The following is a 124421-nucleotide window of genomic DNA, read 5'->3' as shown; positions in this document are numbered from 1 at the left end:
GCTTGCCGTAAATGGCGACTATATGCTTGTCGTAAGAGGCGACTTACGGGATCGGGTGGTCAGGCTCGCTGACTTTGTTTATGCATGTCATCGTATGCCAATTGCGTAGATCGATGGCCATGATGTCAATCACTGGATTGTCTGGTCCAGACACGATTATTTAGAGACCGCCGTCATATAGCTGTAATAGTGCTGAGTTAAACAAACCAAAAACACAAAAGCAAACGAGTTTCGTCAGAATCTAATTCAACAAAATGGCTATTTTATATGGTGCTATGAGAGGCGGTGCTTATCACTGTTCAAGTAGATCTGTATAGAGGTCCTGCTCCTCCCCGTGAAGGTTTGGTCGTTTATTCAAAGTGACTGTCTATTTTAAACCTTACGGATCAGGTGTGTGTCAGTGCCTAGATCTTGTTGGCCGAGTTATAAATAGAGGCACAGATATGTAGCACGGCTAAAACATCGTCTGGTTAGTAACCTTGTGATTGTTTGAAGCCACTGTAGATTAGGTCTCGCCCGTACAAGAGCTTATAGCACCATATATTCCATCATGGACGGGCGCGGTGCTTTAATACACTGAATGTGTTCACGGTTTAGAAGGGAATAGTCTGTATGACCAACCTTAAGAGACAGACTCGGCACAACAGTTGACTGACTCGACACAACAGTGGAAGGCGCCATCTTGTAGGCACAGACCCGACACAATAGTGGAAGGCGCCATCTTGTAGGCACAGACTCGACACAACACTTAACAGTCCCAAAACAACACTGGAAAGCGCCTTCTTGTAGCGACAAACCCGACACAACAGTGGTAGGTGCCATCTTGAAGGCACAGACCCAACACAACAGTGGAAGGACAGACCCGGCACAACAGTGGAAGGCGCCATCTTGTAGGCATAGACCAGACACAACAGTGGAAGGCGCCATCTTGTAGGCACAGACTCGACACAACACTTGACAGAACAAACACAATAGTGGAAGGCGCCATCTTGTAGGCACAGACTCGACACAACACTTGACAGAACCAACACAACAGAGGAGGGCGCCATCTTGTAGGCACAGAATCGACACAACACTTGACAGAACCAACACAATAGTGGAAGGCGCCATCTTGTAGGCACAGACTCGACACAACACTTGACAGAACCAACACAACAGTGAAGGGCGCCATCTTGTAGGCACAGACTCGACACAACACTTGACAGAACCAACACAATAGTGGAAGGCGCCACCTTGTAGGCACAGACCCGGCACAACACTTGACAGAACCAACACAACAGTGGAGGGCGCCATCTTGTAGGCACAGAATCGACACAACACTTGACAGAACCAACACAATAGTGGAAGGCGCCATCTTGTAGGCACAGACTCGACACAACACTTGACAGAACCAACACAACAGTGAAGGGCGCCATCTTGTAGGCACAGACTCGACACAACACTTGACAGAACCAACACAACAGTGGAGGGCGCCATCTTGTAGGCACAGACTCGACACAACACTTGACAGAACCAACACAATAGTGGAAGGCGCCACCTTGTAGGCACAGACCCGGCACAACACTTGACAGACCCGACACAACAGTTGAAGGCGCCATCTTGTAGGCACAGACTCGACACAACACTTGACAGAACCAACACAACAGTGGAGGGCGCCATCTTGTAGGCACAGACTCGACACAACACTTGACAGAACCAACACAATAGTGGAAGGCGCCACCTTGTAGGCACAGACCCGGCACAACACTTGACAGACCCGACACAACAGTTGAAGGCGCCATCTTGTAGGCACAGACTCGACAAAACACTTGACAGAACCAACACAACTGTGGAAGGCGCCATCTTGTAGGCACAGACTCGACACAACACTTGACAGAACCAACACAATAGTGGAAGGCGCCATCTTGTAGGCACAGACTCGACACAACACTTGACAGAACAAACACAACAGAGGAGGGCGCCATCTTGTAGGCACAGAATCGACACAACACTTGACAGAACCAACACAATAGTGGAAGGCGCCATCTTGTAGGCACAGACTCGACACAACACTTGACAGAACCAACACAACAGTGAAGGGCGCCATCTTGTAGGCACAGACTCGACACAACACTTGACAGAACCAACACAATAGTGGAAGGCGCCACCTTGTAGGCACAGACCCGGCACAACACTTGACAGAACCAACACAACAGTGGAGGGCGCCATCTTGTAGGCACAGAATCGACACAACACTTGACAGAACCAACACAACTGTGGAAGGCGCCATCTTGTAGGCACAGACTCGACACAACACTTGACAGAACCAACACAACAGTGGAGGGCGCCATCTTGTAGGCACAGACTCGACACAACACTTGACAGAACCAACACAATAGTGGAAGGCGCCACCTTGTAGGCACAGACCCGGCACAACACTTGACAGACCCGACACAACAGTTGAAGGCGCCATCTTGTAGGCACAGACTCGACACAACACTTGACAGAACCAACACAACAGTGGAGGGCGCCATCTTGTAGGCACAGACTCGACACAACACTTGACAGAACCAACACAATAGTGGAAGGCGCCACCTTGTAGGCACAGACCCGGCACAACACTTGACAGACCCGACACAACAGTTGAAGGCGCCATCTTGTAGGCACAGACTCGACACAACACTTGACAGAACCAACACAACAGTGGAGGGCGCCATCTTGTGGGCACAGACTCGACACAATACTTGACAGAACCAACACAACAGTGGAAGGCGCCACCTTGTAGGCACAGACTCGACACAACACTTGACAGACCTGACACAACAGTGGAAGGCGCCATCTTGTAGGCACAGACTCGACACAACACTTGACAGAACCAACACAACAGTGGAGGGCGCCATCTTGTGGGCACAGACTCGACACAATACTTGACAGAACCAACACAACAGTGGAAGGCGCCACCTTGTAGGCACAGACCCGGCACAACACTTGACAGACCTGACACAACAGTGGAAGGCGCCATCGTGTAGGCACAGACCACACACAATAGGGGAGAGACCCGACACAACAGTGGAAGGCGCCAACTAGTAGGCAAAGACCCGGCACAACACTTGACAGACCCGACACAACAGTGGAAGGCGCCATCTTGTAGGCACAGACTCGACACAACACTTGACCGTCCCAACACAACACTGGAAGGGGCCTTCTTGTAGCGACAAACCCGACACAACAGTGGAAGGCGACATCCGTAGGCACAGACCCGACACAACAGTGGAAAGCGCCATCTTGTAGGCACAGACCCGACACAACAGTAGGAAGGCGACATCTTGTAGGCACAGACCCGACACAACAGTGGAAGGCGCCATCTTGTAGGCACAGACCCGACACAACACTTGACAGAACCAACACAATAGTGGAAGGCGCCACCTTGTAGGCACAGACCCGGCACAACACTTGACCGACCTGACACAACAGTGGAAGGCGACATCTTGTAGGCATAGACCCGACACAACAGTGGAAGGCGACATCCGTAGGCACAGACCCGACACAACAGTGGAAAGCGCCATCTTGTAGGCATAGACCAGACACAACAGTAGAAAGGCGACATCTTGTAGGCACAGACCCGCCACAACAGTGGACAGACCTGACACAACAGTGGAAGGCGACATCTTGTAGGCATAGACCCGACACAACAGTAGAAAGGCGACATCCTGTAGGCACAGACCCGACACAACAGTAGAAAGGTGACATATTGTAGGCACAGACCCGACACAACAGTGGACAGACCCGACACAACAGTGGAAGGCGCCATCTTGTAGGCATAGACCCGACACAACAGTAGAAAGGCGACATCCTGTAGGCACAGACCCGACACAACAGTAGCAAGGCGACATCCTGTAGGCACAGACCCGACACAACAGTAGAAACGCGACATCTTGTAGGCACAGACCCGACACAACAGTAGAAAGGCGACATCTTGTAGGCATAGACCCGACACAACAGTAGAAAGGCGACATCCTGTAGGCACAGACCCGACACAACAGTAGAAAGGCGACATCCTGTAGGCATAGACCCGACACAACAGTAGAAAGGCGACATCCTGTAGGCACAGACCCGACACAACAGTAGAAAGGCGACATCTTGTAGGCACAGACCCGACACAACAGTAGAAAGGCGACATCTTGTAGGCATAGACCCGACACAACAGTAGAAAGGCGACATCTTGTAGGCACAGACCCGACACAACAGTAGAAAGGCGACATCCTGTAGGCACAGACCCGACACAACAGTAGAAAGGCGACATCTTGTAGGCACAGACCCGACACAACAGTGGAAGGCGAAATCCTGTAGGCACAGACCCGACACAACAGTAGAAAGGCGACATCCTGTAGGCATAGACCCGACACAACAGTAGAAAGGCGACATCTTGTAGGCATAGACCCGACACAACAGTAGAAAGGCGACATCCTGTAGGCATAGACCCGACACAACAGTAGAAAGGCGACATCTTGTAGGCACAGACCCGACACAACAGTGGAAGGCGACATCTTGTAGGCATAGACCCGACACAACAGTAGAAAGGCGACATCCTGTAGGCACAGACCCGACACAACAGTAGAAAGGCGACATCCTGTAGGCACAGACCTGACACAACAGTAGAAAGGCGACATCTTGTAGGCACAGACCCGACACAACAGTAGAAAGGCGACATCCTGTAGGCACAGACCCAACACAACAGTAGAAAGGCGACATCCTGTAGGCACAGACCTGACACAACAGTAGAAAGGCGACATCTTGTAGGCACAGACCCGACACAACAGTGGAAGGCGCAATATTGTAGGCATAGACCCGACACAACAGTCTATCATAAGATATAGGCACAGACCCGACACAACAGTAGAAAGGTGACATATTGTAGGCACAGACCCGACACAACAGTGGACAGACCCGACACAACAGTGGAAGGCGCCATCTTGTAGGCATAGACCCGACACAACAGTAGAAAGGCGACATCCTGTAGGCACAGACCCGACACAACAGTAGCAAGGCGACATCCTGTAGGCACAGACCCGACACAACAGTAGAAACGCGACATCTTGTAGGCACAGACCCGACACAACAGTAGAAAGGCGACATCTTGTAGGCATAGACCCGACACAACAGTAGAAAGGCGACATCCTGTAGGCACAGACCCGACACAACAGTAGAAAGGCGACATCCTGTAGGCATAGACCCGACACAACAGTAGAAAGGCGACATCCTGTAGGCACAGACCCGACACAACAGTAGAAAGGCGACATCTTGTAGGCACAGACCCGACACAACAGTAGAAAGGCGACATCTTGTAGGCATAGACCCGACACAACAGTAGAAAGGCGACATCTTGTAGGCACAGACCCGACACAACAGTAGAAAGGCGACATCCTGTAGGCACAGACCCGACACAACAGTAGAAAGGCGACATCTTGTAGGCACAGACCCGACACAACAGTGGAAGGCGAAATCCTGTAGGCACAGACCCGACACAACAGTAGAAAGGCGACATCCTGTAGGCATAGACCCGACACAACAGTAGAAAGGCGACATCTTGTAGGCATAGACCCGACACAACAGTAGAAAGGCGACATCCTGTAGGCATAGACCCGACACAACAGTAGAAAGGCGACATCTTGTAGGCACAGACCCGACACAACAGTGGAAAGGCGACATCTTGTAGGCACAGACCCGACACAACAGTAGAAAGGCGACATCCTGTAGGCACAGACCCGACACAACAGTAGAAAGGCGACATCCTGTAGGCACAGACCTGACACAACAGTAGAAAGGCGACATCTTGTAGGCACAGACCCGACACAACAGTAGAAAGGCGACATCCTGTAGGCACAGACCCAACACAACAGTAGAAAGGCGACATCCTGTAGGCACAGACCTGACACAACAGTAGAAAGGCGACATCTTGTAGGCACAGACCCGACACAACAGTGGAAGGCGCAATATTGTAGGCATAGACCCGACACAACAGTCTATCATAAGATATAGGCAATGTCCAGGTGTGCAGTTATATATATCTTACATTGGGCTATACAGTCAGATACAGAAAAGATAAGATTTATGTATTATTTTAGAAAACTTACTGGTTGAGAAGTGTATGCATAAGTGACCAGTAAGAGTGGAAAGAGTCAGGCTTGCACATAGAGAAGTATATACATGTTGTCCTGTTATAGTACCTGACAATTGTTTTCTTGATTTGTACGAAAACAGGCAAGACGCCTTTTGTACTACATCTGTAAAGTATATGTTTAACTAAGTACTGTCAGAAATGATAGAAAAATGTTTTTTTCTGGCTTCATTTAATAAATACGAACAAAGGAGCTTTGTAAATAGCATATATCAAAATAACGCAAATCTACCTGATCTAGCCTATCCTAAGAGACACAATGCTTAGCCTCAAAAGGTACTTTAATAGGTAAAATGACGATAAACTTTGAAACAATTCGTGTTGTCATGCATGTACGAAACGGCCTATTGCCTGCGGTAATTCCTTAACACCAGTCCCGAGGTGATATATAGAGGTTATCACGCGAGTGTGTTTGGGGATGGTAAATATCCTGCATTAGGAATAAACATTGTATTAAGCGAGCCTTAGCGAGCTAAATACATAGTGTTTATTCCTAATACAGGATATTTACCATCCCCAAATACACAAGCGTGATAACCTCTTTATCATATAATGTCATTCTTTAATTCTGTGCTTCAAAATCGCTTTCCCTCTCTCATAAACATTACCGAAACATTGCGAGTTTTACTGGAATGCGCGCATTAATATTCATTACGTCACTGGGTAAGTGATGTGTCAATCTGACAGTGACAGTGGCCAATATAGTTCCAACTGAAATCTGTTTCTCATACAGTGGCGAAGCAACATATACGCAAAACAACAATTGTTTTTTTCTTGCCTGTCGCGGCAATCCATCGGTCTGTCCGCTAGAGTAACTGCCCTTTGTCAAAGGGAAGCTACTCTAAACCTAGTCTACGAGACGTCACGGCCACGGTCAGACGTTGTTGACAGTCGGTCTGTCCTGTCATAACGTTAAGAAGTGTAGTCAGATGTACACACAGCGACAAAACGAAACAAGGTAACATTTCAAACATATTTCGGCCAAATCCAACTATTTTAATTTGTAGAAAAGGTTTCAAGCCGCAGAAGTCTACAAGCACAGATATGGCTACTGATCCCGCTTGGCTAGGCCTCGTGCCCTCACAAAATTGTTTCTCCAATGTTGCCAAAACTTATAAAATGCCTTCGCTGCGTCACAGTTAGACACTGATTTTCAGTATATTAGACTGTTCTTTTGATAATGATAGCAATGATCTCTGTAGTTAATCCAGATTCCCGATGGTTAGTTCTGACTCGATCGCCGAATGACGAGGGCGACGCCATGTTTGTTTATAAACACCGAAAGTAGTCCCTACTTGACCTTTGATATTTGCATCTCTATCCGCATATGACCCCAACGGATATCGTTTTTATCCATTGGCTTTATCCTGCCGAGAAACCTTACCATTATATGAGAAATTAATATATTGCTGTCATTGTACTTTATTGAGATATGCGTTCACAGGGGCGGCAGTTATGACATTGAATAGGTATATGCTGTGAAACAGGAAGAGTATTGGAAGTTGGAGTTGGAGAAGTATTTGTTGTTCTACGGATGATGGCTTAGCCAGTATCTGACTCAGCTGATGACGTATAAAGATATGTAATATCGCCCAAAGGTATGACAACTGGTGCAACAAGGCTGATATATACGCCGTAATTTTGGTGGAACTGACGTTCTATCTCAAGTACGTGATCTTCAGTCTTTTGCCATGCATCTGGTGTGGCTGATCAACCCTTTGACATGGGTCAGTTTGAACGTTGTCATGTCGTGCCTTGAACTCTTTAACGATAGTCAAGATAAGCCCAATATGGTTGAACTCTCAGTGTCTGACTGGCGTACAGAAGACAACGTGACCGTGTTGCGCCGCCAGGAAATCTGTCTTGTACCTAACTGGTTTCTTAGTCAGGTGATTTGTCTCCAGGTGTTGAACTGCCGCTTAAGATGGTCTGATGGTCATTGCAAGATGTCAGATATCCTTCTGCTCGTGACGCTTGTGCAGTTGACGCGTAATCACCCCTGTATCAAAGCTATCGAATGTCCTTTCACTGTCCTGGTTTGTTTTTGAGACGACCCCTACCTTCTTTGTTTGATTAAGCACACGTGACAGCTTGGGCAGCTCGGTAATACACCCTATCTAAATAAATAAATGGATTCCCTCCATCTTTCACAAGTGTAAAGAACCCGTATACGTTTCCTACTGCGGACTACGGACTTTGCACGGGGGAAGGCAGCATGCATTATGGGTGCAGTGTTGACAAAACAAATGCAGCGTCGTTTTGTTATTTTCTAACATGCACATCTTGAAGTTTCTCCAATTGACTTTTTGTGTATTTATGGTTCAGATGTTTTATGAGGACATTATTCTCTTTATTATTATAACGGAGTGCATATTTCTATTGTCCGTTTCAGAGTTTGCAAATTGGACTTTTAATCTGAACTTCCTGTTTTCGTTCAAATGTTTCTCCTGTAAACTTGTCGATAGGACTCCTTGTGACTGAAATACTTCAGTAGATCGGTGGTTACTCGATATTTCATAGTAACTGTCTGTGAAACATTCTATCTTGTATTTAGGAGAAAACCTTTTTTCTAGTATTTCCAACAGTATTTTAGAAAACTCATACCATTAACAGCATGGTTACATTACCTTTACAGCACTAAGGACACTAGCAGCAAAATCATAACAGTCCCAAAACATGTTTTCTATAGTTTTAAGTGAATGCTTACTTGGGTGAGTCAATATATCTTATCATGTAAAGACAATTTCGTGCAATATATTGTGCCAAATGCTATATTGTATCCAAATCAAATCTGAACTCAGTGTATATTTATATGGTATAAAATTGAAAATTCCCCCCTCGTTATCTGTAACATGTTTAAGGGGCATATCTTCAATTCTTTCTGATAAGGTAGTCTAGTAAAACTTGAGTTATTTTTGAGAATTTTGTAGTATTTACCCGTACCTCTTTTTTTAAAAACAAATAGTATGTAAGGAAATATAGGATTGGCAAGCTTTCCTTTATAATGTCTAAAGGGGCGGTCGGGTAGCCTTGTGGTTAAAGCGTTCGCCCGTCACGCTGAAGACCCGGGCTCGATTCCCGACATGGGTACAATGAGTGAAGCCCATTTGTGGTGTCTCCCGCCATGATATTGCTGGAATATTGTTAAAAGCGGCGTATCACCAAACTCACTCACTCACTCACTATAATGTCTAAAGTTAAGCATTTTAATAGCTTTCTTAATGCATTCATGTATCAGAAAATGTGTATCTAAGAAAATATGTGCATTAATTCTTGTAAAGTATAGGGTAAAAAACTTTTTCATTTATCAAATCGTTAACAGAGATTAGTATTTGTTCATACCAATGGTTACATGTAACCGATTTCTCTCCTATTTTTATATCATTATATATGATAGCTACGCATTAAATCACAAATAATTAAATTTTCGTTGTGTTCATGGAAATTCCTGCATTCTGATTAACTGAATTGGTCACGTGTTATTGCATTCATTTCCCAATGAATGTAAAAAATTAAGCCACGCCCACCGCGGCGCACTACTTTTATTACTGCGGAATGTCGGGGAATCCCAATATTACAGTCGAGGGAATTCCCTTTCTGCTCACGTGTATCGTCATGCACAGGACATTTAGCGACTTTCATGCATATTCATTGTCCAAACTACCCTTTGAAACCGAAGGCCGAGAATGAATGAAACAGCAAACGACCATGTTATTTGAAACAGCCGCCTTCTCTCGGACATATTTCTTCCAGTTCGTTACAGTATGACTGTTGCAGTTCTTTTCGCCTCTTGCCTTAATTTACGGGTCCAATGAACATTGTTTTAATCCCACTCTCCGTTGATTGGCTACTGACTGTGTAGGCGTGTCAAATTATGTGCATAAATTAAACGATCACCTGATTCATGTCACGCCACTGTATGTATTCCTACACCTGGAATGTTTATCAATGTCGTCATTTTTGTCTGTTTTGATATATGTTTTGAACTGTTTGGGCTTAAACTATTATAGATAAAACATGTTTTACGTTGTCGAATTTAATTATAAGCATTGACTGTATATTTTTTTCGGTTCATGGAGGTATGATTCGAAAAACCGATGTGCAAACTTTTGTAAGAATCCGCTACGCGGAAACATTCATATATTAGAATATTGGAACAATGGGATGGCGCCACTGGGTGTTTAAAATAAAAAGAACAGCCTACTTTTGATTATCAAATATTAACCAACTAATCCATCTAACGTTTTGGGCAGCGATAGTTTTTAATTGTTGATACCGTAATTCCCCCATGTTTGGGGATACAGGTCAGTATGTCTCGTCTTACTTTGTCCGGTTTACCATTCCAAATAAAAAGGCATAATGTTTGTAGATATTCAGTGGATTCAGTTGATGGGTGCGGCAATACCGAGAGGATGTGGTTTAATTTAATTAACAATAGGGATTTCACTACCGTATTTCTCCCACAGGCGTGAGTGTTCCAACCTGCCAGGCATTCGCTTCTTTTTTGTATCATATTTATTTTGTTGTCGCAGTTTCCCTTTGCACCATATATTGTAGGTCGATATCGAAAAGTATCCCTAACAGTTTAAATTCTGTTTGTACTTTTCACTCTTTACATAGTTTGTGTTTTGATCTTTTTGAGCCAATCTTAATTATTTTGGTCTTCTCCATATGAATTCTTAACCCAGAAAAACGCGCGAAAAACTTCAGAATATTAAACACAGCACCACACCATAAACCACAGCAGAGAGACATTTTCTGTACCCTCTAGTGTTAATGTGTATCATCAGCGAATTGTGACCAAAATTGAATCTTATCAAGATTTATACCCTAATGTTTTCATTTTTCAGATCAGTATACCCCAAAGTTCAACGCAAAACGTAAAAAATACGGTGATAAGGGATCTCCTTGAGGAAGGCCGCGTGTTATCTTAAAAGCCTTCCGTCAGTCGTGGTATGTTTTTGCTGTTCACTTGCTGTAAGAGTGTAATGGCAGCAAGTGATCTTGCACGTTCATGTCATGTTGGTGTGTTTCGGCGCCAGGATCTCACGTGGTTGTGTTTTTGCGATTTTGCCATCTTTTCACCAAATGTCTGCAGCACGTCATTCTTTCCATACAAATCAATCACAGTTCATACTACTTTTGCGTCTCATTTACTGGAGAGTATATACATATGTAAATGTTCTTACTGTACATATTATGAACCTGACAATCGTCTAACCACTTATTTACGGACATATACAGACCTCTTTATCAATATTCTCACAATGAATGCATATGGATTCGAATGTATGTCCATCCTATGTAACAATCAGTAAACCAGCTGTAACTGACCTTCACAGTTATATCTACGATCATAGTCGCTTGCAAATAATGGATTGCGGTTATATTGTTTACACTTGTATAGAACATTTAACATAGAATATCACAAATACATTAAAAGATGCAAAACATTAACAGAAATTGAAGAGCAAGTAACTGGTACATTACAATAGAAATATTAGCACAATGTGTTTCTATACTTAACTTTACCATATTATGAATTAAATGACTGACATCTATTTCGGCTGAACCACGTGGTCTCACGAGCAGGTATTGACCTGGTCACCCACTGCCAGTACATACAACCTACAGTATGTTAAACACACCAAATAGTACAAACAGCAGCTGCACATACAGAACCGTCCAACGTTATTCGGTGTCATCAGTTGTTCTGTTCACTACTACACACATGAAATGGTCAAAGTTCTGTTATGAACGATTAAAGTATCATTACAACAATTTTATTCATATTTTTTATTTGTTATAAAACAACTTTTCTAAAACAAACTTAACTGACCAGAACTATTGTTGCCCACAACTTCCCCTGCAAAGCAAAGATGTTCCCCCTCCTGATGTCACAGAGTTAGGCTTAGGGTTAGGGTTAGAGTTAGGGTTAGGGTTAGGGTTAGAGTTAGAGTGAGGGTTAGTGTTAGGGTTAGAGTTAAAGTTAGAGTTAGGGTTAGAGTTAGAGTTAGGGTTAGAGTTAGGGTTAGTGTTAGGGTTAGGGTTAGAGTTAGGGTTAGAGTTAGAGTTAGGGTTAGAGCTAGAGTTAGGGTTAGTGTTAGGGTTAGAGTTAGGGTTAGAGCTAGAGTTAGGGTTAGTGTTAGGGTTAGGGTTAGAGTTAGGGTTAGAGTTAGGGTTAGGGTTAGAGTTAGGGTTAGGGTTAGAGTTAGGGTTAGAGTTAGAGTTAGGGTTAGGGTAAGAGTTAGGGTTAGGGTTAGTGTTATGTATGTAGCATGAAAAGCATGTTCACTACTCAACTAATCAAAAGTGGCCTTACTTAGTTTACAGAAACTATAAGACAACCACATATGTTGACACAGTTAATGTTTAGAAAAGAAACCGTACGTTCACAATGATATGATGTGCTGTATGGTTAGGGGAGGTGTGTGTGTGGGTGTGTTGGGAGTGGGAAGGGGTACTCAGTAATTTTGGGAGTACTAAATTAAACCACGACAAAATCCACCACCAGATATCATCAAATAACATAATATTTTCAACTGAACTACATAAGACACACGTACTTGAGGGCAGGCGTGAGATGTGAACTACATCCTGGTACAGTTAGGGCCGTGCACTCATCCACGACATCCGCCATCACTGGCCCAGTTTCCCCTACTTGTGCGAGGAAGCGAGTCGCCCCCAATACGCGTCAGTCGGCATGGGTCTCAGAGCGGTACTGGACGTGGTCTTCTGTGGCTACTTCGGTTTCCACATCCCCACCACGGTGTTGTTCAACTCACAGGCGCTGTTCCCGCCCTGGGTCTACCCGCAGTGGGTGAGTACTGAGAGAGAGAGGGGGCACTGTGGAGGGGGTTGCATGGTCCTAGAGGACTGCAAGTGGCTTGGGGGAAGAGAGAGAGAGTGGGGGCACTGTGGAGGGGGTTGCATGGTCCTAGAGGACTGAAAGTGGCTTGGGGGAAGAGAGAGAGAGAGCGTGTGTGTGTGGTTTGTGAGAGATATAAGTAGTCCCTCCTGTTGGTGTATTCATACTCAGCGTCCATTGTGCACGACCTCATCACGCCAGGGTCGTTGCTGCCTACGTAGAGCAGGAGCCCAGTGATCGCATGGAGTTGCCAGCCCTGTCACCAGACCAAAACCCTACCAAACACAGGTGGAAAATGTCCGCTTAAATGTTTTGGTTCTACTTTTCGAAATATGCAAACTATTTAATACCATTGAAATGAAAAAAGGGCGGCGGGGTAGCCTGGGGGCTCGTCACATCGAAGACCCGGGATCGATTGCCCACTTGGGTACAGCGTGTGAAGCCCATATCTGGTGTCCCCTGTAGTGGTATGCACAAAGGGAGACAACAACAGTTGTCATGATGTAGCCCACACGAATAAACGTGTCTCAAACACACTCCTGCGTCCGTCCTGATATTGAAGGAATAACTAACATAACATGGTGTCAGAAGTGGGATAGTGTCAAAACAGGAACTAACGGACATCATACCAAAAAGGTACTCGAAAGTTCTATGTCAAAAACTTTATTTTGAACTCAAAACGAACTGTTTCAATATTTCAAGTGGCTTGCCAATCATCGTCCTTCAGCACACGCAAGTATTTTACAGTACATAATACTACGTGAACAATCGTCCTGGAGTTTGCCTTATGTGGATCGCCTCTCTCGCATGCAGTCATCGTCCTGGCGCAAGGCTTCCCTGGCTCACGTTTTGCACGCTTTCCTCGCTAGACTTCCAACATTGTTTTATACTTGTCTCGCTCGTCGTCTGGCGGTCTCTTTGAAGTGCTCTCTCACCAGGCATATTTTATAGACTGTTAACTTATGCTGTTTTGAGTTATAATGAATAATTTGAAACCACCTTGTGAACTTGAATTGACAGGAAATATTGCTGAAAACTTCAGAACATTTAAACAAGAATTTGAAATTTATTCAATTGCCAGCGGATTGGATAAGAAACCTGAGAAAATTCAAGCTAATACATTTCTACATGTTATTGGAAAAGAAGCCAGACAAGTGTATAATACTTTTGAATTTGAAAACGAGACAGATCACGAATCAGTCGGAGTTCTTCTGCAGAAATTCACGGATTATTGTAATCCAAGAAAGAACTTTACATATGAAAGATTTGTGTTTGGAAGTCGAAACCAGGCACCAGGAGAGAAATTTGATACGTTCTACACTGATATTAGAAACAAAAGTGCAACTTGTGAATTTGGTCAGTTACGTGATTCACTTGTTAAAGACCGGATTGTGCTAGGGATTTTAAGTGATGAAGTTCGATCTAGACTTCTTAGAGAACATGATCTAACGCTGGAGAAAGCCCTTGATATTTGTCGAACTGCTGAAATGAGTGAGCTACATGCTAAATCCCTACAAGAAGAAACTCCTGCTGCTGTTGGCTTTCTCAAGAAGAAGACTACAGGCTATTCTCAAGGTCACAAGTCAAAGGCCACAGGTAGAGTTAAGCCCTCTCGTCAACCTCCTAGTCATGCTCGCCAGGCTCCTAACTGGAATGATAGGCGACGAAACGACAACTGTTCGTATTGTGGCAAAGACGCACATGATAGAAGAGCCTGTCCAGCTAGGAATGCTATCTGCAATTCGTGCAAGAAGCGTGGACACTACTCATCAGTGTGCAGGTCTCATAGTTACGTCAGAACTGTAGATGATGACGTCACCTACTCAAGTGATGCATCAAGTCAAGAATCACTGTTCTTGGGTTCGGTTGATGGTACCAGTTCAAACCGAAGAGAAAACCACTTTGTCGATATACTCATGGACAAAACAAAGGTCACAGTCAAAGTGGACACAGGTGCTGACGTGAACGTTGTATCTGAACAACTATATAACAAGTACTTCCCCGACAAACCTCTTATACAAACCAAGAGGATCCTTCATGGAATTCAGAGCGAACTCTACGTTCTTGGTTACTTCAGTGTCAAGCTCGAGTGGAGAGATAACACCTTAGAGGACAAGGTGTATGTTCTCTGTGGAAAGGCACACTCACTTCTCAGCTGCAATGCAAGTGAACAGCTGGGTCTTGTGAAGTTTTGTAGGAGTATCACAACTGAAGAGGTGAAGTCTCAGTTCCCAGAACTCTTCCGAGGTCTAGGTGAAATGAAGGGCGAGTACAACATCAAACTACGTGAAGGTGCCATACCTTACGCAGTCACCACACCAAGGCGTGTTCCAATTCCAGTTCTCCCTAAGGTCAAGGAAAGTCTGCAGAAATTGAAAGAATTGGGTGTCATCACCAAAGTCGATGTGCCTACAGACTGGTGTGCTCCTATGGTAGTAGTGCCTAAGCCTCGAGGGGATGTCAGGATATGTGTGGACTTACGTCGTTTGAATCAGTCTGTGCAGCGGGAACGTCACATGCTTCCCACAGTTGATCACACTCTAGGTCAGTTAGCTGGTGCAAAGATCTTTTCGAAGATAGATGCTAACTCAGGATTTCATCAAGTGAAGCTGACTGAGAGATCCGCACTGTTGACAACCTTCATGACTCCTTTCGGGAGATATTGCTATAAGAGACTCCCATTCGGAATAACTTCCGCTCCAGAATACTACCAGAAGCAAGTGACGAAAACTCTTGATGGTTTGGATGGAACAGCTGGCATCATGGATGATGTGATAATATATGGTGCTTCTGGAGAGGAGCATGATAAACGTTTAAAGAACACTCTGACAGCTTTTCGTGAAGCTGGCATCACACTCAACCAGGATAAGTGTGAATTTGGAAAGTCACAGATCCAGTTCCTAGGACAAACTGTGAGTGCCAAGGGAATCGAAGTCAGTGAGGACAAAGTCTCAGCAATCAAAGACATGCCAGAACCTAAGAATGTAGGCGACGTCAGGCGCTTTCTTGGAATGGTCAATCAACTTGGAAAGTTTGTCGTCAATCTAGCTGATATGACAAAGCCACTCAGAGATCTTCTCAACAAGAAATCTGTCTGGACATGGGATAAGCCTCAACAAGAATCATTCTCTCGGATCAAGCAGGCCCTCAGTAGCAGTCCAGTGCTAGCACTCTTCAATCCGAACTTACCAACCAAGGTTACAGCTGATGCATCTTCGTTTGGTCTTGGTGCAGTCCTCACTCAGAAGACCACAAGTGGCTGGAGACCAGTCATATATGCATCAAGGTCCCTCTCTGAAACCGAATCACGCTATGCCCAGATAGAAAAAGAAGCGTTGGCGCTGACTTGGGCGTGTGAACGATTTCAGGACTTTCTTGTTGGTATAGACTTTCTTCTCGAAACAGATCACAAACCTCTCGTCCCTCTGCTAGGTCTGAAGGATCTTGATCAACTCCCTCCAAGGATCCAAAGATTCAGGATGAGACTAATGAGGTTCTCCTATACCGTCGAACATGTGCCTGGTCGTGATCTCTATACAGCTGATGCTCTATCTCGAGCTCCAGTAGCATCTCAATCTAGTTCAGACAAGACTCTTGAAGCAGATGGACAAGTGTATGTTGAACACATTCTCCACTCTTTTCCAGCTTCAGATCGGAGACTGGAAGAAATCAGACTTCATCAGAAAGAGGATGACATCTGCAGGGAGATCACTCGATATTGTCTGGAAGGATGGCCTGAAAAACACATGATCAAAGGCATTGCTAAACACTATTGGCCTTATCAAGCTGAACTTACCATTCAAGATAATCTCTTGCTCTGTGGTGAAAGGCTTGTGATTCCTGAATCACTAAGGCCAACTATCCTGGAAAAGCTTCATGATGGACATCAAGGCATCACAAAGACTCGTGAACGTGCAAAGCAATGTGTTTGGTGGCCAAATTTAAGCAAACAGATCGCTGAATTTGTGTCAAAGTGTCATGTGTGCTGTAAGAAAATGGACAACCACCCTGAACCATTGATAACTTCTGAAACTCCTGAAAGACCTTGGCAAAAAGTTGCCTCTGATCTCTTTGAGTTTAAAAAGAACCAGTATGTTCTTGTGGTGGACTATTACTCCCGTTTCATAGAAATTGTCCGACTGTCAAGTACAACTTCAAAAGAAGTAATCAACTCGCTTAAAAGTATCTTTGCAAGACATGGTGTGCCAGAGACTCTAGTTTCTGACAACGGTCCTCAGTACAGTGCTTCAGAGTTTGACAACTTCAGTCGAGACTATGGTTTCTCTCATGTTACCAGCAGTCCTGGACATGCATCTGGGAATGGAGAAGCTGAACGCGCTGTGCGCACTATAAAGACTCTGTTACATTCAGCAAAAGATCCGTACTCAGCTCTTCTCAGCTACCGATCAACCCCACTCAGTTGTGGTTATAGTCCAGCTGAACTGCTGATGTCAAGGAAACTGCGCACAAAACTGCCAATCATGAAAAAGAAACTTGAAGTTCATCCACCTGTGAAAAAAAAGTTTGTAAACTTTGAGAAACATCAACAGCAAAAGCAGGAATATAACTTCAATCGTCGCCATGCTGTGCGCTCACTTCCTGTTTTGAAAAGGGGAGATAATGCATGGGTACCAGACAGGAAAGAAACAGGTATTGTGCTCAAACAGCTAAGTCCTCGGTCTTACCTCGTAAAGACTGACGATGGAACCTATAGGCGGAATAGACGTGACATTAACTTGTTACCAAATGTTCCTGAAAAGCAAGTTCCGAATGTGCCTGAAAAAGAACACTCACCTGAACCAAATCCTCATCCATGTCTGAAACAAACAAATGACTCCTCAGTTTACATAACACGATCTGGCAGAGTCTCAAGAAAGCCAGATAGATACTAAGACTTTCTCTCATTTAAAGTTTGACAAGTGAGTCAGTATTCATTGTGTATGGGCGAGAGATTTATTATTCTGTAACCCTGAGGTCTTGGGTATGCTAAAGCTGTGTTCACAATGTTGTGTGAGTGAATCTTGATTTGTTTTGTTTATATGCATTATAATGTTTCATTGTCAAGGCACAGTTGAAAGTATTGTTAAGTTGCTTTCTCCTGGAAGGGGAGATGTAGTGGTATGCACAAAGGGAGACAACAACAGTTGTCATGATATAGCCCACACGAATAAACGTGTCTCAAACACACTCCTGCGTCCGTCCTGATTTTGAAGGAATAACTAACATAACATCCCCCGTCATGATATTGCTAGAACATTGCTAAAAGCAGCCTAAAAGCATACTCACTCAATCACTCACTAAATTGAAATGAGGGTATTTTTGATCTCATATATGTTGTTTATCAATCTTTCCTGCTTTCCAGTTGAAAAGTATGTGGGTTTCCTACCTCGAAGATTTCCGTGATCCCTTCTTGGCGGACCCGAGTTCTTTCCCTTGGTTCATGGCCACGTGTGCGGTTGAGTTCTCCCTAGAATTACCCTTTTTCTTCATTGCAGCATATGCGTATTTCTATGGTAAGCCTCGATGTTAATCTCATGATGTAATTGTGTCGTAATTCCTCCCCATCACAAGTCAGTTATCGATTGTGCAACTATTGATTTATGATAAATTATGTATTGATTAGACCGCCTCCGTGGTCTAGTGGTAGAGCGTCCGCTCGATCCCCGGCCGCGTCATACCAGATATTAAAAGATGGTCCTTGTTTTTACCCTGTATAGCGTTCGGCATTAAGGGGCTAAAACAAGGACAGGTCGGGTTGGAGTCGGTATACTGTGTCTGAGTGGGGTATTCATGTTAAACTACAGCATGGTATCTCAGTGAGCTAGCACTATAAATCGGCATCAGTCTGGACTAGAAGAAGCAGCCACACACACGTACATGCACGTCGCTATATAAGTGCAATAACTTGGACGCGACGTTAATCCCCATTTCACCTCACTTCTCAATGTATTGAGTATTCTTCAGATGGCATCCCCAAAAATGTAACCTTTATCCAAACGAGCACGCGTCACGCTTGCAATTGGGTTACCAGAATGTGAAAAATAGATGTGATATGACTATATCCGTTCCATTTACGAAGAAATTTATAAATTAGACTTCCAAATCTTTTTACAAATTGGGTGAGACAATGTGGTTTATAGGTTGATGGTATCTTTTCGCATTAATAATTGAGTAATTATTTCATAATATATAATGAATAATATTTAACTCATAAGTATGATAATTATGACAGAGAAACAGACCGCCACATAAAGGTTTATATTATAGCTCATCCGCATTCATTAACTCACTTACACACTCACACAGGCGCGCGGCGTTGCCCCTGGATACGGCTACCGTCGTTGATGTACAGCGTCCACACTGCAACGTCTGTCCTCGCCATCATCTTCACCACGTGGCTGCACGACTTTACCTTGTACAAGGTGGCGGGGCCACGTGACGTCACGGAGAGGATGCGGCTGATCTGCGTGTACGGCTTCTTCTTCGTGGTGTGCGTCCTCAACATTCTCGACACGTGCTTCAGCTCAGCGTACAACAGAGACAAGGAGAAGACCAACTGAGGCAGTGGCTGTAAACACCTGCATCAGTTGGAGGTAGTCATCGAGTGGTCAGTTCAAGCGCTGTTTCCTGTGGTTCTGTTGGAGGTAGTCATCGAGTGGTCAGTTTCAAGTTTCAAGGGAAAGAAGATAATGGCTTCTCTGTGCTGTTGATGTAAGGAACTGTGAACCAGTCTGATGGAATGGGCGTGGTCATATCTCTACGACTATTACAAATGTCACGGAGTGTTTGCTTGATGTATAGTGAGATATATCACAGTGTCAGCTTGATGTCTAGTGAGGTATGTCACAGTGTCAGCTTGATGTACAGTGAGATATATCACAGTGTTAGCTTGATGTATAGTGAGATATGTCACAGTGTCAGCTTGATGTACAGTGAGATATATCACAGTGTTTGCTTGATGTATAGTGAGATATGTCACAGTGTCAGCTCGATGTATAGTGAGATATATCACAGTGTTAGTGAGGTATGTCACAGTGTCAGCTCGATGTATAGTGAGATATATCACAGTGTTATCTTGATGTATAGTGAGATATATCACAGTGTCAGCTTGATGTATAGTGAGATATGTCACAAAGTCAGCTTGATGTCAAGTGAGATATATTACAGTGTCATCTTGATGAATATTGAGACATATCACAGTGTCAGCTTGATGTCAAGTGAGATATGTCACAAAGTCAGTTTGATGTATAGTGAGATATATCACAGTGTTAGCTTGATGTATAGAGAGATATATCACAGTGCCAGTTTGTTGTATAGTGAGATATATCACAGTGTCAGCTTGTTGTATAGTGAGATATATCACAGTTTTAGCTTAATGTATAGCGAGCTATCTCACAGTGTCTGCTTGATGTAAAGTGAGATATATCACAGTGTCAGCTTGATGTATAGTGAGATATATCACGGAGAGTCAGCTCGACGTTTAGTGAAATATATCACGTCGTGTTTGCATCACATTTGCAACACACCAACCGCATTGAACTACATATCTGCATATTTTACCTGAATAAAACTCAGTTCCCTATTACTCATTGCTATGTATATGTCCACACTGCAGTCTAACGTCCTTGGACAAAGTGTGTCCTTGTAGTGACGTATTCCATCAGGATGACTGACCTTCCATCACAGGAACAAGGATGTTGTGTGTCAGTCATCTGAAGGGCGAGAATTGGGCACCGCCTTCAGGAGGAAACATCTGCAGGCCACACACAGAGAGAAACACAGACATACATACAGATAGACACTCCAATCAAGACAACATTACCTTCAGTCTAAGCTGTTATGACAACCTTCAGACTAAAGCTGTTATGACAACCTTCCGACTTAAGCTGTTATGACAACCTTCATACTAAAGCTGGCATTACAACCTTCAGACAAAAGCTGCGATTACAACCTTCAGATTACGTCGGTTATTGTAACCTTCAAACAAAAGCTGTCATTTTAATCTTCAGACAAAAGCTGTCGTTACAACCTTCAGATTAATGATGTTATGACCACCTTCAGACACAAGCTGTCATTATAAACTTCAGACTACATCTGTCATTACAACCTTCAGACAAAAGCTGTTACTGCAACCTTGAGACTAAAGTTGTCATTACAACCTTCAGACTAAAGCTGTCATTATGATCTTCAGACGTAAGGTGTCATTACAACCTTCAGACTAAAGCTGTCATGACAACCGTCGGACTACATCTGTCATAACAACCTTCAGACTAAAGCTGTCATAATAACCTGTAGACTAAAGCTGTCATAACAACCTTCAGACTACATCTGTCATTACAACCTTCAGCCTTAAGGTGTCATTACAACTTTCAGACTAAAGCTGTCATTCCTACGTTTGTTTGTTGACATGATCATGCTTGGTTGAAATTACTTCAATCACGTGCGCACGTTGATTAAAACCTTGACAGAAATTGAAAAATATCTGTTGACAAAGAGTTGGCGGTCCACATGTTTTGTAAATCCTGCCGTCGACCGAACTCTGCACGACAGTTGACGAACCGGATTTCGATTTCGTTACACGATTTTGATTAGACTATGCATAGACTCGTTAGTCCAGGTAAAATATAACTCCATAATACCAGCCTAGTTCGGCAAGGGTGGAAACTGGACTTTAAAAGTCAGTTAACTCCCTTGCCTCGAGAAGATGCGTCAGTGTCGCTGCAGAAAACGTGGATGTCCTTGACGTGTTCAGTTCATGACCCTACACGTCTCAAGGTCGGCTCCACTGCTTGCTCGTGTTGAAACAAACAATTAAATGAGGCCACGCCTTGATGTTATTGTGCGTGACTCTGTGAATGATTACTACAGCCATTTGTCATATAGATGGGATATTACTGCATGCGTCGTTAAACAACACAGACTTGTACTCTTGTTATGGTTGGCTTACACATATTTTATTCACAAAAAGTGAATGGGATTGGGTACAAGTTCTCCAACTTGGGACACCTTCTCCCAGACATGTACACAATTGATTTACAACTTGTACTAAACATGAACAGAGTGAGTGAGTGAGTATGGTTTTACGCCGCTTTTAACAATATCCCACCACTATCACGGAAACATGAACAGAAGGAAAGAAAAGAATAGGAAAGATAAGTAAACAGTGAGAACAATATAGTTGAAGTAATCTCTTTGTATTATGTATATAACTCAGTACATAATCGATATATTATGTTATCTTGTTCTGGTCAATCCCCATTTCCCTTGAATGTCAGTTGGTGTATTTTCGGCTATACTGATTATGTTTCTAAGTAAAGTGTCCCTTCTTCACTTAACAAGTCACGTTCAAAGAAAAATCGATATGCATTTTCACACTGACTTCGTGACCAACTCATGTTATTCCGGGACAAGCCGAATAGCGACTCGTGCCCCTCTCATGGCCATATTTATTATATAATTTCGGATGCAATTTAACGCACATCGGGACTTACAGTATTATTAATACTTAAGTATTATTGAACACATATAACTGTATCTTGGGTATATTTTTAGATGCAAGACACATGTAAAATCAAAAATTATTCCTGAGGGATTCCTTGATCGATCAGAACTACTTGAAGAACTACGCGCATTTTGATTGGTTAATATTTTCGCACATAACATTCATCGACAGGGGGACGAGCCTTCTGGCAGGTGACGGAAAGGGGCGAGGGGTGACGAATGTCGTGTCCCTCTCGAAGGTTTCCATATTGGCGTATGAACACGAGAACTAATTCAAACAAGAACGATAAGAGTAAAATAATCTTTAATTTTATACGCGTTTTATAGTAAAAATAATTTCAGCATTACAGCAGCGCTTGCTTAGAACTGTTGTTAAAGTATTGAACCTCTCTGATACAAATACAAGTATAATCTTTTGTACTGAAGTATATTTGCCAAGCCATTTAACCTATTCATTCTCAGCTGTTCATCTTTTGTTTCAATTTCTTAATTTTTTTTTAAAATATTAAGATTAATAATAATGTATTATGAAGAAAACTGACAAGATTAAGGTGGTGATCGGATTTAAGTAAATTCAACAATGAATTTCGCAGACACATTCAGTTAAGCGTTGTAATTTAACATTGTTTTTTCAATGCTTTAAACAACATTTTTATAACTCATTTTTTTTCTGACTGAATCTGTCCTTTCACGGACAGCATTAACAAAGAGTAAACATATTTTACATGAATTAATTACAATAAGATAATAAAGGAACGCCATACCCACCATGTCTAAGACATGTATAGAAGTACATGTATTTCTAGACACACACCAGCAACATAGTGAGACCATGTTTATTTTCCAACTCAGTGTGGAATTCCAAATTAAGTGATGCTTGTCGTAACTTGGTTGACATAGACCTGAGTTGACATAGACCTGAGTTGACATAGACCTGAGCTGACATAGACCTGAGTGGATATAGACCTGAGCTGACATAGACCTGAGCTGACATAGACCTGACATAGACCTGAGCTGATATAGACCTGAGCTGACATAGACCTGAGCTGACATAGACCTGAGTTGTGTACTTCTGACACGGGCCATGCTTACGAGGAATATGAATGACCTGAGTCATCTCTCTGGTTACATGTTCACTTAACTAATCTAATATTTCAGTAAAACGTATTTTTTTTAATCGAAAGTATGAAATGTCTTTATATTTGTGTTGTCTTTATTGAAATATGAGCTCTCTTGATCTGTCACAAACAAATTTGTAAATATTGACCGCAATATGTCCGCAACACAATATGGGTTTGGGTGGGTGAGTTATTGGGACATATTTTATATGTAACAGGTAATTAGATAATTTGTTTTGAAATAGGTGATCAGTTTATCACTTTGTTTTAATCGTTTATGTCTTGGAATGCCATCACATTGGATATTTACACTGAATATAGTTTTGGAAAGCCACGGCAAGTCATGGCTCACATGAACGCTTGGGGAACCGCCAATCTACATGTTTCCACATTTAAAAAAAAAAGCGTTTAAAAAAATTAAATTAAAAAGAAATTTAATTAATTTAAATACTGGGAATTATATTGATCGAAGTACCCATATCAGGACGCGCTTGTGTGCCGTTTCGACGAGGGGGGAGGGCCTTGTTGTAGGTTCCGGAAACATGCGAGTGGTGACAAATGAAATATAACGGGACACAGGAGTTACCTCCCTTACGCCGAGACGGTCAACCCGCTCACCGCTTTGTTTAGCTTGCGACACTGACGACAAGGCTCACACCACCATGGCGCGGGTGTTAGACTTCGTCTTCTTTCTATATTTCGCCTCACACATCCCAATCACAATACTCATAGATTCACAAGCTATTTTCCCGTCGTCGTTTTTCCCAGATCAGGTACTGTGCTGAATGTATATGCGTGACATGTTCTCCCAAAACCATAGTTAGCGTCTCGGGTCAAAGGTGAAAGGTTGGCCATGACTCGATACTGGGAACAGGCCATCAACCGTGAGTAAACCCTCACCTTGTATGTCCTTATTTGGAGGGGCCCGGTACATCCGGGTGAATGGCCATCTTGTTGGTTGTTGTAGTGTTCACCACACTCGATACATTAGTAAGTAGTTGGATTCAAAGGAGTCGGCCTACAACACGATACTGACAATGGCAGTTGGTGTGCTCTTCGCTTGAAAGTGTAAAGCGAAAACCCTCTAAGTCATGTAGGTTGAGTTGAATGGAGTCCATGAACTGTAATTGCGTATCTGGTGGGGTGGGGTGGGGAGTTTGTTGGGCTAAATTAGAGATAATATCGGTGGTGGTTAAAGGGAGATAATCCAGGGAGTTGATTTTACTGCGCTTCAATATATCCACGTGTTATGGGTTTTCAGACGCTTAAGAAATTTTCGTAGATTTCTCTCCAATCAGATGAACAACTGTAAAACACCCCTTTCACTTAAAAAGACAACTTTCTCTTCAAGAAATGCCATCATCTGATTAATTAGAATGTCTGTGTGCGGCTACACCCCGTTATAGCGCGAGTAGTCGCCATAAACATGACCGTCCGAAAACGTATGATGTCTGAAAAGCTATGATCCGAGGATATATTTGCTACACGTGTGTCGTGATGAGTACCCCACTCTGTCGGCTACCTCCTAATCTGAGTGCTGAATTGCATTTGAACCGGAATGTATCATATCATATGTCTCCATTATATGAATCTCCGAACCGTGTCTCCAGGTGGTGGCGCTGAAGGAATGGTATTGTCGGGAGTTCCGGGACCCCATGATGATGGAACCTCCACAATGGTTTCTCTCCTTCATCTACTGCGAGATCATCTTCCAGTTCCCGTTCTTCTTCGTCGCGGCCTACGCCTACTTCAAAGGTAGGAGGAACCGCTTCATGTTAATGGCCAACTGTCTGTGTCACGTCGTTTCTGCAAGCCAATGTGTTTGTTTGAGTGTTGTTTAACGCCGCACTCAACAATACTCCAGCTATGTGACGGCGGTCCGTAAATAAGCCAGTGATTGGCATCATGAGGATCGATCCACGTAGTTGGCATACGCCAGAAACCTATGATTGTTGGTTCGAATCCCGGTTCGCCCCGATTACGTTTCTAGGTTTGTCAGCACCATACCCGTGCTCATGGGTTTCACCGAAGTGATAAACGTTTGACGCCGCATATAACTGGAATACTGTTAAAAGCGGCGTTAAAACCCAACTCATTCACTCACTCTTACCCTTAGCATAGTCGCCTTTTACGGAAAGCTGAAGACCGGATCTTCACGGGTCGCAAGCCAATGTGTGTGTGAATCTTGTTAGTGGAGTATGTTTGGAATGGAGAAGTCCTACCTTTCAGCAAGCACCTGCTGTACATAGCGGAGTTCAAGAGTGAATGTTGTACAAGGCAGTTTACAGCTTTAGACCCGTGAAGATTCCGGGGTAGAATAGGTCTTCAGCAACCCATGCTTGCCGTAAAAGGTGACTATGCTTGTCGTAAAAGGCGACAAACTGGATCAGGTGGTTAGGCTCGCTGACTTGGTTGATGCATGTCATCGATCTCAATTGCGTGGATCGATGCTAATGATATCAATCACTGGATTGTCTGGTCCAGACTCGATTATTTACAGACCGCCATCATATAGCTGGAATATTGTTGAGTGCGGCGTTAAACAAGAAACCAACCAACCTAGCCTGTTTGCAGCTACACAATGGCGGCCGGTGATGTGATAAACTACAGTTTGTCTCATGAAGATACAAACCAGTGGTCGACAGCATGATCAGCGGCCCTGGTCCTGTTTTTTTGGTTTGTCAATTAGACTTTTTGCTTCCATTACAACGACCATGTACAATCGGTACAGTAAGAATGTAAGGGGGAAATTGGTTAATACATTTGTGACCCACACTAGTCAGCCTCGTTACCGAGAATGTTACGAAAGTGTCACGCGCTTGGAAGGAGCTTGGTCGACCAGGTGACAAGAGTTGTCTGCCTTGATTATCCTGGCGTCTTACTAACATGTAGCTTGATCAGCGTCAGTGGGGGTTTCGTCACGTATCTGATCTGTACAAGACTCACTCACTCACCAGACCCGTGACGATCCGGGTTAGAATTGGCCTTCAGCAATCCACGCTTGCCGTATGAGTGAGTGACACGTGAGTGAGTTAAAATTTACCATCGCATCGGCATTATTTCAGGCATATAGCAACAAGTTGTGTAAGAGGCGACTAACGAGATCGAATGGACTTGATACATGTCATCCCAATTGCGTAGATCGATGTTCATGATGTCAGTCACTGGACTGTCTGGTCCATAATCGATTATGTACAGACTGCCGTCATATAAATAAACAAACAACAAATAAACAACAAATAAACAAACAAAGAAAGACTCACCCACTCACCATCATGTTACCGCACCACAGACATATTGTGGCTACAGGATCTTCATTTTCAGGCCAGATGTCCACATTTGGTTACTCCCAAGTTTCGTCCTGGCACTAGTCTGGCACTAGTCTGGCTCTGGTCTGGCACTAGTCTGGCTCTGGTCTGGCTCTGGTCTGGCACTAGTCTGGCTCTGGTCTGGCACTAGTCTGGCTCTGGTCTGGCACTGGTCTGGCTCTGGTCTGGCACTAGTCTGGCTCTGGTCTGGCACAAGGCTTGCTCTAATCTGACACAGAGTCTGGCTCTGGTCTGGCACATAGTCAGGTTCTAATCTGGCTCTAATCTGGTCAGACATTGATTGAAAACTACTCTGGCTCTATAATAATTCTGGCAATAGGTCCTTAGTTTCGACTGCTCTGGGTGCAGTTGCACAAAACAATCTTAGCGCCAATCCTTACTCCCCTACCTTAACATAGAATTACGACAGTAGTAGCGGAAACGTTGTTTTGAACAACGGCGCCCTGGTTTTGATGTTAATTGTTTTGTTAATTTGTATTAAAATCAATATCTATGTTTATCTTTACAGGAGCTGCTAAATGCAAGTGGCTACGTCTTCCCGCCGCCGTCTACGGAGCCCACGTCGCCACCACCGTCATCGCTATTGTGTATCACGTGTTCACCTACGACTTCTCCACTTCAAAGCATCCGGGTCCTCGAGATCTAAGGGAGAGAAGCACGTTGTTCGCCATCTACTCGCCATACCTCTTTGTTCCCGTGTTGTTGGTGCTGGACGCCGCGTTCAGCGCCGCCTATCGGCCGGGTCCGTCTGGCCATAACGCCTCTAACAAGAAAAGAAGATGATCCTTTTAGATTCACACGTTTCTTATATCAGGGATTAAGAATTTGCGGCGTTATGCTTTAATAGTCTAGATAAATTAAATATTAATTTATATTTTTCTTATATCAAGGCAGAGACCATATGGTCTCTTATCAGGGATCTATTTAAAACCGACCTGACCACAAGGCCACTTTATGCCTTGATGATGTAGATAAGTTGAAATACTAAATGTTTTGTAGACCACCAAGACCAAAGTTATGATTTAACAAAATAATGATGATTTTGTTATATATTGTTCAACTTCCAACACAATTCTCAGAAAGAAGTATATGAATTGAAAATCCAATCCAAAGTGTGGCCGAACTTGCACCAGGGAGATAGTTTTGTAATTATTGTTTGTATGTGCGCAGTGTTATCATTATCAGCATCACCAGTGTCATCGTCATCGCTTTCTTCATCAACGTTTTCATTACTTCATCGTTACTAACAATACGCAAGCCCCCAGCTTGGCAGCTGCTTGCATGGCAACATGGCGGATATATAGACCGGCAACTACAACATGGCGGACATATAGACCGGCAACTACAACATGGCGGATATATAGACCGGCAACTACAACATGGCGGATATATAGACTGGCAACTACAACATGGCGGTTATATAGACTGGCAACTACAACATGGCGGATATATAGACCGGCAACTACAACATGGCGGACATATAGACTGGCAACTACAACATGCCTGTTGAGGCTGTTCAAGAATTGAGGGGGTCAGGTATTGGTGTTAAAGGTTCAAGATTATTATTGCACTTATATAGCGACGTGCAACCAAGTGTGTGTGTGTGGCGCGGGGGGGGGGGGGGGGGCACTAATGCTCTACCGCCAGTCCACGGACTCGGTCCGTTTGTAGGTGAGCACCCACCATCACTGCTGCTGTCATGTTCGGTTGCCAATGATTTGCGGGTATCGAATCTATATTCGAAACTTCAAAAACATAAACACACTCTGTATAACTGATTCCAAATGTATGTAGAAGGTGAACGTGTGTCGAACTCGGTTTCCTGAAATGTCATGAATGTTAAAAACAATCAATTACATAGATATCATCACAGCACATCATCCAACAAAATAAACAGCACACTCTGAACGTCTCGATAATAAATTCTTTGACAAACCGATTGATTTTTGTCCAATACTTGTAGCAGTGAAGTAGCTATTGTTTGCGCGTCAAGGCAAAGAACCAGTCCACGTTCCTCCCCATGGCAACCATGTGTGACGGGGTCCTCCCGCTGTCGTATGGCTTGAATGTGTGATCTGCCATCTGCGGGGAAATATCCATGGTCTCGCAGCGAAATAAATGATAAAATATTTCTACTTTGTGGCTTATATAAGAGCGATAAGTTATGTTTTCATATATATGACTCCCTCACAGTCTAATGTGAAGCGATGTGCCCCTGGTAAAACAAGACCCCCGTACGTGTTAAAGTGCAAACTCGTCAGTACAGTTGGAGAATTGCAAAGTGTACATAAGCCTTGATCTTTATGGAATTATTCCATCGGCTCGTCTCAACGGGTAGGTTGTGATTTGGTGTTCCAAATATTAAAAGCGGAATAGCTATAGATTTGGGTAATAGAGGATAGTTTTCAAACGATGGTATTTCCATCTCCATGTCTGGAGTGAGTGGGTGAGTTTGATTTTACGCCGCTTTTAGCAGTATTCCATCAATATCACGGCGGGTGACACCAGAAATGGGCTTCACACATTGTACCCATGAATCGAACCCGGGTTTTCGGCGTGACGAGCGAACGCTTTAACCACTAGGCTACCCGACCGCCCCTCTCCATGTCTGGAAGAATTGATGTCAGTTCTCTGTCAGTTGAGACAAGCCAGTTCGTATTTAAGTCACCAGGTGTTTTACTTCGCCGAGTCCACACGAGTTCAGTCAACTTTCTACAGGGTTAGACCAGTTACACTGATAAGTGCTAATAATGGCGTCGGTGTTGATATAGTCACTATCTAGTTTGGTTATTTTAACTTGTTCAGTATTTGGTACAGTTTTAATCCAGCAACCTAGAGCTCTCTTGACTACTTGGATACTTAGAAGTGCTCTTGCTCGTTCGCCATATACCACTGAAGTAGGTCTCTGTCATGGCTATCAAATCATAACATTAAATGCTTTCAAAATACAGTCAAGTGGAAGGTTAATATCTCGTGATTTTCTCAGAAGATCCTTTATGGGGCACTTTACGGCAAATATATTTTTTTTAAATTTTATGGAATGTTATGCCTAATATCTATAGTAGTGAACGATTTCCAGCTGAGTGTTACCGTGATGAGATTGTATTTTGTTTGTTTACGGCTTTCCTCTGCCAAAGATAATAATCTCAGATGTAGACATGTGGAAATATCGCTATGTCTGTTTAATGTATACCAAAACATTCGGCGTATCTCCTCTATAATCATTAGCCTCCCAATCCCCAGCGCTATCTACAAATGTCAATTCACACCTCATGTCGCCGGATCTTACGTATGTATATGTTGTTGGTTTGTTGTTTAACGCCGCACTCAGCAATAATCCAGCTGTATGACGGCGGTCTGTAAGTAATCTAGTCTGTCAATTGGACAGACCAGGACTGGGGTCCACTACTTTTCACATATGAATCGACGCTCAGTCATTATTTGGGATAGGATCAGTACAGGTGGGAGAACCGATCCCCACTGCGATCTGCTTGTGGCATGTCCCTGGTCTACCCGACCTGTACACAGTGATACGATTGGCTCTGCCTTACGGCATGTCGACATCCGATATCTCATTCTTTCTGTAGAATGTTAACGGAATGTTTTTGTTTGTTTCAGATGCGAGCATTGTTTCTTTATGAGTGTAATATTTTGGTTGCAAGACCTGTTTGATCTGTGGTGATTCCAGTTAAGAATAGGAGAATCAGTGCTTGTCGGAAAAGGCAACAAAATGGACCGGATTATTTGACTTCGATGTTGAATGTTACGTCTTTGATTGTTGCTCGTGTTATTAATCACTGGTCTGGCTGGTCCCTGTCGACAGTCCACTGCCACATAGCGGGACTATTGCCACGTTAAACAACAAACAAACATATTATTTCCTATGTCCTTTCCTCAAGTCTAGGCCCCGGGAATCTTTTACTTTTTTGTGAATACGGAAACATCTGTCACATGATCACCGCATTCAGGACACTTTCGTATCACGCCCTATCACGTGATATCTCCACACGCCCGGCTATGTACAGTTACTGGTTTCATCTGGTTCCTGGTAGTTCGCACAATACAAGCAGGTACTCCAGCAACAGGGGCGGTCGGGTAACCTCGTGGTTTAAGCGTTCGCTCGTCACACAGAAGACCCGGGTTCGATTCCCGGCATGGGTACAATGTGTGAAGCCAATTTCTGGTGTCCCCCGCCGTGATATTGCTGGAATATTGTTAAAAGCGGCGTAAAACCTCAGTCACTCACTTCAGCAACACAGTGAGTAAGACCGACCACTAATTCCCTGCGCTGTCCTTTCACATATTCCCTCTGTATCGGAATTAGCGTTTCCTAGAGTTCCCTGCTGTTAAATGTGAATCATACTACCGGGAGTTGACAATAACCTGTAGAGGAGTGTCTCTCTTCGTGTGGGTGGGCGATCTGATTACACGCTCGAGTGGTCGCTAGTGCGTGGCTGATTCTCTTCATGTGTCTGACCCGTGAAGATCTGGGGTAGAATAGGTCTTCATCAACCCACGCTTGCCGTGAAGATTCGGGGTAGAATAGATCTTCATCAACCCATGCTTGCCGTGAAGATCCGAGGTAGAATAGGTCTTCATCAACCCATGCTTGCCGTGAAGATGCGGGGTAGAATAGGTCTTCATCAACCCATGCTTGCCGTGAAGATCCGAGGTAGAATAGGTCTTCATCAACCCATGCTTGCCGTAAAGATCCGGGATAGAATAGGTCTTCATCAACCCACGCTTCCCGTTAAGATCCGGGGTAGAATAGGTCTTCATCAACCCATGCTTGCCGTGAAGATCCGGGATAGAATAGGTCTTCATCAACCCACGCTTGCCGTGAAGATTCGGGGTAGAATTGGTCTTCATCAACCCATGCTTGCCGTGAAGATCCGGAGTAGAATAGGTCTTCATCAACCCATGCTTGCCGTGAAGATGCGGGGTAGAATAGGTCTTCAGCAACCCATGCTTGCCGGAAAAGGCGACTATGCTTGTCGTAAGAGGCGACTAACGGGATCGGGTGGTCACGCTGACTTGGTTGATGCGTGTCATCGTATCCCAGTTGCGTGGATCGATGCTCATATCTATCACTGGAATTTCTGGACCAGACTCGATTATTTACAGACCGCCGTCATCTAGCTGGAATAATGCTGAGTGCGGCGTTAAACAACAAACAAACAAATCTTAATGTCACACTCAGATCATTCGTTTGACTAAGTATGTACGTAGGGGATAGTCGGAAATACCTTAAATTTCCTAAATTTTAAAAGATATCAGTTTCAAGTAATAGTTGTGTGATAATAATGAACGCATTGGGAATATATTACAAATAGTGAAGACGAGTGACAGAAGATGTTATGACCGCCAAGGATCTTGAAGGACAATCGGGGTAAGATGGGAAATGAGTCTCCCAATGGCGATTTGAGGGAGTCGGACCCACTCCCCTTGCAGCGCCTGGCCAAGGTCAGCCAACGTAGTATTCTCCACTCACTCCACCTATCCTTTCTACCTACTCACTCTACAAACTCTCTACCTATTCAGTCAGCCCACGCTCCCTACCCACCCGCTGTGCAGTTTCGGCCCCTGGGCACGGCAAAAATCCATGCACGTGGGTTTCACCAAAGTGGTAATCGTCTGAGACCTGCACCACTCCTGGCTTTCCTCCCGGAAACAAACTGTCTCCAACCCACTCACTCACTTCTCCATCGATGGCCATCTGTCTTCGTGCTATGTCTCCACCCAATCGTGGCTCGCCTTGGTGATTTGTTTGTCTACCGGAGACAGATATGACATGTGGTTTATATCCTGGTACAATCCGGGCTGTGCAGTCATCCAGGACGTGGGCAATCATGCTCCACTTGTGTCAGGAAGCGGCTCTCCCACAGTCAACGCCAGTCAACATGGGCCTCAGGACGGCACTAGACGTGGTCTTCTGTGGCTACTTCGTCTTCCAGATCCCCTCCACCGTGTTGTTCGACACACAGGCGCTGTTCCCGTCCTGGGTCTACCCGCAGTGGGTGAGTACTGAAAGAGGGGGCTGTGGAGGGGGCGGGGAATGGACTGTGCGTGTATGTAGGATTAGGTGGCTGTACTGTGTCTGCACGTGGGAGCGAGTGGCTGTACCTGTGTGTGCATGTCAGGGCGGGGAGCTGTAATGTGTGTGTGTGTGTGTGTGTGTGTGTGTGTGTGTGTGTGTGTGTGTGTACTGTGTGTGTGTGTGTGTGTGTGTGTGTGTGTGTGTGTGTGTGTGTGTGTGTGTGTGTGTGTGTGTGTACTGTGTGTGCATGTCAGGGCGGGGAGCTGTAATGTGTGTGTATGTGTGTGTGTGTACTGTGTGTGCATGTCAGGGCGGGGAGCTGTAATGTGTGTGTATGTGTGTGTGTGTACTGTGTATGCATGTCAGGGCGGGGAGCTTTAATGTGTGTGTATGTGTGTGTGTGTACTGTGTATGCATGTCAGGGCGGGGAGCTGTAATGTGTGTGTATGTGTGTGTGTATACTGTGTGTGCATGTCAGGGCGGGGAGCTGTAATGTGTGTGTATGTGTGTGTGTGTGTACTGTGTATGCATGTCAGGGCGGGGAGCTGTAATGTGTGTGTATGTGTGTGTGTGTGTACTGTGTATGCATGTCAGGGCGGGGAGCTGTAATGTGTGTGTATGTGTGTGTGTGTGTGTGTACTGTGTATGCATGTCAGGGCGGGGAGCTGTAATGTGTGTGTGTACTGTGTGTGCATGTCAGGGCGGGGAGCTGTAATGTGTGTGTATGTGTGTGTGTACTGTGTATGCATGTCAGGGCGGGGAGCTGTAATGTGTGTGTATGTGTGTGTGTGTACTGTGTGTGCATGTCAGGGCGGGGAGCTGTAATGTGTGTGTATGTGTGTGTGTGTACTGTGTATGCATGTCAGGGCGGGGAGCTGTAATGTGTGTGTATGTGTGTGTGTGTGTGTACTGTGTATGCATGTCAGGGCGGGGAGCTGTAATGTGTGTGTATGTGTGTGTGTACTGTGTATGCATGTCAGGGCGGGGAGCTGTAATGTGTGTGTATGTGTGTGTGTGTACTGTGTATGCATGTCAGGGCGGGGAGCTGTAATGTGTGTGTATGTGTGTGTGTGTACTGTGTATGCATGTCAGGGCGGGGAGCTGTAATGTGTGTGTATGTGTGTGTGTACTGTGTATGCATGTCAGGGCGGGGAGCTGTAATGTGTGTGTATGTGTGTGTGTACTGTGTATGCATGTCAGGGCGGGGAGCTGTAATGTGTGTGTATGTGTGTGTGTACTGTGTGTGCACGTCAGGGCGGGGAGCTGTAATGTGTGTGTATGTGTGTGTGTACTGTGTATGCATGTCAGGGCGGGGAGCTGTAATGTGTGTGTATGTGTGTGTGTACTGTGTATGCATGTCAGGGCGGGGAGCTGTAATGTGTGTGTATGTGTGTGTGTACTGTGTATGCATGTCAGGGCGGGGAGCTGTAATGTGTGTGTATGTGTGTGTGTGTGTGTGTACTGTGTATGCATGTCAGGGCGGGGAGCTGTAATGTGTGTGTATGTGTGTGTGTACTGTGTATGCATGTCAGGGCGGGGAGCTGTAATGTGTGTGTATGTGTGTGTGTACTGTGTATGCATGTCAGGGCGGGGAGCTGTAATGTGTGTGTATGTGTGTGTGTGTACTGTGTATGCATGTCAGGGCGGGGAGCTGTAATGTGTGTGTATGTGTGTGTGTACTGTGTGTGTGTACTGTGTGTGTGTGTGTGTGTGTGTACTGTGTATGCATGTCAGGGCGGGGAGCTGTAATGTGTGTGTATGTGTGTGTGTACTGTGTATGCATGTCAGGGCGGGGAGCTGTAATGTGTGTGTATGTGTGTGTGTGTACTGTGTGTGCATGTCAGGGCGGGGAGCTGTAATGTGTGTGTATGTGTGTGTGTACTGTGTATGCATGTCAGGGCGGGGAGCTGTAATGTGTGTGTATGTGTGTGTGTGTACTGTGTATGCATGTCAGGGCGGGGAGCTGTAATGTGTGTGTATGTGTGTGTGTACTGTGTGTGTGTACTGTGTGTGTGTATGTGTGTGTGTACTGTGTATGCATGTCAGGGCGGGGAGCTGTAATGTGTGTGTATGTGTGTGTGTGTACTGTGTGTGCATGTCAGGGCGGGGAGCTGTAATGTGTGTGTATGTGTGTGTGTACTGTGTATGCATGTCAGGGCGGGGAGCTGTAATGTGTGTGTATGTGTGTGTGTGTACTGTGTATGCATGTCAGGGCGGGGAGCTGTAATGTGTGTGTATGTGTGTGTGTACTGTGTGTGTGTGTGTGTGTGTGTGTGTGTGTGTGTGTGTGTGTACTGTGTGTGCATGTCAGGGCGGGGAGCTGTAATGTGTGTGTATGTGTGTGTGTGTACTGTGTGTGCATGTCAGGGCGGGGAGCTGTAATGTGTGTGTATGTGTGTGTGTACTGTGTATGCATGTCAGGGCGGGGAGCTGTAATGTGTGTGTATGTGTGTGTGTGTACTGTGTATGCATGTCAGGGCGGGGAGCTGTAATGTGTGTGTATGTGTGTGTGTACTGTGTATGCATGTCAGGGCGGGGAGCTGTAATGTGTGTGTATGTGTGTGTGTACTGTGTATGCATGTCAGGGCGGGGAGCTGTAATGTGTGTGTATGTGTGTGTGTGTGTGTACTGTGTATGCATGTCAGGGCGGGGAGCTGTAATGTGTGTGTATGTGTGTGTGTACTGTGTGTGTGTACTGTGTGTGTGTATGTGTGTGTGTGTACTGTGTATGCATGTCAGGGCGGGGAGCTGTAATGTGTGTGTATGTGTGTGTGTGTGTGTACTGTGTGTGCATGTCAGGGCGGGGAGCTGTAATGTGTGTGTATGTGTGTGTGTACTGTGTATGCATGTCAGGGCGGGGAGCTGTAATGTGTGTGTATGTGTGTGTGTGTGTGTACTGTGTATGCATGTCAGGGCGGGGAGCTGTAATGTGTGTGTATGTGTGTGTGTACTGTGTATGCATGTCAGGGCGGGGAGCTGTAATGTGTGTGTATGTGTGTGTGTACTGTGTATGCATGTCAGGGCGGGGAGCTGTAATGTGTGTGTATGTGTGTGTGTACTGTGTATGCATGTCAGGGCGGGGAGCTGTAATGTGTGTGTATGTGTGTGTGTGTACTGTGTATGCATGTCAGGGCGGGGAGCTGTAATGTGTGTGTATGTGTGTGTGTACTGTGTATGCATGTCAGGGCGGGGAGCTGTAATGTGTGTGTATGTGTGTGTGTGTACTGTGTATGCATGTCAGGGCGGGGAGCTGTAATGTGTGTGTATGTGTGTGTGTGTGTGTACTGTGTATGCATGTCAGGGCGGGGAGCTGTAATGTGTGTGTATGTGTGTGTGTGTACTGTGTGTGCACGTCAGGGCGGGGAGCTGTAATGTGTGTGTATGTGTGTGTGTACTGTGTATGCATGTCAGGGCGGGGAGCTGTAATGTGTGTGTATGTGTGTGTGTGTACTGTGTATGCATGTCAGGATTGGGGGGGTGTACTGTGTGTGTGTGTGTGGGGGGGGGGGGGGTCTGTACTGTGTGGGCATGTTGGGGTGCAGGGGGGCTGTACTCTGTGTGTGTGTGTGGGGGGGGGGGGGGGGGGTGGCTGTACTGTGTGTGTACAGGGGGGCTGTACTTTGTGTTTATGTGGGGACTGTGCTGTGTATGTGGGGGTGCATGGGGGGCTGTACTGTGTGTGTATGTGTGTGTGTGTGTCGGGGAGGGAGGGGGGGGCTGTACTGTGTGTGTATGGGGGGGCTTACGGGATGCAGCATAGGGGACTGTTAGTGTGTTGTGTGTGGGGGGCTGTATGTGTGTGTGTGTGTGTGTGTGTGTGTGTGTGTCAGTGTGTAGAGGGGGGATTGGGGGGCTGCACTGTATCCATTTTATAATTTCACTCACTGTCCCTATCACTGATACATGTAAGGGTCCTTCTGTCAGGTTATAACTACTCCAGCTTTAGAGTCGCTCTTAGGTCCAGAGACATGAACTTGTAGCAGGGATCCACTTTTACTGTTAGATGTTGAATTTATAAAGTGAAAGTAATTATACATGTCATTGTAAATAAAACGTGTTTGTACGTTTGCATGTGTAAGTGTGTGTCTGCGAGAGCGTGCGTGTGTGCGTGCGTGTGAGTGCGCGTGGGTGTATCTGTGTGTAAGGTGTGTGTCTCTGCTTGCATGGATGTGTGTGCGTGCGTGCGTTTGTGCTTACGTATTTGCTTGCGTTTGTGCATGTGTGATGTGTGTATGTGCATTTAGATTTAGTTCCAAAATGTTTTCTCTAATGCTGTCACGACTACGGTTGAGGACGTTATCAAACCGGAAGTAGATCCATCTGCCCGGAAGTTCATATTCCTTTGTCATTAAGTAAACAATCCTGACCATGTTCTCCCAAACCGGAAGTGACGTCACAGTACATAAGGTTTTCATAAAGTCGGCTGAGGTGGTTGTTGTTTGGTGACATTAAAGACATGGATGTGAGATATTTACTGCCGGGTCTGCTTGTGATAGTGGACGTACTTCCTGGTTTCTAAAACCTCTTTCCTGAGAAGTGTCCTGATACTGTAAATGAATGCCGGTCACTATTATGAAGTCTAGTTTTGGCATCAAAATTTAAAGTTTAATTGTTGGGAAACTACAGGAAAAAAGAAACTGTGCTTCATATTAGGTGAGGTGAGGTGAAATGGGGTTTAACGTCGCGTCCAGATGCTGTCTACGCCAAGCTAGGTGCCTGACGGTGACGTGGTTCTGCCTCTTATAGGTTTTAACCCATGAATTGTCTGAGCTGGTAATGTCGCAGTTTGATATAGATTCCGTAGATGCACCAACCGAATATGGTTGTCATGTTTACGTGACGTCACACGTGGACGGTCGTGAGTGTTGCCCTGCTGCAGATAGCGCCTGCAAAAAGATAATGTTGTGCTTCGATGACATTCAAATGTCTGGCAACTTCGATTTTGCGCCATTCCTGTTTGCAGTATATCTGCGGCGCGTAGACGTTGATGTTCAGCAAGCCCCGGCTTTGCGTCAACGTTACTACGGCACCTGATAGCTGAGCAATCATCGCGTGCAGTTCATATTAAAAACAGACGTGTATTAGTATCATGCTTCCAACAAACAAGCAAACATTCAACCTTAAAGTCGAGAATATCTTATGGAAGATGGATCATTTAATCTCAGAATACATTTACTTTCATTGAACTTTATATAAAGCACAGTTACATTTTTCGGTCAGTATATACATTGCAGCAGTGTTAAACAATAGCACCACAACTTGTTGCAGGTTAACGTATTTAAATACCGATATTGACTGCAACTAAAATTAAGTTCCTTCTCAATTAAGTTTCGTAGTCTCTCGAGGGTCCACGAGGCTATATTGTACTCTTTCGGGGATAAAGGAGGCTATGTTGTACTCTCTCGAGGATCCAGGAGGCTATGTTGTACTCTCTCGAGGGTCCAGGAGGCTATGTTGTACTCTCTCGAGGGTCCAGGAGGCTATGTTGTACTCTCTCGGGGATTCAGGAGGCTATGTTGTACTCTCTCGGGGATCCAGGAGGCTATGTTGTACTCTCTCGGGGATCCAAGGGGCTATGTTGTACTCTCTCAGGGATCCAAGAGGCTATGTTGTACTCTCTCGGGGATTCAGGAGGCTATGTTGTACTCTCTCGGGGATCCAGGAGGCTATGTTGTACTCTCTCAGGGATCCAAGAGGCTATGTTGTACTCCCTCAGGGATCCAGGAGGCTATGTTGTACTCTCTCGGGGATCCAGGAGACTATGTTGTACTCTCTCGGGGATCCAGGAGTCTATGTTGTACTCTCTCGGGGATCCAGGAGGCTATGTTGTACCCTTTAAGGGATCCAGGAGGCTATGTTGTACTCTCTCGGGGATCCAAGGGGCTATGTTGTACTCTCTCGGGGATCCAGGAGGCTATGTTGTACTCTCTCAGGGATCCAGGAGGCTATGTTGTACTCTCTCAGGGATCCAGGAGGCTATGTTGTACTCTCTCAGAGATCCAGGAGGCTATGTTGTACTCTCTCGGGGATCCAAGAGGCTATGTTGTACTCTCTCAGAGATCCAGGAGGCTATGTTGTACTCTCTCGGGGATCCAAGAGGCTATGTTGTACTCTCTCGGGGATCCAGGAGGCTATGTTGTACTTTCCCGGGAATTCAGGAGGCTAGGTTGTACTCTCTCGAGGGTCCAGAGGCTATTTTGTACTTCGCGAAGGTCCGTTTGTTTAAATGCAGCCTGTAAGCATGGGAAGTATTGTACGTAAACATGCAACTACGACGCATCGCCACGCTGCATCATCACGTCACCTCTCGACGACGCATCATCTCGTCACCTCTCGACGACGCATCATCTCGTCACCTCTCCACGCTGCATCAACTCGTCACCTCTCGACGACGCATCATCTCGTCACCTCTCCACGCTGCATCAACTCGTCACCTCTCCACGACGCATCCTCTCATCACCTCTCCACGACGCATCACCTCGTCACCTCTCTACACCGCATCATCTCGTCACCTCTCTACACCGCATCATCTCATCACCTCTCCACGACGCATCATAACGTCACCTCTCCACGACGCAACATCACGTCACCTCTCCACGACGCATCATCTCGTCACCTCTCCACGACGCATCACCATGTCACCTCTACACGACGCATCACCATGTCACCTCTCCACGACGCATCACCATGTCACCTCTACACGACGCATCACCATGTCACCTCTACACGACGCATCATCACGTCACCTCTCCACGGCGCATCATCACGTCACCTCTCGACGACGCAACATCACGTCACCTCTCCACGACGCATCCTCTCATCACCTCTCCACGACGCATCACCTCGTCACCTCTCTACAACCGCATAATCTCGTCACCTCTCTACGACGCATCATCTCATCACCTCTCCACGACGCATCACCTCGTCACCTCTCTACACCGCATCATCTCGTCACCTCTCTACACCGCATCATCTCATCACCTCTCCACGACGCATCATAACGTCACCTCTCCACGACGCAACATCACGTCACCTCTCCACGACGCATCATCTCGTCACCTCTCCACGACGCATCACCATGTCACCTCTACACGACGCATCACCATGTCACCTCTCCACGAAGCATCATCTCGTCACCTCTCCACGACGCATCATCTCGTCACCTCTCCACGACGCATCATCTCGTCACCTCTCCACGACGCATCATCACGTCACCTCTCGACGACGCAACATCACGTCACCTCTCCACGACGCATCCTCTCATCACCTCTCCACGACGCATCACCTCGTCACCTCTCTACACCGCATAATCTCGTCACCTCTCTACGACGCATCATCTCATCACCTCTCCACGACGCATCACCATGTCACCTCTCCACGACGCATCACCATGTCACCTCTACACGACGCATCATCACGTCACCTCTCCACGGCGCATCATCACGTCACCTCTCGACGACGCAACATCACGTCACCTCTCCACGACGCATCATCTCGTCACCTCTCCACGACGCATCATCTCGTCACCTCTCCACGACGCATCATCACGTCACCTCTCCACGACGCATCATCTCGTCACCTCTCCACGACGCATCATCACGTGACCTCTCCACGACGCATCATCTCGTCACCTCTCCACGACGCATCATCACGTCACCTCTCCACGACGCATCATCTCGTCACCTCTCCACGAAGCATCATCTCGTCACCTCTCCACGACGCATCATCTCGTCACCTCTCCACGACGCATCATCTCGTCACCTCTCCACGACGCATCATCACGTCACCTCTCGACGACGCCTCGTCATATGGCATCACTATGTCACCTGACAACATGGTGTCAGTCGCCCGGTCTCACAGCTTACATGACCTCTGTTCTCGGGGTCAGGCCTACTTCTGTCCACAAGGAGCTGCCGACTGTGGCCGGACGTGGTCTATCAGACTCTGTCCTTGCGGAAGCGTAATTCACTCCAATTAGCACACTATAGTACTAACATAGAGCTATGAGCATCGAACACGCCGTGCCTCATATTTGACAGTATGCAAACAAATGTGGCTCTTGTTTACCTCGGAAATGTCGCCCCAAACATGTTTGATGGAAAAACTTTGTTTTAGTCGAGTTGAAATGGGGTGATTGATTGCGTTCATGACCACTCGGGACGGGGGCGTCCGCTACAGGCGTCAGAATGCCTTTCAGTGGTTCGAATCCCATAACATGTTAACTGCTTGTCGGTTTGACCAAAGTATTTAAGGTCGGCTGACTGCCGTTATATCACATCCCCGACAGAAATAATATTTAACGTACTCATTATCATCAGAGTAAGCCCCCCCCCCCCCCCCCCCCCCCCCACACACACACACACACACATTCAAAATACTACAAACACACATACACACACAATGAAATGAGGGTATGTTTTTATCTCATGTGTTGTTTATCAATCTTTCCTTATTTTCAGTTGAAAAATATGCGGCTTTCCTACCTTAAAGATTTCCGTGATCCCTACATGGCGGACCCGAGTTCTTTCCCTTGGTTCATGGCCACGTGTGCGGTTGAGTTCTCCCTAGAAATACCTTTCTTCTTCGTTGCAGCATATGCGTATTTCTATGGTAAGTCTCGATATTAATGTCATGATGTAACACCCCTCGCCTTCCCTTCACTTGTCAGTTAACGGGCAGCACTTGATTAGTTGTGAAGTACGAACTGATTGTTAGTCATACAACGTAGCATCCACATTCCTGATTCCCAGGTTCGGTTTATCCTTAAACCACGTGATAGAGAACAGACAAGGACACAGGCTGTAATGTAAAGGTTTATATGATGTAGCTCACCCGCATTCGCTCACTCACTCACTCACTCACTCATTCACTCATTCACACAGGTGCGTGGCGTTGCCCCTGGATACGGCTACCGTCGTTGATGTACAGCGTCCACACTGCAACGTCTGTCCTCGCCATCATCTTCACCACGTGGCTGCACGACTTTACCTTGTACAAGGTGGCTGGGCCACGTGACGTCACGGAGAGGATGCGGCTGATCTGCGTGTACGGTTTCTTCTTCTTGGTGTGCGTCCTCAACATTCTCGACACGTGCTTCAGCTCAGCGTACAACAGAGACAAGGAGAAGACCAACTGAGGCAGTGGCTGTAAACACCAGCATCAGTTGGAGGTAGTCATCGAGTGGTCAGTTCAAGCGCTGTTTCCTGTGGCTCTGTTGGGTGTCGCTTGATGACTTCCTCTAAAGATGGGGAAGAAGATAATGGCTTCTCTCTGCTGCTGAGCCGCCTCCGTGGTCTGCTTGTAGAGCGTCTGCCCGGAGAGCGGAAGGTCGGCGGTTCGATCCCCGGCCGCGTCATACCAAAAGACGTTAAAAAAAGTGGTACTTATTGTAAACCTGCCTGGCACTCGGCATTAAGGGTCTAAAACAAGGACTATCACCTCGGAGTCAGTATCCTGTGTCCGAGTGGGGTATACATGTTATACTGCGGCATGATATCTCAGTGGGCTAGCACAATAAAATCGGCATTTGTCCATACAGACACGTGCATGCACGTCGCAATATAAGTGCAACAATCTTGAACGCGACGTTGAACCCCACCTCACCTCACCTCACCTCACCTCACCTCACCTCACCTCACCTCTGTGCTGTGATGAGATGGACGTGGTCTTACCTCTATCACGAAGTGTCAGCTTAATGTATAGCGTGAGATATCATGGAAAGCCTGATGTGATGCAGCTCTTGGACGTTTATCAAATTGGTGAAACCCACGAAACCGTGCGGGTGCGGATTTAGAAACATAGACCTGGCGAGTCGGGGACTCTGAAACCACGAGGAGGGCGCCAAGATCTGCGGCGTCCTGGACGCTTTGGCGTCCCCTCCACTACCGATACTCCAGAAGACGCGTTACAATAAGTAGAATATGCTGTCTGTTTATGTAAGTACATAAAAAAGGTTTTTCAAAAGCGTTTTTATCCTTAAATCCTCGTATGTTTATTGTTACGGTGTATGTTGAAAAAACCTACAAGGTATATGGCTTCACGTGAGTACATGCACGTGTGTTGTGATAGACATGTATACCTGTATACCTAGCTGTGAAATGAAGTCATAGACAAACTTAGTTTCACACTGAGACGGTCAGTTTCTGTGCGATCGATTGCTGAGGCCAGGGAACGTACAATCAGCTGTTGTGTACATGGCGACAACGAAGAGTTCCTGCAGGACATAGGTTCACTCACTCACTCCTTAAGACTCACTCACTCACTCCTTAAAGAGTATTAGATGTCGGGGCCTTGCTGTCTGGGTCCTGCATACTGTGAACTGGAGCCTTGTCTTTGATACTAAGGGACTCGGCTTTCTTCTCATCCGGACCAGACTGGTTGGTTGGTATGGTGTTTAACACACTCAGCAATGTTCCAGCCATATGACGGCGGTCTGTAAATAATCGAGTCTGGACCAGACAATCCAGTGATTGATATCATGAGCATCGATCCACGCAATTGGGATGACATGTATCAACCAAGTCAGCGAGTTTGATCACCCAATCTGTCATATTCGTCTTTTACAGCAAGAATACGTTGTTGTGACGGACAAACGTTTTAAGCACTCGCCTGCACCACCGTCCGTGTCGATAGGGGGTACCTGTGTCTGCCGCGCAAGTGTAGAGGGTCACTGTATCTACACGACGTGCTGGGGAACTGGGCGCTGCCTAGAAAGCTTCAATTCCGTGGTAGGTCAAGCTGGCTACCCCAGTATATATCTTTCCTGAATAAAGATCAGTTTCTCGTTGTCTCATTGCCCGAATCCCACTATATAGGTTAAGTTCCTTGAACAAATTATATCCCTTTTCTATCGAGATGATTCCTCTTCCTCCTCAGCAACAAGGATGCTGTGAATCAGCCAACTGTTCGGCGTCATCAGCACTCCAGTCACCCCCAACCCCCCACGATCTTCTCTCTATCCCTCCACGATCTAGTTCCTGTATCCTGAGCGTGTTGTCACGTGATAAAGACAATGGGGATCGAAACGTGTATTCAACCCACAACGCGGTTAGGGACCCGGATGCTGGATATATGTATTTGGTATTGGACTCGAAAAATAACGTACCGGTAGTTTGGGGTACTTTTGTTAAGTCTGTGCCCGGATAGTACTGGTAAAACGCAAAACTACACGACCGGAACTTATGTTTCCCAGTTCGACACTGTACCAACTTTAACGTGCTTGGCAGCTTTCACGTACACCTTGCGTGTTCATTTCTTTATGGTATGGTAGTCCTTGTTGTTCTTGGCCTTGGCTCGAAAGACGAGGTCACAGAGAAATGAGGAGAAATCCCTGACAAGCACAGCCAGCATGGAGAAGGATAAGTCGTCCACCTTTTCCCAATGGTTACTTTCTCCCCGACTCGCGACTGTTCTCCCTGGGTACCGGCTGACTGCTGGCTGTGTAAGAGGCACTTACCCATGTCTCATCTTGCAAAACAGGCTCATATTCTTCTTCACGTTTCTGCTTGATGGTTCTGAGACAATGATTTCGGAGACGAGGGATGTCAGATCGTCCACATAACACAGTCCTAATTTCCCCACTTATCATGTTGTATCTGTTTATAAACATATGCAACGTTGCCATAGCGTGTACTTTGTAACAATTAAATCATGTTCAGTTTTAAGGTATTTCTTCAAGTCGTAGTGACATGTACTAACTTTCTAAAGTTTAACAATTGCACGTCTGACTTGATTTTTCTGAAAACTGTCTAATTTATCCACTCTACATGGTTTTAAAATGTTGCCCACCTACTTCGCCTGATTGCCGGAATCCCGTCGGAGAACATTTTGCTGCTTGTTAGAAGACATACCCAGAGCTTTAGAAGCTCGTTTCAAGTGTTTATTAATGGTATAAAATGGTTTTCTTCTTTCTGCTTCACAATGATAGAAAGCATACACCTTAAAAATCAACTGTTTCACATCAGCTGACGTCAATCGACGTATATACTCGGACCCCGTTGTACCGCGGCATTTATCGTATCGCGGCATGTTATTTCCGTTAGCGGTTGTATATTTATGCAAATCAGTAACCAGGAAGTGCGCGCCTCGTAAAGAATTTCAATTTCCTCGGACTATTCCGTCTACTTTGATCATTTATTAATACGTTGATACTAGTTATGGCATCTTTTTAATATTGCTTTACCCCTATCTATCAATGGTCAATGATATAACCCGCAATTTTCCAAGTAAACTTTCTCCTACGACCTGAACTAAATCGTCTGCATATTCATGATGAAAAATTAGGTCACGGAAGTGACGTAGTTCGACATATTTCCCGCTAGGTGGCCAAATATTTTAGGAGACTTTTAGGGCCACCATACCAGACTTAGCAATACTTTCGTCACTAGTAGCCAAAATGATAAATACATACTGTTGTCATTAAAGGAGTGCTTTTTATATGTTTATTGTTAACCATCAACACTTTTTTCACTTTTTTGACAAATCATTGTCATCCAATTTCTTAAATAAAAATCTAAAAAATCATTTCGGATATTTTGTTGTTGATATTTGTTTTTAAATTCTTACTTTTCGGTAAATGCATTGAATACCTATTAATTATTACACATACAGAATTGTACTCGTGCTGTTTTTGCACTTGTCTGGATAATTCCCCGAAGTCAAATATTACCCATAATGCACTGGGGTTATGAGGCAGGAGTGTTTTCGGATGGCAAGTATCTTGTATTGTGAGTAAGCATTAGATTACTGGAATATTGCTGAGTGCGGCGTTAAACAACAAACATACAAACAAAACACAACCTACATTGACGGAAGCATCAAAATGACACGTTATGTCGGGGGAAAGAAGGATGTTATGAACACAAAGAGGCATTGAAAGAAATGTCGAGTTGTAGAGCGAGAGATGCTGCCTTGGTGCGGATTAACCCGGACATGCTACCATCACCAGATCTCATCTCACGCGCAGAGAGCTCAGTGATGGGCGGAAGCGATGTGCACGCTATCCTTCCACAAACACATGTTCATACTGATTGCTAATATTAAAGGACCCGTGGAATTCCGGCAGAGAATAGGTCTTCATCAACCCATGCTTGCCGTAAGAGGCGACTAACGGGATCGGGTGGTCAGACTTGCTGACTTTTGATTCATGTCATCGTATCTCAATTGTGTGGATCGATGCTCATGATGTCAATCACTCGATTGTCTGGTGCAGACTTGATTATTTATAGACCGCCGTCATATATGTAGATGCATGAGACGTGTATCAGGCCTCTACGAGACGTGTATCAGGCCTCCACGAGGCGTGTATCAGGCCTCCATGAGACGCGTATCAGACCTGCATAAGACGTGTATCAAGCCTCCATAAGACGTGTATCAGGCCTCCACGAGACGTGTATCAGGCCTCCATGAGACGTGTATCAGACCTGCATAAGACGTGTATCAGGCCTCCATAAGACGTGTATCAGGCCTCCATGAGGCTTGTATCAGACCTGCATCAGACGTGTATCAGGCCTCCATGAGACGTGTATCAGGCCTCCATAAGACGTGTATCAGGCCTCCATGAGACGTGTATCAGGCCTCCATGAGACATGTATCAGGCCTGCACGAGACGTGTATCAGACCTGCATGAGACGTGTATCAGACCTGCATGAGACGTGTATCAGACCTGCATGAGACGTGTATCAGACCTGCATGAGACGTGTATCAGGCCTTCATGAGGCGTGTATCAGGCCTCCATGAGACCTGTATCAGACGTGCATGAGACGTGTATCACACCTGTATGAGACGTGTATCAGACCTGCATGAGACATGTATCAGACCTCCATGAGACGTGTATCAGGCCTCCATGTGACCTGTTCAGACCTACATGAGACGTGTATCGGGATTCCACATGACGTGTATCAGACCTCCATGAGGCCTGTTTCAGACCTGAATTAGACCTGTATCACACGTGCATGAGACGTGTATCAGACCTGCATGAGACATGTATCAGGCCTCCATGAGACGTGCATCAGGCCTCCATGAGACGTGTATCACACCTGCATGAGACGTGTATCAGACCTGCACAAGACATGTATCAGACCTCCACGAGACGTGCATCAGACCTCCACGAGGCGTGTACCAGACCTGCATGAGACGTGTATCAGACCTGCACAAGATGTGTATCAGACCTGCAGGAGACGTGTATCAGACCTCCAAGAGACGTATATCAGGCCTCCACCAGACGAGTATCAGACCTCCCCGAGACGTGTATCAGGCCTCAATGAGACGTGTATCAGACCTCCACTTATTGTGTATCAGACCTATAAGAGACGTGTATCAGGCCTGCGTGATACGTGTATCACGCCTCCACGAGACGTGTATCAGATCTCCGCGAGAGGTGTATCAGACCTGCATGAGACGTATATCAGACCTCCACGAATTGTGTATCAGGCCTGTATGAGACATGTATGAGACCTGCACAAGACGTGTATCAGACCTGCACAAGACATGTATCAGACCTGCATGAGACGTGTATGCGGCCTGCACAAGACGTGTATCAGACCTGCACAAGACGTGTATCAGACCTGCACAAGAAGTGTATCAGACCTGCACAAGACGTGTATCAGACCTGCATGAGATGTGTATCAGACCTACATGAGACGTGTATCAGGCCTCCATGAGACGTGTATCAGACCTACATGAGACGTGTATCAGACATGCATGAGACGTGTATCAGGCCTCCATCAAACATGTATCAGACCTGTATGAGACAAGTATCAGACCTCCACGAATTGTGTATCAGGCCTCCATGAGAGTATCAGACCTGAACCAAACGTGAATCAGACCTGCATGAGACCTGTATCCCACCTGCGTGAGGCCTGAATGAGACGTGTATCAGGCCTGCATTAGACGTGTATCAAACTTGCATGAGACATGTATCAGACCTGCATGAGACGTGTATCAGGCCTCCATGAGACGTGTATCAGACCTCCATGAGACGTGTATCAGACCTGCATGAGACGTGTATCACACCTGCATGAGACGCGTATCAGACCTGCAAGAAACATGTATCAGGCCTTCATGAGGCGTGTATCAGGCCTCCATGAGACCTGTATCAGACGTGCATGAGACGTGTATCACACCTGTATGAGACGTTTATCAGACCTGCATAAGACGTGTATCAGACCTGCATGAGACCTGTATTAGACCTGCACAAGACGTGTATCAGACCTGCATGAGACGTGTATTAGACCTGCATGAGACGTATATCAGGCCTGCATGAGGCGTGTATCAGGCCTCCATGAGACATGTATCAGACCTGCATGAGATATGTATCGGGCCTCCACGAGACGTGTATCAGACCTGCATAAGACGAGTATCAGGCCTGCACGAGATGTGTATCAGACCTGCATGAGACATGTATCAGACCTGCATGAGACGTGTATCAGACCTGCATGAGACGTGTATCAGACCTGCAAGAAACATGTATCAGGCCTTCATGAGGCGTGTATCAGGCCTCCATGAGACGTGTATCACACCTGTATGAGACGTGTATCAGACCTGCATGAGACATGTATCAGACCTCCATGAGACGTGTATCAGGCCTCCATGAGACCTATTCAGACCTACATGAGACGTGTATCGGGATTCCACATGACGTGTATCAGACCTCCATGAGGCCTGTTTCAGACCTGAATTAGACCTGTATCACACGTGCATGAGACGTGTATCAGACCTGCATGAGACATGTATCAGATCTGCATGAGACGTGTATCGGGATTCCACATGACGTATATCAGACCTCCATGAGGCCTGTTTCAGACCTGAAGTAGACCTGTATCAGACCTCCATGAGACCTGTTTCAGACCTGCATGAGACCTGTATCAGACCCTCATGAGACATGTATCAGACCTGCATGAGACGTGTATCAGACCTGCATGGGACCTGTTTCAGACCTGCATTAGACCTGTATCAGACCTGCATGAGACATCTATCAGATCTGCATGAGACCTGTATCAGACCTGCATGAGACATGTATCAGACCTGCATGAGACCTGTTTCAGACCTGCATGAGACCTGCATGAGACCTGTATCAGACCTGCATGAGACATGTATCAGACCTGCATGGGACCTGTATCAGACCTGCATGAGACCTGTATCAGACCTGCATGAGACGTGTATCAGACCTGTTTCAGACCTGCATGAGACATGTATCAGACCTGCATGAGACCTGCATGAGACATGTATCAGACCTGCATCGGATCTGTATCAGACCTGCATGAGACATGTATCAGACCTGAATGAGACCTGTATCAGACCTGCATGAGACCTGCATGAGACATGTATCAGACCTGCATCGGACCTGCATGAGACCTGTATCAGACCTGCATGAGACCTGTGTCAGACCTGCATGAGACATGTATCAGACCTGCATGAGACCTGTTTCAGACCTGCATGAGACCTGTATCAGACCTGCATGGGACATGAATCAGACCTGCATGAGACCTGTATCAGACCTGCATGAGACCTGTATCAGACCTGCATGAGACCTGTATCAGACCTACATGAGACCTGTATCAGACCTGCATGGGACATGAATCAGACCTGCATGAGACCTGTATCAGACCTGCATGAGACCTGTTTCAGACCTGCATGAGACCTGTATCAGACCTGCATCAGACCTGTATCAGACCTGCATGAGACATGTATCAGACCTGTTTCAGACCTGCATGAGACCTGTATCAGACCTGAATGAGACCTGTATCAGACCTGCATGAGACATGTATCAGACCTGTTTAAGACCTGCATGAGACGTGTATCAGACCTGCATGGGACATGAATCAGACCGGCATGAGACCTGTTTCAGAACTTCATGCAACATAATATCAGGTTGCACTGTTCAGCTTTGTGTATTTTAGAGCTATGTTTGATACCTACTTGACTGCAGCAGCAGAATTTCAAACTTGTTCCAACTAAGCTGCACATAAGATAAGAGAAGTTAGACAGACAGAGAAGGTCCCTGTGAACTCCTTTTGTCAATAACTAATCGAATAAAAGAAACCCAAATCACAAATCTGTGAGACAGTTTTATTTACAAAATACACTATTTTACAGGGAAAATAACATTATCTTAATGATAAAATAATTTTAAATTTACACTGACTGTACAGAGTCCCGATTTTAGGGCAGCCCGGAGGGAGGCTGCAGGATACTTTACGTTAGCTGAACACTGGCCACACAAATCACTGCCACAACCACAGGCCACAATTCTCGTTAGTAATGTACGATTTACTGTCACAAACCTACACGGATCCCCCGAATAATTAACTGAGCATGGCAGGAACTCTAAACATCGAGATATATTTCTAGTATTTGATTATAAAAAAATGTTATGACACTATTCACATTCATAAGTTTTCATGTATGCCAACTTTAGCATGACCTTGACCATCCCAAAATGTATGCCAACTTAAGCGTGACCTTGACCCTCCCAAAATATATGCCATCTTTAGCTGATCTTGACCCTCCCAAATTGTATGTCATCTGTAGGGTGACCTTGACCCTCCCTGATTGTATTCATCATTATGGGGACGTCCAGGTAGCCTAGTGATTAACGTGCTTGCTTGTCATGTCAAAGACCCAGGTTCGATTCCCCACATGGGTACAATGTGTAAAGCCCATTTCTGGTGTCCCCCGTCGTGCTATTGCTGGAATAGTGCTAAAAGCAGCGTATCAATCTTAGGATGATCTAAATCCTCTGGAGTTGTGTGTGGACCAGCCGGCAACTCTTTAGCTATCCTGTTACCCTGAGGCAAGTAATTATCATCAACAGAAGTCAAATTAAGTTGGAAACCGTTCCATCTATTTTCAGTCAATGGAAGGCCATTGATCCTCAAGCATATTCAAGATTCCCACACTCTGCCCAAAACTCAATTCAAAGCACATTTTCACGACATAGCAAATGTTTCTCAATGTCATCAGAGCCCTCATCCCCTATACAGACCCAGGAGAGTGTCGTGTATTAATCCCCCCTCCCCCACAAGAACCTATATTAACCCTCCCTCCCCCATGAGAGCCCCTATTAACACTCCTTCACCCAAAAGAGCCTGTATTAACCTTCCCTTCCAACAAGTCTGCATTAACCCTTCCTCACCCACAATAGCCCGTATTAACCCTTCCTCATCAACGAGAACCTGTATTAACCCTCCCTCACACCACAAGAGCCTATATTAACCCTCCCTCACCTACAAGAGCCCCTATTAACCCTCCCTCACCCACAAGAGCCTGTATTAACCCTTCCTCACCCACGAGAGCCTAAATGAACCATTTCTCCCCCACAAAAGCCTGAATTAACCCTTACTCCCCCACAGGAGCCTGTATTAACCCTCCCTCACCTACAAGAGCCTGTATTAACCCTCCCTCCCCTACGAGAGCCTGTATTAACCCTCCCTCCCCTACGAGAGCCTGTATTAACCCTCCCTCCCCACAAGAGCCTGTATTAACCCTACCTCCCCACAAGAGCCTGTATTAACCCTCCCTCCCCTACAAGAGCCTGTATTAACCCTCCGAGAACCTGTCTTAACCCTCCCTCACCCACAAGAGCCCAAATTAACCCTCCCTCCCCCACGAGAGCTTGTGCTAGCCCCTCCCATGAGTGCCACGTGTATTAACCCCTCCCTCGAGTGCCACGAGTACTAATCCCCATCCAGGTCAAGAATCATTCTTCTGCTGTTGTCCCCCGGTTTGACTGAGATGCTTGACCACATCCACCCAGTCCCAGCCCCTCGGGCGGTCTGTGTTGGCGCCATATTTGTCAAAGTACTTCCTCTTCTGGGCTTTTGTCATCTGTTCCTTCTTCTCCTTTTTCTTCTCGGGGGAATTATCCTCAGCCAGAATGGTGTCACTCTTGCTCTCAGCCTAAGGACAAAAACATAGACTATCCAGACACAGAAACTGGCAGAAGCAGGCATGTTTACATGTTCAGTGAAACACTCACTTGTTCTTAAGTTTAAACAGGGCTGTAGAGCAGCCTAGTGGTTAAAGCATTGACTCGTCACTCCGAAGACCCGGGTTCAATTCCCCACATGGGTACAATGTGTGAAGCCCATTTTCCAGTGATCCCCACCATGATATTGCTGGAAAATTGCTAAAAGTGGCGTTGGAATCAGTTAAAGTGCATCGGCTTGAATAAAAGATGGAGGGGTTTGTTTGATGCGTGTGCCTCTATCATGGTCCGTTGCAGTCTCAGTCAGGCAGCGTCTGAACAGGCAGAAACAGGAAGCTGCCAGGGTATGATGAGGGGTATGTTTGGGCGCAGTGAAATGGGGTTAAACGCCGCATCTAAGATGATTGAATTCACATAGTGATGCGTGTGTGTGTGTGTGTGTGTGTGTGTGTGTGTGTGTGTGTGTGTGTGTGTGTGTGTGTGTTTGTGTGTGTCTGAGTGTGTGTGTCTGTCTGTACTAGTTAGGACTGATGGCAATCTATAGTGCTAGTCCACTGAGATACCATGCCGCAGTTTAACATGAATATCCCACTCAGACACCGAGCTGACCAGTCCTTGTTTTAGCCCCTTAATGCCAAGCGCTAGACAGGGTAACAACAGGAGGGATGTGTTATATGTGAGCATTATTTAAGTTAAGCAAAGAGTCACCATGTATTGTTACCACAAAGGTTACTGATGTTACAGTAGTGAGTGAGTGAGTGAGCATGGTTTTACGCTGCTTTTAGCAACATTCCAGCAATATCATGGCGGGGGACACAAGAAATGGGCTTCACACATTTTAGCCATGTCGGGAATAGAACCCGGGTCTTTAGCGTGAAGAGTGAACGCTTTAACCACTAGGCTACCCGACCGCTCCTCTGAGTTTACAGTAAAGGTGGACCAAAGGTTGACTTGTGATTGATTAGCTAGGCCACTGTGATCGGTTGGTGTGCTTGAGTAGCTTATGTCACCCCATAACCAATTTATGGTGTCTTGTGACTGAACTAGGGGGGATCAGGTTGTTTTAGAGGCTTGGATAGATGACTGAACTAGGGGGGATCAGGTTGTTTTAGAGTTAGACATGTGACTGAACTAGGGGGGATCAGGTTGTTTTAGAGGCTTGGACATGGGACTGAACTAGGGGGGGATCAGGTTGTTTTAGAGTTAGACATGTGACTGAACTAGGGGGATCAGGTTGTTTTAGAGGCTTGGACATGTGACTGAACTAGGGGGGGATCAGGTTGTTTTAGAGGCTTGGACATGTGACTGAACTAGGGGGGATCATGTTGTTTTAGAGGCTTGGACATGTGATTGAACTAGGGGGGATCATGTTGTTTTAGAGTTGGACATGTGACTGAACTAAGGGGGATCGGGTTGTTTTAGAGGCTTGGACATGTGACTGAACTAGGGGGGATCAGGTTGTTTTAGAGTTGGACATGTGACTGAACTAAGGGGGATCGGGTTGTTTTAGAGGCTTGGACATGTGACTGAACTAGGGGGGATCAGGTTGTTTTAGAGTTGGACATGTGACTGAACTAAGGGGGGTCAGGTTGTTTTAGAAGCTTGGACATGTGACTGAACTAGGGGGGATCGGGTTGTTTTAGAGTTGGACATGTGACTGAACTAGGGGGGATCAGGTTGTTTTAGAGGCTTGGACATGTGACTGAACTAGGGGGGGGGGGGATCAGGTTGTTTTAGAGTTGGACATGTGACTGATCTAGGGGGGATCGGGTTGTTTTAGAGGCTTGGACATGTGACTGAACTAGGGGGGATCAGGTTGTTTTAGAGGCTTGGACATGTGACTGAACTAGGGGGGATCATGTTGTTTTAGAGTTGGACATGTGACTGAACTAGGGGGATCAGGTTGTTTTAGAGTTAGACATGTGACTGAACTAGGGGGGATCAGGTTGTTTTAGAGGCTTGGACATGTGACTGAACTAGGGGGGATCAGGTTGTTTTAGAGGCTTGGACATGTGTCAGAACTAGGGGGGATCAGGTTGTTTTAGAGGCTTGGACATGTGACTGAACTAGGGGGGATCAGGTTGTTTTAGAGGCTTGGACATGTGACTGAACTAGTGAGGGATCAGGTTGTTTTAAAGGCTTGGACATGTGTCTGATCTAGGGGGGATCATGTTGTTTTAGAGTTGGACATGTGTCTGAACTAGGGGGGATCATGTTGTTTTAGAGTTGGACATGTGACTGAACTAGGGGGATCAGGTTGTTTTAGAGGCTTGGACATGTGACTGATCTAGGGGGGATCGGGTTGTTTTAGAGGCTTGGACATGTGACTGAACTAGGGGGGATCGGGTTGTTTTAGAGGCTTGGACATGTGACTGAACTAGGGGGATCAGGTTGTTTTAGAGGCTTGGACATGTGACTGAACTAGGGGGGATCGGGTTGTTTTAGAGGCTTGGACATGTGACTGAACTAGGGGGGATCAGGTTGTTTTAGAGTAGGACATGTGACTGAACTAAGGGGGGTCAGGTTGTTTTAGAAGCTTGGACATGTGACTGAACTAGGGGGGATCAGGTTGTTTTAAAGTTGGACATGTGACTGAACTAAGGGGGGTCAGGTTGTTTTAGAAGCTTGGACATGTGACTGAACTAGGGGGGATCGGGTTGTTTTAGAGTTGGACATGTGACTGAACTAAGGGGGGTCAGGTTGTTTTAGAAGCTTGGACATGTGACTGAACTAGGGGGGATCGGGTTGTTTTAGAGTTGGACATGTGACTGAACTAGGGGGATCAGGTTGTTTTAGAGTTGGATATGTGACTGAACTAGGGGGATCAGGTTGTTTTAGAGGCTTGGACATGTGCCTGAACTAGGGGGGGATCAGGTTGTTTTAGAGTTGGATATGTGACTGAACTAGGGGGATCAGGTTGTTTTAGAGTTGGATATGTGACTGAACTAGGGGGATCAGGTTGTTTTAGAGGCTTGGTCATGTGACTGAACTAGGGGGGATCAGGTTGTTTTAGAGGCTTCGACATGTGTCAGAACTAGGGGGGATCAGGTTGTTTTAGAGTTTGACATGTGACTGAACTAGTGAGGGATCAGGTTGTTTTAAAGGCTTGGAGATGTGACTGAACTAGGGGGGATCAGGTTGTTTTAGAGGCTTGGACATGTGACTGAACTAGGGAGGATCAGGTTGTTTTAGAGTTGGACATGTGACTGAACTAGGGGGGATCAGGTTGTTTTAGAGGCTTGGACATGTGACTGAACTAGGGAGGATCAGGTTGTTTTAGAGGCTTGGACATGTGACTGAACTAGGGGGGATCAGGTTGTTTTAGAGGCTTGGACATGTGACTGAACTAGGGGGGGATCAGGTTGTTTTAGAGGCTTGGACATGTGACTGAACTAGGGGGGATCAGGTTGTTTTAGAGGCTTGGACATGTGACTGAACTAGGGGAGATAAGGTTGTTTTAGAGGCTTGGAGATGTGACTGAACTAGGGAGAATCAGGTTGTTTTAGAGTTGGACATGTGACTGAACTAGGGGGGATCAGGTTGTTTTAGAGGCTTGGACATGTGACTGAACTAGGGAGGATCAGGTTGTTTTAGAGGCTTGGACATGTGACTGAACTAGGGAGGATCAGGTTGTTATAGAGGCTTGGACATGTGACTGAACTAGGGGGGGATCAGGTTGTTTTAGAGGCTTGGACATGTGACTGAACTAGGGGGGATCAGGTTGTTTTAGAGGCTTGGACATGTGACTGAACTAGGGGAGATAAGGTTGTTTTAGAGGCTTGGAGATGTGACTGAACTAGGGAGAATCAGGTTGTTTTAGAGTTGGACATGTGACTGAACTAGGGGGGATCAGGTTGTTTTAGAGGCTTGGACATGTGACTGAACTAGGGGAGATCAGGTTGTTTTAGAGTTGGACATGTGACTGAACTAGGGGGGATCAGGTTGTTTTAGAGGCTTGGACATGTGACTGAACTAGGGAGGATCAGGTTGTTTTAGAGGCTTGGACATGTGATTGAACTAGGGGGGGATCAGGTTGTTTTAGAGTTGGACATGTGACTGAACTAGTGAGGGATCAGGTAGTTTTAGAGTTGGACATGTGACTGAACTAGGGGGGATCAGGTTGTTTTAGAGGCTTGGACATGTGACTGATCTAGGGGGATCAGGTTGTTTTAAAGGCTTGGACATGTGACTGAACTAGGGGGGATCAGGTTGTTTTAGAGTTGGATATGTGACTGAACTAGGGGGATCAGGTTGTTTTAGAGGCTTGTACAGGTGACTGAACTAGGGGGGGGGGGGATCAGGTTGTTTTAGAGTTGGACATGTGACTGAACTAGGGGAGATTAGGTTGTTTTAGAGTTGGACATGTGACTGAACTAGGGGGGATCGGGTTGTTTTAGAGGCTTGGACAGATGACAGAACTAGGGGGGGGGGGGGATCAGGTTGTTTTAGAGTTGGACATGTGACTGAACTAGGGGAGATTAGGTTGTTTTAGAGTTGGACATGTGACTGAACTAGGGGGGATCAGGTTGTTTTAGAGGCTTGGACAGATGACAGAACTAGGGGGGGGGGGGGATCAGGTTGTTTTAGAGTTGGACATGTGACTGAACTAGGGGAGATTAGGTTGTTTTAGAGTTGGACATGTGACTGAACTAGGGGAGATTAGGTTGTTTTAGAGGCTTGTACAGGTGACTGAACTAGGGGGGGGGGGGGGGGATCAGGTTGTTTTAGAGTTGGACATGTGACTGAACTAGGGGAGATTAGGTTGTTTTAGAGTTGGACATGTGACTGAACTAGGGGGGATCAGGTTGTTTTAGAGGCTTGGACAGATGACAGAACTAGGGGGGGGGGGGGGATCAGGTTGTTTTAGAGTTGGACATGTGACTGAACTAGGGGAGATTAGGTTGTTTTAGAGTTGGACATGTGACTGAACTAGGGGGGATCAGGTTGTTTTAGAGGCTTGGACAGATGACAGAACTAGGGGGGGGGGGGATCAGGTTGTTTTAGAGTTGGACATGTGACTGAACTAGGGGAGATTAGGTTGTTTTAGAGTTGGACATGTGACTGAACTAGGGGAGATTAGGTTGTTTTAGAGTTGGACATGTGACTGAACTAGGGGAGATTAGGTTGTTTTAGAGTTGGACATGTGACTGAACTAGGGGGGATCGGGTTGTTTTAGAGGCTTGGACAGATGACAGAACTAGGGGGGGGGGGGGATCAGGTTGTTTTAGAGTTGGACATGTGACTGAACTAGGGGAGATTAGGTTGTTTTAGAGTTGGACATGTGACTGAACTAGGGGGGGATCAGGTTGTTTTAGAGGCTTGGATATGTGACTGAACTAGGGGGGATCGGGTTGTTTTAGAGGCTTGGACATGTGACTGAACTAGGGGGGATCAGGTTGTTTTAGAGTTGGACATGTGACTGAACTAGGGGAGGGGGGGATCAGGTTGTTTTAGAGTTGGACATGTGACTGAACTAGGGGAGATTAGGTTGTTTTAGAGTTGGACATGTGACTGAACTAGGGGGGATCAGGTTGTTTTAGAGGCTTGGACAGGTGACTGAACTAGGGGAGATTAGGTTGTTTTAGAGGCTTGGACATGTGACTGAACTAGGGGGGGGATCAGGTTGTTTTAGTGGCTTGGACATGTGACTGAACTAGGGGGGATCAGGTTGTTTTAGAGTTGGACATGTGACTGAACTAGGGGGGATCGGGTTGTTTTAGAGGCTTGGATATGTGACTGAACTAGGGGGGATCAGGTTGTTTTAGAGTTGGACATGTGACTGAACTAGGGGGGATCAGGTTGTTTTAGTGGCTTGGACATGTGACTGAACTAGGGGGGATCAGGTTGTTTTAGAGTTGGACATGTGACTGAACTAGGGGGGATCAGGTTGTTTTAGAGTTGGACATGTGACTGAACTAGGGGGGGGATCAGGTTGTTTTAGTGGCTTGGACATGTGACTGAACTAGGGGAGATTAGGTTGTTTTAGAGTTGGACATGTGACTGAACTAGGGGGGGATCAGGTTGTTTTAGAGGCTTGGATATGTGACTGAACTAGGGGGGATCGGGTTGTTTTAGAGGCTTGGACATGTGACTGAACTAAGGGGGATCAGGTTGTTTTAGAGTTGGACATGTGACTGAACTAGGGGGGATCAGGTTGTTTTAGAGGCTTGGACATGTGACTGAACTAGGGGGGATCAGGTTGTTTTAGAGTTGGACATGTGACTGAACTAGGGGAGGGGGGGATCAGGTTGTTTTAGAGTTGGACATGTGACTGAACTAGGGGAGATTAGGTTGTTTTAGAGTTGGACATGTGACTGAACTAGGGGAGATTAGGTTGTTTTAGAGTTGGACATGTGACTGAACTAGGGGGGGGGGGGATCAGGTTGTTTTAGAGTTGGACATGTGACTGAACTAGGGGGGATCAGGTTGTTTTAGAGGCTTGGACATGTGACTGAACTAGGGGGGATCAGGTTGTTTTAGAGTTGGACATGTGACTGAACTAGGGGAGGGGGGGATCAGGTTGTTTTAGAGTTGGACATGTGACTGAACTAGGGGAGATTAGGTTGTTTTAGAGTTGGACATGTGACTGAACTAGGGGAGATTAGGTTGTTTTAGAGTTGGACATGTGACTGAACTAGGGGGGGGGGGGATCAGGTTGTTTTAGAGTTGGACATGTGACTGAACTAGGGGAGATTAGGTTGTTTTAGAGTTGGACATGTGACTGAACTAGGGGGGGATCAGGTTGTTTTAGAGGCTTGGATATGTGACTGAACTAGGGGGGATCGGGTTGTTTTAGAGGCTTGGACATGTGACTGAACTAGGGGAGGGGGGGGATCAGGTTGTTTTAGAGTTGGACATGTGACTGAACTAGGGGAGATTAGGTTGTTTTAGAGTTGGACATGTGACTGAACTAGGGGGGATCAGGTTGTTTTAGAGGCTTGGACAGGTGACTGAACTAGGGGAGATTAGGTTGTTTTAGAGGCTTGGACATGTGACTGAACTAGGGGGGGGATCAGGTTGTTTTAGTGGCTTGGACATGTGACTGAACTAGGGGAGATTAGGTTGTTTTAGAGTTGGACATGTGACTGAACTAGGGAGGATCAGGTTGTTATAGAGGCTTGGACATGTGACTGAACTAGGGGGGGGATCAGGTTGTTTTAGTGGCTTGGACATGTGACTGAACTAGGGGAGATCAGGTTGTTTAAGAGGCTTGGACATGTGATTGAACTAGGGGGGATCAGGTAGTTTTAGAGTTGGACATGTGACTGATCTAGGGGGATCAGGTTGGTTTAAAGGCTTGTACAGGTGACTGAACTAGGAGAGATCAGGTAGTTTTAGAGTTGGACATGTGACTGAACTAGGGGTGGGGGGGTCAGGTAGTTTTAGAGTTGGACATGTGACTGAACTAGGGGGATCAGGTTGTTTTAGAGGCTTGGACATGTGACTGAACTAGGGGGATCAGGTTGTTTTAGAGGCTTCGACATGTGACTGAACTAGGGGGATCAGGTTGTTTTAGAGGCTTGGACAGATGACAGAACTAGCGGGGATCAGGTTGTTTTAGAGGCTTGGACAGGTGACTGAACTAGGGGGATCAGGTTGTTTTAGAGGCTTGTACAGGTGACTGAACTAGGGGAGATCAGGTAGTTGAGATGCGTCCAGGGGGGATGTCTCACACTTCCTAGGTCCCTGTATTGACCATGTCGGCCATTTGTGAGAGACAGGAAAGTGGAATTGTGATTTGAGTTAGTCAGTTGGCCAGCAGAGGAAAAGAGGCTTAGTTAAGATTTTTGTTCCCAATTTTTCCTGTATAATGAAAACATTTTCTTTTGCATGAAGGATGTATCTGCACACGATTTCCAAAGGGTAGTAACCTTGCAAGTGAGTGCGTGAATTTTCAGGGGGTAAAAAATGCATAAATTCCTTCCTTTTGTTACTTGAGACACTGTGTCACTTGTATCACTACCATGTCAGGGTACGTCTTATATTGTGTACAGAACAGACATGCTAGGGAGATAAATCTGGCAGCCATGCAAGGGAGATAATCCTGGCTGACCTGGTTGACTGGGGCAGACTCAGGCTGTTCTTCAAGAAGCGAGGCGAGGTTGTCCTTCACCCACTCAAACAGTGAGAACGTCATCGGGGAACTCAAGAGATTCTCCACCTAAAGAACAATTGCAGATGTCAGGATTGTGATAGCAAATACAATGAAAAGGTGACAATTTCATCATCAAACAAATAATTCACGTTTTAGGGAACCCATACACTATAATGCAAGTCTTCCTAAATTAAAAAAAATCAATTCTTGCAAAAACAGACAAAACAATTATACAAACAAAAAAATAATAAAAAGTTTTAGCTGTCAAAACAGTTGCCATGGCACTGTAGCTCACCTGGATAACTTGCCACAGTCTGACATGTCAACAACAGCCACCTAACAAATAGCAAGAAGTGACCAACATAATGTCGGAGATAGTTGCCTATTTTGACTGTTGTAGCCTTTGGAATTAAAAGTTCATTCAGACAATGGGTGTCCCAAATTGGTTGCTGTCTTGGTGCCCCGGAGCACCCAGCCTAGCCCTATCTAGGCTAAGAGTAAGACCTGTCTCTCTCTCTTTCTCTGTCTCTCTGATTTTCATATCTGGACCAAGGCTTATACAACCAAGGTCACGTGACATTTAGTAAGTCATAAATGTAAAGAACAGTAATCCATCAGTGACATACTTTCACATCTCGTTCAGGATGGCAGACAGTCGATATACAATACAATGAGGATTAACAATTGGGATTAGCATCTTATAATTAACGACAATAAAGTGTTTCGAGGTATATAGATGTCATGGTTCCAGGGTAATTAGCCTTTGGAATTAACTGTTCATTCAGGAACAGTTTATTTATGTTCACCCAGGACCATCGCCGGTGCGCTGTCCAAGTTTTTTGTCGTAAAGTAAGTAGTGAATGCATTAAGGAGTAATGCAGCATAAGTAAAAAATACCAAATTTCACAACATTTTGTACGAAAAGTGAATGCACCCTACCGCCGTGCAGTCGCACCAGAAGCATGTGACCACACCAGAACACTCGTCACTCTCTGTTTCCGCTAACCCTTACGACTGAAACATGTACACCGGAAACAGATATGGAGGGGCGGGCGGCAGGGGTCTGGAGACCGTCATATTCGCCGGACATGTCCGATTGGGAATATCAAATGTCCGGTTTAAAATATTGCTTACCGGACATTAAAATTTTTCTGTCCGGACATTTTAAAAAGAATTGTCTGGACATTCTTAAATTTTGACCGGACATGATCAACAGTTAGGACAGAGCAGTTTCTGTCTGCAGTTGTAACACAATGAAGATTATCTACACTGACAAGCTTTGTTTGTTATGATTGCTGTAAATACATTGTAACTACATGATAGTCCTATCGGTCAATCACTGTAATAGGCAATAAACTGAGTTGACACTGATTAATCGAGGATTAATTACTGAGAACATCTTGTTAATTTGAGTGAAAGGTGTTTACAACTGTACATAAATACCTTGCATCATTGATGTACCTCATTATCCTCACAATGCTACGATACGTAACCTCATACAAGAAGCGAAAGCGTGACGACAGCCAGTCGACCGATGCAGATCAGTCGAGCGGATCTGCCAAACCCTCAAAGTCTGGACGATCATTTGTAAGTCGTAGCTAACGACTTTCACTTGGTTGACATACAATGAGGATTTGCAGATTTTATTGTTTTCAGTAGCTAGTCGTATATTGAATCTTGATTGACCGCCATTTTGCTTTCTGTGACGATCGATATCATTTTTTTATGGTCAATAATGGCCAACTGGGCGCTATATCGTATGACTTAGAATAAGTATGGGTTTTTCAGATTAAAAGCGATGTTTTATTGGTCTGTTTTCAGTCGTACAAATGGGTACAAATGGGTATCTCTCATACCTCTAGTCGCACAAATAAAAGGAAGCCAGAAGCAGTTTTTATTGTAACCTGTTATCTGGCACAAAGTGTCGAGCAAAAAGTCCAAAGTGAATAAAGCACAAATTCACTGTCTTTCTGGAAGAATAGATTGTGCCACTACGAGAGGACCAAACTGTGTGCTCATGTTGAAGCTATGGCTCGAACTTCATGCAGATGAGAGGAGGCGGGAGGTGCGAGTCCTTGCGCCTCATAAGCTCTGAGAATGACTGCTCCCAACCAAAAGGAGAGAGTATAACGTGTAATCTCTTTCTTTGCATTGGTTGAGAGCGGCATGAACAGCCGTCAAAAATGTTGTCGTCGCTGTTCAGATCGCTGCAGGTAAATACGAAGCGCACGAACTGGGCACAGGGTGAGATCAGAGTGATCATGAGGGCCCATAATGGCAGACAAGGAAGGAATGTGGAAGATTCTCGAATCTTGGCCAGGAATGTGATTTTTCGCTCTAAAAATCCCATCTGACACCAAGATGGACATTGCCATGGTTACACTGATCGAACGTAATCCGATCGACGTCAATGGCATGTATTTCCGATACTCTCGCTGCCGTAGCCAGCAAGAGAAGGAAAGTCGTTTTCTGAGACATTGTCGAACGTGACCTGATCGAGAGGCTCGTATGTCTGACTAGACAGGTTGCGCACAAAGATATCGAGGTCCCGGGCCGGCAGTCGGAATTAAAGTGACTGATCTTCAACCATGAAGGCACGTAGAATCTTCTGCAACTCCGGTACTTTAGTGAGCCTGTCGCCCGTAGGAGACGGCACCACTGAAGCCAAAGCTGCCAGATATGTCGAGATCGTCGACCCTTTCAGACGCCGAGATGACCGGAGTGATCGTTGTGAGGATGAAGAAGGAGGTCGTCTCGATCGGGAACGGTTGGCTGATCGATGATCTGAAGATGTTCCGGGAACCACGTTCCAGCTGGCCAATATGTCGCAACCAAAGCAGATGTAGGTTGGCCGTTTGATGAACTGTCTCCAGTATCGATGGTAACAGCGCCGTTGGCGAACGCGTAAGCGTCTAGACATCAAACCCCCGACCTTCCGCTCTCCGGGCGGACTCTCTACCACTAGGCCATGGAGGCAGTCCCAGAAGGGCCGCCGACCGAGTCCTTCCCTGTTTGTTGATGCAGTGGACGACTGTGGAGTTGTCTGACTATATCATCAGCCGTTTCTGACGGAGTCGAAGTTTCCAGAACACGACCGCCCGAATCACTGCTTCCATCTCAAGGCAGTTGACGTAGAGGACCTTTTCTTCTGGCGACCACAGCCCGGCCGCTTGGTCGTCCCTGAAATGTGCTCCCCAGCCTTCCAATGATGCGTCTACGAATAGGTGTAGTATGAACGGAGGCTCGCGGTTTGTCATCATCTTTTGATAACTCAGGCAGAAAAATGAGATAGCCAAGCCATAGCCAGGCTGTCGTCACAATCCATCGTCGACGTCGATTGTGTAGGCGTAGATGAAGGAACCGGTGTACAGATTGATGATCCATGGTCCCTTCTCGGTCCACGACGTCAAGGCGAGTACCGCCGCCGTGATCTGGCCTATCAAAGCCGGGTCGATATTAAAGTGAGACGAGGATGACGATCGATCATTATCTCTACGACGCTGATCTCCAAAAAACTCCCTTCGAGAGCGTCACACGTCCCAATGGGAACGAGGGCTATGATCTCTAACTGTAGAAGTACTACGATCCCCATCGTAGTTATCGTCCGAATCAAACTCCTGACGACCTCGAAGGCGACAACTTCCTCGTGTCGTTTACTGTCTCTCGACGAGGCACTCGACCTGTCGTCCCGGGGCGGGAACGACTTGTAGAGTGGGATCTGTGTTCACTGTCGACCTGCACGACGTCCTTATTGTCGTTGGTAGGACGACAGACGGACAGACTGAAGACCGTAGTCCCCTCATGGTCGTCTTCACAAGCCAGTCCTGTCGCAACAGGGGTGGCTGAGTGACGCTCTCGATCAACCGATTGACGAAGATCAGTCGTGTGGGTAGTATCATCAGCAGGCAAACGGTCACGTGTCTTGTCGAAAACATAAGTTGACTGGGGCAGGTCTTTATCAACTGATTTCTTGGGTGTGGCCGACGCGCCACCCACAGGGCCAGATGTAGAGGCTGCAGAGTCCAGGGATCCACCCGATGACCTACTCTGATGGTAGCGCTGGTCAGTAGCCCGCTTCGCCAACACACGAAGATACCAATAAAAGATTATTTAAGAGCTCACATTCTTTACAACGTTTATCCCACGAACACATTGAAAATCCATCCTTAATTATGCAGGAAGGATAATACTTGTGAGGATCTACTTTAGACAGTATTATTCTTTGACACGAGGCAGAAAAGCCAGACATGTTGCCACGTGTATAATCAAGTCAAACAGTGAAACGCGTGTTGAACACAAACAATGGATTACCAAGGATTACATTCAAGGAGTCTACAGGTAAGACATATTATTACTGTATTAGAACAACAACTGTAGACACACAATAAGTACTAGTAGAATACAAACTAGCGACCAGCTCAGAGGCGTGCTGAGAGATTTGTGACATGTCATAGGGAGGTGCGCAACCGGACTGAAACAAGTTTAATGTTTACATTCCAGCTTCTGGCTTTCTTTTAAACGTGCGACCAGAGGTATGAGAGATACCCATTTGTAGCCATTTGTACGACTGAAAACAGACTAAAACATAAATATTTGTACACCCCAAAATACATATTTCACCTTATCCTGACTCATACTATTTGCTTGACTCCCAAGGTTGGTGGGTGGACCCACGAGATGTGTGGCTCAAATCGGGATCTGTTCAACTAAACTCATGGAAACATCTTGCGAACTCTCTACCATTAGACCACCGATGGTCTATATCTTCAGAACCAAGGATAGATGATAAAAATGGAATGTGAAACTATCTGTCTGGTTAACCTGGCAGTTTATTCTTTGCAATCCCATCAGAGACCCCAGATGTCACATTGTCGAATCAAGCGCGGCTGAAATCTATAGCAATCTGGCAGCTGTAGCAAAGTTTTCTTTGTCAGATGTTCGAATCCAGTTTCTTCAAGGGGTTCGTAAGCATCACTGGTAAGATGTTTGAGGACTATGTTTAAGTGCTATGCTGGGGCTTTGAATTTCTTAAAAAATAAAGTAGCAGTATGATGAAGAAAGGCTTGAAGATTGTAATGCAAGTGAAATATTTCTATATTTGATAGGATCACTTGGATTATTATGACGACTCAGAAATCAAGCCCAACACCCATTTGGCGAGAGTGTCAAGTGTACCGGCTTTTGAATTATTGCTTTTTCAATATGCCTGTTGTCGTTGCCATATTGACATTTGGATTCAAAGAAAGTCAAGTGTCATCATTGGTGAGGACAAGTAAATTTCCACGACAGACTAAAACTCATAAGTGATGAAAGCTCACTTGGCTCAGAGTCGGCCTTATCTGCTTCTGGATGTGGACTTCCCACTCAGACACTCACCTCCTCCAGGATCCCACTTCGTACTTTCGCCTTCACGCCATCAAGTCTGTAGGGAGATGTCATACTTAGCAACATTATAATCAATAACAACAGAATTCTATTATTCAATTTCCTGAAGAACTTGTTTAGTGTACATGTGTTCATTGTAGAAGTTATAATTTTTTATTATTTTTATATTGTCCCCTGCGATGTAAAGTACTTCAGTATTCAGTCAAAACATATTTCTGATTGCAATAGTATGACACAATAAAGATGAAAAAATGTAAAGGTTTTGAAACAAACAGTATTATATTTCAAACTTACGAAGGTTGCAACTTACAATCAGAATTACACAAAGCATTTATCAACAAGGAGGCAATAATCAAATGCTGAGAACATTTTTTGTTAAAGTTAATTTGTTATCTTTTGTTATAGCAATAAATTTCTCAATTAGATATACGTTTTTAAGTAGTTTTAAAAGTTTATCTATTTTCAGTTTGGTTCCTTTGATTCCACATGGCTATGCCTTTTCCCCAATAAAAGTATACGATTGATTAAAGTACTGAAGCGATTACAACCAAAACAAAAAAGACATTTTGTCAATTTAATTTTTTGTGAAAGATAAAATGTTACAGAAAAGAAAAACAGTTGTCATACATGTGCTTGTTGTAGAAGAGGTCGAGGTTGACGTTGGGGGCTTCTTCGGGGTAACTGTCACCCCAGGATATCTCCACCAGGAACGCCTGATGATCCCCATCCTCGCCGTACTGGAACACCACACAAGGACACTGATGTTATCACAGACAATACTGAACTCAGTTCAACAAGCTGTTGTCATATCGGGGCCAGCACCTACCTTGTTTCTTTCTTTGTTGTTTAACGCCGCACTCAACAATATTGCAGCTTTATGACAGCCGGTCTGTTAATAATTGAGTCTGGACCAGACAATCCATTGATTGACATCATGAGCATCGATCTACACAATTGGGATACAATGACATGCCTCAACCAAGTCAGCGAGTCTGACCACCCAATCCCATCAGGCCTCAAAGTTGCGACTAAAACGGTCACCATTGAGACCTAAATTTCAATGTCTCTTACAAAAATTCAGAGGTCACCAAATGACTACCTTGAAAAGTATCTTGTGGTGACTAAATTCCATTGCTTCACATACGTAGAAACAAACATAAATAATTTGATTGACATTTGTGATGCTATTTTCTCGATCGCCAGTGTTTTCAAAGTCGCAATGGTATGCATTCACCGTACTCATCATCTCTTTCATTAACATTCCCGTAGCTCAATGCAGCATTACGAGGGGTTCGGTTATGTAAACTGTCACAATGTTCAAAGTACGTTTTCCATTTCAATTTATATTTTTTTATAGATAGATTAAAAAAATATTCACTATTTTCCACAATGTTATTGAAAATAAAATTCTCAGACACACACTTCGTCGAGTCCACATCGAACATGTCAAAGTGCAAAATAAAGACGTTTGAAGCAAAATTTTAAATATATTATACAAAGTAAGGTAATAAATACTATGAACAAAAATATTTCTAAAAGTTGTCAAACTTACATCTTAGTTGTTTTTTCCATCTTTTCGTTCAATCACATTTAATTTAAAGGGGCACTGATCTAACGCAATTCCCCGGACTGGTTGTTGCCTTTGTTATTGTTTTTCCCCCGTAAGTACCCGGATGATACGCAACGCAACTGAGCGTGACCGGAGACTGGGCTACCGTCTGCAGGGACAGCTAAATAAACTTGGCTTGGAGGCAATGTTTGTTTTACGCATTTTTGCATAAACACTGATTGGTTAACTGTGATCTATAAAGGTTTCGACATAGGGCCCATGTTAAATAATTTCTTCAGCCTAAACAAAGAGACAAAAAGAACGGCGGAGCTCATTGGATGTCGTCATTTGGAAATACCCCAGATGGTTATAGTTTAATACTTAAAAAAAGTATCCATGCAGTGAAAGCATTTTCGGATTTCAGATTGCGTCAATAATACGATTACTACTCCCTTGTTGTCATCCACGTTTTCTCGTATAACCCTGCACTTGTGTATTTGTCGTCATTCACTTGATGCTCAGTTAATGAATATATTACAGGTACAATTAGTGGTAGCACCACTTAGATTACCTGACAAAGGTGCCCATTTGACATTTATTGTGTCTGGGGTAATTATTCAATCTAAATCCAGGTTTAAAGTGAGGTGAAATGTGTGTTATGTAATATGCACATGGCAGACCAGCAAGAGGTGAATGATCAGTTGATTTACTTTTTTTTGTATATCAACGGATTGTTCCTAGTCATCAAAGGATTAACAGAAAATACATTGATTGATTAATCACTGTTATCTTGCACAGTGGATATGTCAAAAGTGAGTGTTTACATCTCTAGGTTTACTTAAACAAAGGGAATATCACTCAATGGATTTTTAGGAACCGTGGATGTTATGAAAATAGTTGTCACGTGGGCTTTCTCAGCCGACCCTTGAGACTTGACACCTATGTGAAACACCTGAAACAATCCAAGTGATCAGTTTAGAAACGAACACGGGTTATAATATCCCGAAACGATATATATATCTTTTAAAATATTTGATTGTTACAGAGACACGTGACATCGAATATGTTTCTTTGTATAGCTGTAGACAAGTGGGATATTGTTCCTTTGTGTGGATATTCACGGATACATTCCTCGAACAAGGAAGCTGCCTAAAATTTATACACATAAATTTGGTAGGTTGTAATTATGGTATTTGCATTTTGTTTTCCTTCATTTGAACCGATTCTTGGTTGGGAAATTCTTCAATGCGCGATAGACGTTGTTTTCACAGGTCTTTTCCTTTGTAAGCGTGTATGTATTACCGTCAATTTGTAAAAGGTGACACTCTCAGGCAATTTATAAAATGTGTGAATATTTCAGTCATTTCTGTCCAGATTGATTAAGACGATCAAAAGGGCCTACAAACATCACAACAGATTATTATGTAGGATTAGAAGCCAAACAACAAAGAATTGTACTTTTCAACGTAACATTTTCAGTCTCTTGGTGATGACATTAAACATCAAAATGTTTGGAATTCGTTATCATAATAATACAGATGGAAATGTTTTTCAGTCCCTTTGTAAAATAACTGAATATTAAGACGTTTAATAAATTTGTTCCACATTTTGACAGTAAAAAAATATACACACTATAAAAGAAAGCAATGCTCAGGTGAAATATTTACTTTGTGTTGCAAGTCAAAATAGTGTAAACGAAAATCGCAAAATTACCACGCAAGTGACTTATCAAAACTTCGTTTGCATTACCGATGCTACCCACAAAGATACCTACATTTCCTTATTGTCTTGAAAACTGTATTTCATTTTGTTGATCAACGTGACCATACGCCCTTATTACTACCCATTAAAGTGACTAATGCACTTACGAATGGCACAGCAGAGGTCGCGAACTAGTCTAGATTTCTGCTATACATCTGGGTACTCACTGGGAAAAAACAATAACAAAGGCAACAACCAGTCCCGGGGAATTGCGTTAGATCAGTGTCCCTTTAAGTCAAATACATCTCGGCTTTCATCGCCTCACTCGGACACGTTGTTTGATGCCAAAATATAAGCATGAAAAATCTTTGTCAAAGCTCATAACCAAGCATGAAACATCCATGAAGTTCCATATTTGAAATATAGATCGCAATTTCTTGCTTTAAAACATTAGGATTAACAAGGTTTAACAAAAATCTTTTGTCAAAATCTGAAATTCATAACACACAAGGACAGTACCATAGCTGTAATTTGATTGGCTGCCTTAGGTCACATGCTCAAATTTGACCAATCACGAACCTTAAAGCAGATTTCGGCAAGTACGCGTCATTAGAAACCAATTTTTATCCAATAAAATTCCATGTTAGAATTGCTACAGATGCAGACACCAAGTGATGTTACGACCGTGTAGATTAAAAAACAATCTTTCTAGTGATGTGTCATATGAGAGTCTTCGTTGAACGTGTTATTCATACCAAGTTTCGAAAACAGAGGTATTTCTTCATGTTACTGAGCGCCTTTTGCGGGAAATAAATCATTTGCTAATTTAACAAAAGAGTGAACCTGGAACAATATTCATTGCATAATGAAATGGTAACACCATTTACAACACCGGTATTCAGTTTTAATGTCTTATTACTTTGAATATATTCAGTTACGATCTAAACACACATTGTCGAAAACCTATAGAAATCTGTTAATGACAGATTGTCAATTGTCTCCTGCATGCCAACGAAAAGAACTCAGATCGTGGAAAACATATCTGCTATTAATAACTGTACTCGGGAATAATTCCTCAAAAAGTCGACAATGAACAGAAATACATAATTATAATGTAACTACGATTTTATTTTAGTTGACAATGCTCATTGGATAAGCAATGATATATCTATGTCATCTAGTAAAACAAATTGCATCATTCGAGTCAGAAATAACAAAAATCAAGTATACTAATATACAGTTTCGAGCCTAGTGCTATGACTTGTACACAATACATGTACATTGTATATAATAGTTATTTGATAAAAGATAATTTCAAATGTTTTTGGCTACCTAAAATTTGGGCTTGTCTTGTTGATTTTACCACAGGCTACCTGGAAAAAATTAACTTTGAGGCCTGCCCACAAGATGCCTCTTACGACAAGCATAGTCGCCTTTTACGGCAAGCATGGGTTGCTGATGACCTATTCCATTCACCTACCTTATACTGGAAGCAGGTGGGGCTGATCTGTTTAAACTTCCCGTCGCCATCATAGATAGAGTGCAGCACCTCCAGTTCCTCCTGTAGGAAACACACACATCTACCTGTCAGCGCAGAAGCCCTTGACTGAGCTCCAGATAACGTGTTGGGTGTATATAAGGGTTCTAACTATAAGCTTGACTCGGAAAGTAAATTGGCTCGTAATTGTGTTTCGGAATTTAGCTCCTTTGTACAGATGCTAAAAAGTTACATTGGGTATTTACCAGAGCTGTTTTTATCCATTTGAGTCTTTCATTCAATGCATGCATTTCTGTACACAAGTTACAATGGGTATTTACCAGAGCTGTTTTTATCCATTTGAGTCTTTCATTCAATGCATGCATTTCTGTACACAAGTTACAATGGGTATTTACCAGAGCTGTTTTTATCCATTTGAGTCTTTCATTCAATGCATGCGTTTCTGTACACAAGTTACATTGGGTTTTTATGAGGGCTGTTTTATCCATTGGAGTCTTTCATTCAATGCATGCGTTTCTGTACACAAGTTACATTGGGTTTTTAAGAGGGCTGTTTTTATCCATTTGAGTCTTTCATTCAATGCATGCGTTTCTGTACACAAGTTACATTGGGTTTTTAAGAGGGCTGTTTTATCCATTGGAGTCTTTCATTCAATGCATGCGTTTCTGTACACAAGTTACAATGGGTATTTACCAGAGCTGTTTTTATCCATTTGAGTCTTTCATTCAATGCATGCGTTTCTGTACACAAGTTACATTGGGTTTTTACCAGAGCTGTTTTTATCCATTTGAGTCTTTCATTCAATGCATGCGTTTCTGTACACAAGTTACATTGGGTTTTTATGAGGGCTGTTTTATCCATTGGAGTCTTTCATTCAATGCATGCGTTTCTGTACACAAGTTACAATGGGTATTTACCAGAGCTGTTTTTATCCATTTGAGTCTTTCATTCAATGCATGCGTTTCTGTACACAAGTTACAATGGGTATTTACCAGAGCTGTTTTTATCCATTTGAGTCTTTCATTCAATGCATGCGTTTCTGTACACAAGTTACAATGGGTATTTACCAGAGCTGTTTTTATCCATTTGAGTCTTTCATTCAATGCATGCGTTTCTGTACACAAGTTACAATGGGTATTTACCAGAGCTGTTTTTATCCATTTGAGTCTTTCATTCAATGCATGCGTTTCTGTACACAAGTTACAATGGGTATTTACCAGAGCTGTTTTTATCCATTTGAGTCTTTCATTCAATGCATGCGTTTCTGTACACAAGTTAATTGAATACTTTGGGGGGTATTTTATGGTACTACACAGCTTATCTGTAGCTCTGTCTTGAAGAGAGGAGGTTTCAGCTTAATTTTTATCACTGTTGATAGGAAAAAGCAAACATTCAAGAATTTCAATTTTAATGTCTTGAACAAAGGTGAAAATTCTACATGTGAGGTACAAGGAGATTCTGCCTTATGGATGATGCTAACATCAACATCAGTGCAATGATGTTTCTCACCTCAACTATTGTCACGTACCTCTTGCTGTTCCTGGCAAGACATGCCTGAGTGAGCGAGATCAGGGTGTTTGGTTCACGCTCTCACTGCTCATTGTCACGACGTATGCTACAGACAAGAAAACGACAATGAGGAAAAACACTACCATGTCAACCAAAACAAAAGATATCCTGGATAGGCTGTGCACCAGGTACAATAACAAGGTCTAGTCAAATCTAGATATTTGTATATTTGTCGGTTTTCTCTTCGACAAATTCCTGGAGGATATGTAAAAAAATCAAAGTGTTATTGTCTCATACATGAGCTTTGTTAGTGTGGATATTAAAGTGGTCCATTTTTATAATGGTAACGAAAATAAGTAACTGTTTCATGTAAAGTTAAAAAGTTTTTTGTCTTTCAATACATATTCATGAAGACATCTCAAACTTAAGGTCGTAGTTCACAAATTGCATGTGCATGTTCATACACAGCTTGCAATTTGGATGTTTGCGTGTTTGTTGGGAGCATGATACTCAGTCACACACGGTTATTGACTGTAAACAGCATCCAATGATTGCTTAGCTGTCAAGTGCTCATAAAAACACTTTTGCTTGAACTTAAATAACGCTTACACAAACTTACTTATGGAAAATCAAACATTTACAAACAGGAATGGTGCAAAACAAAATTGCCACACATTTTAATCTTAATAGAAACACAATATTCTCTCTTTGGAGACTTTATCAACAACATGGCAACACTCATGACTTGCAATGTGTCTGTCGCCGGTGTGTGAAGTCATGTCAACAAGACAACCATATTCGGTTGTTGCATCTATGGAATAAATACCAAGGAGAAGACTGGGACAGTATACTTTTCAGAGATGAGTCCAGGTCTCATGTAGACAGCTCTGATGGTCGTGCAAGGGTCTACAAGCATCCAGGAGAGCGTTTTAGCATAATGGTATGGGGTGGCACCACAACTCATTGTTAATGGTAATTTGAATGGCGTACACTACCGGATCAACATGACCAACATAGTTCATGTAAAATGTTCTACTCCTTGTGCAAATGCAGGGACGTGCCATACCATAGCAGCAGGATAATGCCCACACACTGTACGTGTTGAAACAGACTTTTGGAGGCAGCATAATATTGCTGTACTGCCATGGGGGTTGCGATAATTTCGCACCCCAAACGAATTTGTAACCCTAGAAATTTTGTACCTCTTAAAATGAGAAATTTTGTACCATATTTAATCTCGCTTAGTATACATTTATAAGGTTATAATTTTTTTAATTTGAAGTTTACATGATACACAGCTTTTTATTGGACAAGAGATCGGTCACATTTCCAAGAAATTGACGTTCGTAAGTGACTGAACGACAAAATTTGATGTTCATACGTGTTTCATGAGACCGTGTTCTTGATGTAAACACTGACGGACTTCTTCCACATTCCTAAGGGAACCCTGGGAATTCCCTTGCACGAATACATACAGAAGCGTTCTTTCAAATCATTTAGACCCTTTAAAGGGGCACTGATCTAACGCAATTCCCCGGACTGGTTGTTGCCTTTGTTATTGTTTTTTCCCCCGTGAGTACCCGGATAATACCCAACGCAACTGAGCGTGACAAGAGACTGGGCTACCGTCTGCAAGGACAGCTAAATAAACTTGGAAGCTGGAGGCAATATTTGTTTTATGCATTTTTGCATAAACACTGATTGGTTAACTGTGACCTATAAAGATTTCGACAAAGGGCGCATGTTAATTAATTTCTTCAGCCTAAACAAACAGAAAAAAAGAACAGCGGAGCTCATCGGATGTCGTCATTTGGAAATACCCCAGATGGTTATAGTTTAATACTTAAAAAAAGTATCCATGCAGTATCATCTGGTGTGTTCTTTTCAATGTGCTACCGCTGCTGCGGCTGTATCAACGCAGCCGCACCCGACATTCACAGAGTATCATTTCACATTGTATGTGAACAATTTTTTTTGCAAAACCATGTAATTTTGAGGATATGAACCAAAAGTGTAATCAACCAGTGCTGATTCTAATAACAACCACAACTAGGTAATAATGGAGTGATTAAACTCAACAAACTGCCATTTGTCCCGCTTGTGTACTACATGTATTACGCTAGAATTTAGTAGAATTGCATATTGCATTTGGAAATACCCCAGATGGTTATAGTTTAATACTTAAAAAAAGTATCCATGCAGTGAAAGCATTTTTCGGATTTCGGCTTGCGTCGATAATACGATTACTACTCCCTTGTTGTCATCCACGTTTTCTCGTATAACCCTACACTTGTGTATTTGTCGTCATTCACTTGATGCTCAGTTAATGAATTTATTACAGGTACAATTAGTGGTAGCACCACTTAGATTACCCGACAAAGGTTCCCATTTGGCATTTATTGTGTCTGGGGTAATTATTCAATCTAAATCCAGGTTTGAAGTGAGATGAAATGTGTGTTATGTAATATGCATGTGGCAGCCCAGGAAGAGGTGAATGATCAGTTGATTTACTTTTTTTGTATATCAACAGATCGTTCCTAGTCATCAAAGGATTAACAGAAAATACGTTGATTGATTAATCACTGTTATCTTGCACAGTGGATATGTCAAAAGGGAGTGTTTACACGTCTAAGTTTACTAAAACAAAGGGAATACACTCATATCATGGCGTGAAGTGTCTATGTAAAAACAACATACTTTGTTCAAAGGGTTACCTAATAATATGGTGATTGATTGCTCATTGTTATCTATCACAATGGATTTTTTAGGAACCGTGGGAATATTTAGGAATAGTTGTCACATGGGCTTTCTCAGCCGACCCTTGAGACTTGACACCTATATGAAACACCTGAAACAATCTAGGTGATCAGTTGAGAAACGAACATGGGTTATAATATCCCGAAACGATATATATGTTTTAAAAAAATTGATTGTTACAGAGACACGTGACATCGAATAAGTTTCTTTGTACAGCTGCAGACGAGTGGGATATTGTTCCTTTGTGTGGATATTCACGGATACATTCCTCGAACAAGGAAGCTGCCTAAAATTTATACACATAAATTTGGTAGGTTGTAATTATGGTATTTGCATTTTTTTCTCCTTCATTCGCTGTAGCATTGAACCGATTCGTTCTTGTTCCTTTACGTCTTGGTTGGGACATTTTTCAGACTGACTAAAATTGATTAAGACGATCAAAAGGGCATAAAAACATCACAACAGATTATTATGTAGGATTAGAAGCTAAACAACATAGAAATGTACTTTACAACGTAACATTTTCAGTCTCTTGGTGATGACATTGAACATCAAAAGGTTTGGAATTCGTTATCATAATAATACAGATGGAATGTTTTTTCAGTCACTTTGTAAAATAACTGAATATTTAGGCGTTTAATAAATTTGAAAATGTTACACATTTTGACCCGAAAAAAATATACACACTATAAAAAAGCAATGATTGGGTGAAATATTTACTTTGTGTTGCAAGTCAAAATAGTGTAAACGAAAATTGCAAAATTACCAAGCAAGTGACTTATCAAAATTTCGTCACCATTACCGATGCTACCCACAAAGATACCTACATTTCCTTATTATCTCGAAATCTGTATTTCATTTTGTTGATCAATGTGACCATACGCCCTTATTACTACCCATAAAAGTGACTAATGCACTTACGAATGGCGCAGCAGAGGTCGCGAACTAGTCTAGATTTCTGCTATACATCCGGGTACTCACTGGGATAAAACAATAACAAAGGCAACAACCAGTCCCGGGGAATTGCGTTAGATCAGTGCCCCTTTAATCTTCAACTCAGCTTTTCAGTATACATTGAGCAACGTCAGAGAGTTTGACTGAAAGATCGTTTACGAATATCCTCGCTACGACAGAACCTTAGAGAACAAAACGAAGAAATGCACATCCACACTATCGAAGTATTGACTTGATCCGTGTCTAGGCTGACAGTGACAGTCTACAGCAATCTATGAATTTTACTTAGTGTCTTATTAACACATCTTTAATCACAATGATCGACCAGTTGATCAATGATGAATAAAAGCATGTAACAGCCACAGGTTCATTAACAATTTCCGAAATCATTCCCGACACTTTTATCATGTCGGCCATTTTGACGTCTTGTACTTGATGTAAATGTATTACGACGGGCTATCATTGTGACTGACATACTGAGGTAGTTCTTATCAGACATTTCTCATCTTACATTTGCTGTAAAGAAACTACAAAAGTTGTTCCTGTAGAGCACGTTGAGCATATATACGTTTATGTCGCCTCTCGTTATGAGGAACTACTTTATTCCACGATACAGCTGGTTGTTGTGCGGCTGTCAGTGTAAACATGAAGTCACACATAGTAAACATTGCGTAAGATCTAGATTCTAAGAGGTACAAAATAGTGATAAGCTTCGACGTTCATACAGTTTGCTTCTCACCCTATGAAGGTTTTATTGACATTTTAATGGGAAACTTTCATGCATTATTTTCTGACATTTGCAGTTCAGTATATACACAAACATACAACTATGCATACAATTACATGTATCATCATACAACATACACAACCAAAAACATCACAGGTAAAAGAGTATTTGCATTCACATTTAAACATTAGTATAGAGAGTGATTGTTTTTCTCCATACAAATATATTATGTTAAACACACTATCACTGAGTTTCTGTGGTTTATTGCTTATTTCATTGGGTTATTTCACATAACGTAATATATTGCTTATTGAATAGGAGTATGAAATCATACTTGCGGTCTGGGGTAAAAAATTTATCTTTGTAGGGGTACGAAATTGCACCCACCAACAGAGGTTTCTCCAGACCTGTCCCCCAAAAGAACCTGTCTCGGATGAGATAGGGTGACACCTAACGGGACCAGAAGCAGTCAGTGATGTTCTGGCATGTCAGTTGGGCCAATATTCCGTTGACATTTTGGACATCCCATTTTTAACAATCATCTGGTGTGTTCTTTTCAATGTGCTACCGCTGCTGCGGCTGTATCAACGCAGCCGCACCCGACATTCACAGAGTATCATTTCACATTGTATGTGAACAATTTTTTTTGCAAAACCATGTAATTTTGAGGATATGAACCAAAAGTGTAATCAACCAGTGCTGATTCTAATAACAACCACAACTAGGTAATAATGGAGTGATTAAACTCAACAAACTGCCATTTGTCCCGCTTGTGTACTACATGTATTACGCTAGAATTTAGTAGAATTGCATACTGCAGCGTAACCGATGGCCGATCACGATTCTAAATGACGTGCGCGAAAACAGATTCATTTAGTTTACAGACAATGTTCATGCGTCACACCTGCTTTCAATCGGGCGAGGCGATCCTAATTACTGACATTGAAAAACACACAATTATTCAGATCATTATTATGTCGTTACATTTGACGTGTGCAATGGCACCTCACCTACCATACGGAGGGGATCATGCTTTGGCTATGGGCGCAGCCATTTTTACTTCCCATGATTCAGTGCAAAATATGTAAAAATGAAACATGCAGGAAACGAAACTAGAGCGAGTGTGAAATGAAATATATGAAATCTTTTTCAGATTCCTTGTTTGAAAATACTGAATGCCCAATGCTTGAAATCGTTGGTCAATATAATTGTTTTCCTATTTACTCACGACTGAAGGAGGTTATACGTCTGTCGTTTCGTAGCAATAATGTCACTTGATAGTAAGTGTTGATCCTGCAGCAGATGAAGTGGTGGTCCTCTCACCACAAGAACAATCATGATAATACTCCACCACGCCAAAAGTACAAACTTTTTACTTCATTCCAAATGATTCCCCACAGATGGACTGTTGATGTCACACATACCAATTAATTATAACAGGTGTGTATGCACACGTACTAGGGCTGGGACGGGTAACTCGGGTACTCGGATCAGGTGGGTCCTGAGTAGGAACCGGGTACCCACAGGACTACCCGGATCCGTGGTTAGTCACGTGATATATTGTTTAATGACAAAAACTTATTGTAGCTCAGTGGTTACACTACAAGGAGCTAGCATTTCTTTCTGACGATGCACACATTCCTTTTGACTTGTATATGTTTGAGTAAAGATAAAGCTTCAGTAAACTTCAGTGAACGCATGATCTGATTGTTTGATACATGTATGTGAATAGTTTTAGCCAGGGCTGCGGTAAAACAAATTATCAATCAGACATTTTGTTCCCTACTCTTGAGACTTGCAGTGCGTAGCCGGGTAGGGTCGGGTAATAGGGGGTCGGGTACCCGGGCAGTAATAGGGGGTCGGGTACCCGGGCAGTAATAGGGGGTCGGGTACCCGGGCAGTAAATTTGGACTCGTCCCAGCCCAAACACGAACACACGCACGTACGCACGCACGCACGCACCCCGCACACATACCAATTCAACTGTATTTCATGCTATCCACATAAGTTGCTGTACCTAACGAGAAGGTGTCGGATCATCGCTCTTGAATAGGGGAGCTGTGATTTAATACTGAAAATGTCAGTCTTTGTAACTGCGATCATACGATCTCGAATATTTATCATATAATTGGTAGGTTTCTCGGCAGGATAAAGCCAACAGATAAAAACGATGTCCGTTGGGGTCATATGCGGATAGAGATGCAAATATCAAAGGTCAAGTAGGGACATAGCGTCGCCCTCGTCATTCGGCGATCGAGTCAGAATTAAGCATCGGGAATGTGGATATACTACAGGGATAATTGCTATCATTATCAGTGTCAGTGTCTAACTGTGATGTAGCTAAGGCATTTTATAAGCTTTGGCAACTTTGGAGATATAACTTTCGAAACAATTTTGCGAGGGCACGAGGCCTAGCCAAGCGGGATCAGTAGATCTAGCCATATCTGTGCTTGTAGACCTCTGCGGCTTAAAACCTTCTCTACAAATTAAAATAGTTGGATCTGGCCGAAATATGTTTGAAATGTTACCTTGTTTGGTTTGGTCGCTGTGTGTACATCTGACTACACTTCTTAACGTTATGACAGGACATACCGACTGTCAACAACGTCTGACCGTGGCCGTGACGTCTCATAGACTGGGTTAGAGTAGCTTCCCTTTGACAAAGGGCAGTTACTCTAGCGGACAGACCGACGGATTGCCGCGAAAGGCAATTAAAAACAATTGTTGTTTTGCGTATATGTTGCTTCGCCTCTGTATAAGAAACAGATTTCAGTTGGAACTATATTGGCTACTGTCACTGTCCGACTGACACACCACTTACCCTGTGACGTAATAAATATTAATGCGCGCATTCCAGGAAAAGAATTAAAGAATGCAATTATATGATAAAGAGGTTATCACGCTTGTGTGTTTGGGGATGGTAAATATCCTGTATTAGGAATAAACTCTTTTTATTTAGCTCGCCAAGGCTCGCTAAATACAATGTTTATTTCTTATGCAGACACACTCGCGTGATAACCTCTATGTACGAGTACATGTTATTGACGTCATGACTCATGACGTCATGGATTCGTGGACGAGAGAGAACATGTACGAGTATCGCACAGAACACCGTGTGATAAAGATATACGGAGGTAGGATTTGGGTATAATGTAACCGATGTAAAGACAAATACATAGGCCGAAAGATGTGAGTTGGTTGTGACATTTGGTGAGATGGCATATCGCGTCTGGTGTATTTATTTATATTTCATTGTCCTGTTATTCGACACCACAGCCAGAGTTTATAGATCGCTCCCTCCCTCCGCCCCCCTGCCACCCACCCACTCCCTCCCTCACTCACTCAGCCCATGGTCGGTGTTGAAAGACGCTAGAAAATTGCACTTGGTGTCAAACGGATTTATTTCGTGAAATTATTTGCATGGCATGTTTGAAGCACAAGGTCACAGAGACGACGACGGACGATATGACGTCATCTATGTACGCGGTAAACAAGTGCTTGTGTCCCTTGACACCACGAAGCCAATGACGTTGAAAGGTCAACGACCCCAGCAGTGGTGTACTCACTAATATCAGGTATGTTTATAACACCGTCGCGATGTGTACATCGTTGTCATTTGGAAAATGCGGACCATTACACAGTACTGTATAGGGTTGTGTAACTCCATATACAGTAAGAATGGTGTTCTCAACTTGTGTTTGACGTTTGTTTGTGCTTTCTAATGAAACCTAGTCATTACCCCCCCCCCCCCCAATCTTCTGTCTGTTTATCTCCCGTCTGTTTATCTTCTGTCTGTTTATCTCCTGTCTGTTTATCTCCTGTCTGTTTATCTTCTGTGTGTTTATCTCCTGTCTGTTTATCTTCCGTCTATTTATCTTCTGTGTGTTTATCTCCTGTCTGTTTATCTCCTGTCTGCTTATCTCCCGTCTGTTTATCTTCTGTCTGTTTATCTCCTGTCTGCTTACCTCTCGTCTGTTTATCTTCTGTCTGTTTATCTTCTGTCTGTTTATCTCCCGTCTGTTTATCTCCTGTCTGTTTATCTTCTGTCTGTTTATCTCCTGTCTGTTTATCTTCTGTCTGTTTATCTTCTGTCTGTTTATGTCCCGTCTGTTTATCTCCTCTCTGTGCATCTCCTCTGTGTGCATCTCCCGTCTGTTTACCTGATATATGTTTATCTCCTGTCTGTTAATACCATGTCGGCTGTCAACGGAGACACTAAATAGTACATAAAGACCGACACCTGTAACGTTAATCCTGTGATCTGATAATGTGACGTTTTGGGTCTTCAGCCGAAGATATTGTGACGCTGTGAGTGTTCAGCTGACGATGTTGTGACGCTGTGAGTGTTCAACCGGCGACGTTGCTGTTGATCCAGCCGCTGAAGGAGGATAGTTTGGTGCACACCGTAGGCATTGTGACGGGGCAATGCAGTGTCGACCATGACAGGACCCCGACAACCACGTATTTTTCGTCATGGCGACACACCAGACTTCCGCCACTGTCCCCCTGAAACAAGAGAGTGAGTGGAGTGAGTGGATAGATGGGTGAGTGACTGAGTGAGTGATATAGTGAGTGAGTACGAAAGTTATATCACGGCATGTCAGCTGTGTGTTGACATCCCAAAGTGATGCAGGTGAAACACACGATCGATTGCAGGTATGGATTGAATGATATTCAAGCTTCGAATCTACGACTGCGAGAGACTGTCCAAGAACCCTGGACTGCAGTAATGTACATCGCCCGACGTACTAGCCTAATAGTAGCAACGAACTAGCCTAATAGTAACAACGTACTATCCTAACAGTAACAACGTACTATCCTAATAGTAACAACGTGCCAACCTAATAGTAGCAACGTACTAGCCTAATAGTAGCAACGTACTAGCCTAATAGTCTGGGACATTTGCCACTTCAGCGAAACCCATGAAGCGTGTAGCTCTATCTATAAATCTACCTAATAATTCAGGCGAGGACATACGCCAGTACGGAACATGCCGTGTATTACCCGTTACGCATCTTACAAAATAAAAAAAAGTAATTATTTATGATTCCGTCAACTTGCACAACAACAGTGAGCCGACTTGTGAAGTACACACGAGGGGTTGACAGCAGACGGTAGACTCCCTACTGGGAGGACGCTTGTGAAGTACACACGAGGGGTTGACAGCAGACGGTAGACTCCCTACTGGGAGGACGCTTGTGAAGTACACACGAGGGGTTGACAGCAGACGGTAGACTCCCTACTGGGAGGACGCTTGTGAAGTACACACGAGGGGTTGACAGCGGACGGTAGACTACCTACTGGGAGGACGCTTGTGTGGTACACACGAGGGGTTGACAGCGGACGGTAGACTCCCTACTGGGAGGACGCTTGTGTGGTACACACGAGGGGTTGACAGCGGACGGTAGACTACCTACTGGGAGGACGCTTGTGTGGTAAACACATATCAACACGAGTTTCCACTTTTATCAACGAGTGTTGATATATTTCATATCAGAAGACACGAGGGTAAGATTTTATTTATCATTCAACACATCTTCCAACTTTGTCAGTTTGTAGACCATGTTGACAGTGTCTTAAGTAAAAAGTACTGCTAACAGCTCCATTAGCGGAACCATTAGTGATGTCATTTGATTGTGACGTCACAATGGTCTGCAAAGCATTGTGATGCAATTTCACTGCAGCGATATCTGAAAAGTAGATATCGCTTGATCTCACCAAAGCGATATCTCCTGTGGAAGCCAGTTTTGGATGATAAATAGAGAATCTCACCCGAGTGTCTTTTGATATCAAATATATCAACACGAGTTGATAAAAGTGGAAAAATTCCGAGGCTTGCCGAGGATTTTTGCCACTTTTATCAACGAGTGTTGATATATTTGATATCAAAAGACACTCGGGTGAGATTATATTTATCATCCAACATCATTCTTTCAACTTTTTTCAAATTGTAGACAGTAATTAGCAGTGTCTTCAGTGTAAAAAGTCTTTCAAACAGCTTCAGTAGCAGAGCCATTAGTGATGTCATTTGATTGTGACGTCATGTAACCAGTGACGTCACAATGGTCTGCAGAGCATTGTGATATAATTTCATTGCAGCGATATCTACAGTGTAGATATATAGAGAATACTACACTCATTCTTGTTAGATACCATTTTTACGAAACGAGTGGACTTTCTATGGTATCTGACCGAGCGAAAGCGAGGTCAGATACCATAGAAAGTTCACGAGTTTATTTATTTCCCACGTTAAATATATATTTAAGTGTAAATACATAACAACTTTCGTTCGTTGACAGACCAAACTGAAACCGGTTGCAAAATCTGGTTGCGCATGAATATTGATATATGACCAAATATGGGCATTGTTGACATGTTTATGCATACGCATTAACAACATGCGCCTGCTGTTCTGTTTGAAAACAAACCAGCACCGACGCTCAAGATCCTTTTGGAAGAAAGTCTTCAACTTTTGGTAATTCAAGCGCCATGTTGTAAGTACGCAGGACACCGATAAGAAAATTTGAAATGTCACATTAGCGCCGCGCTTTGAATATCGGACCAACAGTCGGTCACACTGCCGGGGTCCTGTCTGTGCAATCAAAATGTTTCGGTTTCCTTGATCTATCAGCTGAATTTATATCATGTTCGTACCATTTTGGAAGAGGGATTTCAGACTGTTCGCCAAAGACATTCATGTTAACTGTACCACCCTTTACTGAAGACGTGAAAATCAACAAACTCAAGTCTGCTTGCATGTCAGTGACAGCTTCCAACGATCGAAGGGCAAGGTCGCCACCGGAATAAGAAAAGACAACCGCGATCCACTCACAGCGTTTTACGCTAGAGATAGGGAAATTTTACTGTTCACATTTGGGATGTTTGGGGCCACAAAATCAGAAGTCAGGCACACTTCCACGGAGTTTTCGAATGATTTTTATCGGAACTGTGAACTTTAAGTGATCTGGTCGTGCTGTCGTGTTCGTTCATTCATGAACAACACCTACCGAAACAGCACCACAAAATACGCTTCAAAGGGGACACCGATGGCACAACCGGATCATCCCAAGTAAGTCTAGATATCTGTCCAGATAGTTTAAACAGACTTCATTTCACCACGCTTATCCTTTTACGTTAAATCAAATTGAAAGTTGCGAAAATGGTCGGGTGCGTCACGCTCAAGGGACGCGCTCGATCGGCAGTCGTACATTGTAAATCGATTTATAGATCTAGCTCGATTATACGTCTGTAGGAGCTCTATGCATAACTTATATTGAATGCAAACCGAATTTGATGCGTGTGACTATCTTGTTTGGTTTAATAAAGTGTTTGTAAATATCTCTCGTTCTCATGAATTTCTTCAGTTCTGCCTTGTAATCGCAAAATGAATGACGTCTCGCGATTTTTTATGAATGAAAAAAGTAGTCCCGGTGTGACAGAGGTCACGGTTATCCAATCAAAACGAATAAAACAAGGTCAACCTTGTACGACACACGTGTGACGTACGGATTTAGTATCTTACCACCTGTATCTTCACCACGTGGGTAATAACGCTTGATCTCACCCAAGCGATATCTCCTGTGGGAGCCAGTTTTGGATGATAAATAGAGATTACTACACGAGTGTCTGTCAGATACCATTGATCTTACAACGAGTTGTTTCAAAACGTATCTAACGAGCGAAAGCGAGTTAGATACGCTTTGTAACAACGAGTTGTAAGATCAATGGTATCTGACAGGCACATCTGTTTCTTACACACCCTAAAATCGCACCTTTTTAGCATCGAACCGATGCATTTTGTCTATTCTCATGATTGCAGTAGCGCATTAATACATAACACCTCTGTCATTTATAAGTGACGTCATCCTATGTGCTGCTTACTACTCATAAATAATGTGACCCTACACAAAAAAGGTTTCCGTCATATCTGTGGATTATTAAGGCGATGATGAAAATGCATACTAGACAAAAACCAAGAACACGCTGGGTGCCAAGTTGAAAGTTTACACCTCAAAGAAATTACCAAATATGTACAACAATGTTTACTTCCGTATAACATCACTACCGGTGACCGACTTTTATAAAATGGCGTGTTCACTGACAACAGTACGCGGGATTTCTAGAGAAAGTTTTCGTTGAGTGAGGGATCGTATACACATAAATGTGTCACGTAGGTAATCAGAAACATTCTGACAATCTGCGTACTGTCATTTGTTTGCCATGTTTTCCAATATATCAAAGAGAATTAGTCAGAAATGCAGACAACTACCGTCATCGTTGTGTGTGATTTAGCGTCAGTCATGGCGTCACACAGGACGGAAACTTTTACGGCTTCTGTTGAATTTACCACATCATTGTATTGTATATATGTGTAATTCCATAATTAGTGCAACGATACTCTTCCCATGAATATTCTCAAACGCGTGACGGAGCCAATGTATGCAACAATTAGTCGAAAGTACCTCTAAAAATGCTACACAGTGTAAAATCTGAATTTTGCTTTGTTTACATTTCAGCAAGTACAGTTTTCCACAGTTTTCGTTTCCATACCTAATTTATTTCGCATGATTTCATCCAGATAATTTGCATTGGTGACAAAGACCATTTATCCGTTGTTTCGAAAATGTATGAGGAATTCAGGGATGCATGTATAGCAGCTGAGTTTGAAATATACCTGATCGAATAGGCGTCTCATAACCGGCATTTTGTAAACACAATCCAATATGGCGGAACGTACACTTCGGCGTTCGGATATGCGTATTTTCCAAAACATTCTAAACGATTCTAGGCTTATCAGCGACGTTTTAGAATTGTCATTAGTGATGTGATACCCGTGATCACTATAATATGCTATTTTTCTACTTTAAGTATTCGAGTTAATATCCGATATTTAGATTTCTAAACACACAGTAAATATTTATATAACGCCGTGATTTGGCGCGACTTACAATGTACCTAACTTTCAGTCACTTTCAGTAATTTTGAATTGCCTAAAATGACAGTAAATGATAAACAGAAGGGGGAATTCAAAACTGTGAAGATTCTGCGTGAAGTATTGTGAATTTTATTCAATTTCGAAGTGAGGGTTGAAGAGAAGGGACATATGTGTCGCTGTGGCATCCAGGGGGTTTACACTCTGAAAAATCGATAATGTTGCCATAACAACAGACAATGTAACTGATAATAATAACAAACAAACTCGCAGACGAAGACGAGTTTGTTTATTTTTATTATTAATTACACGGTCTTGCTGTTCAATACAGACGTAGGTGAACATTCGACTGAAGCACGAGCTACTTATGAATGACTTACACCCAGGAAAGTAGTCCGTCATCATCTGACCCCAGGTCATCACCATGGAGTAGCCAATCACGGGCCTGGAATTTGATCTCACACATATGTTTGATACCAGTTATGTCAAATGGGTTTCTCACACACAGGTGTGTAAGATAGAGGTTATCACGGCAGTGTTTTTGGGGATGGTAAACTTCCTGTATTAGAAAAAACCCATTGTATTTAGTAATCCTTGGCGAGCTAAATACATGGTGTTTATTCCAAATACATGACATTTACCATCCCCTAACACACAAGCGTGATAACCTCTTTATCATATAATGTCATTCTTCAATTCTGTTCGAAAATTTCTTTCCATCTCTCACAAATTTTATCTAAACATTGCAATTTTTCCTGGAATGTCCGCATTAATATATATATCGTCAGTGGGTAAGTGATGTGTCAATCGGACAGTAGCCAATATAGTTCCAAGAGAAACCTGTTTCTTATACAGTGGCGTAACTACATATATGCAAAACAACAACTGACAAGACAAATTGTCTTTTCTTGCCTTACGCGGCAATCCATCGGTCAGTCCGATAGAGTAACTGCCCTTTATCAAAGAGAAGATATTCCAACCCTAGTCTGTGAAACGTCACGGCCACAGTCAGCTATAGACGTTGTTGGCAGTCGGCCGGTCCTGTTATAACGTTACGAAGTGCAGTCAGATGTACACACATCGACAAAACGAAACAAGGTAACAATTCGTACATATTTCGGCCAAATCCAACTGTTTTGATTTGTGGAAAAGGTTCCAAACCGCAGAGATCTACAAGAACAGATATGTAAAGTCATCCCGCTTGGCTAGTGCGAAAATTGTTTCGCAATTCAAATCTCCAAAGTTGCCCAAACTTGTAAAATGCCTAAGCTACGTCACATTTAGACACTGATTTTCAGTATATAAGACAGTTCTTCTGAAATGATACTAATTATCCTCGTGGTTTCTCCAGATTCCCGATGGTTAATTCTGACTCGATCGCCGAATGACAAGGGCTACGCCACGTTTGTTTATAAACAGTGAAAGTAGTCCCTACTTGACCTTTGATATGTGCATCTCTATCCGCATATGACCCCAACGGATACCGTTTTTATCCATTGGCTTTATCCTGCCGAGAAACCTACCCATTACCCATACTCTGTATGGTATCTGTCTGACGTGTGGTTATACAAGTCTGTTAATAACGTCGTACGCGTCCTAGGGTAACAAGGCGACTCACGTGGCAGATGGTGTTTGGACTGTCGGTGTTGATGGAGCAGAGTTGTTGAGGCTGGATGCTGCTCAAGTATTTGTGGCAGTCAGCAAGGGGGATAACTCGGGTTGATGCTTGCTGCAGTGAATCGGGAACAGTCCAGTTGACATCTTGAAACAACAGAATGCCATGAAACATGTGCACGCAACAGAGTAAGGAAGAGAGTATTCTTGTCATGGGTACCCGAGTTACCCTAGCACCAAAGTCATGTCCCAAGATGCTCTCTGGAGTCTGGTTGATCGGGTGGTAAATCTGTCGCCTGGATGACGGAGTTTGCGGACGGAATTAGTTGAACGGTTCTGATTTCTTGTGAAGTTGCTTACACGGCAGCACGCCGACTACATGGAAGGGTATGGCACACTGAGTTGGAGGTAGTGTTACCTTGTACAATTACATCATTGTGTTAAAGGAAAGGCCAAAATCATCCGGGTATTTGGTTGTTGTTTAATGCCACACTCAGTATTTCCTCCTGTTTTTTCACGGCTGCCTGTTAGTAATCGCGTCTGGACCAGACAATCCAGTGACAGTACAGCCTGACACCCCGATCCCGTTAGTCGCCTCTTACAACAAGCAAGGGTTGATGAAGACCAGTTCTAAGCCGGATCTTCACGGGGAGACAAGCAAAGGCTGCTGAAGACCAATACTGACTCGCATCTTCATTGGGGGCGGGCCTTTAGGGTAAGGGGCGGGGTACCGGAACATGGACCAACACGGGTGCTGACAGCCCAAAGATCATTATCTGTTGAATCTGACATTAGATTCCACGATCAGCGGATTCTGAACGGCGCCACGCATTACGTCACCTGCCCCCCTCTACATATAGATTGACAGGACGGTAGATGTGGTGAAGAGACAACGTATGCATAAAGCTGGTTCAGTGTTAGGGTCCGAGAACACCGGATGTCGGCATAGGGCATGTTCTGCCATGGGATATCTACACAGTTGTGCCTTCATAATGGGATGGACCCAGTTCAACTGCAGTTCATGTGACAATTAGACGCGACCCACCTTTCTCCGCTCCCCAGCCGGCGAGGTAGCAGTCATTGATGTCCGACTCCGGCGGAGTTGTACTGGATGTGGAGATGTTGAACAGTGCGGGTTGTGTCCCCTCGTTAAAGGTCAATGTTTGGTCAAAGTTCAAGAGGGCAAGGTCGTTGGGTTCACCGTATCCTCGGCGGGACCACTGAGGATGCTGAGAAGAGAAGATGCTGATTTGACCAGGGAGTCTGTATATATAGCTCAGATCCCCACACGGGGCGATACGCACTCACTCACTTAACAGACAAGGTCCCTGATTTGACTGTCTCGCTTTCAGGTTGTCTGCGTGTTTGGGTCAATATGGTCTATAAGTCTAGGCAGTGACATTGTCGTCAATGATACCACATTTACGTGTTGGGGTGAATATAGTCTATAAGTCTAGGCAGTGTCATTGTCGTCAATGATACCACATTTACATGTTGGGGTGAATATAGTCTATAAGTCTAGGCAGTGACATTGTCGTCAATGATACCACATTTACGTGTTGGGGTGAATATAGTCTATAAGTCTAGGCAGTGTCATTGTCGTCAATGATACCACATTTACATGTTGGGGTGAATATAGTCTATAAGTCTAGGCAGTGACATTGTCGTCAATGATACCACATTTACATGTTGGGGTCACTATGGTCTATAAGTCCAGGCAGTGAGCTGGGTGTACTTATGCTTCTATCTTCAGAGCCCGGTGTCGTCCGACGTACTCACAGGAAGATGGACTCTGGTTACTGGAGCCCGCAATCCAAGAAGTGAAATGGGCGTCGTTCTGCCGCTACATTGCTCTTTGGATGGAGATTGATGAAGTCTTTCGGGAGAGAGGAGTGGTACTGACACATCAGTCTTTCGGGAGAGAGGAGTGGTACTGACACATCAGTCTGTCGGAGGAGAGGAGTGGTACTGGTACATAAGTCTGTCGGGAGAGAGGAGTGGTGCTGGTACATCAGTCTGTCGGAGGAGAGGAGTGGTGCTGACACATCAGTCTATCGGAGGAGAGGAATGGTACTGACACATCAGTCTGTCGGAGGAGAGGAGTGGTACTGGTACATCAGTCTGTCGGAGGAGAGGAGTGGTGCTGACACATCAGTCTGTCGGAGGAGAGGAGTGGTGCTGGTACATCAGTCTGTCGGAGGAGAGGAGTGGTGCTGGTACATCAGTCTGTCGGAGGAGAGGAGTGGTGCTGACACATCAGTCTGTCGGAGGAGAGGAGTGGTACTGACACATCAGTCTGTCGGAGGAGAGGAGTGGTACTGACACATCAGTCTGTCGGAGGAGAGGAGTGGTACTGACACATCAGTCTGTCGGGAGAGAGGAGTGGTACTGACACATCAGTCTGTCGGAGGAGAGGAGTGGTACTGACACATCAGTCTGTCGGAGGAGAGGAGTGGTACTGACACATCAGTCTGTCGGAGGAGAGGAGTGGTACTGACACATCAGTCTGTCGGAGGAGAGGAGTGGTACTGACACATCAGTCTGTCGGAGGAGAGGAGTGGTACTGACACATCAGTCTGTCGGAGGAGAGGAGTGGTACTGACACATCAGTCTGTCGGAGGAGAGGAGTGGTACTTACAATGATGATGTTGGAGATGCCAACATCCTGTTGGTCGGGTGATGTCGCGGTTGGATTTTTGACGCCGAAACGCAACTTGTAGCCAGACAGAGGACTGGAACGGAGAACACGACAAAGACAATTAAACATTTTGGCAAGTGGGGAACAATGGAACACATGGGGCATGCAGGGAAACAGCTGAACATGTAGAGGAACACCTGAACATGTAGAGGAAAAGTTGAACATGTAGAGGAACAGTTGAACATGCAGGGAAACAGCTGAACATGTAGAGGAACAGCTGAACAAGTAGAGGAACAGCTGAACATATAGAGGAACAGTTCAACATGTACAGGAACAATTGAACATGTAGGGGAAAAGTTCAACATGTAGAGGAACAGTTGAACATGTAGAGGAACAGTTGAACATGTAGAGGAACAGTTGAACATGTAGAGGAACAGCTGAACATGTAGAGGAACAGCTGAACATGCAGAGGAAAAGTTGAACATGTACAGGAACAATTGAACATGTAGGGGAACAGCTGAACATGCAGAGGAAAAGTTGAACATGTAGAGGAACAGTTGAACATGCAGGGAAACAGCTGAACATGTAGAGGAACAGCTGAACATGTAGAGGAAAAGTTGAACATGTACAGGAACAATTGAACATGTAGGGGAACAGTTGAACATGTAGAGGAAAAGTTGAACAGGAAGAGGAACAGTTGAACATGTAGAGCAACAGTGGAACATGTTGGGGAATAATTGAACATGTAGGGGAACAGTTGAACATGAAAGGGAACAGTTGAACATGTAGGGGAATAATTGAACATGTAGGGGAACAGTTGAACATGAAAGGGAACAGTTGAACATGTAGAGGAACAGTTGAACATGTAGAGGAACAGTTGAACATGTAGGGGAACAATTGATCATGTAGGGAACAATGGAACATGTAGGGAACAGTGGGAAATGTTGAGAAACAGTTGAACTTGTGGGAGACAAAGATATCCTGTAGTGACTGTACATATGTAATATATCCTGTAGTGACTGTATGTATATAATGTTCCCTGTAGTGACTGTATGTATGTAATGTATCCTGTAGTGACTGTATGTATGTAATATATCACTGTAGTGACTGTATGCATGTAATGTATCCCTGTAGTGACTGTATGTATGTAATGTATCCCTGTAGTGACTGTATGTATGTAATGTATCCCTGTAGTGACTGTATGTATGTAATGTATCCCTGTAGTGACTGTATGTATGTAATGTATCCCTGTAGTGACTGTATGTATGTAATGTATCCATGTAGTGACTGTACGTATGTAATGTGTCCCTGTAGTGACTGTACGTATGTAATGTGTCCATGTAGTGACTATATGTATGTAATGTGTCCCTGTAGTGACTGTACGTATGTAATGTATCCCTGTAGTGACTGTATGTATGTAATGTGTCCCTGTAGTGACTGTACGTATGTAATGTGTCCTGTAGTGACTGTATGTATGTAATGTGTCCCTGTAGTGACTGTACGTATGTAATGTATCCCTGTAGTGACTGTATGTATGTAATGTGTCCATGTAGTGACTGTACGTATGTAATGTATCCCTGTAGTGACTGTATGTATGTAATGTGTCCCTGTAGTGACTGTACGTATGTAATGTATCCCTGTAGTGACTGTACGTATGTAATGTATCCCTGTAGTGACTGTATGTATGTAATGTATCCCTGTAGTGACTGTACGTATGTAATGTATCCCTGTAGTGACTGTATGTATGTAATGTATCCCTGTAGTGACTGTATGTATGTAATGTATCCCTGTAGTGACTGTACGTATGTAATGTGTGGCCCCTTTGTAGTGAGGGGTTGATGAAACAACAGCCTGTTCCTATGCTGCTGACTGCTCACCCAACTATATAGTCGTCACGCTTGCTACATGTATTCTGATTTAGATATGATTGAGAACAGATGACACGAGCCTTGCCACATGACTGTTCTACAGGGACGTTCAGCATCGGTCGAACTCAATTGTATGTACAGCCGACTGGCATGAAACACATGTGCATTCAATGTCAGCTGCCTCAGCTGTCAAGAATGAATGAATGAATCAGTTAAAACCTGTCACATTCATTTCATCAAACAGTTCCATTAATAATATATATATAAACTAAGAGACAATAGAAAAGGCTCATATTGTTCAGTTTAAAAACAACAACAATTTATTCAATATTTTTTAACAGTTAATTGGTTCAGTAGAATCACCCAACTGCAGAGTATAAAAACACATCGCTTAAACACAAAACACGTTACCGTACAGCTGACGTCATGAAAATGTGTAGACCATGGATGCTAGCGATAGCGACAGGTAGACAGGAGGACCCACGACACACGCAGACAGAAGGACCCAAGACACAGGTAGACAGGACCCAAGACACAGGTAGACAGGGTGGAACCAAGACACAATTAGACAGGAGGACCCACGACACAGGCAGACAGGAGGACCCAAGACATGGGCAGACAGGAGGACACAATACACAGGTATACAGGATGACCCACGACACAGGCAGACAGGAGACCCAAGACACAGGTAGACAGAAGGACCCAAGACAAAGACAGACAGGAGGACCCAAGACACAGGCAGACAGGAGGACCCAAGACACAGGCAGACAGGAGGACCCAAGACACAGGTAGACATGAGGACCCAAGACACAGACAGACAGGAGACCCAAGACACAGGTAGACATGAGGACCCAAGACACAGACAGACAGGAGGACCAAAGACACAGGTAGACATGAGGACCCAAGACACAGACAGACAGGAGGACCCAAGACACAGGTAGACAGGTGGAACCAAGACACAGACAGACAGGAGGACCCAAGACACAGGTAGACATGAGGACCCAAGACACAGACAGACAGGAGGACCAAAGACACAGGTAGACATGAGGACCCAAGACACAGACAGACAGGAGGACCAAAGCCACAGGTAGACAGGTGGAACCAAGACACAGACAGACATGAGGACCCAAGACACAGACAGACATGAGGACCCAAGACACAGACAGACAGGAGGACCAAAGACACAGACAGACATGAGGACCCAAGACACAGGTAGACATGAGGACCCAAGACACAGACAGACAGGAGGACCAAAGACACAGACAGACAGGGTGGAACCAAGACACAGACAGACAGGAGGACCAAAGACACAGACAGACAGGGTGGAACCAAGACACAGGTAGACATGAGGACCCTAGACACAGGTAGACATGAGGACCCAAGACACAGACAGACAGGAGGACCCAAGACACAGGTAGACATGAGGACCCAAGACACAGACAGACAGGAGGACCAAAGACACAGACAGACAGGGTGGAACCAAGACACAGGTAGACATGAGGACCCTAGACACAGGTAGACATGAGGACCCAAGACACAGGCAGACAGGAGGACCAAAGACATGGGAAGACAGGAGAACCAAGACACAGGCAGACAGGGTGGAACCAAGACACAGGTAGACATGAGGACCCAAGACACAGACAGACAGGAGGACCAAAGACACAGACAGACAGGAGGACCCAAGACACAGACAGACAGGAGACCCAAGACACAGACAGACGGGAGGACCCAAGACACAGACAGACAGGAGGACCCAAGACACAGACAGACAGGAGGACCCAAGACACAGACACACAGGAGGACCCAAGACACAGACACACAGGAGGCACCCACGACAAAGGCGGACAGGGTGGAACCAAGACACAGGCGGATAGACCGCCAAGTGGTAGACCACACTATACACCAGCTCAGGACGACCGCTATATTCCAACGATAGAGATTCGTCACGCCAACATTGTCAACGGCTGCAACGGCGTTAAGATCTGGCGTCCCTTCCGAGGCATCGCTTTGATTCAACAGCAGCGACGTGCCAGGCTACGCTGGGCAAGACAAGTCCACCGTTGGCAAGCTCAAAACTGGCAAAGAGCTTTCGCACAGACGAAAGTCGGTTTTGTTTATTTCGTAATGACGGCAGACTGAGAGTTTACAGACGTCGGGGAAAACGTTTGGCACTAGCATGCGTTCGCGAGGTGCATATGTACAGTGGCGGAAGTGACATTGTATGGGCGGCAGTTGTGGCAACAAGAAGGCGCGCTTAGTGATAATCCAAGGCAATATGAATGCCATTGAGTGCAGGCATCAAGTTTTGCAAACAGTCGTACTCCCTTTCTTACAGAACCAGCCATAGGGGACTTTTTCAGCACGATAACGCCAGACCCCATACTGCCAGCGCGACTCAGGATTTTCGCAATAAGGACAAGGTCAATGTTCTTCCCTGGCCTGTTCCCCGGATATGAACCCAATAGAACGTATGTGGGATCACAGCCGAATTAGTTGTCGACCTCACGGTGCGCAGAACCTACAAGTAGCTTGAACAAGCACTGAGATAAGAATGGCAGTGAATACCAAATCACGTCATCCGACGTTTGACGTCATCCATGAGCAGACGTGTGATTGCGTGCATTAATGTAGCGGGAGCTCACACACGTCATTAGTGATGAGTGAGTGAGTGAGTAAGTTGGGTTTAATGCCGCTTTCATTAGTGATGAGGTTGAATCTTACAATAGAGATTAAATGCTACATACAAAGTCAATTTTCTTACCCCACGTGTACATGTGTTGAATGTCTGTGTCTAAACGACGAATATCCAGTGATTACTTTATAACATAACATTGCTTTGAAACAAACTTATTTTGTTTTCTATGTCTTACACATACTTAAAACCCGACCTCATCTTCCAGAGGCAAGGGAGTTTTCTGACTATAGAAATCCAGTTTCCAACCTTGCCGAAACTGGCAGGAATTATGGAGTTACATTTACCCTGTACTAACAAGTCTATGCATAGAACAATCAAAATTGCTTAACGAAATCGACATCCGTTTCGAAAAATGTCCTGCAGATTTCGGGCGATTGCAGGATTTGCAAAGCATAGCGTACCACCAACTGGGCGTCAACAGATATTTTCCAAATCATTTCCTGTTTTTATTCAAGGTGCTCAGGTGATCTGATGGACTTTGCGATGTAAGACACGTTTTGTTACAATAAAGATCTTGATTATCGATCAGATCGTTCTGACTGGTCACCGCGAATTTGCTTGGAGCAGATGCAAGTGATATGAGAGGTGGAATCTGATTGGTCAACTTGTAATAGCCACTGATGGCGTTACGATCAAGCTGGAGCTTCCAGCTGAGTTCGGCAAGGATGGAAAAACTGGACTTTAACTGTTAGTTATCTCCCTTGCCTTGGAAGACGGCCCGACTTATATTTTCCTCTGCCTTTTAGTTTACAATGAGTCCTAATGTACATGGTGTGAGTGACTGATTGGTGAAAGCTATTAACAAGTGTGTACCACTGAATCCGTTATCACCATTTGCACACACAAATCCCAATGTGTGTCCTACTGTGATTATTATCAGAATCGGCAGACAAACCCCATTTGTGTCCTACTGTGACAATAATCAGAATCGGCAGACAAAACCCCATGTGTATCCTACTGTGGCCATTATCAGAATCTGCAGACACAACCTCATGTATGTCCTACTGTTGCCATCATCAGAATCGGCAGACAAAACCCCATGTGTATCCTGCTGTGGCCATTATCACAATCGGCAGACAAAACCCCATGTGTATCCTACTGTGGCCATCATCACAATCGGCAGACAAAACCCCATGTGTATCCTACTGTGGCCATCATCAGAATCGGCAGACAAAACCCCATGTGTATCCTACTGTGACCACTATCAGAATCGGCAGAAAAAACCCCATGTGTATCCTGCTGTGGCCATCATCAGAATCGGCAGACAAAACCCCATGTGTATCCTACTGTAGTCATCATCAGAATCGGCAGACAAAACCCCATGTGTATCCTACTGTGGCCATCATCAGAATCGGCAGACAAAACCCCATGTGTATCCTACTGTGACCACTATCAGAATCGGCAGACAAAACCCCATGTGTATCCTACTGTGGCCATCATCAGAATCGGCAGACAAAACCCCATGTGTATCCTACTGTGACCACTATCAGAATCGGCAGACAAAACCCCATGTGTATCCTACTGTGACCACTATCACAATCGGCAGACAAAACCCCATGTGTATCCTACTGTGACCACTATCAGAATCGGCAGACAAAACCCCATGTGTATCCTGCTGTGGCCATCATCAGAATCAGCAGACAAAACCCCATGTGTATCCTACTGTAGTCATCATCAGAATCGGCAGACAAAACCCCATGTGTATCCTACTGTGGCCATCATCAGAATCGGCAGACAAAACCCCATGTGTATCCTACTGTGACCACTATCAGAATCGGCAGACAAAACCCCATGTGTATCCTACTGTGGCCATCATCAGAATCGGCAGACAAAACCCCATGTGTATCCTACTGTGACCACTATCAGAATCGGCAGACAAAACCCCATGTGTATCCTGCTGTGGCCATCATCAGAATCGGCAGACAAAACCCCATGTGTATCCTGCTGTAGTCATCATGAGTGACTAATTGGTGAAAGCTATTAACAAGTGTGTACCACTGAATCCGTTATCACTATTTGCACACACAAATCCCAATGTGTGTCCTACTGTGATTATTATCAGAATCGGCAGACAAACCCCATTTGTGTCCTACTGTGACAATAATCAGAATCGGCAGACAAAACCCCATGTGTATCCTACTGTGGCCATCATCAGAATCGGCAGACAAAACCCCATGTGTATCCTACTGTGACCATCTTCAGAATCGGCAGACAAAACCCCATGTGTATCCTACTGTGACCATCATCAGAATCGGCAGACAAAACCCCATGTGTATCATACTGTGGCCATCATCAGAATCGGCAGACAAAACCCCATGTGTATCCTACTGTGACCACTATCACAATCGGCAGACAATAGGTGATGTGTGTGAGGAAGTTTGGTGGATGTGTGAAAAGGTGGAATGGGCGCGTGAGGGGGTGGGATGGGCGCGTGAGGTACCTACAATGATGTGTTGTCGACACAATGTCCGGCGGTCAGGGCCCAGTTGTTGTTCATGATGCTGACACTACAGAGATGGAGGAAGGAGCCATTGAGCTGCTTCTGTAGGGAGCCGAGCCAAGGCCAGGAGCCAGGTTGTGCATCTCTCCCTCCGATCAGTCGCCGGACTCGCCCAGCCGCTGGAGCCAGAACAAGACATCAATGTCGTATAACATCAGGGCATTATCACAACAACATCATGGCACAATCACAAGAACTTCAGGGGACTATCACAACATCATGACATTATCACAACAACATCAGGGCACTATCACAACAACATCAGGGCAATATCACAACATCAGGGCACTGTCACAAAATCAGGTACTATCACATCAATATGAGGGCATTATAAAAACACAAGGACACTATCACAACAGCATCAGGCACTATCACAACATCAGGACATTATCACAACACTATCAGGGCACTATCACAACACCATCAGGGAAATATCACAGGAACATCAGGGCAAAATCACAAGAACTTCAGGGGAATAACACAACACCATCAGGGCACTATCACAACAACACCAGGTCACTATCACAACAACATTAGGGCACCATCACAACAACATCAGGACACTATCACAACAACATCAGGGCAATAACACAACAACATCAGGGCATTATAATAACATAAGGACACTATCACAACAACATGAGGGCAATATCACAACATCATCAGGGCAATATCAAACAACATCAAAGCACTATCAAAACAACATCAGGGCACTATCACAACATCATCAGGGCAATATCACAACATCAGGGCACTATCACAAAATCAGGTACTATCACATCAATATGAGGGCATTATAATAACATAAGGACACTATCACAACAACATCAGGGCAATAACACAACAACATCAGGGCATTATAATAACATAAGGACACTATCACAACAACATGAGGACAATATCACAACATCATCAGGGCAATATCAAAACAACATCAGGGCAATATCACAACACCATCAGGGCACTATCACAACAACATCAGGGCACTATCACAACATGAAGGCAATATCACAACAATATCAGGGCAATATCACAACAACACCAGGTCACTATCACAACAACATCAGGGCACTATCACAACAACATCAGGACACTATCACATCAACAGGGTTATTTAAGTGTTGCCACTCTAATAAACTATTTAAGTGTTGCCACCATAATTATCTATGAAAGTGTTGCCACCCTTATAATCTATTCACTGGTTGCCACCTTAGGAAACTATTCACGTGTTGCCACCTTAGGAAATTATTCACGTGTTGCCACCCTTATAAACAATTCACGTACTGCCACCATAATAAACTATTCACGTATTGCCACCATAATAAACTATTCATGTATTGCCACCATAATAAACTATTCACGTATTGCCGACATGATAAACTATTCACGTTTTGTCACTATGATAAACTATTCACGTTTTGTCACTATGATAAACTATTTACGTATTGCCACCCTTTTAAACTATTCATGTATTGCCACCATAATACACTATAAACGTGTTGCCACCATGATAATCTATTCACGTATTGACACCCTTATAAACTATTCACTTATTGCCACCCTTATAAACTATTCACGTATTGCCACCATAATAAACTATTCACGTATTGCCACCATGATAAACTATTCACGTCTTGTCACCAGGATAAACTATTCACGTATTGCTACCATAATAAACTATTCACGTATTGCCACCATAATAAACTATTAACGTGTTGCCACCATGATAAACTATTCACATATTGCCACCATGATAAACTATTCTCGTATTGCCACCATGATACACTATTCACGTATTGACACCATAATAAACTATTCACGTATTGCCACCATGATAAACTATTAACGCGTTGCCTCTATAATAAACTAGGGCATAGAAGTTGGAGTACTAAGTAAGGATAAGAATTTATGGATGAACAACTTCTTTATTACAATTAAGAGCGACGTTTCGGTGTAGGTTCTAACTCCATTATCAAGCAAGTGATTTACAGAGTGCAGTAAGCAAGTATATATACACGTAGGAGGCAATGATTATACAGTAGGGTAGATATTGCATACTGGAGTAGAGGAGCCTGTTGTGTACACACAAGGGCAGTGATGATGACCATGGGTGAAGTCAGTGAACATGGGTGAACAAAGGATGAAGCCAGTAATGTAAACAACGGGATTATGGCTGATTGGGGTCTTTGATGAGTTGATGGTACGCCAGGGGTATGTAATAGCCTTGGTCACGGTGGATTGAGGGCTGAAGTCTTTTGATGTTGATGGCTTCTTGTAGTTTCCTGATCTTGAAGTCTTTGAGGTTGGTGGCGAGGGTTGTGACTCTCTCCCACTGGATGTTGTGGTTTGGGTTGTCACGGATGTGGTCTGATAGAGCTGATTTAGAGTCATCACTGACTTCACCCATGGTCATCATCACTGCCCTTGTGTGTACACAACAGGCTCCTCTACTCCAGTATACAATATCTACCCTACTGTATAAACATTGCCTCCTACGTGTATATATACTTGCTTACTGCACTCTGTAAATCACTTGCTTGATAACGGTGTTAGAACCTACACCGAAACGTCGCTCTTAATTGTAATAAAGTTGTTCATCCATAAATTCTTATCCTTACTTATTCACGTATTGCCACCATGATAAACTATTCACGTATTGCCACCATGATAAACTATGCACGTGTTGTCACTAAAATAAACTATTTACGTATTGCCACAATGATAAACTATTCATGTATTGCTAACGTGATAAACTATTCACGTATTGCCACCATGATAAACTATTCACGTGTTGGCACTATAATAAACTATTCACGTATTGCCACAATGATAAACTATTCATGTATTGCCACCATGATAAACTATTCACGTATTGCCACGATGATAAACTATTCACGTATTGCCACCATGATAAACTATTCACGTATTGCCACCATGATAAACTATTCACGTGTTGCCACTATAATAAACTATTCACGTATTAACACCATGATAAACTATTCACGTGTTGCCACCATGATAAACTATTCATGTGTTGCCACTATAATAAATTATTCACGTATTTCCCCTATGATAAACTATTCACGTGTTGCCACCATGATAAACTATTCACGTGTTGTCACTATAATAAATTATTCACGTATTTCCCCCATGATAAACTATTCACGTATTGACACCATGATAAATTATTCACGTATTGCCACCACGATAAATTATTCACGTATTGCCACCACGATAAACTATTCACGTGTTGCCACTATAATTAACCATGGAAGTGTTATTGCACCCTTGTGTTATCGGTTCATTTTCAGCTGATGCCTTTGACCTTCCAGGTTTTTACTTCTTAAATGTCTGTGACATGCCAACAGCTAACTTTTCTGATAAATGTCTGTGACCGGTCATATGGGTTTTTTTCAGCGTTTGTGCCTGCGACATCCAAGATGTTTTTCTGCGAAGATGTCCGCGACCTGCAAGATGTTTTTCAGCGTATATGCCTGCGACCAAAAAAGATCTTCTTCTGCGTATATGTCTGTGACCTACATCTTTTTTGCGTAGATATCTGTGCCAGGTCACGTGATGTTTTTGCTTAAATGTCGGTGACCTGCCAAACGTTACTTTTCTACGTACATGTCTGGAAACTACAAGACGTCATTTCTTCTACATAGAATTCTGCGACCAATACAATGTTATTCTGAGTAGATGTCTGTGATATAAAAAATGTCATTCTGCGTAAATGTCCCCAACCCGCAAGTTATTTCCTTGCGTATATGTTGATGACATACAAGGCGTGTTCTGCTTAAGTGTCTGTGACCTGTCGGATGTTTATTTTCTGCGTAGGTAGATGTCCGCGACCTACAAACACTTTTCCTGCATAAATATTTGCGACCCACAAGATCTTATTCTGCGCTTATGTATGTGACATACAAAACGGTATTTTCTTTCGACGTAAATGTCAGTGACACGCAAAGTCGTATTCCATGTAGATGTCTGTGATCTGCAAGAAGTTTTTCTGTGTAGATCTGTCACTCACAAGATGCCTTTCTCCGTAGATGTCTGTGACATACGACATGTTTTTCTGCTCAGATGTCTGTGACATACAAGTCGTTTTTCTGCGTAGATGTCTGTGACATACGACATGTTTTTCTGCTCAGATGTCTGTGACATACGACATGTTATTCTGCTTAGATGTCTGTGATATACAAGTCGTTTTTCTGCTCAGAGGTCTGTGACATACAAGTCGTTTTTCTGCTTAGATGTCTGTGACATACGACATGTTTTTCTGCTCAGATGTCAGTGACATACGACATGTTTTTCTGCTCAGATGTCTGTGACATACAAGTCGTTTTTCTGCGTAGATGTCTGTGACATACGACATGTTTTTCTGCTCAGAGGTCTGTGACATACGACATGTTTTTCTGCTTAGATGTCTGTGACATACAAGTCGTTTTTCTGCTCAGAGGTCTGTGACATACGACATGTTTTTCTGCTCAGAGGGCTGTGACATACGACATGTTTTTCTGCTCAGATGTCTGTGACATACAAGTCGTTTTTCTGCTCAGATGTCTGTGACATACAAGTCGTTTTTCTGCATAGATGTCTGTGACATACGACATGTTTTTCTGCGTAGATGTCTGTGACATACGACATGTTTTTCTGCTCAGATGTCTGTGACATACAAGTCGTTTTTCTGCTCAGATGTCTGTGACATACAAGTCGTTTTCCTGTGTAGATGTCTGTGACATACGACATGTTTTTCTGCTCAGATGTCTGTGACATACGACATGTTTTTCTGCTCAGATATCTGTGACATACGACATGTTTTTCTGCTCAGATGTCTGTGACATATGACATGTTTTTCTGCTCAGAGGTCTGTGACATACCAGTCGTTTTTCTGCTCAGAGGTCTGTGACATACAAGTCGTTTTTCTGCTTAGATGTCTGTGACATACGACATGTTTTTCTGCTTAGATGTCTGTGACATACGACATGTTTTTCTGCTTAGATGTCTGTGACATACGACATGTTTTTCTGCTTAGATGTCTGTGACTTACGACATGTTTTTCTGCTTAGATGTCTGTGATATACAAGTCGTTTTTCTGCTCAGAGGTCTGTGACATACAAGTCGTTTTTCTGCTCAGAGGTCTGTGACATACAAGTCGTTTTTCTGCTTAGATGTCTGTGACATACGACATGTTTTTCTGCTTAGATGTCTGTGACATACGACATGTTTTTCTGCTTAGATGTCTGTGACTTACGACATGTTTTTCTGCTTAGATGTCTGTGATATACAAGTCGTTTTTCTGCTCAGAGGTCTGTGACATACAAGTCGTTTTTCTGCTTAGATGTCTGTGACATACGACATGTTTTTCTGCTCAGATGTCTGTGACATACGACATGTTTTTCTGCTCAGATGTCTGTGACATACAAGTCGTTTTTCTGCGTAGATGTCTGTGACATACGACATGTTTTTCTGCTCAGAGGTCTGTGACATACGACATGTTTTTCTGCTCAGATGTCTGTGACATACAAGTCGTTTTTCTGCTCAGAGGTCTGTGACATACGACATGTTTTTCTGCTCAGAGGGCTGTGACATACGACATGTTTTTCTGCTCAGATGTCTGTGACATACAAGTCGTTTTTCTGCTCAGATGTCTGTGACATACAAGTCGTTTTTCTGCATAGGTGTCTGTGACATACGACATGTTTTTCTGCGTAGATGTCTGTGACATACGACATGTTTTTCTGCTCAGATGTCTGTGACATACAAGTCGTTTTTCTGCTCAGATGTCTGTGACATACAAGTCGTTTTTCTGTGTAGATGTCTGTGACATACGACATGTTTTTCTGCTTAGATGTCTGTGACATACGACATGTTTTTCTGCTCAGATATCTGTGACATACGACATGTTTTTCTGCTCAGATGTCTGTGACATACGACATGTTTTTCTGCTCAGAGGTCTGTGACATACCAGTCGTTTTTCTGCTCAGAGGTCTGTGACATACAAGTCGTTTTTCTGCTCAGATGTCTGTGACATACGGCATGTTTTTCTGCTTAGATGTCTGTGACATACGACATGTTTTTCTGCTCAGATGTCTGTGACATACAAGTCGTTTTTCTGCTCAGATGTCTGTGACATACAAGTCGTTTTTCTGCATAGGTGTCTGTGACATACGACATGTTTTTCTGCGTAGATGTCTGTGACATACGACATGTTTTTCTGCTCAGATGTCTGTGACATACAAGTCGTTTTTCTGCTCAGATGTCTGTGACATACAAGTCGTTTTTCTGTGTAGATGTCTGTGACATACGACATGTTTTTCTGCTTAGATGTCTGTGACATACGACATGTTTTTCTGCTCAGATGTCTGTGACATACGACACGTTTTTCTGCTCAGATGTCTGTGACATACGACATGTTTTTCTGCTTAGATGTCTGTGACATACGACAAGTTTTTCTGCTTAGATGTCTGTGACATACGACATGTTTTTCTGCTCAGATGTCTGTGACATACGACATGTTTTTCTGCTTAGATGTCTGTGACATACCAGTCGTTTTTCTGCTCAGAGGTCTGTGACATACAAGTCGTTTTTCTGCTCAGATGTCTGTGACATACGACAAGTTTTTCTGCTTAGATGTCTGTGACATACGACATGTTTTTCTGCTTAGATGTCTGTGACATACAAGTCGTTTTTCTGCTCAGATGTCTGTGACATACGACATGTTTTTCTGCTTAGATGTCTGTGACATACGACATGTTTTTCTGCTTAGATGTCTGTGACATACGACATGTTTTTCTGCTTAGATGTCTTTGACATACGACATGTTTTTCTGCTCAGAGGTCTGTGACACAAGTCGTTTTTCTGCTCAGAGGTCTGTGACATACGACATGTTTTTCTGCTTAGATGTCTGTGATATACGACATGTTTTTCTGCTTAGATGTCTGTGACATACGACATGTTTTTCTGCTCAGATGTCTGTGACATACGACATGTTTTTCTGCTTAGATGTCTGTGACATACGACATGTTTTTCTGCTTAGATGTCTGTGACATACGACATGTTTTTCTGCTCAGATGTCTGTGACATACAAGTCGTTTTTCTGCGTAGATGTCTGTGACATACGACATGTTTTTCTGCTCAGATGTCTGTGACATACAAGTCGTTTTTCTGCTTAGATGTCTGTGACATACGACATGTTTTTCTGCGTAAATGTCTGTGACATACGACATGTTTTTCTGCATAGATGTCTGTGACATACAAGTCGTTTTTCTGCTTAGATGTCTGTGACATACGACATGTTTTTCTGCGTAAATGTCTGTGACATACGACATGTTTTTCTGCGTAGATGTCTGTGACATACAAGTCGTTTTTCTGCCTAGTCGTTTTTCTCCACAGAGCACGTCTGGGTCATGATCGGGAGACTTGTACGCAGGTGTCAAAGGCCACCCGCTACGTTAGCCGAACTGGGCCACGAAAGGAGTTGAAAAGACTCCCTCAAATTGTCATATGGAGATTGGTTCGAACCGTACCACACCGCAAAAACGAATGTTTGACCAATCGTGGGGGCATCGATCACGTCATCTCAAACGTTCACTTTTTGACTACACACACCTGTCATCTTTCTTGGCTGCTTGCACATTGACAATACATCGCCATGTTCTGTTGATTGTCTGTTGACTGTCATGTTACACCTAGTCCTTCCCTTTTCTCATCCATCCATTACCATCAGTCGCTACATGTTTGTGGCTCTGTAATCGACTGTTATTTCTAATACCCCTTACTCTTCTGGGGAGTATTTGAGGAAACACCCACAGTGGAAGCCGATTCAGTTACCTGCCCTTCCGGACGTGACATCATGCTACAATTTATTTTCTATGCAAAGGTGGTCAAGCTGACAAATGAACGAGTACACTACAGTTGAAGAGAGTGTCCGGTTTTTAAAAACAATTAGGTTTTCTGACAGCATTGTCCACATTTTGAATACATGTTTACCTGGAAACTGAAGTTAGATTTCCCAACAGATGTGACGTACAAACATTTTTAACAACCTCGATTACCAAGGGTATTGTCATCACACATACAATGCTCAGTCACATTCCCCAGACACTGCAGGACAGAAAACTGCTATTGATGGTGTCTGGCTTCCCCGTCATTTTCTGGCTGGGTTGGGGTATTCAACAGAATGTTGTGAACGTGATATATCCTGGAGAATACAAGTCTAAACACGTTTAGACCCAAAACAGGTTCACCTGTTAAGCACATTCCTAAACATGTTTACCTGTTAAACACGTTCCTGAACGTGTTCATCTGTCAAACACATTCCTAAACATATTCACCAGCTGAACACATTCCTAAACATGTTCACCTGTTCAACACATTCCTCAACATGTTCACCTGTTAAACACATTCCTAAACATGTTCACCTGTTAAACACATTCCTAAACATGTTCACATGTTAAACAAATTCCTAAACATGTTCACCTGCTGAACACATTCCTAAACATGTTCACATGTTAAACACATTCCTAAACATGTTCACCTGCTGAACACATTCCTAAACATGTTCACCTGTTAAACACATTCCTAAACATGTTCAGCTGTTAAACACATTCCTAAACATGTTCACCTATTAAACACATTCCTACAAATGTTCACCTATTAAACACATTCCTAAACATGTTCACCTGTCCATTATCTAACGTTGTCAGAGTTGAGATAATTGAAAACAAGCATGAAATACCCAATATGACACATCCGGTTGTGTGCAAGACAGGAAATATTTATGGTTTTCAAGACCTGCTATGGAAACGAGCATTACTCATATTTTAAGTCAAAGTCAAAGTCATTGCTATTGAGACTCGAAAAATATTCTTTTCAAAACCCCCCAAACTGTCAAAAGGTACCAGTTCACCACTAGCCCTATCTATGTGCCAATGTTGGTGAACATATCTCTCAAGGTTTTTTAGTTCTGCTCCGGAAACGAAACGTGACGGACGGATGGACGGATGGACAGCATTCATTCCTATTTTCCCCTTCCATTTCGTAGTGGGGATAAAAATGCAAAGGTTTCTAATCTTCGTTTAAAGGTTTATCTCCTAATTCGACTTGCTTCATCATACTGTTTGTTACGTTCTGTGTTAGTTCAAACTAAAGCCGATCGCCTCCGTGGTCTAGGGGTAGGGCGTCTGCCCGGAGAGCGGAAGGTCCGGGGTTCGATCCCCGGCCGCGTCATACCAAAATACGTTAAAAGATGGTACTTGTTGTTACTCTGTCTGGCGCTCGGCATTAAAGTGATAAAACAAGGACTGGTCGGCTCGGAGTATACCGTGTCTGAGTGGGGTATTCATGTTAAACTATGGCATCTCAAGGGGCTAAGACAGGCACAAGTCCGGGCTATACAAGCTAGTACTCAACCTTTAGCCGATATACGTGGGATCAATGTATTTGGGAAATATGACGCTGTCAGGAATTATAACTACATTAACATAATTATGATCCTTTTATATTATCCTATATTCATGTATAAGTGAAAATGTTATAAAAAAAATATCAATAAACAGACAATAACAACGTGATAGGAATAATTAACATATGTTTTCATACAATCTTCTCTCTCACCTTACCATCACATTAGCAATGTCATCCAGATTCATGACATGTGGTCAATGTACACGATATAGATAACTCTGCAATAAATACATTGTATCAAACACTCATTCACCCGGACAGTTGTTTATGGTATCTGGTCGAGGTTGTAAAACTATCAACTTAACAAGATAGCGTCAATTTACCAATTCTTTAACATGAACTATACAGATAACATGACAACAGATAACAGATGAACAGATAATGGACATATCAGATAATCGCCGCCAGCTGGGGGTGATATACGGTTGTTTGTTTGATGTCCTTGCAATTAATTGATTGCTTATTTCAAGGTGTCGGTGTACCGTTATGGGCCTCTGTGGAGGTAGTGAGGACCCGGATGAAGGAAGCTGTCAACATTGTTTGTTCAACTTCCTGTTGAGGCGAGACACTGACGTCATTTACAGAACGAATGCTGTTGGTATTGAGAGTGTGTAAGATAAATTTGTGATATTGTTTATAGTTGGAATAATGCGGTCAAGATTCATGTTTCGATTACTTAAGTAGAAAGAAGTACCTGTGGCGAAATATTCGTTGTAGATATAGTGAGGTAAGACAGGGGACGCTTGGACAAGCTTCTCTAAGTATGGAAGGGTATTAGTGCCACTGTCTAAAATGTCTTTATCAACTTCGTTCGTAATACTTTCATCAACGAAGATGATACTAACATCTACGTAGATGATACTGACATATACGTAGATAATACTGACATATACATAGATGATACTGACATATACGTAGATGATACTTACATATACGTAGATGACACTTACATGTACGTAGATAATACTTACATATACGTAGATAATACTTACATAAACGTAGATGACACTTACATATACGTAGATGATACTTACATGTACATAGATAATACTTACATATACATAGATGATACTGACATATACGTAGATAATACTTACATATACGTAGATGACACTTATATATACGTAGATTGTTTTTACATATACGTAGATGATACTTACATGTACGTAGATGATACTTACATATACGTAGATGATACTGACATATACGTAGATAATACTTACATATACGTAGATGACACTTACATGTACGTAGATGATACTGACATATACGTAGATGATACTTACATATACGTAGATAATACTTATATATACGTAGATGACACTTACATATACGTAGATGATACTGACATTTATTACTTGCTCGTGAAGAGATCACCCGTTTAATAAACATACAGCTGTATTACACATTGTGTAATACCAAAACGCGTGCTTATGTACTCTCGGAACACGTTTCACGAACAAATATTGAAAGCTCTCAACATCCCTTGGCTTATTCAACGACATTGCGTGTGGAGATGATAGATCACGTAGAGGAGCTTATGCACACTGGATGACCCCAGCAACCTTGTTGCTAGGTTGACGTCACATGGCATTGTTTCGCCGAAGGATCTTGCAACAAAATTCCACAAATTACGTCATCGGGTATTGTGACGTGATTGTAAACTTTGAGGTGCAAGGCCCCGTTCCACAAGGCGATCGTACGGTAGCGCGACGACAGTCGTTGGTCTAAGTTAAAGTATATAAGTTGCGATAACCTTAACGCTACGATAATTTTGTGGAACGGACGCCTGAATTCTAAAGGTGAACCGTTGGATGGTATTAAATTCATACGTTTCAACTTTTGACGTATTTGAAGTATTACTGTGTTAAACTCAGTTGGATTATGCCGTGGATCGTGTAGGTGTCAGCCTATTCACACTCAACAGTATAATTCTAAAAACGTTATAAATAGCCAGTAATAAATAAAATACTAAACTCGCTCCCGTGTAAAACCAATGTTATGAAACTCGTGAAAAGTTATGGTATCTGACTCGCTTTCGCTCGTCAGATACCAGAACTATTCACTCGTTTCATAAAATTGGTATTACACGGGGGCTTGTTTAGATCTAAACATGTCATGTCCGTGTCCACATCCTAAACACTTGTTTGACAGTGTAAGTGCCACCGGGTAACCATGGTTACCTTGTGAGTTGCTGTCTCCGGATTCAAGTTTGTTTTGTTCTTGGTTCTCAGGGTAATAATAAAAGCGACAATTAGCCACAAGAAATTCTGCTGAAAGAGGTGAGGTGAAATTGGGTTTAACGTCGCGTCCAAGATTATTGCACTTATATAGCGACGTGCATGCACGTGTATGTGTGTGTGTGGCTGCTTGTACTAGTCCGGACTGATGCCGATTTATAGTGCTAGCTCACTGAGATACCATGCCGCAGTTTAACATGAATACCCCACTCAGACACAGTATACTGACTCCGAGCCGACCAGTCCTTGTTTTAGCCCTTTAATGCCGAGCGCCAGACAGGGTAACAACAAGTACAATCTTTTAACGTCTTTTTGTATGACGCGGCCCGGGATCGAACCCTGGACCTTCCGCTCTCCGGGCGGACGCTCTACCACAGGACCACGGAGGCGGTCTCTGCTGAAAGAAGCTCGGTGGAAACTTGATGGCTGTCGTTATGTGAAGACCCAGTGTTCTAGTCCAAGAGTCACGTGCGCCCTAGAAGATCGACATCAGGATCTCATATAGCGCCTTTGAAGTTGCATAACCTACGTATTTATCTGCTCGTTGGCGTAGACTAAACTGTACCCGAAGGCTATAACACAGAGATGAAGCATGAAAATCAAAGCGAAGGAGGGGAATAGAAAAATACCTGAAGGATGGAATATGGCGAGGAATCATGAAAATCAAAGCGAAGGAGGGGAATAGAACAATACCTGAAGGATGGAATATGGCGAGGAATCATGAAAATCAAAGCGAAGGAGGGGAATAGATCAATACCTGAAGGATGGAATACGACGAGGAATCATGAAAATCAAAGCGAAGGAGGGGAATAGAACAATACCTGAAGGATGGAATATGGCGAGGAATCATGAAAATCAAAGCGAAGGAGGGGAATAGAACAATATCGAAGGATGGAATATGGCGAGGAATCATGAAAATCAAAGCGAAGGAGGGGAATAGAACAATACCTGAAGGATGGAATACGGCGAGGAATCATGAAAATCAAAGCGAAGGAGGGGAATAGAACAATACCTGAAGGATTGAATATGGCGAGGAATCATGAAAATCAAAGCGAAGGAGGGGAATAGAACAGTACCTGAAGGATGGAATATGGCAAGGAATCATGAAAATCAAAGCGAAGGAGGGGAATAGAACAATATCGAAGGATGGAATATGGCGAGGAATCATGAAAATCAAAGCGAAGGAGGGGAATAGAACAGTACCTGAAGGATGGAATATGGCAAGGAATCATGAAAATCAAAGCGTGGGAGGGGAATAGAACAATACCTGAAGGATGGAATATGGCGAGGAATCATGAAAATCAAAGCGAGGGAGGGGAATAGAAAAATACCTGAAGGATGGAATATGGCGAGGAATCATGAAAATCAAAGCGAAGGAGGGGAATAGAACAATATCGAAGGATGGAATATGGCGAGGAATCATGAAAATCAAAGCGAAGGAGGGGAATAGAACAGTACCTGAAGGATGGAATATGGCGAGGAATCATGAAAATCAAAGCGAAGGAGGGGAATAGAACAGTACCTGAAGGATGGAATATGGCGAGGAATCATGAAAATCAAAGCGAAGGAGGGGAATAGAACAATACCTGAAGGATGGAATATGGCGAGGAATCATGAAAATCAAAGCGAAGGAGGGGAATAGAACAATACCTGAAGGATGGAATATGGCGAGGAATCATGAAAATCAAAGCGAGGGAGGGGAATAGAACAATATCGAAGGATGGAATATGGCGAGGAATCATGAAAATCAAAGCGAAGGAGGGGAATAGATCAATACCTGAAGGATGGAATATGGCGAGGAATCATGAAAATCAAAGCGAAGGAGGGGAATAGATCAGTACCTGAAGGATGGAATATGGCGAGGAATCATGAAAATCAAAGCGAAAGAGGGGAATAGAAAAATACTTGAAGGATGGAATATGGCGAGGAATCATGAAAATCAAAGCGAAGGAGGGGAATAGAACAATACCTGAAGGATGGAATATGGCGAGGAATAATGAAAATCAAAGCGAAGGAGGGGAATAGAACAATACCTGAAGGATGGAATATTCCTTGGAAATATGTCAAAAGTAGGGGACATGAAAGGACAGTGAGCAATCATTGTAGTACGGGGAGAACGTTTGGAAATCGTAGAAAGGGGTAGTGAAATTTAGTTCGCGAATGTTAAGATATGTATCGCTGTAGTACCACGAACAAAGGTGAAAATCAATGCGAGCAAAAATGAACGTTCCGTGAAAAAGTTATCAACAGGTGGCAGTGGTGCCACATTTTACAATGGAATGGTCAATCTAAGGCTTGTGTTTTTAAACCAGGCTTTCGAAAAATTGCTTACCGGCTAGGAAGACAAAATAGCAGCAGATGAGGTACACCTTCATTGTTGAGGTTAAGCTGTACAGTTCAAGAGATAACTCCCTGTTATATATCTCCTCGCATCGACCTGTAGCCATTGGCAGTAACTCATTAAAACGTAGCGCAGTATGGATTATTTTCTTGTATCAACAACTCTCATCAGCAACGGCTGGTTACTACCAATATTGACAAATATCATTTGTTTTCCATGGTCAATGAGTAGCGCAGTAACAAAACGAGCATCGATTTCACTTTTGATTAAATTTCAACTTTCTGTAAAATCCAATTTTAAGGGAAAACAAAATAAATCCCTTTTTTGTAAATATCTTGAACCATACGACGGAAAGTTCTGCAACTAACCATACTGGTGTGCATTCATGGAGCCAGCTGCTTATTACTTCATAATTATTACTATCATTATTTCCCGAAAAGGCCGACACACGTCTGCCCACGATGCGGGAGTTCCTGGACCCTGCAGGTGTGGACGCCTCCTCCATGTGTGGACGCCTCCACCGGGTAGTATACATGGTCTTCCACGGCAGAAATGATGTTTTTTAACCAAAGTTCTTCCTTTACATTTTGATGAGGGTGGAAATCTGAAGGTGCCAAATCTGCCGAACACGGAGTATGTTCAACGAGTTCAAGGCCACGGTCATGCACGGCAGCCTTCGTGACAACTTGCTGATGCGCAGGTGCATTGTCCTGGTGGAACAACACACCTTTAGTTTTAGTTGTATAGCTTTGATATTTTGATGCATTTGGTAAGCAGGTTAGGATAATAGCGACCATTCATGCTCTGACCTTTCCGTTGTTGCTCCATAAGTGGGAGTCGTGTGGAATCCCAGAAAACCAAAGCCATCATCTTGCCAGCTGAAGGGACAGACTTCTTCGGATGACATGTTCGGATGTTAACATTTAACATTTTGTTAACATTTAGATGTTTAGTTTCGGGACCTGGGGCGTTTGTTTACAGGATTCAGAAACCTTGCAAAGTTCTGATCTAAAGTTCTGATCTAAAGTTCTGATCTAAAGTTCTGATCCAAAGTTCTGATCTAATATCGAACACTGCGTAAACAACTACAGGAGACTATCAAGGCTAAACGTCGTGGAAACCTCCCAAAACATGCGTTGTTCCAACAGGTAATGAAGCTGTACACGTCTGTTGTCGCCATGCTTTGAACCTTTGAACTACATGAACATCCTCCGTATCCACCAGATTTGGCACCGTCAGATTTCCACCCTCACCAAGCGTAAAGAATGAAATGCATTCTGGAAATGATGATGACGTCATGTCTGCTGAGGAGGACATTATACGCCAACATGAAGGCGCTTTCTACAGCAGCGGGGTCCAGGTGCTCCAGCATGAAGGCGCTTTCTACAGCAGCGGGGTCCAGGTGCTCCAGCATGAAGGCGCTTTCTACAGCAGCGGGGTCCAGGTACTCCAGCATGAAGGCGCTTTCTACAGCAGCGGGGTCCAGGTACTCCAGCATGAAGGCGCTTTCTACAGCAGCGGGGTCCAGGTACTCCAGCATGAAGGCGCTTTCTACAGCAGCGGGGTCCAGGTACTCCAGCATGAAGGCGCTTTCTACAGCAGCGGGGTCCAGGTACTCCAGCATGAAGGCGCTTTCTACAGCAGCGGGGTCCAGGTACTCCAGCATGAAGGCGCTTTCTACAGCAGCGGGGTCCAGGTACTCCAGCATGAAGGTGCTTTCTACAGCAGCGGGGTCCAGGTACTCCAGCATGAAGGCGCTTTCTACAGCAGCGGGGTCCAGGTACTCCAGCATGAAGGAGCTTTCTACAGCAGCGGGGTCCAGGTACTCCAGCATGAAGGCGCTTTCTACAGCAGCGGGGTCCAGGTACTCCAGCATGAAGGCGCTTTCTACAGCAGCGGGGTCCAGGTACTCCAGCATGAAGGCCCTTTCTACAGCAGCGGGGTCCAGGTACTCCAGCATGAAGGCGCTTTCTACAGCAGCGGGGTCCAGGTACTCCAGCATGAAGGCGCTTTCTACAGCAGCGGGGTCCAGGTACTCCAGCATGAAGGAGCTTTCTACAGCAGCGGGGTCCAGGTACTCCAGCATGAAGGCGCTTTCTACAGCAGCGGGGTCCAGGTACTCCAGCATGAAGGCGCTTTCTACAGCAGCGGGGTCCAGGTACTCCAGCATGAAGGCGCTTTCTACAGCAGTGGGGTCTAGGTACTCCAGCATCGCTTGCACAGGGATGTGGACCTCGGAGAGGACCATGTGGACAAATAATTTGCAACCGAATCAACGCAGTACATCAAATTTAGGATCATATCTTGTTAGCCACTTCCAGAAACATCTCGTAAGATGAGAATTTTGTTTTCTTAAATAATATTGTTATATTTGTTTTGCGTTTATGTTAACAACATGTATTGAATTTAACGATAACATCCCCATATGTCTACAATGTCACCCCAAACTTGTGTATTGTTCCGCAACGGTTTCGTCAACAGACGGAGATGGCAGATCGATGATATTTCCAAATGCTAACAAAACCTGACTGGTAATCGTCAAGAAGGCACGGCCGCCCGCCCTGCATGTACCTCCCCCACAACACCTGACAGTCAGCACACGGGCATCACGGCGGTATTCAGGTTATCTACCTAAAGCTTATCAGTCTTCATTAAGTCAAAACATGAGGTGTTGCAAACCGGAGAGCAAGGTATTTGGTCTGTGTACTTTACAGGGTAAAGAATCAACCAAGGGTTGCTGAGCAAAGTGTGGTTTTATAATGCAGCCACGTGTCGCCGAATGTGAACACACACTCGTCAAGACAACATCTGACACACTCAGGCGTTAATGCCTAAGGTTAGGTATTTAAATTTTATGTTAATCATGAATGTGCCACTGGTGGCGTGTGCCTCATCGATATATGTGACATTGATAAAATACGTTCACCCACGTATGTTAACAAGGCTACGGTATGTTGTATTGGATGTAATTTCAAAGATTGTGAGATTGTGATTCTGAGACACAAATGTAGGCGAACAACCCATGCCGCTATGGAAGTTGGCCAATTTAAAGTCACACCCACCTCCCCGATCCATTCGTCGTTAACACAATCATTTCCTCCTGACGTCAACATCGGCCACAGTCCCCCAGAAGTCCAGTCCCCCATTAGACCAGTCCCCCAGTAGTCCAGTCCCCCAGTACTCCAGTCCCCCAGTAGTCCAGTCCCCCAGTAGTCCGGTCCCCCAGTAGTCCCGTCCCCGAGTAGTCCAGTCCCCCAGTAGTCCAGTCCCCGAGTAGACCAGTCCCCCATTAGTCCAGTGCCCCATTAGTCCAGTCCCCCAGTAGTCCCGTCCCCGAGTAGTCCAGTCCCCCAGTAGTCCAGTCCCCCAGTAGTCCGGTCCCCCAGTAGTCCGGTCCCTCAGTACTCCAGTCCCCCATTAGTCCAGTCCCCGAGTACTCCAGTCCTCCAGTACTCCAGTCCCCCAGTACTCCAGTCCCCAAGTACTCCAGTCCCCCAGTACTCCAGTACCCCAGTACTTCAGTCCCCCAGTACTCCAGTACTCCAGTCCCCCAGTACTCCAGTCCCCCAGTAGTCCGGTCCCCCAGTAGTCCCGTCCCCGAGTAGTCCAGTCCCCCAGTAGTCCAGTCCCCGAGTAGACCAGTCCCCCATTAGTCCAGTCCCCCAGTAGTCCGGTCCCCCAGTAGTCCCGTCCCCGAGTAGTCCAGTCCCCCAGTAGTCCAGTCCCCGAGTAGACCAGTCCCCCATTAGTCCAGTGCCCCAGTAGTCCAGTCCCCCAGTAGTCCGGTCCCCCAGTAGTCCGGTCCCTCAGTACTCCAGTCCCCCATTAGTCCAGTCCTCGAGTACTCCAGTCCTCCAGTACTCCAGTCCCCCAGTACTCCAGTCCCCAAGTACTCCAGTCCCCCAGTACTCCAGTACCCCAGTACTTCAGTCCCCCAGTACTCCAGTACCCCAGTACTCCAGTCCCCTAGTACTCCAGTCCCCGAGTACTCCAGTCCCCCAGTACTCCAGTCCCACAGTAGTCCAGTCCCCCAGTAGTCCAGTCCCCCAGTAGTCCAGTAGCACAGTATTCCAGTCCCCCAGTAGTCCAGTCCCCGAGTAGTCCAGTCCCCGAGTAGACCAGTCCCCCATTAGTCCAGTCCCCCAGTAATCCAGTCCCACAGTGGCCCAGTCCCCCAGTAGTCCAGTCCCCCAGTACTCCAGTCCCCCAGTAGTCCACCCCACAGTAGTCCAGTCCCCCAGTAGTCCAGTCCCCCAGTAGTCCAGTCGCCCAGTAGTCCAGTCCCCGAATACTCTAGTCCCCCAGTAGTCCAGTCCCCTAGTAGTCCAGTAGTCCAGTCCCCCAGTAGTCCATTCCCCCAGTAGTCCATTCCCTCAGTACTCCAGTCCCCCAGTAGTCCAATCCCCCAGTAGTCCAGTCCCACAGTTGTCCAATCCCCCAGTAGTCCACTGTAGATGCATATGGAACTGTTGATGGTAACGGATGTTCGCACGTGGCAAACGTAACGAGCGTAACAAACTTTCTCAGTTCACTGCAGATTCTAGTACTTATGTGTGTGCTGACAATTAGGTGCCTCACTCTGGCAGTAAGGGTTCGAATCCCGGATGGGACTTGACCCCCCAAAAGAACTAGAATATGTACTTCACTGAAAAACAGCGTTATCCAAAATATAAGATATTTTATTGAAAGCATTTGAGATAAAATTCATTATTACTTGGAATTGAAAGCAACTTAAAGGGAGATAACTCAAAACGTTTGGATAGGTTATTCAGGTCATCGGCAGGCGTTATCCTTTCCCGTCTAACCTTTAAAGCGAGCTACATGTGGGTAACATGCACAATCCATATCGCAGCGTAACAGGAGCGGCATGGGGTATAAAATGAAGAGTGGAGGATCTGTGAGCGCAGGACGAAACCAGGCGAGGCTTGACAGTGACCATAAACCGCAGACAACTGGGCAGGCCGCCGCCGCAGACATCCAGTGTCAGCCGTTCGCTCTCGTCCAAGATGGCGCCATATCGGGTGAGGTTATTCGCAACATAATTTCAATAACCCCTCCTGAAACCCTAGGTTTGTTACGTTTTATAACCTCATGTATTTCTTGCGTCGTAATCCTGAGACAAGGAGTATCGGCGTTATTCCTCGTTGAAGAAACTTTATCACAGACTACCATGAGCCTGTACATGTAATATGACAGGGAACAGCTTTCTTCCGGACACAACGACAACGATCAAGTTTATTTCTGAGAAGCCGAATTCTTTATTCAACAGAACAGACACAACACAAAAATATTTCATGAAAGAAACTTTTATTTCCTTGACATTTCAGTGGTTTAAACACCAGATTCGTTTCTGATCCAGTCACGATAGCTGGATGCACGTGCATACACCGTCGGGGCTGTAGTGACGCAACCACTAATTACCCATGATGCAGCACCCAAAAGGGTGAACTGGTTACTTCCGCTCTTTTGACATACAAGAGGTCCTCCGCTGTCTCCCTGCAAGAGATTTAGCAAAACTGTAATAACACGAACACAAAGTAAGTGTTGTGAATGTGCTAATTAACGTTAATCTAGTAACACTAACAATTTGAAACAGAACCGATATTGTGACACGACAAAGGTAATATATGGAAGAATCCAATCAACGACAAGGTACCGCATCACGCACAGTCTGTGTGGAGACATAGGTATGTGTGGAGACAGAGGTGTGTGGAGACAGAGGTATGTGTGGAGACATAGGTATGTGTGGAGACAGAGGTATGTGTGGAGACAGAGGTATGTGTGGAGACAGTATGGAGACAGAAGTGTGTGTGGAAACATAGGTGTGTGTGGAGACAGAGGTGTGTGTGGAGACATAGGTATGTGTGGAGACAGAGGTGTGAGTGGAGACATAGGTATGTGTGGAGACATAGGTATGTGTGGAGACAGAGGTATGTGTGGAGACAGAGGTATGTGTGGAGACAGAGGTATGTGTGGAGATAGAGGTGTGAGTGGAGACAGAGGTATGTGTGGAGACAGAGGTATGTGTGGAGACAGAGGTATGTGTGGAGACAGAGGTATGTGTGGAGACAGTATGGAGACAGAGGTATGTGTGGAGACAGAGGTATGTGTGGAGACAGTATGGAGACAGAGGTATGTGTGGAGACAGAGGTATGTGTGGAGACAGAGGTATGTGTGGAGACAGAGGTATGTGTGGAGACATAGGTATGTGTGGAGACAGAGGTATGTGTGGAGACAGAGGTATGTGTGGAGACAGAGGTATGTGTGGAAACATAGATGTGTGTGGAGACAGAGGTATGTGTGGAGACAGAGGTGTGTGTGGAAACATAGGTGTGTGTGGAGACAGAGGTGTGAGTGGAGACAGAGGTATGTGTGGAGACAGAGGTATGTGTGGAGACAGTATGGAGATAGAGGTATGTGTGGAGACAGAGGTATGTGTGGAGACAGAGGTATGTGTGGAGATAGAGGTATGTGTGGAGATAGAGGTGTGTGTAGAGACAGAGGTATGTGTGGAGACAGAGGTATGTGTGGAGATAGAGGTGTGTGTGGAGACAGAGGTATGTGTGAGACATAGGTGTGTGTGGAGACAGAGGTATGTGTGGAGACATATGTATGTGTGGAGACAGAGGTATGTGTGGAGATAGAGGTGTGTGTGGAGACAGAGGTATGTGTGGAGATAGAGGTATGTGTGGAGACAGAGGTATGTGTGGAGATAGAGGTGTGTGTGGAGACATAGGTATGTGTGGAGATAGAGGTATGTGTGGAGACAGAGGTATGTGTGGAGATAGAGGTGTGTGTGGAGACAGAGGTATGTGTGGAGACAGAGGTATGTGTGGAGACATAGGTGTGTGTGGAGACAGAGGTATGTGTGGAGACAGAGGTATGTGTGGAGACAGAGGTATGTGTGGAGACAGAGGTATGTGTGGAGACAGAGGTGTGTGTGGAGACAGAGATGTGTGTGGAGACAGAGGTATGTGTGGAGACATAGGTATGTGTGGAGACAGATGTATGTGTGGAGACAGAGGTATGTGTGGAGACAGTATGGAGACAGAGGTATGTGTGGAGACAGAGGTGTGTGTGGGGACAGAGGTATGTGTGGAGACAGAGGTATGTGTGGAGACAGAGGTATGTGTGGAGACAAAGGTGTGTGTGGAGACAGAGGTATGTGTGGAGACAGAGGTGTGTGTGGAGACAGAGGTATGTGTGGAAGAGAATCTTGAAAGTTGTGCTGCTGGAAACTGTGAGCCAATGAAGTGTCTTGAGAGGTGAAGTGATATGGTGTTACTTGGGCGTCGTGGTGAGGGATCTGGCTGCTGGAGTGTCTGGAAGCTGTAATTGGTAAGGTGATTGTTTGTTGTTGTTTAACGCCGCACTCATCAATATTCAAACTATATGACGGCGGTCTGTAAATAATCGAGCCTGGGCAAGACAATCCAGTGATTGGCATCATGCTCTTCGATCCACACAATCAGGATACGATGACAAGTTTCCCGTTAGTTGTCTTCACTGGAAGCATGGGTTGCTGAAAACCTATTCTAACCCGGATCGTCACGGGTCAGTGCGTGAAGTGACACTGATGGTATTCCGCACAAGAGAGAGAGTAACACAAATCAAGTTGCGAAAAGATAAGTGATGGTGCTAGCATCTTTGTGGCTTTCTGGAGAGATACATCAACAGAGATACTCTGCATCCACACATACCTCAAATCTAATGAAGATAGAAATGACCTGTCGTGTATCGTGTTCTTCCTTGACATGTTAGAGTCGACTATAATGCCAAGCTTCTTTAGTTGTGCAGATGATGTGACAAAAAGGTCACAGTCTTGCACGTGATTGTGGAATGTTCTGTCGCTGTTGATATGATCCGGCGATAAACTTCAGTTTTCCCTTAACTTAGTTTAAGAAATTGACTTTCATCTAAAAACACATTTAGTGTATGCAAGTTTTTTAAGTCGTATGATTTGTTGTTTGACAACTTGGTCTGGCAGCAGTGAGACTATGGGTTCCATCAGCAGTCTTACAACACTACGTTAAACATGTTGACTGTGCAGGCCCATCAGAAATAACCGACGTTCCCTGACAAACTTAATACTTTCCCCGGAAATACCCGATATCATTCCGGTGATACCCGACATATTCCCGGAAATACCCGATATGATCCCGGAGATACTCTGCATTTTTTCGGAAATACGCGATATGATACCGGAGATACTCTGCATGTTCCCAGAACTACGCGATCTGATCCCAGAGATACCCGACATATTCCCGGAAATACTCGATATGATACCGGAGATACTCTGCATGTTCCCGGAGAGTTATGGGTTACGTACGTTACAACCTCCAGTCACGCCATTAAAGTCGAAGGCACAGATGTGGTCGGATCTGACAGCACTGCCGATGCGACTGCGGCAATCACTGTAGGAGATGACGTTTGTGGGAGCCTCTTGCAGTTTGTCAGGCAAGCCAGCGTTACTTCCTGGAAAGAATAATTACTTAGAAATGCAAGATGAATATATTTTGTCTACGGGCTACTAGATTTCGATTGCCAAGGAAGTGACGCTACAACAGAGCCCCCATAGCGCAGTACGCAAAATTGTTAACCGTTTTGCACATATATTAACCTTTTCACTAACTCATGAACTGGCGTATGCCAGTGATCGTGACGTCACTAGTGAATTCTTCTTTCAAAAGTAAACCATGACGATTAGTAAGTAAAAGTTAATTCGGAGAAGGAAAAGCGCTAGAGGTTACCATGCGTTCTACCCCATCCTGTGATGAAACAGTTGCTCTCCCCGGCGAAGTCGTCGTTGGTGTCGATGAGGTTGGCGGGCTGGATGGCGGAGTTCATGACGACGTCGGTGTTGAACTGGATCAGCGCGATGTCGTTGGGGAACCCAGACTGGTTGGGATTCCACCCCGGGTGCTAAGATGAGATATAGTTGAGATACAAGTGAGATATATTTGAGATATAGTTGAGATACAAGTGAGATACAGGTGAGATATAGTTGAGATTCAGGTGAGATACAGGTGAGATATAGTTGAGATTCAGGTGAGATACAGGTGAGATATAGTTGAGATTCAGGTGAGATACAGGTGAGATATAGTTGAGATTCAGGGGAGATACAAGTGAGATACAGATCAAAACTATATCAAGTAATGAAGGTTGACAACACCGGGTATTTTTACCACTGCTTCGTTAATTGCTAACTACTTTCAAAAACATACACTTGTCGGAGCAACAACACTTAAGAGTACCTGAATATCTCTTGTGTACAATAGTCATGCAAACGGGGAATTGATATGGGTATGTGAAAGTTCATGTACTCACGATGACGAACCTGGTGACTCCAACTTTCTGGTCGAAGCCGGTGTCGCTGGCGAGACTGTGACCTCCAAACACCACCTCGTAGTCACCGACACCCCTACAAGCATATCGTGTTATATGACATTCTCGTCGTCACCGACGCCCTCACAACATGGACGTGTTACATGACATTCTCGAAGTCACCGACGCCCTCACAAACATGGACGTGTTATATGACATTCTCGGAGTCACCGACGCCCCTACAAACATGGACATGTTATATGACATTCTCGTAGTCACCGACACCATCACAAACATGGACGTGTTACATGACATTCTCGTAGTCACCGACACCCTCACAAACATGGACGTGTTACATGACATTCTCGTAGTCACCGACGCCCTCACAAGCATGGACATGTTACATGACATTCTCGTAGTCACCGACGCCCCTACAAATATGGACGTGTTATATGACATTCTCGTAGTCACCGACGCCCCTACAAGCATGGACATGTTACATGACATTCTCGTAGTCACCGACGCCCCTACAAACATGGACGTGTTATATGACATTCTCGTAGTCACCGACGCCCCTACAAGCATGGACGTGTTATATGACATTCTCGTAGTCACTGACACCCCTACAAACATGGACGTGTTATATGACATTCTCGTAGTCACCGACGCCCTCACAAACATGGACGTGTTATATGACATTCTCGTAGTCACTGACACCCCTACAAACATGGACGTGTTATATGACATTCTCGTAGTCACTGACACCCCTACAAACATGGACATGTTACATGACATTACTGTAGTCACCGACACCCTCACAAACATGGACGTGTTATATGACATTCTCGTAGTCACCGACACCCCTACAAACATGGACGTAGTCAATAGTTCTATAGTCAATAGTTGATCATTCTTAAGTCGATCGTTCTTTAGTCACTAGTTCATTAGTCAATAGTTCTTTAGTCAAAAGTTCTTTAGTCGATTGTTCATTAGTCAATAGCTCTTTAGTAAACTGTTCTTTAGTCAGTAGTTCATTCGTCAATATTTCATTAGTCAATATATAGTTATTTAGTCAATAGTTTTTTAATCAATAGTCCATTAGTCAACATTTCATTAGTCAATAGTTATTTAGTCAATAGTTCTTTAGTCAACTGTTCATTAGTTAATAGTTCATTAGTAAATGGTTCTTTATTAAATAGTTCATTAGTAAACAGTTCTTCAGTGAATAGTTGGTCAAAATTTGGTTGGACTATTTCAAAATATAAACATCTAAATGACATCTCAGACAAATGCTCAGTGTGTGGCAACAGATCATGATATCGGTATATACACCTTAAGCACCTTATTCATCTATCGTATCGGCAAATCCTGCGATGTGTTTGGACACTTGTATCTAATCTTTAGTTCCAAACGTTTTCTCAAGCTCACTCGGGTACTTACAAGTTGGGGTCATCCACGCAATGGGCGGCAGTCAACGCCCACCGGGAGTTCAGCAAGGAGCAGCCACAGGTGTGAGTTATCTCCCCTGAGGATCGGAGCTTCCTGAGCGAACCCTGCCATTGCCACGTGTTCGGCCCTGCCTCCGAGCCTCCGACAATGTGCGAGGCAACGTCAGCACCTTAAGAACACAAATGCATGTGTTCTCATTATTCACATGTACTTTACAGAGGGACATCTTCCCGAGACAAGGGAGTTAGCTGACTATAAAAGTCCAGTTCCCACCCTTGCCGAACTAGGTCGGAATTTCAAGGCTCGATCGCAGCGCCAGTTGTGGCTATTACGAGTTATGTCCCTCTTCTGTCCCTCCCATTGACCAATCAGATTCCACCTCTGATATCACTTGCATTTGCTTCAAACAAAATGGCGACGACCAGGCAAGACGATCTGATCGATCCTCAGGATCTATATTAATATGAAATTAAACGGGTCTTACCCGGCGAAGTGCATCACATTCCCTGAACCTGATTTGGAAAATATCTGTTGACGCCCAGTTGGCGGTACACATGCTTTGCAAATCCTGCAATCGACCGAAATCTGCACGGCATTTTTCGAACCGGATGTCGATTTCGTTACGCAATTTTGATTGGACTACGCATAGACTCGTTAGTCCAGCAAACATATAACTCCGGAATTCAAGCCAAGTTCGGCAAGGGCGAAAACGGGACTTTTATAGTTAGTTAACTGCCTTGGCTGGGGAATACGCAGAGGGAATGTCATATACAGTTGGTCACTTACCGACTACAGCAATACCAAGACAGAGAATCAGCAGAGTCTTCATTCTGATCTATATCACAGCGACATCGTCGTCGGCGATTTATAAGAAGTCTATGATGAACAGGTGCATGTTTCCAACCACCACGTCATCACCGGCAGTGTGGTCAAGGGTAATAACGTCATAAAACTGCAACATCTTTCACTTCTCACCCCACGTGGCAGAAACTAATGTCAAGGTACTTGTCCTTCACGGATCTCCATAACTCAACATATATTTACGGGGTATTAACGGGGTCAAGGTAGCATGGGTTTGGCAGTGAAAGTAGGTTTAATTTATATCATTCGAAACTCACTTTGGTTGTCTCCTAAATGAAATTATATTGTGAATCTCATTCCAGTAAATATCCTTATTTCTTTAGACCCAATGCAAGTTCAGGACAGGACTCTTCACAACGTTCAAGCTGGACACATAAATTACATCGTTTATTTCTATGATACTTAGCACAGTCATGCCAGAGGTTTGCGTTTGTTGAACCCAGCCCTGGTTTAAACCGTATGTTCAGTATCGATCCTTCCCATATACTGCATACAATCATGTATGACACCTTTATGGCGCTGCTGATATATAAAGTTGTATTCTATGCCACTTAAATACATAGCAATGTTCCACGATGTATAGGGGCGGTCGTGTAGCCAAGTGGTTAAAGCGTTCGCTCGTCACACCGAAGACCCATGTTCGATCCTCGACATGGGTACAATGTGTGAAGCCCATTTCTGGTGTCCCACGACGTGATATTGCTGGAATATTGCTAAAAGCGGCGTAAAATCATACTCACTTGTTCACTCACTGTATAGACGTACAACACAGCGACACAGTTTATGAAAATACATTAATATGAAATATGCTAGACTCGTACTGTACGTACAGTATTATGTCATAAGTTGATGAAATGTTTTCTAGATACCCGATAAGTAGTACATGTATTTGCAATAAATAGATTGGTATATGTTATGTAGCATATTGAATAACAGGTATCACTGTCGTTACCACAGTGACCTACAGAGTGAGTGAGTCTGTATCAGATATGATATGATGAGTCGGCATGACGTGGGCGGATTGCCACAGGCAGTTCGGGGACGTTTACAAGTTTGGTGAGGACCCTGGAGCATGGTGCTGACAAATCAAGAAACATAACGAGGAAATGGACGCTGCTTTGTCCGTGTTTAATTTAACGCAAACAACTAAAGGGTAAGTGGTTACGTGAGATTGGTTTAGCTCCTCTTTGAACAGTATTTCAGTTATATCACGACGTGTCAGCTGGATGTGGGTTGTGATACGAGCACGGGTATGGTGCTGACCTAGATAACAAGGTAACTATAGCAGTTCTTCCTCTATTCCACTAGGAGTTCGTCGCATTGTGAATAACTACAGCTGTATATCGTTACAGGATACGGTTTTCAGTAGGTAGTAGTAGGTAGTGCTTAACTAATTCTCCAGATAAACATTTAATGTTTCTTGACAAAAGCTAAGTGATACTCACTGAAGATGTTGTCGTATGGCAGTGTATGTTCTTGTTGAACAATGATTGTAACTGTGCTACATTGTTTCTGTTGAGATTCTCAAGACGCTCACTGGATTGTGTTTGCACATGCAGTGATTAGTTGTTAGGAATGTAGTACTACTTAATGTAAGCAGTTTTGAGGAAGTTTCTATATTCAGATGCTAGTGTCACGTGTAAGCTTCCGGAGTACCGCGGATTGAGATAGAGTGTTATAGAAACATGGATACTATTTCATATTGTGAGGGCACTGTGTGGAAGTTTCCAGTAGCTAGTTAGGTATATAATTCGCTGTGCAGAGTTGCGTCCCTTGGGCACGCCAGAAACCTATGATTGTGGGTTCGAATCCCGGTTCGCCCCGATTATGTTTCTAGGTTTGTCAGCACCATACTCTGCTCGTGGGTTTCACCGAAGTGGTAAATGTCTGAGACCTGCATCACTTCGGGCTTTCCTCTCACATTAAGCTGACACGCCGCGATATGACACGTTATGGCGTTAAACACAACTCACTCACTCACTCACTTTTACTGTCCCCACTGTATATATATATTTGATACTGACCACTCTACTGTGTGCTGCCATTGACATATGACTAAGTATTGACATCACGAAGTTAAAGTTTAAATTCACACAAACTAAAAAATAAAATAAAATAACATGAACATATGGATGTTAATGTACTTCTTAAATACATAAGTCAGCATGCAGTGTGAATACAGCCGGTATACTGTGACGATCGCAGTGGTATGCTGGTATTGAAGACCAGAGCACCTCTCCAGGAATGACTGGTAGCAACTTCATTACCATCTTTACAAGACAAAAGACTCAAGACAACTCAAACGTTGTATTTTATTTCCTTCACATTGCAGTGATTTAAATTCCAGATTCGCTTCTGATCCAGTCACGATAGCTGGAAGC

General features: G+C 44.1%; 7 protein-coding genes across 10 annotated transcripts in view; 3 read left to right on the top strand and 4 right to left on the bottom strand.

The window, feature by feature from the left end:
* Window positions 1-12809: 12809 nt before the first annotated feature.
* Window positions 12810-20590, top strand: LOC139455172 (sigma intracellular receptor 2-like). The gene is made up of 3 exons (XM_071236725.1): window positions 12810-12977; window positions 18388-18538; window positions 19332-20590. Exons 1-3 carry the CDS (start codon window positions 12861-12863, stop codon window positions 19583-19585), a joined length of 522 nt encoding a protein of 173 aa, XP_071092826.1. The 5' UTR covers window positions 12810-12860; the 3' UTR covers window positions 19586-20590.
* Window positions 20591-24249: 3659 nt separating this feature from the next.
* Window positions 24250-28580, top strand: LOC139455171 (sigma intracellular receptor 2-like). Its single transcript, XM_071236724.1, has 3 exons — window positions 24250-24417; window positions 25255-25399; window positions 27482-28580. Exons 1-3 carry the CDS (start codon window positions 24307-24309, stop codon window positions 27754-27756), a joined length of 531 nt encoding a protein of 176 aa, XP_071092825.1. The 5' UTR covers window positions 24250-24306; the 3' UTR covers window positions 27757-28580.
* Window positions 28581-30981: 2401 nt separating this feature from the next.
* LOC139456075 (sigma intracellular receptor 2-like) lies at window positions 30982-45460 on the top strand. 3 transcript variants are annotated; one of them, XR_011652508.1, is made up of 4 exons: window positions 30982-32990; window positions 41470-41620; window positions 41893-42945; window positions 43576-45460. XR_011652508.1 is itself a non-coding variant. In XM_071237583.1 (3 exons), the coding sequence occupies exons 1-3, from the start codon at window positions 32760-32762 to the stop codon at window positions 42144-42146; spliced, it is 636 nt and encodes a 211-aa protein (XP_071093684.1). In that variant the 5' UTR covers window positions 30982-32759; the 3' UTR covers window positions 42147-45460. The 3 variants fall into 3 exon arrangements, 1 of the variants encoding a protein (XP_071093684.1); XR_011652509.1 differs by having other exon boundaries at window positions 41893-43737; window positions 43886-45460; XM_071237583.1 differs by having other exon boundaries at window positions 41893-45460.
* Window positions 45461-51477: 6017 nt separating this feature from the next.
* LOC139456074 (RWD domain-containing protein 4-like) lies at window positions 51478-77184 on the bottom strand. Of its 2 annotated transcripts, none has more exons than XM_071237581.1 (7): window positions 77125-77184; window positions 71692-71778; window positions 70146-70226; window positions 66043-66152; window positions 65407-65452; window positions 59989-60096; window positions 51478-51907 (listed from the first exon to the last, which is right to left on the bottom strand). In XM_071237581.1, the coding sequence occupies exons 2-7, from the start codon at window positions 71713-71715 to the stop codon at window positions 51701-51703; spliced, it is 576 nt and encodes a 191-aa protein (XP_071093682.1). In that variant the 5' UTR covers window positions 71716-71778; window positions 77125-77184; the 3' UTR covers window positions 51478-51700. The 2 variants fall into 2 exon arrangements, with proteins under 2 accessions (XP_071093682.1, XP_071093683.1); XM_071237582.1 differs by having other exon boundaries at window positions 77121-77175.
* A 3105-nt stretch (window positions 77185-80289) lies between these two features.
* LOC139455986 (chymotrypsin-like elastase family member 1) lies at window positions 80290-110911 on the bottom strand. The gene is made up of 6 exons (XM_071237508.1): window positions 110857-110911; window positions 96302-96476; window positions 89295-89388; window positions 87702-87885; window positions 86661-86803; window positions 80290-80616 (listed from the first exon to the last, which is right to left on the bottom strand). Exons 1-6 carry the CDS (start codon window positions 110909-110911, stop codon window positions 80458-80460), a joined length of 810 nt encoding a protein of 269 aa, XP_071093609.1. The 3' UTR covers window positions 80290-80457.
* Window positions 110912-115737: 4826 nt separating this feature from the next.
* LOC139455170 (elastase-1-like) lies at window positions 115738-122008 on the bottom strand. The gene is made up of 6 exons (XM_071236723.1): window positions 121966-122008; window positions 121171-121348; window positions 119734-119827; window positions 119157-119328; window positions 118736-118881; window positions 115738-115902 (listed from the first exon to the last, which is right to left on the bottom strand). The coding sequence occupies exons 1-6, from the start codon at window positions 122006-122008 to the stop codon at window positions 115738-115740; spliced, it is 798 nt and encodes a 265-aa protein (XP_071092824.1).
* A 2368-nt stretch (window positions 122009-124376) lies between these two features.
* LOC139455169 (elastase-1-like) overlaps window positions 124377-124421 on the bottom strand; it is an 8699-nt gene continuing 8654 nt past the window's right edge. The window contains exon 6 of the mRNA XM_071236722.1: window positions 124377-124421. This exon is cut by the window's right edge and continues 120 nt beyond it. Within this exon, the coding sequence (XP_071092823.1) occupies window positions 124377-124421 (45 nt within the window).

Source organism: Haliotis cracherodii, unplaced genomic scaffold (assembly GCF_022045235.1).
Source record: "Haliotis cracherodii isolate W230 unplaced genomic scaffold, xgHalCrac1.p SCAF_11, whole genome shotgun sequence".
In the NCBI taxonomy this organism is placed as follows: domain Eukaryota; kingdom Metazoa; phylum Mollusca; class Gastropoda; order Lepetellida; family Haliotidae; genus Haliotis; species Haliotis cracherodii.
The sequence above is the reverse complement of the archived record's forward strand: the minus strand, read 5'-3'. Positions and strand labels throughout refer to the sequence as shown.

What these genes read in the sequence shown, in the direction of transcription:
- LOC139455172 (XM_071236725.1), top strand. Translation starts at nt 12,861, where the DNA reads ATGGGTCTCAGAGCGGTACTGGACGTGGTCTTCTGTGGCTACTTCGGT. An exon ending in CCTGGGTCTACCCGCAGTGG is followed by an intron (nt 12,978 to 18,387) that starts GTGAGTACTGAG and finishes CCTGCTTTCCAG; the next exon opens with TTGAAAAGTATGTGGGTTTC. An exon ending in AGCATATGCGTATTTCTATG is followed by an intron (nt 18,539 to 19,331) that starts GTAAGCCTCGAT and finishes ACACTCACACAG; the next exon opens with GCGCGCGGCGTTGCCCCTGG.
- LOC139456074 (XM_071237581.1), bottom strand. Translation starts at nt 71,715, where the DNA reads ATGTCTTGCCAGGAACAGCAAGAG. An exon ending in CTTGCCAGGAACAGCAAGAG is followed by an intron (nt 70,227 to 71,691) that starts GTACGTGACAAT and finishes TGTTTCCTACAG; the next exon opens with GAGGAACTGGAGGTGCTGCA. An exon ending in CCACCTGCTTCCAGTATAAG is followed by an intron (nt 66,153 to 70,145) that starts GTAGGTGAATGG and finishes GTGGTGTTCCAG; the next exon opens with TACGGCGAGGATGGGGATCA.
- LOC139455986 (XM_071237508.1), bottom strand. Translation starts at nt 110,911, where the DNA reads ATGGAGGAGGCGTCCACACCTGCAGGGTCCAGGAACTCCCGCATCGTG. An exon ending in CTCCCGCATCGTGGGCAGAC is followed by an intron (nt 96,477 to 110,856) that starts GTGTGTCGGCCT and finishes TTCTGGCTCCAG; the next exon opens with CGGCTGGGCGAGTCCGGCGA. An exon ending in TGTGTCGACAACACATCATT is followed by an intron (nt 89,389 to 96,301) that starts GTAGGTACCTCA and finishes TCTCCGTTCCAG; the next exon opens with TCCTCTGTCTGGCTACAAGT.
- LOC139455170 (XM_071236723.1), bottom strand. Translation starts at nt 122,008, where the DNA reads ATGAAGACTCTGCTGATTCTCTGTCTTGGTATTGCTGTAGTCG. An exon ending in TCTTGGTATTGCTGTAGTCG is followed by an intron (nt 121,349 to 121,965) that starts GTAAGTGACCAA and finishes TGTGTTCTTAAG; the next exon opens with GTGCTGACGTTGCCTCGCAC. An exon ending in GAGTCACCAGGTTCGTCATC is followed by an intron (nt 119,329 to 119,733) that starts GTGAGTACATGA and finishes ATCTCATCTTAG; the next exon opens with CACCCGGGGTGGAATCCCAA.
- LOC139456075 (XM_071237583.1), top strand. Translation starts at nt 32,760, where the DNA reads ATGACATGTGGTTTATATCCTGGTACAATCCGGGCTGTGCAGTCATCC. An exon ending in CCTGGGTCTACCCGCAGTGG is followed by an intron (nt 32,991 to 41,469) that starts GTGAGTACTGAA and finishes CCTTATTTTCAG; the next exon opens with TTGAAAAATATGCGGCTTTC. An exon ending in AGCATATGCGTATTTCTATG is followed by an intron (nt 41,621 to 41,892) that starts GTAAGTCTCGAT and finishes TCATTCACACAG; the next exon opens with GTGCGTGGCGTTGCCCCTGG.
- LOC139455171 (XM_071236724.1), top strand. Translation starts at nt 24,307, where the DNA reads ATGGCGCGGGTGTTAGACTTCGTCTTCTTTCTATATTTCGCCTCACAC. An exon ending in CGTCGTTTTTCCCAGATCAG is followed by an intron (nt 24,418 to 25,254) that starts GTACTGTGCTGA and finishes CCGTGTCTCCAG; the next exon opens with GTGGTGGCGCTGAAGGAATG. An exon ending in GGCCTACGCCTACTTCAAAG is followed by an intron (nt 25,400 to 27,481) that starts GTAGGAGGAACC and finishes TTATCTTTACAG; the next exon opens with GAGCTGCTAAATGCAAGTGG.